Below are 142530 nucleotides of genomic sequence, written 5' to 3'. Positions count from 1 at the left end.
AGTTTTACCGTTAAATGTTCAAAAATATGTTCTTCGTTATTTCCACATTTGTAATATACAGCGCCAATCATCTTTCTACATGACGTATGTGATGCTTACCTTCTCTGTCGTAATACTTAGGTTCTTCAGGGCTCAGTTGATTAGCGGATTAGGGCAGCGTAATGGCCCAGGAGTCTCTCACCAATGCAGTCGCTGTGAGTTCATGTCTAGTTCACGCTGGCTTCCTCTCTGGTCGTACGTGGGAAGGTGTGGCGGAAACCTGCGGATGATCGTGGATTTCCGCCGGGCTCTGCCCGGTTTCCACCCATAATAATACTGACCACCGTTGTATAGGTGAAACATTCTAGAGTACGGCGTACACCAATCAAATAAATAAATAAATAAATCGTAATACTTTTGTGGCCAGCCATCAACTATGTATTGTGCTTTCATCTGCACCCTTTCTGAGTTCTGTAGTCTGTTATCTGCAACCAAGAGAAGGCAGGATCATTTGTATGTTATTTGTACTCGTACTTAATCTTGCTTGTATCAAAGGCTGAAATTCAGTTATTGTACACACGACATGTGCGCCACGCGATTACCAGAATGTCTCATGTCGACACAGTTTTTATCGATGCAATAAAAGTCATCAAAAACTTCAAGTTTGTTGTGGTCTGTTTACAGTGTTTTCATGTCATTGTTTATTATGTGCGACAACAATGCAGCAAGTTTAGTACCTGTAGATCAGTGACGTCGAATAAATTACAGTTAACATCACAGTACCTTTTAAACCTAATTCTGCCAAGGATTATTGTGCTAGGAGATCACTGTTTAAGTTGCTACTGTTGCACATTTACATGAACAGTTAGAATAAAATGCTAACTGATGTAAACTGACAAGAGACCGGCATTAACCAGTTACGCGTGGGTATATGCTACCACATTGGAGTCGCTGTTCATATTTCCATGCTGTAGAGGTTTTTTTGTGGTGTGTGTGTTTTTATGATTAAGAAAATGAAGGATCGACATTTCTTAACAACTTACCTAGCATGTAACTCTCGCAGCGTTACGTTGAGGTAGCCATTATGAACCAGATTCTTTGCTGGTCCGATTGAGGTTTGAGATCAGCAAGTTTGTCAAATACCTGGCGAAGGTTTGTCATATACCTGGCGAAGGTTGTCATATACGTGGCGAAGGTTTGTCACATACCTGGTATATATGGCGGATATCTGATTTAGGTTTGTTATAGTCTGTTTCTTTTAAACTGTCGCCTATGTTCATCTGTGTAAAATCAGTCGTATTCACTATCGAAATTGCCTTTTCTCAGTGACTCCTAACACCACCAGCTCTGCGCATTGATATGTTGTACTTCCAAGTTTCGCACATACTAGGTAAATGTGTGTCAGATAACTGTAAAAGGTTTTTCAGATGCCTTCCAAAGACGTTTCAGATACCTGGCAAAGGTTTTTAGATACCTGGCGAAGGTGTGTCAGATACCTGGCAAAGGTGTGTCAGATACCTGGCGAACGTGTGTCAAATATCCGGCGAAGGTGTGTAAGATACCTAGCGAAGGTGTGTAAGATACCTGGCTAAGGTGTGACAGATAGAGCTAAAGTGTGTCAGATACCTGGCGAAGGTTTGTCGGATACCTGGCGAAGGTGTATCGGAGATACCTGGCGAAGGTGTGCCAGATATCTTACGAAGGTATGTCCGAAATACCTGGCGAAGGTGTGTAAGATACCTGGCTAAGGTGTGCTAGATAGGGCTAAAGTGTGTCAAATACCTGGAGAAGGTGTGTCAGATACCTGACAGACGTGTGTCAGATACCTGGGAAACGTGTGACAGATAATTCGCGAAGGTGTGTCAGATACCTGGTGAAGTTGTAGCAAATACTTTTTCCATTTCTGTTTTACTTCACCTTTCCTGTTTTATGACAAGCGTGTGACTAAAAGGTACTGAAGCAAGACTATACCTGTGTTATCAATGTACAGGTTATAAAACCGAAAAAGTGGACCTTACTCCAGCCACACCTAAATATCGTTGTTTATATTAGATACTGTATAATGGGGAAAACCATTGTGCCAAAAACGGATCTTAGGAAAAATTCTTCAACACGGTGCTAAAACATCAATTCAAAAAATATGTAACAAATGTAACTTTCAACCTGATAATTAAAATACCTATTACCCATAGCATGACAAGTTATTGACAGACGACCACGTGTGCTCTCAAACAGGATTTATGTATGCTTTCGGTGTAGTTGTCACATTTCAGTGTATCAGCATACGTGAATTCTAATTCATGACAACACTTACTTAATACAATTTGACCTATATTATCACTCACACAAGTTTCCATGATAAGAGCTAGGGGAAATAATTCAAAGCAACTAACACTTGAGTTATTTCCCCTAGCTCTTATCATCACTTCTGAACATCTCCTGTTTAAATATTAAGGAGGTTGCGCATGAATCTATCCAACTGAGCCTTGTACAAGTATATTTTATTTTATCCCATAATTTGCTTGTGTCAGTGGTATAACATCAGTGATGAAAATTTTCAGTATTCCACACATTATGTAAATAAACCGCAGTTTTGATTGGCCAGCTGAACTTTCATTGACACGCTTATCCAAAAATACAAACTCCATACCGGACGGACTACTTCTATTGTTTGTGGCCGTGAAAAATAGCCATGCTAGCGAGAGCTTACTACACCGGTTTCCACCGGTTTCTTGGTACCAAACAATTCACTTTTTAGGGCACCTAATAGGCATAAAACTTATCTTCATGAAATGTGAAAAATAGCAAAAGGTTGGTGAAAAGGAAATAAAGCGCTCACGAACACGAGTTCAACGACAGCAACATACCTCGGTATAAGAAATTTTACGAAATTAAAAACCTTCAAACTTGCATTACTACTTTGTAGCGCACCAAAGAGTTGTCTCGTGTGTGAGCTGGTCTGCAGCTAATGTACCTCAAAATTATTCTTAGATCTAGTTCATCCTATTTGCCACACCAAACGAGATAATTTATCCCACTGTGCCATTTAGGTTCAACATCACGTTTGCCATCACACAGAAAGTTCAAAACAAAGTCAAAATCAAGCCCTTTGAAACATCGTAGACACTGTTGCATTCTCCAAGTTCCGTGATAGTCAGTAAGACAAGCAAATAAGTTTTGAGATGAATTGTTCGCGCTGAAAGCCTAAATTTAAATACTTCCTTCAGTATAATATCAAAATCACCGCACCCTACAAGTCATCGCTTGATGTCAGTTACCATAAAGATATGACCTAAATTTAGGTCACAGTTTTCGAGCCAAATGTTTCGATATATGAGCTGTTATTTTCGAAAAAAAAATGTTCGCCGTCTTTTTTGCAAACTGATGCACTGTGATATGCTTTCTGATCACAGAAATCACAGATTTCCTCAGTGTTTTCTAGAACCATATTTAGTGAAATGTGTGTTTCACATGTATCGATATCATTACGCATCTCATTTACATGTACATACTTGTCAAAGCATATAGACGTTGTCCTCACTATCAACCATCAAAAACCATTCAAAATAAATTATGGGATAAATAGGATATGCACTTTCTGACCTATTACATCAAGTTTATTAAGCTCGTGATGTAATTTTTATTTGTTCCTCGCCAAAGACTCGTAACAAATGAAAATTACACCACGCGTTTAATAAAATTTATGTAATGGGTCACTCATTGTGTAATCCTCTATTTGTAAGAACTTCAAAACTGAACACATTTCAACGGATTGTGTGTAGACTTCAGAAAGAGGGATTAATGTGCCTATATGTTAAATGTGATGACAATATAGCATTTTGAGTTATTCTAGACCACTGTAATATTTTTCATCTAATTCTACTTAAGTCATGACAGCGTGCTTAGGGGCGTGTGATTTGCTTCTGTTTACAGATAGACCGTAACTGACTGAGCTAAATTTGTCAGTTGTCACGTTGTCGTTCCTGCTGAGGTTTTACTCTCTTCGTTCTACTTGCTGCTTTGCCCAGCTTTATCATATAAGCATGTTGTGACGCTAGCTATTTATATGCAAAAAAAAACTTCCTTTCCAAAATATGGTGAAATATATATATTTTTCAGTTACTTGTATATTACTTTCTATCCAAAGTTTCCCTAGTTAGGTTTGGAGCTGCATGTCGACATGTAAGGTGACAAAGGTTAGGGTCTCCCGTCGTGAACGAGAATAGAAAAAATATTCAGCTAACAAGGGACTGAAGTCTGACTGAAGGGACTGAATATTTCTTAAGTACATGTACTTAACACTCTGGGTTATTCCCCTTGCCATTGACTGACATTCGCCATTTAGCCGAAACAGAACCTGGATATTTTACTGTGATTCCCAGCTGAAAAGCTGAATGTAGCCTATAATAATGTCGTGACTCCGATAACTTGCATAAATGAGTTCTATAATTTCGGTCTAGTTAAATTATCGCCAGGGTTAAAGTGTAAGTTAACTATACGAATGTTGGAATTTACGCTAAGGTTTCCACAAAACGGAACTCGTTTCAGACCACAACAGTGTATCCGAGCTGAACGAATGCCTTTCATTTACAATTTGCGACGATTTTTTTTGTCGATCTGCCACAGTGGGACACCAGTTTGGATAGCTATATTGTACTAAATGTGTGACACGGTCTAATTTGGATTGCTGTAAGAATGGGGCCTCGGTTATAGGCCTAAATACGTGGAACAAGCTCATTTGGACAGCTATGTATAAGAATAGGGCTCAAGAACAGCTATACGAACGTGGCACCAGTTAATGTAGACAGCTACGTGTGCAAGAGTCTGGCAACAGTTTGAACAGATATAAGAATGGGGCACCCGTTTGGACAGATATAAGAGTGGGGCACCCGTTTGGACAGATATAAGAGTGGGGCACCCGTTTGGACAGATATAAGAGTGGGGCACCCGTTTGGACAGATATAAGAGTGGGGCACCCGTTTGAACAGATATAAGAGTGGGGCACCCGTTTGGACAGATATAAGAGTGGGGCACTCGTTTGCACAGATATAAGAGTGGGGCACTCGTTTGCACAGATATAAGAGTGGAGCACAGTTTGGACAGACGTAAGAGTGGGACACCAAGTTTGACAGCCAACTGCAATTTCAGTGTTTCGGGATTTTCATGTTTTCCTATGACATTCACAGTCAAACACAGGAACGTGTTTCAGATTCATATATAAAAAGAATTGTATTACCGGAAGCTGCGGTGAGTAGCTCTATTATTCGTTGTGTGAAATTTGTGACATGCTATATTTAAGTATGGACAATTAACTTAACCGGGGGCCTGAGTGCAAGAAGGCGTTGGCTTTTTCTGGGATGCCGCAGATGTGGTGAATTTCGGTTTCTTTATATATATGGCGGTGAGGCTTATACATATTCTACGTCTTAACCTGCCACGGCATCTAAAGGATGTTTAATTCCGAACAAATAGTCATAATATGTCAAATTCCTCATAATGTAAATTCATTGAATAAGTTCTGTATTTACGAAAAATAAAAACAAAAACAAAAACATTATTTTTTAAGAGTCTGCCCATAATTGATTTTAAGTTTCGTTACATATCTCGACGCCTGTAATTTGCGCGCCATCACGTCTAAAACCCTTTACCCATCTTTTCTTTGTCACAGGATCGTTAAAAACCCTTTACCCATCTTTTCGTGGGTGTCACCCAAGAGGAAACAAATCTCGGAAGTATAAGCATCACTGGCAGGTGGAAGAGCATCGCCTGGATTGCTTGGCAAACCAATTTTATCGATGACAGCGGCTTCAAAGTGAGTTAACAAACTGAGTGAAGTGGGGAAATTGTCCTGTCAAACAATCTCAGTTCTTCTTACCGAGACTGGAAAAAGCACGATCTCACGTAGCACCGTTAATAAGTGTCCTATAAACAAACCCTAAGTTAAACTGGTGCGGTTTAGTGGATACAATACAAACGTCAACTGTCAGCCCCTTCCTGTTTCTCTTTCTATCGCGTGATCTGTCAAACAAAATGACCATCAATTCGACTTTGATTCAAGTGGGAAGAATTGAGTTCAAGCCAGTACTTATTATAGCATACCTATGATTCATGCGATGTGTCGGTTCAACAACTGGGACCCTTGAAACCCAACCAAACAACAATGTGAGCAATGCAGGAGCTAAGCAATAATTTGAACAAATCATGAATTCAACAAGAACGTGCACAAACTGGGATTAAATCAACAATTGAGCAATGCAGGAACTAAAAAGCAATGTGAGCCATACGGGAATTAAGCAACAATGTTAGCAATACAGGGAATCAACAAGAACGTGAGCAACCTGGGAATAAATCCAAAATTGAGCAATGCAGAGGCTGAAAAACAATGTGAGCAATACCTCAACAAAGCAACAATGTGAGCAACATATAAATTCAACAAGATCTTGAGCAATCTAGGAATATACATGTATCAACTACTGGACAATACAGGGACTAAGAAATAATGTTAGCAATGCAGAAACTAAGAAATAATGTCAGCAAATGCAGAAACTAAGAAATAATTGTGAGCAATTTAGGAATCAAGCAACAATGTGAGGAAGAAGGGAATTAAACAACAATGGAAGCAGTTCAGGAACTGATCAGCAATCGAGCAATACAGCAACCAATGAACACTGAAACCAACCATTGAGTTCTAAGAACGTTTTGGTATAAGGGACCACAGCATGAAGAGTAAAACCAGAGAGACAACGATTGTGTGACAGATAGTCACACATAATCAGTGAAATCCGGTTTCTTGTCAATTTATTCCTTAGTTAAGGCTTTATTCCAACAGTTCATGTATCAATAACTAAGCAATAAAAAAGCGACTTAAACTCCCCCTAACATCCTAGCTTAGGCAGAAATAGGTTAAAAAAGAAGTGCAATGGTGGTAATTGCTGTTTACCAGGTATAGAAATACACATGTTCCCCTGTATGTCTTCTTTGTGTTGCACTGGCTTTGACGAGGCCACGTCCTAGTGTCACCGGGTGAGGTCGTGGAGGAACCCAGTTTTCTAGCCTATAATGATCAGACGCCTTGGCTTCAATTTGCCATCATTCAACTCAGTCTTGACATTCACCCGACCATATCATTAAAACTCGCATTATATTTGTGGGAGGCACCGCAGATGGTGGCTTTGTAAAGTATGTCAAATAAAATCCATAGAAATATCAATGCTTCCAATGGCGTAGTTCTTCGCTGTGACGGTCGGCTGTCCACGGGAAACTCCAACCCTGGACATTACTGGGAAAAATTGGCGGCACCATACTGTGGTAACCTGCCCACAACACTATCATTTCACAACGCCCTTATTAACTTACCACCTTGGACGTAATCATACAATCTCTGAGAAAGCACTGATCCATTCTTTGCAGTTTTTTTAACTGAAACAAGAGGCTTGGAATTTTTGACAAAGAAAGAAACATCTCAGCCATTCCAACGATGATAATATGCGTTATAAAAACAAGTTAAATTGCCGAAGCTCTTGTAAGAATATTCATAAATTAATGTAAAAGTGCGTACGAGATTATATCTTGTTTGTAAGCCAACTCCGTGTTCCCTAGCAGGCGATACCACTGCCATAATTGGATGCTCTACATTACTTATTTTAAAGAGCGGTCCAAATACATAAGGATGGAGTATAGACATCAAGTTGCGGTAGATTGTCTCATTTCACATATCCCCCATGGAGAGAAGTTGGTGAAAAGCCATTACGTCAAAATGAAGATAGCTGGAATTCGTAAATGGTTTGGATGTTTTATCGGGCAAACGTCTCCGTATACGGACAGCTTATGTCAACCAGACATGTAACTAACGGAAAAAGCCTTGGTGCGAGGTTGGGAGCTCCGGACGATCGCTTGGACTGGTTAGCTTAACTAAAAGTGTATCAGGATGGCTGTTGAATCTGGCTGAAGCACCTAGACATCCGTGTAAAAACACTCAGATCAGGAAAACGTGTTGACTAGAGAGTATTCTGAGATCATGTTAGTTCCCATCCTTGTCTGAACCTTTAATGGGTGAATTTATCTGGTCAACAGCTCAAACAGCTTGTTAGTGTGTTCTATTAAGGGGGAAACTGGAAAGTGGCCGGTTAAGATACATGTATGTCGATAAAACTAGTGAGAAAACAACTTCCGGCGAAAAGTTTCATAATTGTGCCAATGAGTACATGGCGCAGAGTACATGTCCGAGGCAATTTGTCCAAGCTGGACTTTTTTAAAGTAGAGGACAAACAGTATTCAAACATATGCTTAATAGAAATTTCCAGATCATAAATTAAGGTTATTTTTACGATGCGTAACAAACGCGCATAACAAGCGAGAAAAATAAGGGCAGTTTCCAAGAAAATTGGAAAGCTTTGAGACCCGCCATATTGTGAGCGGGTTGTCGCCGGTGGTTAACTCTGATGCTCGAGGGATTGGACTCAAATACATATGCAGCTAAATATTTTTAAGGTTATCTTGTGCTTTCACTTAAAATGAGAAAAAATACATGTGGTTGACTGTGGAACATAATACATCACCATGTCACTTCACAGAAGACATGTACACGGTACATTTAAACCTGGAATTTCTTAATCCATATCAAAGCCAAGTGTATCATTAACGAGATCGGCGGTACAAGTATGATATTCTTCAATCGAATCAGATGTGTGTTTCAGCGTACAAAACACTATACTGGAATTTTTTTTGTAGCCCTATTATTTTCCACCACTCCCAGCTACAAACCACTCACTACCAGTACCGAGAAGCTCTTTAGTACTCTTGTTCAATTAGCGGAGGCAAAGACCGAAATCAATAAAAAGTCACAATTTCTGAAGTCCGTCTGTATTCGTTAGCATTTCAGAACCGTTAACATCAAACCTACTTTTGACCGAACGGGAAAATGTTTTACGGTCCTTTCAAAATTTATTACAGACTTACCTATTACAAATATAAGAGTATTTATTATTAATGTTTGCACTGTTTTGAATGAATTATCCGAAATTTGTATCTTGCAGAACAACTGCTTTATATATCCAAACTGCGATGTCAGGTAAAGTGCTTATCCCTTCATTTGTTTACAAAGGTTTGACTTTTCACGGAAAATTTGAGTTCAAGTATAAATAATGATTTACGGATAAGTTTTGAAGTATTCTGGGTAGGTGTCTACACAACCGAAAAGCAGAACAGTAACAACCTATCCACATGTGGTTCTAGTGCATACTAATATTTTAGTTTAAACTATCCTAAATATGAATTCTGTGATGTTTTGGAGATATGTAGATTGAGTAATAATCATATTGAGTGAATAGACGATATTGTATAGTACAAGGAATGAGCAGTACATGATATACAACCAACCGAGACAAACAAAAGTCTGTGATTTGTCAGTCCTGAGTTTTCCCTCATTATTCTGTACTTTTATGTCAGATTTCCTTCAGGTGAGCGGAATATGGTTGACACTAAGAAAACACCAACACCTCATGTACAACCATGCACACAAAACACCGCAAGGAATTTAGACTAAAGGACTAGTTTATATACTTACACAAAATTTCGTTTTACTGTTTGGAGAGTTGCACTGCGAGGTCTCGATAATCAGTACTTCCCCTTGTTAAGCATAAAGTTATCAGGTAGAGTTGTAATCAGTCGCTATAATTAGTTGTCTTGGCACTTAAGCATCCCCGAGGCCTAGTTCCTTTGTATTGTTTTAATGTGATTACATGTACATATTAAATGTGATGACAACACAACATTTTGAATAATTCTTGACCTGTGACGTCTAATAAACGTCACTGCATTTCTCTACATAATTCTCCGTAGGCCATAGTGCTAGGACGTTTACGTTGATACTTTTTTTAGTATTTAAATGAACAGTGAAAATAGAATTGTGACTAAGATAAACTGACGAGAAACCGAATTTCACCTGTTTTACGTGTGACCATTTGCCAACTATCACACTATCGTCTCTGGTCAGGTCAAGTACTGGCAGTTTCCAATAAATTGTTACTGGGGTAGGCCGCATATGTTCACTCAGTTTCATATAATATTACAGTGATGTGGCAATTTATACTGTGTATCTACTGAAAGGCTACAACACACGTGTATTAATATCATCAAAATAAAGATGAAATCAACCCTACCGGTAAACCTCCAAGGCAAGATACGAATGTCCAAATGATGCAGATTCAACATATGACAGAAATGTGAAATTGATTCGCTCTCTTTGCCCATTGTTGTGTGACAGTCTGCATTGCTATTTTTTCACTTTCATATCACGCAACCCCAGAACATTGCCGTGGTGGCAAAAATTAAGACTGGTAGTTTATATAAATTTTTGCAAACCCTGACAGAAAATCTATTTCAATTCATAACAATCACACCTTACAGACTGTGTTTGCATTTCTATAAAGTATTAACCAATGAAGGGGGAGTCAATGAATAGGAGAGGCGCTGGCAAATTGGGTAGTAAAAGCAGAAAGCATGTTTGACAAATACAAAGGAAAATGTTTTATTCTTATCGCTTTTTAAGTGTCCTCGTAAGTAAAGCATTTGCGGACATATTGACGTGCTTATAACTTGAATCGCCGGCATTGTAAATCAGTATACGGCGTAATGCTAATACCAGTCTATTAAAGGACTGCTACACATTTGTTGTCGGCGTAATGACAGCCTAGGCGTGAGAGAAAAAGGGATAGGATAAATTCAGGAGATTCCTTCATAAGTATTTAGTCTGACAAGAGTGGAATTATTACCAAAATGACTTACTGGGCGTGAAGGGAATATATATTTGTAGGAGTAATCGCGCTATGTAATTTCAGGAAACATTCCTATTGTGTAGCCACTAAGGAGAGACATTTAAGATACAATTGCCAGTGTAGGTGTAGATGTCTATCGGGATATATCTAGAGAGATAAAGGAAATCCAGCTATGTTGAAAGTCGTGGTCTCAGTGCCCTCACGTTGGGGAATTCCGATAATTTAATAGCGAAATAAAAATGTAATATCCAAACAGGCCTAAACGCCTGTAAAGTAAAGACTAAGACAAAGAAAGAATACAAACGAATCATAATTCTAAATGGCTGGATATACCAACTGTTGGAAATAAAGAGGGAAAATACCTTGTCTTCAGAATGTGAAGAGCCTATTATATTACTCTGAAAAATGGGATATTTCCGCGAAACGGCTAAACATGACAAAAATTATAATAGTTATATTATATGGTACCCAGAACTTAAACACTTTTAAGGGACATCTTTCATAAAAAAATATGTGGAAAACACATAGAAAAATAAAGTTGCCAATGCCAAGTTAAGGTCGGGTTTCTTAAAAATCTTACAAAAATCTGTTAAATCTCAGCTTTGTACATGTTAGTTTTTAGGTATTCTCCACTCCCTGATTTTAAGTCTTGAAAAGACGTGATGGTAACTTAGTACTATTAAATTGATGCTTTTAGGTAATTTTGTACTGTGAGTATTCTAATCTGTCGAATGGACACCATCACACTGGATCCACCACATAAATAGCTGTAACTTAGAAATATATGTGTATGTATGAACATTTACTGTAGAGAGTAGACAGCGAGTCGTGGCCGAGTGATTGAGACGATTGGTATTAAATTATTAGGACACATCAGGTTTGGGTTCAATCCCAACTCTGGACATGGCTTTTGTGGATTAGTTATACACAAAGCACCGTATATACAACTCTTGGAGTCTACTGTTTACCTTTACGTCTTTCTACATGTACTTTCTGGGGTAGCCAAAAATATATGGTATTAGTCATGATAAAGATTTTATCTGAGAGGACATAGTATGTTTCTATGTCTAATTCCGACATAGTATTTTTTGTAAGCAAATCTCGCCAATTTTGGGGACAGTCTATGTGGTGTCCTTTGTCAGGAACAGGCGTATTGGTCATCAGTGGGAAGCGCAACTTCAGCGCAGATATATCACGGTTAGATGGATATATAGAGATAACGTAATGTGAACAAACGTACTGGAATTTTGGCTTCGTGAGTACAATATTCGCCGTTGGAAATTTCCAGTAATTAGGTACACTATGTCTAATTAGGGCAGCTTTTTATTAATTGCAGTATGTTAATTAGTAATGAATTGTTACCTCTGATATGAGACATATCATTATTGTGCTGTGACAACTTTTGTTCAAGAAAATTATTATCCGTACAATACTTTGATATTTTGAAATTAGATATTTTTATTTTGGACAAGCTAATGTTGAGAAAATATGTAGGTTTGGACACTGTGATTTACCTTAGTAAATTACACATTTTGGGGAAAGTCTAATAACAGTGTGATTGTAATCACGAATGAACAATTGTTTGTATAGTCTCCATTAGTGATGTGAAGAAAATGTCTACAAATATCCAAAACCTCGTAGAAAAGCAACTTTGTATGATAGGAAAGAATACAATAATAAATCACCCACAGATTGGGAAAGAAAGCTTTCAGAAAATATTTCCCGTGTTCAGCTTTTTAATAAACGTTATTCGCAAAGTAAACAGAATATCTGGTTAAGTAGAAACTTGGTACGTGCCTGGTTCGCACCAAGTGACAGTTGTGAAATCAAATGGCGGGAAAATCTAATCATTCATCAATCGTCTGGTCTGCTGTTAAACTGTTGGCGCTGTCGGCCGCACGGACTTGTTAAATACCCCAGGTCACTCCAGCCGAACTGGTCTTCTCAATTCCTGTCCCAGTGAGTTCTCAGTAGATGCAGATAATGGCTGAACATCATTTTCTAATCAGGTGTATACGTGGATCATCAAATCTTCGTTTACGTGCTTAAATACACACTAGGCCAATAAGAGTGGAGCTAACCCCTAAAGCTTAAGCCGGTTTCCCAAGGCTGTCTCAGACAGAAATTATTGGAGATGCTGCTGTATCAGTTAACATGTGCATGCGAAAGCCACGTTCGTACAACCAAGACGAATATAGGCTTACAGGAGTTAACATTTTCAACACTGCTTTAAATCGAGACAATCCTTCAAGACGAGCGAATGAAGTAAAATCGGTAAAAGTACAAACAAAGCAAAATACTGGCCGCCTTCGTATAAATGAAATATTCCTGAGTAGAGCGTAAAACACGAATTAAACAAATAAATACCTAAATATGCATAGACATTGCAAGGATTTTGTTCGTGTAATCTCCAACAGAAAATCTGTTTCCTTTTGTGAGATCCACGCCATATAGACTGTTTTTTGTATTCCCGTGTAGTATTTTTCTTTTAGAAGAGGGAGCAAGAAGAAAAACTCCGGGGAAGAACGGATGGGAGAAAAGTTGGCAAATTGGACAGTAAAAGAAGGCGACACAATTGACAGTCATAAAAGAAAAGTTTCATTCTTGCCGTTTTATGAGTGTTCTCATGAGTCAAGTATTTACTGACATATTGACATGTTCATAACTTGACTCAGTATACGGCATAATCATAACACCTCTCTATTACAGGCCAGCTACACAATGGTTGTCGGCGTAATGCTAGACTAGGCGTGAGGAGGAGTGGTAAAGACGGGAACAGGATGGGATAAATTCAGGAGATTCCGTCATAAGTATTTATTATGACTGTACTCGAAATTACTACTGAGTGGGAAATTAATGGGCATGAAGGAAAGGTTTGTTTTGAGTGGAATCACTACTTAATTGCCTTGTTGCCAGTGTTTATCATGCATGGAATACTTAGAGCAGAAGTCGAGCTGTGTAATTTCAGGAAGCATACATATTTTGTAGTCGACTATTAAGATGCAATTGCCACTGTGGACGTAGATCTATGTCAGGTTATGTCTGGAGAGATAAAAATCTAGCAAGGTTGAAAGCTAAGATTTAGTGCCCTCACTGTAGAGAAGTTGAAAAACGGGGTTATTGACCATATTTAAAGAAAATGCTAAGATGAAAAAGACAAACAAATAAAAACACACATCGTAATTCTTAACGGCAGAGTATCAGTTGTGTTAGTATACATGAGGAACAAAAGGGAAAATTACTTGTCTGCCGAAAGTGCGAGTTATATCATATTGACAAATGGGATATTTCCGCAAAATCACTCAAGATGACAGGAAATATAAAGGATATATGGTATAGTTTACCAAGCTCTTCCTCTGTGAACCGACAAAGTTGAAACTATGTGAAAATTGGAGATAATTTTACAAATGCTAATTAAAGGTGAAGTTTGCTTAATAACTGGAAAACTCTTTCACCTATCCGCTTTCGTATATATTTAAAGAAGATATTTTATATCTTAAAGAATTAAATTTACAATATTTCTTTTGAAGTTATTTCCACTCCCTGTTATATGACATCATGGAAAGTCAATGTACATCTAGTTACTTGCTATAAAATGGAAGTTTTGTTTTGCGCCTTTTTTAGACGTATTTCTTTTTTCTTAACTCTACATTTTATGTTAACGTAATTAATTGTTCAGTATATTTAGTGTGGTAATCGGTAACTGATTGAAATAAAAAAATGTTTTGTTGTATTCAGTAATGAATCAACGGAGATATGTGAATTCATGAATTCACAGTTCCATATACATGGTAATGTTTTGGACTTGCGTATAATCCACAAATTCTCTGATCATATGTGCTATGTATGTACTAATCTGTATGTATATTCTCCTCCAGTTGGGCCATCGCTGACTGAAGAAGTCCTACAAATAATATGACCTGTCGAATAGGATCACAGGATTGAAATCCAACTTTCGACGTTTTAAGCTGCGGATTTAAATCATGAGCGTTGAAAGAAAAGACTAAGCGTATATGTGTAGCAATAAAGAGCCACATTTAAAGTTTAAAAACTTACCGTCATTTATATGATGTAAGATAACCGATATGCCACAGTTCAAAGTAAGTAAAACGCCCACGTATGCAAATTCGAACTGGTTACTATGCTCTGAGTTTAAACCAATCAAGGGCGAGATATTTCTATCACCCGAGAAGGCGTCTTTTCCGCTCTGACGTCACCTAGTTCACCATTTTGCCACATAAAAGAAGTGTTAAATCGGCTGTTTTACTTCTGATTACGAAACATTTTTGATATACTCTGATATAAGCAAGAAACGGCTAGTGGAATACGTCTGGCGTTATTATCGAAGGTCTCCGGGGACCACAATGCGTGGCCTTCGGTTGTAATAATAAGGGGTACGGTACTTCGCATGACAAAGGAGTGTCTCGCCTCTAATACTGGAGAGCGTACAGAACGAATGATGTGACATCGTGTTCTCTGTTTTTCTGAAATGGCATATCCCACGGCCTCGTAAGAATTCCAGAATAAAAGTTGAGTTATAGATTTACAAAGCCTGTAATAAAAAAAATACCTATGCCGTTTAGGCCTGTGTGGAGCTTTGTTCTTGTTTATATTTTTGTTGTTTTTTCTTTTAAGCGACTGACGGGTTTTCTCCGGTTTCCTCAGCCCCTAAAACTAGCGTTTCAAAATGCTAGGATGAAATCGCCGAATAAGACAGGACAAGCTCTTCCATTGTCGTAAGCCAAAGAGAACGGCAAGAGATAGGCGTGTTAGCAGCTTCTTCTGTCTTCCTTTCCCAAGAGGCATCAACCGCCAGAAGCCATTGCGTCAAGACGGAGATCAATAAAAGGCGTTGAAATGTAATCACAGGAACAAGTCAGTCTCATCCCATTTCCCTGAATCATGAAAACAGGCGTTCATCTCATCTTAGCCACGACAATTCCCATTTGAGATTCGTGAAACTGACACCATCACAACGGAACCACCACTTCAATAGCTGTAATTTAGGAGCATATGTGTACGTATGATTTAATGCTGGGTTAATGCTGGCTTACCACAGAAAGTGGGCAGCGAGAACATGTTTAGGTTCTATCCCAACGCTCGAGAGGGTTTTTTGCGAATTTTTCTTTCATACTATATTTGTGTAGCCGTGGGAAAAATTAGCGAATTCCACAAAAAAGAAAACATAAACACTAAGCCTATGCAACTTTGTCATCTAATGATTACGTTTTCCTTTTTTCTTTTTTGTCCTAGACGACGAGAAATACACGTCCTTGATATTATAAAGATTTTGCCTTAGATGATAAAATATGTTATTAGTTTTGATGAGTTCAAGAGGGGGTCGGTGTTTATGGTGGTGTGATTTTAGGTTGGTGCCGTGGAGTGGTCTTACATGCTTCAGTGGCTCTTGGCGAACATTTGGATTGGTTCTACGGGATATCTATCTGGCCTCAATGACACTTACACGTTGAACTAGTGAGGTACTGTTTTGCCCAGATAACGACACCAATCAAGGAATAGGTATAACTTTAGGATAACACGCTTCAAATTACCGATGTAATTTGTCAAAAAGATCTCCTGCATCTAGATAACCATGTGAGGCATTTCCTATACAAAAGCAGAACTTCTGTACATTTACACCTACGTACATCTTTTTTTTACGTACTTTTCCACATATTTGTTGTTCAAAGGACTGCGCTATTATTATACAGTTAGAAATCAATATATATAATTAGAAGGTACTTTGACACATACAAACTGTGTTTCTTAAATCTTGAGTATCTAATGAAACAAACAGTTTGTCGAATTCTTCGAGAGTTTTTAAAAGGTTATATGAATTCTATGCGAACTACGCTCCAATTCGGCGTACCCGGAAGCTTGTAAAAGGAGATGCAGTCATTATCTTTTAAATGATATCCAAAAGGAAATGAAAGTATTCAAGTAAAATCATTTCTTTCAAAGAATGTATCAGTCATTGATACTTTAAAGTCAAAACAAGGGAAATTGTTATCTTAGCTGTGCTTTGAGTTTTAGCTGCTCAACAAAGGACGAGAAAATGAATTACTATAATTGTGTGAAAATATCTGCAAATCAGCCCCACCCAGCATTAAAAAAAATTACGTCAAAACTTACCAGTTTCACTTGTGCCTGTTCAAAAACTGAACACAGCGAATAGAAAATGAGGTCCGGTGGGCGATGGTTTGGTAACCTTACTCATCAAATGCTTAAACAATTACAAGTAAATGAAATACACTGATGGTTGTGCAAATGTAGCTATATCAAAATCAACACTACTAAAGAATTTTACGTTAATATTACAATAGTCTCTTTCTTTTAGAGAGTTGCCTATATTCAGCTGTCTGTAAAATCAGTCATACTCGTAACAAAAATTGCCTTCAGCCCATGGCACGTAACAACACAAGCTCTACACATTGATATGTTTGAAGTTCACATTTTGGCAAGGAATATGAAGTTGAACATTTTTTCTAATTCATAATGTTAAAGCCCCTAACCAAAGTTCCGAGGGCAAGAACGCATTGCCTCGGGTGACGTCATAATTATTAAAAAATCACTGGCATGGTCAGCATGAGTTCAGCATGTCTTGACGTTGGGCGACACCTTTCACCTAAACTGCTACCGATTTTACTGTAAACCCTGTTTCTGACACTGGCACATTTGAAATTGTTTACACGTTTTAGTAGGAAATAACCTAAATAAATGAATTTTATTTTATCTCTTGTAGTTATGATCTCACGGCAGTATGGTTTTAAACGTGGATGCTAGGAAATTTTGTTATAAGAAAGAATGTAGTCTATTCGATGAGTGTAGCGTAGGCTGTGTTAATACGTAGAGTTTGTTCTAACGGTATGGCTCACCTATTGTAAAAGAATTTACTCTTCACGCCGATTTCCCAGGATGCCACTGGTTTTTGAATAATTATGTCGTTACCTGAGGCCATGAGTTCTTTTCGTCGAAACTGAGCTTATGCAGTTTAACATTGTGACTTAAAATAAGTTTTCTAATTTCATTTTCTTTGCAAGAATATGGACTTCCGACAAATCCATATTTAGAGCTTGTGTTGTTACGTGCCACTGACTAAAGGCAGTTTATGTAGCGAGTATGACTGACTTTACAGACAACTGAATATAGGCGACACTCTAAAAGAAATAGACTATAGGTTGGCCATAATGTTTTACCGGTGCCTGTGTTAACACTGAGAAGAAGGAACCGAAAATGAAGTCGTTTCGTCGATAGCTTGTTTGCCTTGCTCATCATCTCAGGCCTATAGAGAATACTCCACATTGGCTGCACATTTACGTCAGGAGATTTTGTCATGTACGAAGGACACCCTCACAAACTAAAGATTTGAAACATGCTTTTATCATCAAACGAATTTGATCTCCAAATTCAAACACATAACAGTTTGAAGTGATCAAGTTTTATTGAGGGTGTGGGTGGGGGTAGGTGGTGATGGGGGGGGGGGGGGATGGATGGTAAGAGTTTCTCAGCACAAGTGCATACTTTAGGAATCGGTAGCACTCAATCAGACTATGTTCTGGAGATGCTCCCCATCAAATCTGTACAACTGTACAGTTTATTACACTCATGAAAGGTATACTGGGATTGGTATTCAGTGTTTCAAGTCTCCAGTGTATGTATACACTCATTTGTGCCTTCAGTTCGAAGATGACTGGTAAACCAATAATTACAAGATATCTCTATATCCTGTGTCGGGCTACAATGGACGTGATCTCTAACCATACCTTCTCTCTACACCGAACTATTGTTTAACATCACTCCCGTATGAATAACCACTTTAATTTCCGAATTCAATCAGTCTAATCGAGAGCTTACTACTGTATTATTATAAGCAAATCTGGCCAATTTTGAGGACAGCCAATGTGGTGCCCATTGTCAGGAATAGGCGTATTGGCTATCACTGGGTAGCGCCACTTCTGCGCTGATATGTGACGCTTAGATGAATATAAAGACAACGTAATGTAAGCAAACTATGTCAGAGTTCCGGGTTATCATTTTGGCTTCATGGGTACAATTTCCGGTGATAGAAAGTCCCAATGACAAGGAACTCTAAAATCACACGGCTATTTATTACTATTTCAGGTATATTTGGGGTTGTAATCAGTTGTTGCTCAAATATGAAACGCACACAAGAAAGTTTGCGTGACAAAAAACATTGTCATACTTTGAATTTTTTAACTTTTCTTCCTTAAAACAAGCTCGTGTTGTGAAAATATGTCGATTTGGACACTGCAATATGGTTAAGTAGAAACTTGGGACGCGCCGAGTTCGCACAGGGTGACAACTGAGTAAAATGAAATGGAAGGACAATGTTGTGTTTCACTCCTGTTAAACCAGAGGCTCCTGGTCATTATACGGTTTTAGCGCACACAACAGTTTATTGGTACATGTATATACTTGTGTCACACAACTTAGTCACCTACATAACACTGGACTTAAGAATTAAGCGGATTCCATCCACATTAGTTTGATAAACAAAAATATACAGGTAGAGTCATGCATGGTGACGAAAACACGAATTCGTCAGTTCGTGTCTGTTACATGCACACACCATTGAGATTTGTCCAATACATTAACGCTGAAATCCGCTATAACCTTCAAGAAAAAAATGCAAATGAGCAAATGAAGTACAACTGATCTTTATTGGAAACAAAGCAAAATGTGAGTTTCACAAAGTTACAGTATGCGGTTACATTACGTTTCAGTTCGCAGCGCAGAAGCTCCACAGACATTGAAATGCTGGCAGTGTAGGAACAGTTATTACAAGTGACTTGACAGAAAATCCACTTCTATTCGAAACAATCACACAATATAGACTGTGTGTGTATTTTTGTGTAGTAATCTTTCCTAAGTACGGAAGAAAGGATAAAAATCTAAAGAACGAATTGGTGGGGAACTGGCACATTGGATAAAAAAAATGAGACACAGATGAGTCACAAATGAAAATGTTTTATACTTGCCCAATCTTGCGTGCTCTCATAAGTCAAGTATTTGCTGACTTATTGACATGTTTATAACTTGAATCTCAAGCACTGTGAATCAGTTTACGGTGTAATCCTAACACGTATCTATTACAGGACAGCTACACAATGGTTGTCGGCGCAATGCCAGTCTTGGTGTGAGGAGGAGTGGTAAAATGGGAACAGGATGCGATAAATTCCGAAGATTCCGTCATAAGTATTTATTCTGACAGTACTAAAAAGTACCACAGATTGGGAAATCATTGAGCATAAAGCAATAGTTCGCCTTGAGTTGAATTCTCACCGAATTGCCTCGCTGTGAATGTTGACCATAAAGGGAATAGTTAGAGCTGTAGTCGATCTCTGTAATTTCAGGAAACTTTCTTATTCTGTGGTCGACTATTAAGATGCAATTGCCAATGTGGACGTAGATCTATGTCATGTTATGTCTGGAGAGATAAAAAGTGTAGCTAAGTCGTGATGTAAATGTTCTCACCTTTGGGAACGTGGATAATGTAATAGGACAAAAATGTAATAGCTAGACACGTTAACACACTTTTGGAGAAAAAACAAAGATAAAAAGATAAACGAATAAATACAGATCATAATGCTTAATGGCTGCGGTGACCACCTGTGGGAAATAAAAATGGAAAATTACTTTTCTTCAGAAAGTGATAAGCCTGTTATATTATTCAAACAAATGGGATATTTCCACAAAACGACCCAACATGACAAGAATAATGGTTATACTGCATTAAAAATCACTCAAGACGACAAGATTTACGATGGATTTACCAAATTCTCACAGTTTTAACCAACATCTTTCACAAAAGCTCAGCATATGTGGAAAAGAACTTCCACAAATCATAAATACATAGTTTTCTTAAAAACCCTACAAATATATTTTACCTGTAAACTTTCGTAGTGTTGCTTGGAAATATAAGCTTTTTGATTTTTTTCTTGAAATGACGTAAGGGTATCTTTTTAATATTAAACTGTTGCTTTCATCCCATTTTGTGCTTTATGTATTCTAATGTGTGTTTCCATGTATTTTCACTTCTCTAATGGGGCCATCGCTGAAATCGGCGTGGCAGAAGTATGGCCTGGCGAATGGGATCCCAGGTTCGACTCCAGCTCTCGTCCATTAAGCTACGGCTTTTAATCACGAGCTTTAAACGACAAGGCAGTGGTTTTCTTCGGTTTCTTCAACACCTATCCATGACCGCCGGTACATAAGTATGGGTAGGATGAAGTCGCCTCATAAGACTTGATAAGTTCTTCCTTTGTTGGAGGAAAAGAATGGCAAGAGACAGTCGTGTTGGCAGCTTCTTCTGTCTTCCTTTCCCAAGAGGCATCAGCCGCGAGACGCCATTGCGTCAAGACGGAGATCAATAAAAAGTGTTGAAATTTAATCAGAGGAGCTAGTCAGCCGCACACCAGGGGCCTGGAGCATGAAAACAGTTGTTTATCTCACCTTAGCCACGACAATTCCATTTGAGATTCGTGAGACTGAAAAACTGTAAATTAGGAGTATATATATACGTATGAACATTTCTCACAAAAAATGGACAACGGATCTAGTTTATAAGACGATCGTCGTTAACCTACTAAAGCACGGCAGTGTTGGGTTCAATCCCAGCCCTGGACACGAAATATGCCGCCTCTTATAATGTCTGTCAGGCAGTCGGGAGAATTAATAAACAGTCGAATAAATAAATAAATTCCACAGGTATAAAACTTATAGACATGAAGACCCGTGTAAACTTTTTAAAAGTCACAGCTCATGTTTCCATCTCTCTACAGTCTCGGGCGACAAGAAATACGGATTTTATAAAGAATTTTGTTTAAGATGCTTTAATGTGTTTTTACTTTTAACGAGAGCAAGGGGGCGGGGACGGGTGTCGGTATTTATAGCGGAGTGATTGGAGATTGGCGCTGCAAAGCGGTCTGATATGCTTCATTGGCTGTTTGCGAGTGTAGCATAACACCATCTATAAGTTGATAGGGGTGTCGGTTTCTATGTGATATCTATCCGACATCATCGACAGTTTCACGTTGACCGCAGTCGGACTAATGAGCCCACCGAATCACTCAATAAATAAACATAAATTTTGTGACAACGCGCTTCAAATTACCGCTGTCAACTCTCAAAATAATGCTATACATGTACATATCCACGTGACCATTTTTCCTATACAAAAGGAGAACTTCTGAGAATCCACACCTACGTACTTCTCTACTTTCCCCCAAATTTAGCTGTTTAGAAGATAGACGGTTTTACTACACGGCTAAAATCAATAGTTTTTCTTTAAGATGAGGGATTTCGTCACATACCAAATGTATTGCAAAAATCTTTAGAAATGTAAAGATCCTTTGAACCAAGCAATCTCTCGGATTCTTCGAGAACCTTTCAGGTTTAAGAGAATATTATATAAAAACTACGAGTCAATTAAGAGTGTGTGGTGTCATAAAAAATTGATATGCAAAAGGAAATGCAGCAGTCTAAACGACAAACATCTCCTTCAAAGCCTTACTTAGCGATTCATACTTAAGAGCCAAATCAAGGTAAAGGGTTATCTCAGATGTGTTTTGAGTTTTAACTTCCACTGTTTTAGCTTCCACTGCAGGCTGTGTAAATGGCTATAAATCAGTAACACACCAATAACAATTTTTTTCCCACAAAACTTAATAGTCTGGCCATATTAAAGAAACAGAAGGAATAGGAAATGAAGTCGGGTTGTCGAGGGCTCGGTAGGCTTGCTCATCACCTCAGGTCAATAGAGAACGCTCTAGATTGACTGTGGCTTTACGTCATGAAGTTGGTAATGCACCTGACGAAGGATACTGGTGTTCTTTGGGATCTAAAGAAAAGGTTTTCATGTTACCGTATTGTGTATTAGTTGTGATGACAGAAATGCACCTAAATTATTCTGAATTAGTCTAAGGAGTTGTTCTTCGCATCGCTCCACATTTACCTGATTCTACTTCAAACACTGGTGTATGGGCGAATACATGCTATCATTTGAAAATTTACATGAGCACGTAAAACGAAACTTTAACTTAGGTAAATTGACAAGAGGGAATATTTCACTGGCAAAGTGTCACCATATTTGCCAACTGTCACCCTGGTTTTAATGTACAATCCATATTTTTGTTTATATTCTGTACATTTGTTTAACTGATTAATGTGATTGTGGCCAATAATTAAAAATAAGCTTGAGAATTTATTTTATTTGATTATTGTTTTACGCCGTACTCAAGAATATTTCACTTATACAACGGCGGCCAGCATTATGGTGGGTGGAAACCGGGCAGAGCCCGGTGCAAACCGACGGGCATATGCAGGCTGCTGGCAGACCTTCCCAAGTTTTGGCTGGAGAGGAAGCCAGCATGAGCTTGACTTGAACTCTCATCGACCGTATTGATGAGAAGCTCCTGGGTCATTACGCTGCGTTAGCGCGCTAACCAACTGAGCCACGGAGGCTCCAGTTTGAGTATTGAACCACTGCCAAAAGAACGAATACCTAACTGAAGGAATGTATTGTTACCTAGAGTTTTAAACGTTCTGACGTATGTCCTGCGTTATGTTCTAAATCGCGAATATAGTTCTTTGACCATCATAATCCCTCACCTTGTCTTTTACTTTGACGAGTGTTTGATTCACTTAATGCAGTTTTTAATTGGGTCAAAAATTCGTGGGCGTGGGAGTTTTAAATAATTTAGTTCAAATACACTAGGTACATCATTTTGGGATTCACTGACATTTGATCAGACTCTAAGCAGAAGGTGGTCTCCATTAGCAAACCATTCACTGATCGGATCACGTACACGGCTGTACATCTAAAAGATCTATGCTAGGCTTGGTATGCACTGTTTCAAGTTTCAAGTGTATGTATACACTCATCTGTGCCTTCAGTTCGAAGATGACTGGTGAACCAATAATTACTAGATATCCCTATGTCCTGCGTCGGGTTACCATGGACGTGATCTCTAACCATACCTTCTCTCTACACCGAACTATTGTTTAACATTGCTCCAAAATGAATGACCACTTTAATTTCCGAATTCAGCCAGACTAATCGAGAGCTTACTACTGTATTATTATAAGCAAATCTGGCCAATTTTGAGGACAGCCAATGTGGTGCCCATTGTCAGGAATAGGCGTATTGGCTATCACTGGGTAGCGCCACTTCTGCGCTGATATGTGACGCTTAGATGAATATAAAGACAACGTAATGTGAGCAATTGTATTAGAGTTTCTGCATTGCCATTTTGGTTTCATAAGTGCAATTTCCGGTGATAGGAATTTCCAGTGATTAGGCATGCTGTTTCACTGCGGTGGGCTAAAACCACCCTAATTCAGGTTGTCTTAATTTATGATGAAATGTTACCGGAAATATGAGACTTATCATTATTGTGATGTAACATTTGCCTGAGATTGTAGAGAAAAGTGCCAGGATAGAGAAAGATGTAGACTTGGACATTGTGATTTTGTCTTAGAGTAAATTAGATAATTCTGGTAATTGTAGGAACGGTTTGTTTTAGAAATAAATGGAATCAATGTTTGGGCAGTTTCCAGCGGTGATGTTAAGAAAATATCTACATATCACAAAGCATCATAGCAAAACAGTTTTGCATGATTGGCATGACAGGCTCGGAAAAAAGTTCCAGAAAATGTTTTTCGTGTTTAACTTTTTATTAAAAGTTATTCACCAAGCAAATATAGTATTTGGTTAAATAGAATCATGGGACGTGCCGGGTTCGCACAGATTGACAACTGGGAAAAATGAAGTGGTGGAAAATCTAATCATTCGTCAATTGTCTCGTCTGCTGTTAAACCAGAGGCTGTTGGTGTTAGGAATTTGTGAATACCCCTGGTCACTTGAGCCGAAATGGTCTGCTCAAGCCGTTCCCAGTGAGTTCTCAGTAGATGTAGATAACGGCTGAACATTATTTTCTAATCAGGCATATAGGTGGATCATCAAATCTACGTTGTACGAGGTTAAATACACACTAGGCCAATATCAGTCGGGCTAACACCCAAAGCTTAAGCTGGCATCCCAAGGCCATCTTATACAGGAATTCTAGAAGACGCGGTGCTGTCAGTTAACATGTGTGAAGGTTAGGACTGCGATACAGCCAAGACACACATGGATTTATGACAGTTAACATGTATGAAGGTTAGTAGTGTAATACAGTCAAGACGCACGCGGGTTTATGTCAGTTAACATGTGTGAAGGTTAGTACTGTGATGCAGGCAAGACGCACGTGGGTTTATGACAGTTAACATGTGTGAAGGCTAGTGCTAGTGCTACAGCCAAGACGCACGTGGGTTAATGGCAGTTAACATGTGCGAATTCTGGCACTGTTATACAGCCAAGACGCACGCGGGTTTATGACAGTTAACATGTGTGAAGGTTAGTACTGTGATGCAGGCAAGACGCACGTGGGTTTATGACAGTTAACGTGTGTGAAGGCTAGTGCTGTGATACAGCCAAGACGCACGTGGGTTAATGGCAGTTAACATGTGCGAATTCTGGCACTGTTATGCAGCCAAGACGCACGTGGGTTTATGACAGTTAACATGTGTGAAGGTTAGTACTGTGATACAGCCAAGACGCACGTGGATTTATGACAGTTAACATGTTTGAAGGCCGGTGCTGTGATACAGCCCAGACGCACGTGGGTTTATGGCAGTTAACATGTGTGAATGCTGACATTGTTATACAGCCAAGACGCACGTTGGTTTATGACAGTTAACATGTGTGAAGGTTAGTACTGTGATACAGCCAAGCGAAGGAATTGGGGAACACTACTGACCTTTATTAAGTTTCTGAAGAACTTTCCCACATGTGAAAACATGTTGGGAAACAGGTGGTTTTCATCAAACCTTGGATTGTGGCAAACGCCTACATGAACCTCGTCCATTGCTTCTTATTACCAATGCCTCACTTTAGCAGTGGGAGTAAGAAGGTCTATTTGAAAGCAAAATTGAGACTAAACATCATATTGTTTACTTTGCTTTTGGTTTGCAGCAATTTACAATGATATATATTGTACGTGTCTGCTGAGGTAATTCCTTTAAGCCGTGTTTCGGCTCAGCCCAGTTGAAGTAATCTGGAAAGTTTTTACTGTTTGCTCTGATTAATGAGTTTCATTTATATTTCATGAGGATATCTACAATGGAGAAAGGTTTTTTACGTAAGTCCAGACATCTAGAAATCTCGATGGAAATAAAAACATCAGCCAACTCTCTAATTTCTTTTCGGAGGAAAAAGAAACAAAAATAAAAAAGGACATGCATACTAATGCTTAGAAAACAAACCGTGGAAATGCCAATCAAACTTTATAATGGCTGGAAAATTTGCATCGGCCTGTTATTATAAGGCCTCTGCATAGAACTTTCTGTCTTTCCATAATGCTTCATGCAAAGTAATATTGGATGACACTTAAATATAACAATTACCCTCCCTAGTTTAGTTTGATTTGCAACATACAGTCACCCCAAATGTTGGACAAGCACTCCACTTGAAGATTTGCGAGGACATAGGGGGTTATTCACGGAGACTTCATAGTGGGAATGACGAACTGCTGTGTAAATAAAACTACACTGTGATATATTGTCTCGGTCAGGAATTTATCGGAAACATGCTCTAGGAATATGTAGATTTTTAAGACATGTGTCTAGACTCTTTTCATGTGTAAATGTATTCGTGAAAATTAAACCTTTTATTATACATAACTCCGTACACAAAATTAAGTATTTACCCTGATAATATATACTTGGGAAACGAGAGAAGAATAAACTCGATACAAACTACATGCAGTAAAGTGAAAATACTGGAGAATTCTTATTTACCTGTGTCAAGATTTGATAAAGTCACTGTGGATGGAAGATGTTTTGGGTGTTTGAAGCGAACTTCAAAAACATTATTCGTATGTCTATGGGAAGCCGTCAAACTAGTTGTTAGCAGGCAGAGAGACTTTCTGTAAGTCTGAAATTGCGCCCATTTTTAAAAACTCGTTTTATTCAGTCATCTCATTTTTTAAAAAATACACAAGATGATTCACTTATGACACATAGTGCATGCCATTGAAGATCAATACAGAATATAAATAGGTCGGAACTACCAACGTATTGATCACGTCCACATTTGTGAAGAGAAATCAACAGAGCGCTGTCAACACTCGAAAAACATCACCAACGTTCGCGCTCTTGTGTGAAATGCTTTGACTCAACAGTATATCAAACACGTTAATTCTATCACAAGAACTTTGTCCATAATCACAACACTAAGTGGACATGCGCTCTGCTGATAAAGCCAACCGGAGACATTCTTGATAAATTTCTCAGATCTGTCTCTTCAATATTAACTTAAATTTGCCCACCATATCATTTTGAAAAATCTTCTAACTTTGGTTTTACTTACGTTATATTTTTTTTCTTTCTTTGTTTTACAGAAAAGTTTACAAAAATTAGCAGATGAAAGTTGTGAGTGGGGAAAAGAAGCGACTGAATATGCAACCAATTTATTTACGATTTTATCGCCAATTAAACTGTTTTGTACTGTTTATCATGAAATTCTTCATGGATTGTACACCCATTACAGCTTTAGGCCTCAGTTGTTTCGAACTTTGATTAAGTCGTTGTCGACTTCAACATTTAAGAGTATTTTTCTGTTATGCTCTCTTGCATCTTGGCACTTTGAGAGTTTGATCCCCTTTGACAGAAACTTGCCAGACAACTTTCTAAGGTCAGCAATTAAAAGCACCGGCAGAGCTATTAATCAAAAGACTTTGGCAACAAAAACACACAGTTTATGGAGACAGTTTTTATTTGCTGACAAGGCCCATTATCCGGAGTCATTAACTGTTTTGATTACAAACTTCGGGTGCTCTGATTGGGCTGGATGTTTATTAACCTCCCTTGGCTTTGCCGCGAACACGCCAGGCTTATCTTTAAGGTTCACTGGTCTCTTAGCTTAGCTTCACTCAACACTATTGGATTTGTCAAGAAAACGACTTTATAAATTGCTCTATATTTAGACGATGTGCTTAATTTTGTTTCTTAGGGCAAGGTTCGATCCTAATTGTGGGAAAGAAGATGATCAAAATCTTTTTAATTTACATAATAACAAGAATTATTAATTCCATATGATTAAAATCTTGACCACAATGAATATTATTATTGCGGCAAACATTAAAAGGCATGGAGATATCATATGGTTCATCTATCGCTAGCTGAAACAATGAGTTATACAAAGTATGTTATTTCACGGAGTATTAACGCATTGATACATACAGTACTTTCCCGGATTATGATTTTTTTCTTTTTGATAATTTTTTTTATTTGATTCGCCAGCAGCCAGCATGAGGAGATTCCTCTTGCACCTGGACTTGGATTTGTGATCACGTACAGTGATAAGTAAAGGAGACTGTGTAGAAATAGTTATTTGATGTAGATAGCGGACCATATCTGGTACAACAGGCCAATCTTTCCCACACGTTAAACGTGTCAAGGTCCCTGTTCGCGGCAAAATGAACCCATTAAGGCTACCTTCATTTACGACCATCCCTCCGACGAAGGTTGTTCAGTTGCTTCGGTCAACTAGTATAAAATAGAGTTGTAATTTGGCGCTAAAGATCTGCAGTAGAAGTTCATTGGGCTGGTCGTCTCTTGTCCGTCGTCCTCGGATCGTGATAAGTCTGGCACTATAACACGAGGTGCGTGTTTCGCAGATTCACCAGACTTCTACATATGAGACGAATCGTGAGCGTTACTTTCTTCCGTTAAACAGATAATTACTTCAATTTCCGAATGAAGTCCTTCTTATTGGAGATTTTTAGTGATATTCCCACAAGGTTGTCTGGATTGCGGCGTGAAGCCACGCGGGTGTTATAAATCTGGCATGGCTGCCATGGTTATACGTACTGTATATAAGTTGATCTGTCAGGCCCTTGGCGCCAGGGCTTGTAAAACCGTTTTACTGTCCGCGTACAGGTCCGATCTGAGCCAAAACCAGTCAGTATCTTTACTTGTCCAATCTGCAATAGACCAAAAACTTTTTATCATCTTATTTATTTGACGTCATCGATGGAAAATACATTATAATTGTTGTTTAAAGGACATCGACAAACATAAGTCATCTAGTGAATTAATCGTAAGTATCGAGGTCAGCTCGTTTAGAGGAGCTCAGTGTATGCCACGGTGTTGTTGTTTTATCTTTATGCTCACCTATTTCCGCCATTGGTGTTTGAGAAGCGGAGTTACAATCGGCGAAAACTGTTGGAAGTCTGCTGGTGATGCTGATGAGCCTGCTAGTGCTCGGGTCGTCGCTCGATAGCTAATTCCATTTGTTACCCTACTTTCCAATTCCAGGCCAGCGCAGGTCACGTGGCTACCTTGTTTGCAATATTCGGCGGGTAATAATGATTTGTGAATGGTGTGTCCGTGACAGCGTGCTGGGTTATGGAGAAAACTCCCATAGCTGTCATGTTTAAATTTCACCTATATCATTCACCGTGTCATGCAACACCTTTCTACCATTAACACAAATATGTTTACAAACAAAACAACAGTTCACAAAGGGTTAGGTGTTCATAAATGTTCATGAATGAGTTTTAACGTCGTATGTAAGCATTTGTCAGTCCATTGACAACGAGAAGTCATTAGGTGCGTGTTGCTCCTTTCTTCAAACTATTGTAAATCTAACGAAGACAGCCTCAACATACGGAATATACTAATACAGTTTTTGACTAAAATTAAAGTGGCCCCTGAGATCACGAAAATAATTCCAAGCACATGTGCATGGATGTCAGCATGCGTCGCATGCCATCCATTACGTCTGGCTATGCTATATATGGTAACTAACAAACCTATTTGCTGAAGTGCCAATGGGCAAAGTGTTTGCTCGGGTCTTTGTAAGTGTATTTGTAACTGTTTTTTCAAGAGGTCTGATTTATAAGATGTAAAATTAAGCATGGGTAGGCTCAGTACGCGTTTAGCTCACAACAGTATAAACAGTAACACATTACCGCCCTCTAAATGAAAGTGCATTCACCGTTATAGTGGCCATGCACTAGTTCAGGCGGGACGCTCTCTTGGGAACAGGGTGAATGTTGTCGTACCATTTAAACCGCACCCAAATTCAATTAGTCATACGATATGAGCAGCTTAGTAATTGAACAATAAATCAAAACCAGAGAGTTCCACATTTCCGCAGACTTGTTAAATGCCTATTAACCTAATCGATATTTACGACTTTCGATCTATGAGCACAATTATATGCGGTTGGACAAAATTATCAAACTATCTGAGAAAGGCCAAATAGAAATTTGATTGTTTCCGCAGTAATTATCTAAAGGGAAATGACCATGAAATCGAAGTATTTTTGATTTTATTTTCTGCATGAAAATAGCTCACCAATGACTTTTCAAGGCAAGAGGATGGACAGTAATTTAGGAAAGAAAATGTCAATTTACATCCTGTCCTATCCGATAGTCAAGACCGTAAATCTTTCAAAAACTTCGCATGAGTCGTCAAAATTATCATGATATAGTGGCGGAAGAACACGAAAAAAAATCTGTCAATGCAAGTGTATGAACAAATAAAACACAGCTTTACCAGAGAGTATAAATATCTGGCCATGTATCCGCTTGGTAATGACTTTCAAAATGACTTAGAAAACTACATCACTGACGAACAAGAATTTTGACCTTCTGAAGATTGGCAATACTTAGACGCGCCATTAAGTAGAGTTGTTGTTAGTTACGCAAGTGTGGCAATATCTCTGTAGTATCGCCCGTCTCTTTATACTTTAGCGTGGACTTTATGGATTGTGTTCTGTTTTGTGTGCAAAAAAACCTTCAAAGACATGTACTACACTTGTGACTTTGTCTTATGGTATGGCAGGCGACGGTCCTTTCTGTGCAGCTAGCTATTTGTATGCGAAGCAATGTCATTTACAGTGCTCTTATGTTGACTTCAAAGCGACTTCAGACTTTTCATCCGGCCGATTTGGACTTTCCGGAAGGTTTATTTCTACCTTTCTGTGAAAAGAAAATGGTCTTTTTGAAGTTTTACATTTTTAAATGACAAATAATTTCATTTCTTTCTTTTTCATTTCATTTATTCACCAGAAACACATGTTTTTTTAGGTATATATGTATGTGTAGAATACAAGTTAGGCGGGAATAAAATCCAATGCACAGGGCTTACTTCAGTTCAAACTATGCTACTTACATGCGATGTTATGTGGCGTGCATATAAATGTCATTGATTGTCTCATCTCAGTGCCAGGGTGTGCGTTTAACTAGGAGAGGCCGAGCGATTTTGGATGGTGTTTTGAAGCTTTATTTAATTCTCCCAGTGCCAAATGCCACTTAAATATTTTCAGAGTTGCACAACCTGGGAATGTCTTGACAGCAGTCAGTAAACTGGCGTAGAACTACCACGAAAAAATGAACCAAACGTCAAGTGGACAAAGACTTCCAGGATTTAAAGTGCCTTACATTGATGACATGGTATGAAAGCAGTCAACACAATTACCTCCCCCTATCCCATATCTATCCCCTTTATCTCCGGTAATAATCATTACCAACTACTTGATTGCATTCGACACGGCTGCCACAATATGGTTCAGATATTGCCCACGTGGTTTTAAGCGTTGATTCGCTCATATCGTGTATCTATGAATGTGGGTAAATGCCTAGCCTAAAGCCTTCGCAGAGAGGTAGGTGATGATAGTGGAGATAGTGAAGGTTTTGGTATGCTAGTATAAATATGCAAGTAAACTGTAGTTACATGAAAGGTCATGATACGTTTCTTGACCATGTTAAATTGCAATAGCCCTCATATTTTTTAAGGCAGTATTAAATTCTCATATTTTTGTGTGTGTGTGTGTGTGTGTGTGTGTGTGTGTGTGTGTGTGTGTGTGTTTGTGTGTGTGTATGTATGTATGTATGTATGTATGTATGTATGTATGTATGTATGTATGTATGTATGTATGTGTGTATGTATGTATGTATGTATACAGTATGCATATTTATATATAATTTGAAGAATTGTAAAAGCGCGCTCAGTTACTTATTGATCAATGCCCTGATTTCTGATGTTCAATGACAAAATTTGTATCCACACGAACGCCTGTTGGTGTCGGGTTCCTCGCCTATAAGTTGTCCAAACTTAAGACAGCTGCTATGGTATTACTCATCGAGTGTTCGTTAAAATTCATTGATGTGTGTCCAGACGAGTGGCATCTGGACACAAAATTGGATCCAGCCATCTCAAATTCGATCTGGTGTCATTATTGCTGATTGGACTGATCGAAGTTGCCCGGATGACTGATCGAACAGCATCGCATTGCCCAATTTGCCAAGTACGGTTGAGCACTTTAGGATCCAATGAATCTGTCCCTGTACACAAACCCGATCTGTGACTAAAATCTCCTGCCTTCAACCAGCACTTGAAGCGCACCAATGATCAGCTGCATGAACTTCGTTAAAGCATCTCTCAATCCATTTTCATCAGAGCATCAGATTACTGATTACGAACATTATCATTTCGACTATATATGTATCGATGCTTTGAGAGTGTGTTGAGGGTGACTGGTCACATTTTTCTTCATTATATGGTACCTGTACTACTGAAGTAATCCCGAGAATTTGGATATGCTGTCCATGAGGGCATGATATTCAGGAAGAATTTCCTGTGACTGTTGTAGCTCGTTGGAGCAACAAACAGCCATGTATCAGTTTTCGACGATAAATCTACCGATACAAAGGTTTTGTGATCATTTGAAAGTGCTATTCATTTCAAGAAGAGTTTTTTAGGTTATCCAAACACCCATTAATGGAGAAAGTAACTGAATGTCAGTTACATAAATATTAAAGTGTATGATTTGAAAAAAACAAGAGTGATTTATCATTTTAGAGAATTGTCAGGAAGAATTTGACATTTGCGAAATAAAATCAAATAAAACAAGCTTATGTAGAAACCTGTATAATCTGTATATTCTTAAAGATTCTTAACCATTCAATTCATGATTAAAATCAAGTTCTTCAAAGTAACCGCCCATGGACATTTAATTGGTATTTAAACATACAAACCGAGTATTATCTGACACCAGATAATGTGACTATATTTATTCATTTATTTTATATATTTGATTGATGTTTTACGCCGTACTAAAGAATATCTCAATTATACCACGTCGGTGAAAAGTGAGTATAATAATCGAAGCTAGTTTGTCAGCGTTTTAAATTTCTGTAAAAGGGATACATGTTCTTCTTTTAAAATCACTATTGAATCTTATTTATGAATTTTGGCTGAGCAATTTTCCCTGGAAAACGTTCCATTTTGTGTTTTAAATGTGTTTGCTGGGAAATTTTTCAGAAAAAATGTAACTATATATATGTCGTCAATTCGTATCTTCATACAATCATAGTGTGGCTTTGCCTTTTTGGGGCTCTCCCAAAATGAAACTTCCGCTTTTACAGGTTTCCTTATCAATGTCAGACAAGTCTCCAAAGAAATGCTCTGACAAAGGCAAGGATAACATACCTTTGATGATAGGCCACAGAAGTCAGACTCTGGCTCGAATTAAGGACTAGGTCATATCCTTTTTCTTCTCAAGTTTCAGGAATCCCTTTGTCCATTTACTTTGGATGTAACGTCGTCTATTGAATTTCGCTCAATAGTAATCTATACCGGACGTTTCAGGCTTCCAATAAATATGTCGCTGAAATCGCCTTATAGTCTCTACCGAAAATATATCTGTTTAAAGATATACATCGTCCAGACGATTTTGAACTGTTGAAGTTCGTCACTTTCTAGGAATACTCATCGTTTCAAGAGTTAAGAAAAAGTCTAGTACATGATTTGCTACTATTTTGTTTCCCTAATTGAAACATGTCAAAATAAAACATTTTGAAATGTTGAAGTTCGCCTGTTGTGAAAAGAGCACATCGTGTTTCAAGCAGTAAAAAATGACCTGGTATATGATTTGTCACTTTTGTTTGTCCTAATTACAACATGTCAAAGGGCCTGAACACGCGTTGTCAAAGTATCCCATTAACAATTGTAAACCTTCATTTTCTTAAATTCAAAAAACGAGCTGATTTGTCAAGGTAAGATGAAAAGCCATACGACTACACTGAAGACCAACAAAATTACATACAATGAAAAGGTTCGGATGTCAAGTGTTAAAAAGGCAAATGTTTGTGAAGGTCAATAAGCCCAAGTTAATGTTATTGTGCTACATGATCTGTGACACCAGTGTTTTTCATGTTTGTAAAGTGTAAGGTCTATTAGCCTCCATGTATACCCGAAGGTTTTGTCAGACTCGATCGGCTCAGACTTGAAGTTCAATGTTTGTCTTTTACACTTGCACAATGCACTAATATTGCAAAGATTTTGAGAATCCTGCATTACATGGTCCTCTGTGTGGTAAGCAGCGCTATAGTTAGATAATCTGTTGTTCTATCAAACATCATCATATGTTTTAGCATACGCCATTTTCATTTAAAAGAAAGTATGGCACATATCGATCAATAAAGTATATACCTACATACAATTTAAAAAGCGTTCCTTTTATTTTTGTGATGCTGCATGACCCATATACATACCTGTATTGTTGTTTAAAGTGAACTAAATTACGCACTATGAGAAAAGTCCCAATCAAGCACGATTTATGTCTGTAAACCAAGAACGCAGCTCTTTGCCTTTTTGCGAAGCGTACGAACGACACGATGTCATATTTCTGGTTTACCTATCCCATACACGACCCGATAAAAATTACAGACTAAAAGGTTATATGAGTTATCAAGCACGGCGGGAAAAAAGGGGCTCGGGCTGTTAAATATGTTTGCATTCCTCTTCCGACATATACATTTATTTATTTATATGACTGGTGGTTTACACCTTAAGAATATTTCATGTGTACAGCGACCATTATACAGCTCGGGCTGTTAAATATGTTTGCATCCCTCTTCCGACATATATATTTATTTACTTATATGATTGGTGTTTTACACCGTACTTAAGAATATTTCATGTATTACAGCGACCATCCGCAGGCTGCTGGAAGACCTATCCACGTTTGGCCAGACAGGAAGCCAGCATGACCTGGACCCAAAGCGACCGCATTGGTGAGAGGATTTTGGGTCATTGCACCGCTCTGGCACGCTTACTGCCTAGGCCACGGATGTCCCGCTCTTAAGAAATAGCTACGGTTGCATTATTTGTAGTGTTTGCCTATAACGAATGACCCATGTGCAAGATGACATCGACATGCTAACAGCGTATAAAAATAGATACAACAAGTCTGCCGTGGACGAGTGATATCTGGGAGCTTGTTTTTACATATGGATGTAAGGAAGATGGAAAGGTGAAAAGGTTAGAATTTAGTCTTTCCGACGCCTATCACTGTATAATAAGACACATTTATTATAATTTTATGTTGATTGGAAACCCACTTGCATAGAAGAATATAAGGGTTGCCATTAAAATTTTCCGTTTACATATGTCTTTTTTGATCGGTGGATAAAGAGTGGCTGGCTATGTTTGAAGTCATGGGTGTTGCACAATTTATTTTGAAATTGAAATCAAACACACAGTAATCAAACTTCCACAGCGTATAGACCAACCACTCCTGGTAGAATCCCATGGAATCTCGTACTACTTCCTACAGCGTTTATTTGTACAGAGCAAATAGAGTGGCGTGTAAAAGTTGTTTGGGATAATGCGACAGCTAGCTATAAAGGTTTAATGTGACGAGCCTGATTTTTACTTTTTGCAGCAAATGGACGGGCTCAGCCACGACTGTAATGGTCATCTGCAGCAAAACACGATTAATCACAGTCATTAAATGCTTCTTAACTCCCCTCTAGCAAATATGCGGCAATTCTTAGCAAATACATCACCGGCATTGCTGACAACTCCTATTAAATGTTAACACATTGGTCAAGTATGTAAATCGGAACATAAACCATTTGCAGAAAGCGTCAATGGGCGGGGGTTTTAACGTCTGCCTCCTCATGTACACCCGTGGAGTCACGCAAAAAAGTGTCAATAGATTCCCGATGAGGAAAGTACCTCCATGCCTAACTAAGGTAAATGTCAAGAAGAAAACTTCTGGTGTGAAACTTTTGCGCAGAATGCGCCAAAGTGATGTTTTCAAATCAGGCTTTGGAGTTTTACAGGAAAATAAATCCATTGTTTTAAGTTCATTTAAGCCAAAATAAAAATGTTTCGATACTTACAGGGAGGTGAGGCAACATGCCAGAATGCATTTAAGAGGGGGGGGGGAGTATTGATAATGGCTTAAACGATGTAAAGGTCCGTAAATAGAAAAAGTTTTAAGAATCTTATCATTAGGTAAGAGAGCACGTGTTCGTCTTTGAATAGTTGCATGGGGAATTTCATATGCGAAGAAAGGTACTATCTAAATCAGGTACTATCTAAATCTACTTATGTTTTAATTAATTAATTTGAGAATGTCCAGCAATTCTAAGCCACGGTCTTGAAAACAGAAATTTTAACATGAGTCAAGAAAAGGGTGAAGGATATTTCTAATTTTATCCTTTTTTTGTACGTTTGCAAACTTAAAAGCTGTACATGCCTCATGTTTCACAGAGATACAACAAATGGTGTGACATTCGTATAAAGTGGCGCGAATCAGTATAACTGGATTTACACTTCATAATTTCCAACATACATGTACAGCTATGTTTCGGTGTCATGTTTTATATCTCAGATGCTTCCAAATTACACACTACATCACGTGTTTTATCACATGCTTTGACATCTGACTCCATAGGCCAGTTTTAAATGTTATGACATCACACACATTTGCAGCCCAGCATTAAATCTCATATATTATATAGGCATTTTTTCGCTTTTCATTTTACGTGTTCACGTAAGTGTTTAAATAGTAGCTAAATCCACATCCCTTACCACCAGAACTGGGTAAACACAACTGCAACGTGTTAGACGTAGTTATCAGTGTCTATACCACTGAATTTGCTAAACTTGTCCTTCACAAAAATTGCAGTAATGTTACCTCCATTTATTAGGCTTTCATTTGTCATAAAATAACTTAAAATTGCTGTCTTGTCATGTAATAAGCATTAGCAAGGATGTAACAGGACAAGGCCTCTTGGATGATTTGTCCAACAGCATAATTCTGGATTAATCAGGAATACCATATAAAAGACTTACATCATACAGAGTAAATCCAGAGCCATATATTTACTTAGTAGGCCTACTGCTTGTTTGAATCCTTGAATTCAATAAAAAAAATCCGTCTTAGAAAAGTACCGGTAGAACTTTTTCTTGTGCAACTGCCACAAATGATCCGAGAGCACCGAAACCACACAATGGCATTATTGTTAAATAAACGGAATTCATTAAATATGAAAGCAAAACATTAACGCCATTGGTCATATTTAATGTGGACCCGAGCCATTCACATTATATTTGTCCACAGTAATGCACCCTTTTATGTATATTTTGGGTGGTGTGGGATTTCTTTTTAATCAGTTTTAAGGTTTGAAAAGGTGACAAATATGATTGGGTCAATCAAAGGGCTCAACGGGTTGCCTTGGTTTACCATGCATTGGAACGATGCCTGTTATGGTAATCTTTTCAATTTGATGAAAACCATACCCTAAGTGACGCTTCTCATTTGACATAGCACTATTTAGGATATACAAGAAACACAGCAACAAGTCCCGCGAGGAGCTGCTTTTCGGATATGGTTTTAATCTGATTAGCAGCTTCGCCAACGCTATCCCAAGCCCATCCATTTCGCCCCGGGTTTTTTGTTTGTGAAGGTCACACAGGTATTATGGCGACTGTCCCGCTGTGTTTCGTTACGGTCGTATATCTTTGTTCACATGTTAAATGATGTGGGATCAGGTAGCGTTGACGGAGTGGAAAGCGGATGGTGGCACTAAGTGCGAGGGGTTGTTCTCCTGTCAGACCGTTGATGGGAATCGATAAGAACACCCCTACCCACGATAAATCCAGTCTGTTGTTTGTGTTTAACGCGTTCCGTCTAGCACGCTTACAAAGACTGAAATATCTATAATTAATTACTGCCCTTTCCAACCGCTGCCAACACGTGATGTTGCTGTCTAAGGGATTTCAGAATTTCCCCAAAACTTTTAATCGGCACCGTGTAAGGCGTTCGTTGGCAGAAACAAACTTATATTTCACTGGGAATGAGATACAAGAGTCCTAATGTTCAGGTCTAGTCGGTAACATAATTGTCTTATACTAGAAACACTTGACTATGACACTGTATTTTCCCCGGGCTTTTCCTGGTTTCCACCTACCATAATGCTGGTCGCCGTCGTATAAGTGCAATATTCTTGAGTATGGCGTAAAACACCAATCAAATAAAAATAAATGACACCGTACCCTAAAAGCATTCATGCTGAAATACAACGAGTAGAATCGGGTTCAATCCCAAGACTTGTTAATTTTATGACTATTGCCAGTCATAGTGTATCTCCGTTTGACGATCATCACTTGAAGATGAAGCAGGCATTATAGTTGACCTAAGGCCAGTATGCGTAACTTTTCGGCATGGATGAATGCCTTGTTAACCCATTAGCAAACAAAGAGAAAAAATGAAAGTTTCATGACGTCATCCTGTCATTATTTAACTCTAAGCTGGTGCAACCATCTTAGTTTGGTGTCACGCCAAAACAGTAAACCTTACCGACAGGATTCTGTAGAAGGCTGTTATAAAGTACACTGTTTTGCATTTCTTCATTGGTTGATTTATTTGTTTTTGTGCTCCAAAATTTCACTTACTACTGCGGAATTAATGTAATGGATTGAAAAAAAATCGGATAACTGTAAATAACTAGCCTTTGGAAAGTGCAGGTAATTGACGAATCTTCCAGAATATGACAAACAGATTTTGACTTGCAGAGCAAGATCAACGTGTATTCCATATTGGTGGAAGGAACTTTATGTTAGGCCAAATAAACGGTCACGTTAACGGATACTAAGAAAAAGTTAGGGGGAAACTGCTATTCCGAGTCCAAGGCTGAAATTTCGACCCTTTTAGATATTTAAAAACAATATTGTCTTCAAATGTTTCAATATCTGTACGGAGTAAAAGGAAACCGCATTTTTAAAGTGTCCGGTATATTTTCATTGAAATATTGACGTCTAGAGTCAGGTAAACGATATTTTTGATTTGAAAGTTTTAATGGAGAAATGGGGTATATGTATAAAATATTTACACCATATTTAATGCCCATTAAGCAAAGTTTTAACTGTATATTCACAATCACTTCGAAATTTTAAAAAGCAAATCCATTAGAAACCCGAGGAAAAAGGCAATGGTTTAATGGGTAGGATCTCATAAAGAACCCTTCATATCCATTACAGGCCTACTACTGACAATGAGCTACACTTAAAGTTCTCATGTTCGAGTGGCTTCTTAAAAAGGAATGGATCAGAGACGTAATGGTACTAAAGAAGTAGTGTGTACAGGAATCGATTGTCTAACAACGGCGCAATTCACTCCCCAAAACAGTCGGATATCTCCTTCTTCAGACCACCATTGCGAAGCATTACAACATCTGTTGAATTCATAAGATGCCATTAAGTACATATGCACACAGTGAATCCGTAAAGATGCAGAGAAAGCGGTAACGAATCTAAACCATTAAAACACAGAAAACATAATGGGAGAATATAATGATCTTTCAATGTTTTTTAAAAATTTACTAAGGCATTCCAAAGTCACAAAACCAGTTAAAAATATATGAATTTCTCTCATAAATCTGGTTGTATAACAGAAGATTCTGAAATAACACTTTAACTTCAAGGCGAACACCTTCAAGAACTCATAAATTTCAAGGTTTTTAGTTTGATGCTTATTCGATGCAAATAGAGCGATTACGTTTGTTTACTTTGCACGTACTTTTCCGTCATTTTTCAAACCTGCTTATGTCAGTTTTCTTACTATACTTGGCTAAGCACGTTATTTTGTATAGTGCTCCATCACTGAAACGTTCTGCTGAAACCACCAGATATGACACCCTGCCCAGTCACAATATACTGACACCAAACACCCAACCCAATCCGTGCTTTCACCAGTGTGCCCAGTTCTTGACATTCTCACTTATGCTGGAGGTCAAAGAGGAAACACCACAAGTGTGAGCTTCTGTTTAACAAGCAGATGGCACCAATACAATTGAACAGGGTTCACAATGGACTACTTTTTCCCGCGCAGTAGTGCCTCGGCTTAAAGATGACTTGGCCATTGTTCTCTTGCAATGAATTAATACTATGTTACCAGTTTGCCCCCTAAGCGTCATGGAAAAAGACAGGAATGAGCAATGGACAGCATACATGTAACTTAGGCCCGAGTTACAGTTTAGAACCAAACTCAAACTCAACGTTGAGTTGAGTAAGACTTAAGTCATTATCGTTTGATGAAGGGAATATGCCCAGTACTGGAGACCCCATCTGGCAGTGAGGCGTTATTTCTGGCGTCTTGAGTCACATACCAATATTCCATGTATATATATATATATATATATATATATATATATATATATATATATATATATATATTTAAAAAATAGTCAATTATATTTTCCTAGAATCCTCAGAGTAACACGAGTCGATAATATGCTTTGGTAGACTTTCCATGCAATTCTAGTTTTCTGCCACGAGTTTGTCACAGCAATGGAAGTCTTAGCGAGGTCAGATCGGATTCGGATTAACCAGCACAATGAAATTCAGAGTATTTCTATTCTAAGGGCTTGAACAGATGGAGCTTTACGTGATTGCCTCTGTCGAACGATTCTTAGGGAAAGGTCAGGGTACATCACAACAAGAGACTTGCCATTGACTCGACTTACAGCAATCAAATAGTCCTGGTGAAAACTCAATTTCATATTTGTCTGATTGTTCTCCCGTAGGATTTGACAATTCCTCCTACTTTGAGAACAGGAATTGGTTAAGTTTTTCAGGGCACAATGAAGTATTCCATCCATAAGTTTTCAATTATGCTGATGTTGTTATCCATCAATGTCAGTCATTTGTTGGTTGAATGGTAGCGCGTAATGGTGCCAAAGTCCCGTTTCCGGTACTGTTCGGTGACACTGTATATTAAGTATGAGGTACCGTGGGACTGACCTCGTGGCCTAACCCCGTCCGGACACAGGTGATTAGACATAACCGTCCAGCCGGGCACCACACCGTATTAATATCTTGCCACACCGGGGCTACTTGCCTTTACCGCACGTCGTTACTCTCTGGGGTTTACTGACGCTAATACTCAAAGACAGTTTGCGGTCGCACCAAGAGGCTATAAGAATATTGCTATTTTTAATCACTAGAGAGCACCCTGTTTCAATTCGTTTAACGACAGACTACTACAATTACATGTGGCTAGATTTATTGCTCACAGAGCATTCATATCTGTATAGTTAAATTGTTCAGTGTTTCTGAGAAGTGTTTGCATTGTGTGCAACTGGTTCAGTGTCCTACCGTACAGTTCAGATTGGCATGGAATGCAGAAGGGCAAAAGCGATATTGTGTCATCTCCTGGATTCCACTGAGTTCCACTGAGATTGTATCAACCTTTTTTTTGGCAATAGCAAGAATATATCAACTGGTTACAGTTTCCCCTGAGACTGTATTAAAAATTTTTGGGCTGTGTAAAATTGGAATGTATCGATTAAATATATTGACTGGTGTACTCAATAGTTTTTCACTTATACGACCGCTGCCCGGTTTAGGGGCCCTAAATTACCCCGGGGTGGGTTTGATCCTTCGATAGCATTGGTCATTTGCCATACTAAAGTGAAAAGACTGAAAAGCAATAATTACAAATGTTTATGGAATAATACTTTATTAAGATAAATCTCCTTGTGCTCAAGAGCATACCTTTCGAATTTCAAGTCATAGTTTTTCCACAGAAAACTCTTTATGATACAAGTATGATACTGGGATGAATGTAGGGCCACTGTGTTACTCGGGCCGTAGAACGGTATAAACGTCTTTCTGGGGTTTTTTTTCGCACAGAATTCATCAATTCAGATTGTTTGAGCTTTTTGAAAACCAATTTTCTCAAAACACACTACCTCTGCTTGCCCATTAGGTATCTCGCAGTTGCAGACGGCCAAAACCCGTATTGCTCTGTGAATAAACTGTCCGCCAAGCCCCGTGTGCAAACGCTCTCCGGTTGAAGGTAAACAAAGAGCCCTGCTGTATTCACTCTCGATTTGTAGGTCTAATAGATCAAAATGTCAGATTGAGCGACCTTTCAACAAGGAAGACAGAAAAAAGACTTATGGAAGGTGGTAAAAAGCCATATATGGATAGTGCCAGATGCGGGTCCCATTACAATGGAGCTGGAAACAATAAAAAAAGTCTTTCCCCGCAAGTTCAAATTTGTCTCACTTTTTTCTTTGGTTATTGAATTACAGTGCACAGAAAAGGCTTCCATTCATTGCTCAACCCTGATCACCGTTGTAATGGCGCCAGCGTAGAAAGCGAAGTGAACTCCACAGCCTATGTTGAACAACTGTACTTTATGTCATTACCTGTGGATAAATGGTGATGGTTGAGTTACAACAAAACACCCGGATTTTCATTATATATCTAGCATGTCCTTGTCTTTATTTATTTTTTTATCTATTTATTCAAGTATTTGATTGTTGTTTAACGCTGTATTCAAAAATATTTCCATGATATGAATGATGACGGTCAGTTTTATGGGTGGAGGAAAGCGGAATACCTGGAGAACCAGGACAAAACTCCACTTAAAATCGCAGCCAAGACAGCGAAAGGATTAGACAACTCCACCTCCTTGGTCAAGAGCCTGATGGTCACAGCAAGAAAACACATTTACAGTCCGGGCCAGCGAGGCCACTGCCTGATGTTGGTGATATGCATAGGATGTCCGTGTCTCTACTCCTCTGGTCAGACATCCTAGAATTACAGGCGACATCTTCCGGATAACAAATTCACGCGTGTTCATCAGTCTTTTGGTTGAAAGACTAGTGGCTGGTGAGGTGTGGAGGACTAAGTAGGCGGCTGGCCGCTTGGCGATGGGCTTTCGTTAATGTCACCGAGGATAAGTCGAGAGTGCGTGAGGTGGAATGTAGCAGTATCAGAAGTACCTACATATGGTCGTATCGTATGAGAGACACATAAGTTATCCACACAAGATGCCGGAAGAATACCCCGTGACATCAGAGAGAAACACTTACGTCATTGGATGATAATTTACAATTCAGTCTAACAAGTTGCATGCTGAAAATGTGGCGAGAAAATGTCACAGCAAATGGTACAGTAACGAAGTCAGTTTACAGAAGAATAGTTATGGCTTTATCTATCTACAGTACCCTTTATTTCACAATCGGACCGATAAGTGATCAAAACACATGACGCGTTTAGTCTATTTTGTAACGATGCTCTGGCGCTGAAACTTTGACCTGACTGAAAACGCCACTGTTATCTTGATCAAGTTTTAACACGCTGGTGTCACGTAATGCATGACGATGCTAATCTGTAGCAAATAACCTGCCTACAGCTTGACGGAATGCAGCAGGAAAATAAAACATGTTTTGTGTGATAAGATTGCATAAAACTGTGTTTTGCTGTGGTAACATGAACATCAAAATGCACAGGTTGACGAGGTAGGGGAACGCCCGTCTATCAGAATTTTCGATGAACAACATATTGATTGAGCCTGCTGCCTTAATTTCCACGCGACCTCTATTAACCGTCGAGATTCAGCCTTCCAAGTTGACATAAAAGGCTACACAGATTGAACCTTAGTGACAGCCAAATGCCTTCGCTGCCGGCCGCCAGAAAATCGAGTTGCAGGCGTTGCTTTCCTCTAGGCAATTTCCAGTAAGTCACCTCTAAATGCAAATATTTTGACGCGCGCATAACATGTATAAGTAGCTGCTAAAACAAATCAATTCTGCGGTCTCCCGCGGTACCAATAAACAGCAGTTATGTTAATGTGTTTTATCGCAGGGCACATATTTGCAGCAATACTCTGGATACCATTTTGCCAATTCCGTGAATGAGTATTTACGCTCGTGAGTGAGCTCAAAAAATAGCACTACCTTTTAGGAAAATGACTTCCGAGAATTCAGTAAAATGAAGCTCTTATTTAAAAAACTCCCAGTCGAAATCAAAAGGGATTTGCCGGTGATCACAGAAGTTTCAGGAAATCTCTAACTTTTTACTGTAGTTCCTGATTCAGACCTAAACTGATAGAGGTTTTATAGAAGAGAACATCACAAAGTATCTTTGGCGTCTTCCGGTGCGTGTTTCTTCATACATAGCGGGAGGGAAATTTATTTATTTGATTTTTTTTCACATAGCCCATACGCGATAATGGCGAGTTTTATTTATGGCGAAATCAGACGAGAGCTGCTATGAGATCACGCCAAGTCATCCAAGTGCTGGACAAAAACTTTGTCATGATTCTGGAGCAAAAATTTGACTCGAGCCTTCGACACCAACTGTCAAATGTGCCGTTGCGCAGGAACAACTCATCTTCCGTTTTAACTAAATAGACAATTGATGTCTTAAAGCTTTTGTGCATTGTATTATGTTTTATCATTATGAGATTACCAATCAAAACCTGTACTTTACCTTCAGTTCACTAGGAATAAATAGTTCATAATAAACTATGCACCTCGTATGGAAAGCTGCGAAAATCCAAGGTCATGGAAATCAACAAGCAGAATTTTTGTAAAATGAATTTCGTTCAAGACTGATTTAGTTAACAATAGCTTACGTCCATACATAAACATATTGAAAGGAGAAGTCTTAGAAATTCTCAGTTTTACTTTTCTCAGGCCTTCCCACGCACGGCAGTTTTACTTTATAATGTCCAGGCTAATGTTATTCTTGTCTCTTGTAGATAACCACTGACCAGGTGTTCGTTTAGATACCTAAAATATGAATCTGTGTGTAAGGTCATTAGATCATGATTGACATCGTACGATGTAGTATACATTCAGACCTTTTGGCGTTTTATACCCAAGCCAATAAAAGTAATGTAAATCTACAGTTTTTTTACAAATTAAATACCCTTCCACAATATAGACGTTTTATTCCGATTCGTAGTGAACTTGTCATTGTGGACATGTTGGGTGGGATGAAGCTGTGAGGAAGACGAAGTGGGAGTCCAACACGGCAGATCTGTTGGCTGGTGTTTAAACCTTGAGATACAGTAGATGATTCGTCAGTGCACGCCAATTTCATATCCATCATGCCCCAGTCAGCTAAATGTGAAGTCTCGATCATCATCGTTACCATAAATCTGTACTGGTCAATTTGACACCAGCCCGTGTCTAATGCACGTTTTATGCCCCATGTAATATATACACCGATTGGTGAGCTTACCATGCACGCTATATACTGGTGGTGGGAAACTCTGGTCAAACACGTCGCTTATAGTCTTCATCCATGGCAATGTACATCATAATATCTCCGCTGATAAGTGAAGTGCTTTGAAAGTTACAGTTCCAGCGTAACTATGTCTTCATGACTTCAGCAATCGATATGACCGTCTTACTGTAGACCACGGACCAATCTTGACTCATCCGAATAATGTTTAGACAATGGTCAAGGACACAAGGCACAAATGTCAAGCTGACATCTAATAGTGTGTACTGCATTTTTTTGATAACGAAAGAGAAACAGACAATAAATGCATATGACATTCTAAAATTGGTTGTAAATCGTTTAGAAAACTCGATGGTAAAGACAACTGGGCCTAATATATGCAATAAACATAACTGTAAATAAGTTTTCACCTACTTCACCTATGCTTAAACCATGTGTCATATGGAGTGTATTTTGCTACCATTTAAGCATGTATATCAACAGTTAGAAGAAAACACTAACTAAGGTAAATTGACAAGAGGGCGTACTTCATCTCTTAGATGTGATCATTGCCAACCATCACAATGTCGTTGCTGTACTGACTGTACTCTCTACGCTGTCTTCCTGTGCTGTTTGTCGCGCATCACGTTGCATTAATCTTAGGCCACTTATAACTTCGATAACTCCAAGAATCAGATTCTCAATGGTTAAGCCAGGCGACGCGTAGACTACTGGATACTCTAATTACTGGACTATAATCCCTCGGATTGTGCCATTATCAGCTGTCAGTTTCACGATTATCCCTAATTTAGCCTAAGTGAACCGCATTTGATCCGTTGATATGTTCATATTGCTGATGTAAATGCATGTTCACCACAAGACTGCTTCCAGCTTTGTTAAGTTGTTGAATCGAAACGGATTTTATATCAACCATTCAATCACATATTGTTTATTAGAATACATGCCAACTGGCAGATGTTGGAGTTCTGCAACACCGTTCAGTTCAACAACAGCGTTATATTTTTAAGGACAAATAGTTTTGGAAATTTCTCTCTGAAATCGTTTCTGCATTGGGCTTCAGGTCACTTTAACACATATTACCCAAGTCCCTATGTTCCTTTATGAATATATAGTTTTACTTGTATACTGCTGAGCACCGTATAAACAAATAGCTACCCAAATCAACATCCAATACCCCGATCCATCAAGAACGTTGTTGAACGAAAGCCATTAATGAATTTGTTTCCGTCATTTATTTGGCTCTTTCTCAATGAATGGTGTATTCCTCAACCCTCTGGAATAAGCTTTCCTCTTGTTACATATTGCGTTAACGGAACTGTTGGCGTCTTAATTCCCTCATGTGACTTAAATAGCGACTACTCGACCGGTCATTCCGTCTTAATACTTTTACCGACTTAGCGAAGCTCTCTGTGAAGTAGTGGCTTTCATGGCACGGCTATTAGTGTTTGAAGAGAACGCTGAAGTGACCACTTGAGCAGCGGACTCTCCGGGGCTGGCTTTGTGGGGATTCGGTTAGAACACAGACTTCAACGAGTTATCGCTGATATAAATGAGAGGTGACAACCGGAAATTGCAGCCGTGTGAGTCGAGGTTTGAACCTGAGGCTGTCGATGGGTCGACCGAGGACTTGTCTGGGAAGCACAATGCCTCTAGTAACAACTTTCATGGTCATTCTGTTCCTTTACGGATCCTCTATACTGATTGTCCAGAGATTTCTCAGATAAGAGTAAAATTGAAGGTTAGCCGAATACACATTTATCAAGAAACTGTCTGACCACTAGTATGCGCACGCTACATCCATGCCAGGTCGGAAAACAGCGTTTACTGCATAACTCAGTGCACACATGTACGTATATTGCACTATTCTCAGACAAAACATACAATTTTTCATTATTGATTTGATTGGATTCTAACACCGTGCGTAAAAATTTGCATAACGTATGCGGTTTATGAGTGAATTAAAGCGGATTACACGGAGTGAGCAATCTCTCGTATTATTTGAAAAAACAAAAACTCCACTCAAGTATGACATTAAAATTTTTATTTACATTTTTGTAAATTATAGGTAAAAGATTGACAATATTTTAGACCGTAAAGAAAAGAAAATCATTAACAATAACAACAACAAAATGAAAAAAAAAAATACAAGAAGAAATGAACATGGTAATGATGATGGATATTGTTGGGCATATTTACAGAGGAAGCAGCATATGCTGACAATGAGACGAGGGCGTTCATGGTGCACATAGCCTACATGTTCTGTACAGTATCATTGTGTCTTTTAAGCAGATGTTTTTGCCCTGAATGGAGACTAACCAATAAACAGTCTTTTTGGACATAATATGTCCACTTTATTCTGTTTCAATCGTCATACTTATTATTTCTGCATTCGTTTCAGTGACATTTGATACATGTATCAAGATCGCTCTCTCTTCCCTGGACGCGAATGACCATGGGATGAAGTTCCTCATAGAATATAAGTTACACAATGGGGTTGCGGTGATTGTATTACATTCTTTTAGTACTGTTTCAACCAACAGCCATGTTTCCCATAAATGTATGGTAAAAGAATATCGATGGGAGATGGCTGAGCTGTGAATTATTATGCAAAACAGACTGTACAAGATGGGTGTAAAGTGAAAAAGAAACGTGGTAACGTACTTCTTATTCTAGACTGTGTGTACAAAGTAAAAACATATAACGCTGCAAACATAACTGATATGGACACTAGAATTATTGTAGTTTGTCGGCATTATTATAAACAACATAGCAGTACAACGTATAATGCAAGGGGAAAGTATATATTAGTGTTTTAACAGAGTAATTAGCAAAGCAGCAGTATAATTTGTCGGTACACAGCATTAAGAGAAACTAGTCAGTATACTGTGCAATGTCTTTACGTAGTTAAGCAGTCGTGCTAGGTCTTAATATGGTCAAACAGATAGGCGCTTACAGATAGTCGGTACAAAGTGTATCACTTACACTGGAAAATACATACTAGAAAAATAATGGGCAGCAGTACAATATATGCATAATCAAAGTTGCATTAGAATGCTAACAAAATCAGGAAAGCAGTACAATATTAGTACAAAACAGAATAGCATAACTGAACTTACCAAAACATGTTAGCAGGAAAATACCAGAATATCTTTAAAATGTCTGTACAGAATAAACTTTTGTACATGTATACACAAACAGATAAGCACTACTAAGCAATAGCAGGCTACAAGTGACTACAATAAAAGAATAAACGTCATTATGTATGAATGTCCATATTGCGCTTCTGCCCGCAGTACTTTACGATAACCTGCGAAAACAAGTAAGGGGATGTGTGCCTTGAAATGGGAATTACCGATAATCGATTCACAACCAGAGAAAATAATCCTTTGCTGAACTAAACTAAACCATGCAGAAGCTCCTTCAGTATTTAATATATGAACAGTTGCATAACCATGCATGTCAGTATTAGAAGACTAGGATTGGGTGTCTTTTTTATTATTAGTATTCCTTTTTTTGTAAAATTTTTGAAACCCTTCACCAAATAATTGAGGATTAACAAACCATATTTGTGCTTCCTAAAATACTGAACACACTGTGTTCATTGTTAGGAGAATACAATTTTAGAAGTAATTTTCGTCATGAGTCATGTAAGTAATATGAAATATAACCTAGTCTCCTTTACCGGCGACATTATGCTTTATTTAGTTTGCAAAGGTCCAAGTGACTTCCGTATACATGCATACAGTTCTCTATATTTTTCCCGCTCATTACGAAGAAAAGGTATACACATGTATGTATGTCTGAGCTATGCTTTATAACATTTAAGCAAACACAAATGGGATTGAACATGAGACCGTGTTTCCTGTGTTGTACTCGCATACAAGGACCACAGTCTTGTTCATATCTGCTTGTACCCGTAACGAAATCAGACCCACATAGCCGTGTCACGTGGTCAGGGGTCCCTAAAACTAAATCCTTACCTCACAATGCCTACACGTCTTCAAGCTGATTTACGTTGACATTCCTATTTCTACTGTCAAGCATTTATGTATAGGTTGTACTCTAATAAAAATTAACAGAAGCAAACACACAGGGCAATGTTTCATGATCAATCGGTCCAATATAAATACAACGTGTCAAGCAGAAGGATGGACAGGCATTACAGCTAAAGGCAAGTGGATTTAAATGTTGCTTAAAAATGAAACCATGCATAAACAAAACAATTTACCTCTGTATTAATGACCATGCATCTCTTGTAAAATACAAACAGATTATGATTAAAATATTAAATCATGTACACTAAATATTTAGTTTTTATAAAGAATTTAAGCATTGGCTAGCAGATACAGGTAGGCCTACACAAGTATGGCATGAGTCTCACGGATTTCGTTCGGAGCCACGTGCAGAGTTTTCGTAACGGCAACCGTTAAAACTGTTTAAATGCCCCAACAACAAGAACACCAACAATTTTAGGAATTTTTGGGTATTTTCATAATGTGATGTGAGGGCATACTCTCATCTGACATGTTGTAAGACGCCTTCTGAGTCATACATTTTAAGCACGTGAAAAAAATCAACATGTCGTTCAGAATTTAGGGACATCACAGGTTTTGAAGAACTAACAGTTTCGCCGTTGTATGTATATTAAGCCTTTTAACGCCTTTGTCATTAGATTTTCTACTGGAGACCATGAAGCAATGGCAGATTCGGCAAAACTGGTGTTGTATCAATTTTCAACCCAGCTGACGCAGCAGGAAGGCTGTCACTGTTCGCCAGCTCTCGTTTGTTCTCTTTCTGACAAGAGCAGCAATATACAGGCTGTGTATTTATATATATGCACATTACATACAGCAGTTTGACAGTCTGGAAACATAGATTAACATTTGCTTGGCGCGGAGAGCGATCATAGCTGATGCATCCAGTGTTTGGCTCATCCTATATCAAACAGAATCCCCAATAACAGAGATTGAATAGAACAAAGAGAGACGGAAACAAGAAACGTGAGTATTTGTCAATCGTATTCACATCCTGAACCTTGGGGATTTTCACTTTCAGAGACTTTGCTCTCTCTTTCACACTGCTAAGAAGTTTTCGTTTTTTCTGCATACTGGCTGTACTGCTTTTCCGTCTATAGACCTGGGTGTGGATTTGCCCTCCCCTCATGTACGTACGCGGGATGACAGGGGTCATACGGAATGTGGGCACACTTTTGTCACTGTCTTCCGAATCGCCCAGAGTGTTTTGTTGGTTGCGGAGACCAGGGATAGGAGACATACGGATGTCCTTCATCTCGATGATGTCATGTGGTTCACGCTGAAATAAAAAGACACACTTCCGTGATACAAACTATTGAGAACAGAATTAAAGTTTTACTCATTTAAACCACTGATGGATCGGAATTATCTTCTTTGGAATCAAGACCGTGGCCGAACGTTGTTCAAATGAAACTGTCAAAATGATATAACAGAAAACCAATTTTTATACCAGAGGCCAGCCACTCCGTCTTAAATTGGCGTCCACAATTTTTTTTCAAACAGAGTAATTTAATTTACCACCAACTCAAGAAATTGCAAGTGTACAGCGCCGAGTAACCAATTTGTCTAGTTCTCTCCGAAACCTTGATTAATAGTCCCAACGCGGAGCACAACAAACCATACGTTGCAGTTGAATTAATTTGCTGCAGTCTTTGTGAGCACAGCAATGACTTCCAACCGTGCTAAGCAATAATGTATCTTGATAAGATTTAATACAAGGCTAATGTTATTATCCTGGGTCAGCTAGGGCTTGGCCCTGATGTGCATTGCCAAAGTTTGTGTACAATGACATCCACTTATCGAAATGGAGCGTTGAGCAGATGTCAGCAAATTTATGCTAACGCAAGTGAAAATCAGCCATGCTTGCATTGAGTGGACTAACTGCCTTACCTCACACGCTTGGTTATCTTCTGTGTTTCTCTCGGAGTATCTCATAGACCTTTCCCGAAGCTTCTTGGCTTTCTTCTTCGCCCGGGCGCCCCAGTACGTGTAGTTGACGGCTGCGTATTCTAGCAAAGCCGCAAAGACGAACACAAAACACATCACCAGATATATGTCTATTGCTTTCACGTAAGAAATTCTGGGAAGAGACTGTCGAACCCCGTTACTTATTGTCGTCATTGTCAGCACCGTGGTTATCCCTGGGAAAATGGACAAGCATTGGATCAGGATCAGTGGTCATAAAAAAAATTAAAAGGGAATCACGAGTAGAACTGCGCCATTTTGTTTTGCAGAATGTCACATTTATAGCCTGTTTCGTTAGGACAAACCGATTCTTACCTATGCCGAAACTGCTGGTTAGTTTTTTTCCAGCACTCTAAGTTTGAAAATATATATTTGGTTTTATGATGTTCATTTATTATAGGAGTGAGAACGATTAATTTCTTTTTTCTAGGCTCGAAAACGTTTAATAAAACAACAGGCCTAGACTCGAAAACTTTTAATAGAAGGCATCGTTGCAAGTACAACAGCATACAAAGTCATAAACGACTAAAATCATTACGCTAGTCAGTGTCATATGGACAATAAATGTCTTTTCACAAGTGCATGCTACGGAAGATTGCCATATCCAATTTTTTATCTTGCAGACGCCTAGTTATTTCATTAGAGTTTTAGGTCGTAATCAAGAATATTTCACTTATACGACGGCGGCCAGCATTGTGGCGGGAGGAAACTGGGAAGATCCACAGGTTGCTGGAAGACCTTCCCTGGTACAACCAGAAAGGAAGATAACATGAGATGGACTTTATTCACAGCAATCGCATTAGTGAGAGGCTTTTGGGTCATAGTCCTGCACTAGCACACTTTTCACCAGGCCATTGGTGCCTCATATCTTGAAGGGAGTCATTTAGTATGAACCGTCAGCAATATTACCACGAGCAGAATGTAAGTGAAGTTACTAAGTTTAAATAACAGTACCGACTCAGAGACAACTATTAGGATTTAACGTTCCACAGCACCACTATACGTTCTACAGCACTACTATACGTTCCACAGCACTACTATACGTTCCACATCACTACTATATGTTCAACAGCACTACTACACGTTCCACAGCTTTGCTATAAGTTTTACACCACTGGATTTCAACTGATTAATACTATCAACACTTCACCACTTTACTTATGGAATCTGATGTCTAGAAACATGGTATATTAAACTGATCGAAAACACTGTTTTGTATTAGTGGCTTCAGATGTACAAAAACAATGTATCGTAATTCCTCAGGGAATACAACACACAACCCAACAGCCATTAATTAGGATTGGCTCTAGTCCTCACGGAAGGTGATTCTCAAAATTGCCGCATGCTGTCGAAAACAGATAGCTGACTTCATTAACAAAAAAGCTTGACACTTGTCAGGTTCAGTCATCAGTTCATCGTTAATCACTGATTAACACGCCATCTATCTGGGGACAGTGGATCCTTCATGAGGGATGGTGCGGGGAGGTTTGGACTGACTTACGTACCTAACGCCACTCTGGCTGAAGTAGCCTCGTGATTAATCCAGAAGGACACCCAGGACAGCATCACGATCAGGATTGACGGTAAATATGTTTGAAAAATGAAGAAGCCTATATTGCGCTGCAGTTTAAAGCTTAGAGAAAGTCTTTGGTAATCACCTGTAAATGAAACAACATAGGTTACTTCATCAGTCGATAAACCGACATACATTTAAGTCACTTCATTAAGGAATCAACATAGTTTACTTTATCTATCACAGAACAGATACAGTTTACTTTATCTGTCACGAAACAGACATAGTTTACTTAATCTATCACGGAACAGACATAGTTTATTTTATCTAGCACAGAACAGATATAGTTCACTTTATCTATCACAGGAGAGACATAGTTTACTTTATCTATCACGGAAGAGATATAGTTGACTTTATCTAACACGGGACAGACATAGTTTACTCTGTCTGACATGGTTACTTTTTTTCTTACAGAACACACATATGAGTTACTTTATCAGCGAAGGAACCAAGACAGCTTACTTTATTTGTCATTAAACGGACAGTTGTTACCATATTTTTAAGTGAACCAGCATAATTAACTGTATCTGTCATGGAATAGACATAAGTTATTTTATTCTGTCATGACCTAGACAAAGGTTGCCTTGTCAGTAAAGGAACAGACATTACTTTGTCAGTAAAGGGACAGACATTACTTTGTAAGTAAAGGGACAGACATTACTTTGTAAGTAAAGGAACAGACATAGATTACTATAGCTTTTAGAAATGTGGAATAACTTATTTGGCACGGAAACGGCATAGGCTACTTTATATGTCACAGAACAGACATAAGATATTTCATCTGTCACATAGTTTACGAGATGGACATAAGTCGATCAGGAAATCGAAATAGGTTTCTTTATTCTTCATCAAACCGACAGAAGTTCCATTATTTGTCAACGAAACGGCTAAGTTACCATATTTTTTCACGGAATCCATAAATGGTACTTTATCTACATAAGAGCATTAATAGCTTATTCTTGTACATACCAAGCCTAAAATTTTGTTTCAATCACATGAATCAATGTTACAAATCAGGTAAACAAATGAAAATCAGGATGCAGATATATTCCCTTTGTTATTTATTATTGTCATTTGTCAAGATCAAAAATCACCTATCATATCGTACAGAAGACATGACAAAGCTTAAGCTCGTCTGATAATTGAAAATCAGTGACCTCCTGTTGTGACAACTGATGGATGGTCTTCAGGGTTTTAAGTTAAGAACCTTGGATGACCCGGTAAAATATATATCTGTGTTGAGCCTAAGTAAATTCCTTTCATCTCCAAAATCTGCTTCACCTTACTCGAGATCCCACAAGTGCGATAATGAAGCAATTTATTTTGTGCGATCAAAGTATCATGAAATGCAGACTAAATTAAGGTTTTGTGAAACGCGATTGACTTTTTGTGACTGGCAAATAAAGCAATAATATTAATCACATGGAAAGTGAACGTTCTCTTTTATTAACCCTTAACACCAACCTGTCAAGAGCTCCTCGACCTTGTCCAGTGTTTTATAATCCTCCATGGTAAATTGGGGAAGTTCCACCTTATCGATTCCTTCCACCGAATACTCACCGTACCTCCAGTACATCGCTACGTCTTGCATCGTATAGCCGTCTGAAAATATAAAACGTCCCATAATTAAACACCCACTAAACACATCAATCATGCCAAATGTTAATGGATTAAACGTGTAATACGTTATCTTTATAATTGCAATTTAACATTATAAATGCATTTGTATCTCTTTCTTGCAGTTTGGAATTCATTTCTTCGCTTGCCGTCAACTCCGGCCTCCCTATGAATGCCTTGTGAAGATAAACGCTTTGTTAAGACTCTGATGTTTGGAGAGGGCCTTTGATATCAGCATGCAATTAAACTTAGTCGCCAAAAATATCGAGAAATCGGGCAAAAGATGCATAAAAATGAGACTGCTATCAGTCCCCTCTGTTTTAAGTTTATTTCTAAGACAAACTGATATGATGTGTGTCACCACCGCCCTATTCTGTAATATCATTTTTCTAAAAAGACAGTTCTATAAAGGCCTATGCAGTCGATTTCACAAAGTGAGTATTGGACTAAGTAAGAATTTAAAAACCGAAAGCAATGCCACCTTAGAAAGTAAAGTTTGTCATGGCAATGTACTTATTATGTGTCACCAGTTAAAATTCTGGAATTCGAAATGAACGTTAATGTCAGACTTGGACTTTATATATGTCAAAACCGATTTTGTTTAATCAGCACCGGATTTCTTTTTACGTTGTAATGTTAATTTATTAAGCATGCCTTGAGAGATTGTAATGGTTTATAGATTAATAATTGGTCATAGAGTGAAGCTCTTTTTGATGCACAGTATAATCTGATGTGGAGCATTTACGTTACTTTCTGACTTCCATATGTGCGTAGATCCTAGTTTCTATTTGAGAAACGTTCAGCCTTCAGATTGCTTTTTGATTTATTATCATGGACTGGCCAATGATCTTTGTCCGACAGTGGATTAAGTCAGCGAGAGTCCAGATCTTGGCGTAAAGATCGGATCCGGCTGGAAATTTACCGTCCGTTACTATTCTATCGAACGATACAGGCGGCTCTAAGGAGAGCGAAAGATCATTTGCAACTAAAATGACCTTCGTCGTTTAGATTGCACTGAACTACTGAAAGAACATCCGATCGAGGACAACATCTTGGCAGGGATTCCAAATCGTCTGTGTAGATAGTACATGTCTTACTTGTCCAAGGGCTTTCATCCGAATGATTTATGGGTTAACCACTCCTCACGTTACTGTTGTTATGTGAGATTGCACTTTCTTGGTAAAGCACCGATTCTGGTTCTGAAAATTAGCTGAGGTTACTCTGGGTTTCGAACTTTCTATCTCAGAGTTAGGTACCCAGCAATACTCCATACACCTAGATATTCCGGTAAACACACACGTCACCAAATGTGTGGAGATTACACTGAAAAGATAATCTGCTAATTTTAATAGAAAGTTTGTTGTCTCAGTGATGCTTGAATGTATTCTGTTCGTATACCACAATATTCTGTGATATTCAACATAATACCCTGTAAGTCTAATATAATCTTTATGTCGAATTAATAGAATATGTGTGTTACATTCAACAGAGAAAACTGTTGGCATAGAAGAACATTTCTAGCATCACTCAGACACTGTTTGGAGTGTAGGAATTTACTCCGGAAAACATGCATTAAATGTCGACCTTTTTTAAACTTTGACATACTTACAGCTCTCGATTTCCACAGTGCAGTTTTGGACATCGAGCGGGTAATAATGCAGATCCATCATGCAGGCAAGGGTTGTGGTAAATCTGAAAAAGCACACGGCTCAAGTGTTAAGTAACAGTTTCTGATTTGTTTCCGCTGATCTACGATTTTCTCCAATAACCCAGCCTGAAATTTTATGTTCTTGTCCATTACCAGACACGCGCTGATTTTGATAACAGGGTTGCCCACATATGGCGATTTGGGATTCAAGGTGGAACAGGCATAACCTTGTAACTTGTGTATTGCCAATATGGCATTACTAGATCGCAAATCAAAATATTAAAAAGAAAATTTAGAAACTGGAACGTACCGAGATTTACAATGAACCGGTAATTTGTGCCTTCAATGTTCACCTAGGGTGCATGGTACATTGAGGAATCGTCATTTGATTTCGTCGAGGTTATATACTCTGCATGAATGGACGTGTCTATTTAACTTGTCGTGGGCTAATAATCCAAATGAGCGGAGTTTGGTGGTTTGATGGTGGGGAGGAGAAGTAACGGGGCATGCCTAAGAAAACACAAAGTGTATACTCTTTGCCAAATCGAAAATGATAAGTTTTACATTGCGCGTATTCGGCATCTATTTCCAGATTCCTTTAAATGTGATTACGGGTTTCTTTGTTGTATCTTGTTCGTTTACTGTTGTGTATACAATACGCCAGGGGTTAAACACTAAACCCATTCACATTCAGGGATAGGAAAGGCTAACGTCAGCCAAACGACTCAGGTGCTCCCGTTCACGAGTGGGTAAAAAATAAGCTCTCTGCCCCTAACATCCGCTCTTCAAAGTGGAATTCAATTGTGTCTGGAGTGAGAAATGCTCAGACAAAGTATAGTCATTTCCAGGCCTCCTCCTCTGACAGATCAAGAATACCCGTCATCCAGTCTTCCAAGGAGAGTTCTTTTCTGTGTTTCGAGTAGACGATTTCCAGAAATTGACAATATACGTTTCCCGGATTGCATTAATTTGACAGCTTTACATCCTACGGGAACTCTATAGTTAAACTTTCACATCAAGTTCAGGGAAACATAACCAAAGGGCAAAGACGAAGGGTTAGCCTCTACAGCAAAAAGATTACAACCGGACAAATTGGCAGTGACAAAGACAAAAATGAAAGAGAATTGGAGTAGACGGACAAAGGGCTTGTCGCTGGACAGCGTGAATTTCCCTTAACGATCAACAAAATTAAGTTGGGCAAGGCCATTGTGAACGATATCTTCCATTAGCTGTTTGTTACCAAGGAGGCGCATGATCGATGAATTCAATATTTCTGTCACAATGTCCGCTACACGATGGATTCGGTTTGAACGGTTTTTTGAACCTGAAAGAAAATATTATTTTTGCCAACCATGGACAAGATTTCACAGTTACGGCATGCAAATTCGGGGTGGCTAAATTAAATTCCCCGTGTTACACAAGAACATTTAATGGGACAGCAGTATTTATGTGGACATTTGAAGACAAATTGTTCACTTGTGTGCCGACCGGCAATTCAGGTGATTTCATAGAGTCGTGTTAATCTCTCTAGATGATGAAAAGAAAGAAATAAAGGGGTGTGCGCTGAATGCTAAATTCCAAAGATGCAATTCGTGAAGATGGATTTCAGTTTTACTAAGTAGGTGACAGACTTTCAAAAGTCACGGAAAATAAGACTTAACTGTTATTCGACCTTTAGGATTTTATTGCATTCTTTTTTCACCGAGAAATGAAAGGAAAACATTCAACGACTTCATGTAAAAATCAGAAATGAGGTAAGCAAATTATGTATTCTAATGCACCTATTTGATATTGGCGCCACTCGGACAGAAAATTCCCGATGTCTTTATTAAGTGGCCCCCCTCATGTGTTGATGTGAAAACTGGTGATCTTGACTCTTGTTCGTGCCCCTTCGTCGTACTGTTAAAGGGCTTGTCGGTCAAGGCTGAGCATCCAACAGTTACGGGATGCCGTGTAGTGTTATAAACTGATCGCCATTTACTGACAGGCCATCCATCACTTATGACTACGGGTTAACATCGCACGGGTGACCCATCTCTCGCGGGAAAGGCGTGATTGCCTACAAGCTGCTAAACTCCAGTCACATTGGACAGATCGCTTGATTTCCCTATCAGAGACCCTGATTGACGGACTAGTCATCTTGGAATGTGCTGAGTGCATGTCACAATGTGGCCTTCCCTTAGATAAGAACATTCGGCTCCGAGATTAGCATGCTGGTTAGCTTTATGGGGGAGATGTCTATTGTCCAACAGTGAAGTCATGGCGGGGTCAAGGAGCGTAGGCCGGACAAAATGAAGTGGCAGTGCGCCCAACGGTCAAGATGTCTTCAACAGATTAGTAGCAAGTTAAAGACTATGTGTAATCTCCCGAGCAATCGATGCAATTGAATGTTCAGATCACAGCCCATACAACCTGCCTGTCACTAGTCAAGGAACGCTACGCCCAAATTTCACACTTTTGTGATTCGGTATGCGCGCAAATAGTGCCATCTTCTGCCACACAATGCGATTAAGTAACCATATAACTTTGTAAAGTTTGTCATGCCTTTAGGGTATTTACGAAACAATAGGAAGAAACTCCCTTAAATACTCCGTTAAAGCCAAATAAATGCAGTCTTTAGCGCAATGTATTCCTACAAAATGACGTTGTAAAGCGTAAGTGTCATTAACCAAATGTCTGCGACGAGTACAATCGGCAGGCTTAAGTATTTCCTAAAAAATATTCGGACTTTTGCTTCAGTATAAATCTCATGGCTAAAATGTTTTAACAGCAAAACAAATGGTAAACGTAAACCTTCCAACCCTTCCCGATGTGACCAGCCTTACGACGGTTTCCACAAGTGCCATTCATTAACACGGCAAAAGGTTTATCCATAGACTCATTTTTCACTCGAGCCTCGTTCCTGGATTCTTTACACACAAGAAACAGACTTAACGTTCAGTGTTCGTGACGTGAAGAGTTTCAAAGTGGTTCGTAAATCCCAGGAAATGGCAGCATAGCTAGGGACCGCAAATGCGGCGTCAAACAACTCTTAATACTAAGGCGTCTTTAACGGTAAACACCTCTACAAGTTGCCATAAAATCCTAACCGGTTTTCATTCTCTGCTGTGGCTGTAATTTAGTTCGGACGTATATTAGATTACCTAGCCTGGGATAACTTTCTCAGTGGAAACATAAGGCCACGAAAAATAAGCCATTATGGAGAAAAAGAAACCCTAAACTGTTTCGAAATTGCACTTATGTTATAATAAATCGATATTGTGATGCGTGGAATGAATCAATGTACAATTAAAGCGAAAAGCGCTCTTGTTGCACGTACAGTCATTGCCTAGAAAAGTGAAGAATCGTAGCATTTCAATACATTTTAAATTATTCCATATTCAGGATTTTGAGACATTACAATCTGGGTATGGACTATGAATAACTGCCAATCCCTTATTACTGTGCATCTCTTATTACTATTCTTCACTACCTTTCACTATTTGAGCAGTTATATGCTTAGTCAGTCGTTGGTAACAATTCATAATGTCTCCGCTATAGCCTTCATCTTTAGTAAAATTTGCTTTTATTATATGACCAGTTTCCTTTTCAAAAAGACAAAAAAGGAAAATGACAAATCAGAATAGATAGTGGTGACATCAGATGGGCACTGTGTAGAGAAAGCTATGGCTAAAACTGCGATTGGCACACATTTGCAATATTGGACAACGTTCGATGACAAACATGTTTTACATTGTTTTGACTTAGTAAAACAGTTTCAAGTATCTTCTATAGCCCCCTTCTTGACACTTTGACGAAAACAAAATTGAACTGATGCTGTTGTACCTACATGTATACACATCAGAAGAGAGGCAGTGAAGGAAAGTCTTTGTTGTAGGGTTACTTAATTAAAATTTTCAGTGAGTTGCGACAATGAATGGTCAGGATTCCGCATTGTTGATGAACAACGCTGCCACTTGCTTTTGCGAGTGCTAGTTCAAATAAAACTCGTTAGTATACATAGGTTTATAAAAGGCAAACCATACTAATAATTTCGAACACATACATATATCGGAACCTTGTTAACTTGCATACCATGAAACTCAGTCCGGTTGTTCTTGACCTTTATAATGAAGGGTGTCGTCTGGCAACCATCCAGAGAATGAATCATGAAGAAATTACCACACCTTGCCATCTAACTGACAAACCTCCTGACTTAAAGCCTTAGTTAAACAACAGGAAGCAAAGGCCGATTTCACAAAGCCATTTCTGACTTACGTCAAATTGAAAAAAATCCTCGCAATGCTTAGATTTTGACATGTTTGTGTTGGGGTGACATTTATGAGCTGCTTACTTAAAATTTTATTTTATAAGGCCTAAAATTGTATATAAAGGTTTGATTTTCAAATCCAAAATGGCTTTGTAGAATTGGCCACGGACAAAGGGTTAATTGTCCTCGAGGAGAACTCATTGGGAGAATCGGCCAGTGAGGACTTTCCCTACTGCCTCATGTCATTTTCATTTAGCATTTTCCATGGAAGCAGCGCTTTAATGAGACAAGGTATGGGTTCGAACATTCAGTGTTTCCTATTTGTGTAAAACATTTAACTTTATATCGAAGGATGCATCTTACCTCATACCGTAGACTATAGTCCCATCACCGTGTAGCTTTATCATCTTATTCTTTTCCGTCACATCGTGCAGAAAAGAGTTTTTATCGTTTGCAAAGAAAGTATCCGGCACCCAGATTTTTTCTGCAAAGTCTCCCGTTAATGTCAAAGAGATATTGTCATCTGTGAACTTGAGACGTTCGTCTTTCCAATATTGGTTGAGGTATAACGTGATAGTGTAGTCCTGCAATAGAAAATAGCCATGTAAGAGAAACAGTCTCTGCACATTGCCCTTTTTTGCAGATCTAATAGAAAAGTTCGCCTTTTCTAGAGGGTAACTAACAAACGTCATACAGTGCCTCTTCTCATTACACGTACTAAATGACATGTGGCCGGTGGCTCATTGGCTACCAATGGCCAGAGTTAATGGCACTGCTCAGAAACTTTTACCATCCGCCTTTAGTTCTGACCTATATCACAATCTATAAGCTAACAAAGAGTGGAATTTCTTTCAGCCTCAAACGTGACATACTGAGGGAATGGTTAAGTCTGTCGTCGCTCTCAAACCAGCAAAAAAGGCACATATTTACAAAAAAAGGTTTTCATAGCGTGTCTATGTCGGACACAGTGTAAATTTGTCAGGACAGCAGAGCGAAAGCCTCTCATTTCCTTCTGGGGAAAGAGGTCCATAGTGCCTACGTTTAAAAGCCTTGCGCTGAACTTTTTTCTAGCGTTGGTGAAAGACGTCTTTTGATCTATGCCATTTTAAAAATTCCAGTGGCCCTAAGTTCACTGCAAAGATCTTCAACGACCAGGGGAATCTCCGCCAATTGCTTGGAGTCGGACATGACTGGAATTGTAAACAGTGTTTTTATAGCTAAAAGTAACGTAGAACTCAAAGCATGTTGATTGATTTCGTCTTCGGTTGCGTAATGTTTAATTAAGCTTAGAGCTCCGGCATGGGGCTGCAAAGCTGAAGAACGTGTGTTGATGCATTCAATTGTATCATAGGATAGGGCAGCAGAAGGGGATGAATTAATGCCGACAAGAGGCGCTGTGGCCTTCAGCCACTAATGGCTTCTATCTAGGAGGTCGCACGGCAGGGCACTATGCTTGTAAGACGTATAAAAATACCAATTTACATAATGTGACCAATATAAAACGGTTCTTTTCAAGGTGTCTTCCTATCTTGACGCGTGTGCCGACAGCCAGAATTGCGGCACTGATGTGGCTATTGAATATACCACCTTGTCCTGTCAATTCAATTTTGAGTACCTGCTCATTTGATTTCACACTTCTAGAGTTTATTGTCGAGAACCGTTAACCTTCATACACGCCTTCCAATATATCCCAGCATCTCACCGCTACGTAAGCCTAATTATTTAAGCAGAACGCTACTGAATTATTTAGGTAATCGAGCATTCCTTAAATTATGTGTCCTAAAGGCTAAATTATCTGTATATCTGTCAAGAAAGCAAGGTACAATTTGTACTATTGCAAGCTTCAAACGAATAATGAGTCATTTCCAAAAGTTGCTAAGTATACTTTGTAAAAGCATAATAAGCCTCCCATGTGTATAATATATCTGGGGCGAGATACTTCTTATGTATTTATCTTTATATATTTATTTATGTATTTATTTACTTGTTTATTTGTTTACTTGATTTCATTGGTGTTATACACCGTACTCAAGAGTGTTTCATTATGACTGTGGTCAGGCTTTATGGCTGGAGGAAACCGGACAGTGCCTAGGGGATGCTCCGCCCCTCACCAAATGCCTGACAAAGCTGTGAGGCTGAATTCCAATTGTGGCGTAATCTCTGCATTTAGATATTAATTACAGAGAAATGATACGGAATTGTGGACCATAATAAAATATATATAAAAAAAGATAGCATACCATGTTTACTTCAGATATACTGTCGAAGCTGGCTATCTTCACGTCCATGCCAATCCGAAGGGGTTTCACTACAATGGAAAGCATTCATTCGTATCAGGGACAAAAAGAACAGCAGGATTGTTTACGATCAAGTCATTATCACACCATGAAATTCAGACGTGCATCTGTTTCTCTATAAAAGAAAGATATACTTAGGGCATCATTAAACTGCTGAATGTTTTTTTCTCCCAAGATGACTTCTTCTTAATTCTTACATAATATACTTTCTCTAAGGCTCTGTTATGGTTTCCGCTAAACGTTATTTGGAAAATGACCTTAATGTCGTTTGTGTGGAATGTCCTTTATGGTAAGTGATTAGTATTATAAGGTGTGATACGATACATTGATTAATATGATTAAGAAATGAACGTCAGAAAACTCATACAACACATTGGGGTGAGTGACCTTTGTTCTTCTGGTTTATTGTGTGAGAACATATTATTGCAAACCGAATTTTGAACTCACTTTTTCTTACCAGAAAAACTGCATTAGTTTAGAAATGCATGACTTTTTCAAACCCACAGCGGGGCTTGTTATTCGTGTGAGTGAGCTTCACATTTTTCAGTTTTTAAGCCATATACAGAAGCCTAATAATCTAGTCGACCAACAATATACAGGGACCAGAGAAAAATACGAAACAAATGCAAAACGTGAGGCCAGTAATACATTCAATGGTCGACTTCATATCCATGATTATTCTCCTTCCCAGACAGTTCATGTTTTGTTTGTTCTGTTCTTTTTTGCATCAGAATTAAACATATATTCGAGTCATGCAATGGCAAATGTAGATATGACGTGAAGCTTTGAAAACACGGACCTAAGCCCGGACAAAATCTGCATAATCAAATAAATGTTCCAGGAGAGTATTACCAGAGTAGCGTTCCAAGCCCCGTCCCTCAACCAAGTTGAATTTATAAGGTCATGGAAGCGTTCTATATTTGAATCACAGAGAAAACGTATCATCGATTTTACGCCTGATTACTTTTTTATGTTGAGGACAATGCCACTGGATTTTAAGCACTTGATTTCCGGGCTCAACCTCTTGATAAAATATGTGACGCATGCGTGATAGAGTTGTCGATAGAGGGTGTAACGGTCATGAATATGATCACTTTTATCATTCACGTCCAGGTATATAACAGAGCTATATATAGGCATAGGTATACAGCTGACTGCTGCGTTCAGGTTGCAATATATAGGTACAATTTAATTAAAACTAAACAGGGCATGATTTGTCATCAAATATGGAACTATCCCTTGAGCACAGTACATTTATTCATTAGACTAGTGTTGAACATAGTACTGAAGAATTTTTCACTCATATAAAGGTGGGAATAATTTTTATGGATGGACAACCCCTAACTTGAAGTCGCAGAGGACGCATTGAGAGCTGGATTCGAACTTGCGACTTCATTGGACAAGGGCAGGTCGGCGCTTAATCATTCGAGCTAGACAGGGCCATCCTTTTACCAAAAAATTTGTTGCACGTTGTAAAAAAGTTATGGGACAGTCAGCTTTTTCCTAGCTTTCCCTCTACATAATCTTGTTCCCCAGTGTCAAGTCACTTCAAAAACACGACATATTCTGTCTGGTCCAGAAGACACAGAAATGGATTAAATGTTACCAGAAGAATGGAGTCGATACTTAATTATTGGAGTAACGTGAAAAACCCACAAAGACATTGACAAACGCCAAAAAGCTTCTCTCCGCGCTTTTGAAAATGGAGTAATGGGTTAAAATATTACATGCCAAAGTTGTTTTGCCAAAGATAGATTGGCTAGGCGCAGATATACACTGCGTGATAATACAGGTCATTGTACACGAAGTACCTCGTGCTCGTCCCCTTCCAAAGGATGGCTGCAGCCATTGTTTGTCTTTACATTTGGATATCTCCGTACTGTGGGGCAAAGCGCGATGGGGCAATGCCGCACCAGTTTACGTCCATTAATTAAAAAGCGATGCATCTGTTCACGCTACCATGAGCTATTGATTCGCGGATGAAAACCTGTCAGTTTGGCTATATGGGATTTTGAACGCTTCGCGAAGGGACACGACAGGGCCTGTCGATACATACGCGCTGCTGAATATGACGGGGCTTTGTAGCCCCGTTCTCCAGACAGGCAATGTTGCCTAAGGGCAATCACAGGAATAAATTGCTCCATCCATCCCCATATCCCATTGAGCGGTCGCCTCAGATTTTCTCGAGCAAATAAGCCGCTGTGTATTTGAGATATTATTGTACTTTTAAGTAAGCAAATAATCTGGTAAGGAATATTTTGCCCGACGGAAAAGGTTGGCATCCATGTGTAAACATTTATGAGCATGTCTTGCACACAGTTTTATTGGTTGTGAATGGTTCCAAACTTTATATTCGTGATCAGTTGTTTGATACCTTTTCCCTTGAGTTCTGTGAGCTTCTAAAGAATATTTAGAATGCAATGAGAACTGTATGCTTGTCTATTGAAAATAGGTACACTTAAGAAATGTTGTTTTTGGGTGACTATATATCAAGAAAGTAAATTTTGGTTCTATGTTAAAGTTATAAATTCCATAATTGTTTTGTCTAAACCATAAAAAAATCTTGCACACTGTATAGGTACATGAACACTAGGTAAAAAGCCTTCCCAGCAAAAACCTATGCTGCCTTGGAGAATGAAGCCCATATACCACGGAGCCAGATGGTCTCATGTGAGAATATCAGTTTGTGGTCACTACAAGAAGTCAAGCATACTTTAAAAGTGTTTTTGTAATTGCACTTAAATTTTAATATAACGTTCTTTCATATATAAAATTTGATCTCAAGACTCGTCATGTTGTGAGAACCAAATTCATAGAGATACCTAGCGACTGAAATCAAACAATGCGGTATTGTCTCTATACAAAATCATTGAATTCAATACAAAAAAACAGTGAAATACGTCAGTTATTTTCTGCCGAGAAATCAATTGCTAAGCCAATATGAAGACAAAGAAAATTATGTTCAATGATAAAAGTTTTTTCATACACATGCCACTAGGTGTAAAGGGAAATTCGTGACTCCAAAGACATCAGACGGTCTCGTTTTGCATGAAAGCAGTATTTTTGTTGAGAACCGAATTCTTTGAATCTAATAAAACAAATACCGGTATAGGACGCCATTTATTTTTTGGAAAGAGTGAATTGCTAACCCAATATAATGACAGAGAAAAAGATATTTAATAATAAGAGTACTGCATAAAGATACTACAGGAAAAAAAGGAATTCTTAAGGGTGCCTTGTTTTGCATTTAGCAAAATTACAAAGAAATGTAAGGAAGTTTGTGAGGGAATCAATTGAACTTCATTTAATACTACTCGAGATAAGCTCAAGTCTGGAAATCTTGCTGTTAAGGTGTGCAAAAAAGTGAGATAACAAGATTAATGTTTTCCATTTCTGCGGATTTAATCGGTTCTCAAGGCAGGCGTCCTAAAAGGTTGTAAATTAAGAAACTGCAATATCTGAAGGCAATAAACAGGTAAAATGAGAAAATTTGTTTAAAATGTTTGAAATCTGTAAAACTTTGAGCACCCAGCCGTAAGGAGTGTTAATATTCTTCTATCTGTTCTGTGCTGTTCTTCTATCATCATTTATTTCAAGAAATATGTGAAACTATCTAGCTTAACACCCGTCTCAGCTAATATTTAGCTAATATAGTATAATATTTGTGACAGGTTATCTAACCCTAGACACGTGTGACTGCCTAATCATCTGACGAAGCCTGTAACTGGCTACAGAATGCCGTTTGTCACATAGGGCTTTCGGTCAAACCCATGACGCCTGTGAAACACTGCTTACTAGTGTCATTTGTGACAGCTTATTTAATGCACAAAATCTGAAGATAAACTACATGATTGCATATACCTTTTAGGACCCTAAATTCTAAAGGAACACGCCAACAGGCCATCTGAATATATTAGATTTATCTACCAATAGTCGTAAGTCGCAGATAAGTTATTTTAGAACATCCTGGACCGATCAGTTACCGTGACTCGTTCCGCTCACGACATTAGTTATATATTATCTGGAACCATAAATCTGTGACAAGCCAACCAAGCCAGAACATCATTTCCAGACAGAGTAAGTTATGACATCTGTGAGATAGAAAATGAATAAAGGTATCTGTGACGAACTCGTTCAGGATAGATTATCCTCAGTGACATATTACCTAACCCAGGACTTCTATAAGAAAACAAACCGACCCAGGACATTTGTGAAAAACAAACTGATTCTGGGCATCTGTGATAAACCAACTGATTCAAGATGTCTATTATAAACAAACAGATTCAGGGCATTTTTGATAAACAAACGAACCCAAGATATTTATAATAGACAAACTAATGGCCATCTACGTGTCTGATAAAGAAGCTGATGCAAGACATGATAAACAAATTAATACAGGATATCTATGATAAACAAACTGACCCATGGCATCAATGATAACCAAATTAATAAGGACATCTATGATAAACAAAATCTATGATTAACAAAACTGACCCAAGAGATCTATGATAAACAAACTGACGCAAAATGATGCAAAACATCTATGATAAATACATTGATAAGGACATGTATGATAAACAAACTGATGCAAAACATCTATAATAAACAAACTGACCTAGGAGATCTATGATAAACAAACTGACCCAGGAGATCTATGATAAACAAACTGACCCATGACATCTATGATAAACATATTGATACAGGACATCTATGATAAACAAACTAACCCAGGACACCAATGATAAACAAACTGATCCAGGACATCTATGATAAACAAACTAACCCAGGGCATCTATGATAAACAAACCGACCCAGGACATCTATGATAAACCAACTAACACAGGACACCAGTGATAAACAAACTGATCCAGGACATTTATGACAAGAAAACTGATACAGGACATCTATGATAAACAAACTGATACAGGACATTCATGATAAACAAACTAACCCAGGACATCCATGATAAACAACCTGATCCAGGACACCTATGATAAACAAAACGGCCCAGGACCTATATGATAAACAGATGGGGGAGCCGAAATAACTGACACAATCAGTCACAGACTAAGTGCCTCAGGGCATATGTGAGACAGATGTCACAAGGAAAGCATATGAAAAAAAGTGAGTAAATTTGGGGATTCCACAAGAAACATCTTTGACTACCTAGTTTCTGTTATAGATTACCTATCTGGCATAGTACCTAATCTAACAAAGAGTGTGTAACTCAAGCTATATGAGACAGGCATTTGAAAAAGACACGGTAACTCCGGGCATGTTTGACAGACTAAAGGCATTCTGGCATTATGATAGGATAAGTATCTCTAGACATCTGTTACAGAATAGGTGTCTGTCTGTGTCTCTGACTAACAGACTATAGTTTTCTGGACGTCCTTGACGGGCAATATAAATGCATAGAAAAATCCTATGTTAATCTACCCTAGCGGTGAGTGGTGTAATACATTTTGTATCAGTCACTGGCGAAAAACTCGCCCACGAATCTTAGAATCTTATAAAACATTCAAAACGATCCATTATAGTGTAGAGCATTCGTAAACTATTCGGAAGTATGACTGATAAGTAAATAAAGTGATGCGAAAGCGTAAGCATAAATCAGCTATATTTCAGCTCTGAACTATGAAATAGTCATACAATGATAAAAACATTCAAACTTATGTAACGCCATTAACCTCCCATATGCCCGTTGATCCGATTACAATTCTCTGAGTGTTAATTACCAAAGTGTTTATAAAGAGATTACAATTGTGTTTTGAAAGCATTAGGCGGGCTCATTGCAGTAAAGTTCATGCCACATTAATACCCAACAGTACAATATCCACAGTTAGCTCCCACTCCCATCGCTATAACAGTCAATTTTAAATATCTAGCTTAATCTTATTTAACAAAGCAAATCCCTTTCGTAACTGATGTTAGTGAAAACGCTCAGAGTAGAAAGAAACATGAGCTTTTAAAACATGAGAACAATGGGAAAGTGTACACGTTGGAAAGTGCAGTGGAAAGGAAGATCTAGAATACTAACACACCTAAAGTTGAAGACGCTTTGTAATCATCTGTTATCTACTTACTGAGGTCCAGAAAACACCATTTTTTTAAATCAAAAAACCGTCCATACGTCATCTATTAATCACGCCTAAGAAAAAAAATTGCTGATTTCACATTAGTTTGAATTAAAGGAATAGCTTTCTAATAATATCAGGGGCCTCTGTGGCTCAGTTGGTTAGCGCGCTAGTGCAGCGTAATGACCCGAAAGCCTCTCACCAATGCGGTTGCTTTGAGTTCAAGTTTCTCTCCGGCCGTACCTGGGAAGGTCTTGCAGCAACCTGCGGATGGTCGTGGGTTTCGCCGGGCTCTGCCCGGTTTCCTGCCACCATTATGCTGGCCGCCGCCGTATAAGTGAAACATTCTTGAGTACGGCGTAAAACACCAATCAAATAAATAAATCTAATAATATCAATACCAGAGCGTGGAAACTTATTACAATAATGACATTTATAACGGTAACCACATCAGGACTCAGCAGCGGATTGCGAAGTGTTCACAGGATATTTGCTGCCATTCCTTCAGTCATCTGAATAATAGACTGACTATCTCACTGTTCGATTCTTTCAGTAATATTTCTGTTGGTGTATGCATATTTGGTTAGAGTCACTATGTAAGGGATTTTCTAGCTGACTACTTATTTATACACCAGAGTGCGTCAATAATGCAGCTGAAGTATTCATGCTTAATGCAGTAATGACACTTGATGAAGGCTCGGGCATGAAGTCATTAGTTCATCAATCCAACACCAGAGGGCGTTTGCAGAATGGTAATTACAATTGGTATGCTCATGCTAATTCTATATTTATTTATTTTATTTATTTGATCATTATTTTATGCCGTACTCAAGAATATTTCACTTATACGGCGGCGGCTAGCATTATGGTGGGAGGAAACCGGGCAGAGCCCGGTGGAAACCCACGACCATCCGCATGTTGCTGGAAGACCTTCCCACGTACCTAATTCCATAACAGTAACACATATTTTTGGCCAGGCATAGTTTTTCTTTTATCTGTTCAACGCTTTTCAAATGTCATATTTAAATGGTTAATATGGCCAGATTGCACTACAAAATGTCTGCATTTCAAGTCATGTTGTGGCAAAGAGAGGTTGACAGCTTAGATCTCTCTTATACAATATTATGACAGGATTAGTCATCCTTCATTATCCATGTAAATGTAATATACAAACAAACTACTTTTTATTCTCTTTTATTCTCTTTGTGTGCAGGTAAGAAAACTACTTGCTTCATAACAAAGAAACTCTCTATATCGAGTACTATGAGTGAGGAAGTGCTTAGGGTATAACGTCGTACTTTACATTTTTTCTGTCATATGACAACGAAAGAGTGCTTGGAGTGCACGTAATGTGCCTCCTTGTGGCAGGACGCATTTACACCGCTCGTTTATCTAACGCTGCTTCACTGAGACCACTTACAGGAGGCAAGTAAACCACCCCACCCGAGCCATTATACTGAAACGGGTCAGCCAGTCATTGCACTTCACCTAAATGCTGAACGCCAAGCAAGGAAGCTACAACTTCGTCTTTTAAAGTCTTAGCTGTGACCCGATCCAGGATTGACCTGCATCTCTCGCCCTCTGAAGCGGACGCTCTACCAGATGAGCAATTTGGGCCGCTAGTATACTCTGTCTTATACCTCAGAATAATGTATTGAAATTTGGTATGACAGTCATAGCCTTATTACCCACTTCCAAAACCACGAGCATGGTAAAACCGGGAAATACTGATTACTGCCGCTCTTATACAACAGACAGTTTTCTCATCCGGTGAGGAGGAATATATGGACGAGTTCAATTTTGCGACTGGAGAATATTGCGTGGAAAGTGAGGCGCGGGTATCGTATTGTAAGAGCAGATGAATACCTGGATCCTTGCGTTCGATTGTCAGCGATGATATTTTCAAATTCTGAGAAGCACTTATTCCAACCATTTGCCTTAATTAATTTTCTGCTCTTCAAAATGCCGCTTCGCAAGGAACATTTTTTTAAAAATGTCTTTCCATTCAATTTGCGGTGCTGATGAACTTAATCAAGATAGCACGTGATTCATTACGGTGAATCTGTCTGGCATTGCATGAAAGTCTTTGCCAGTTAACATTGTGTATTGTAAGCTTTTGAATTATAGAACTCCAAGACAGAAATCACCAAGATCACCAAGAGCCCACAGTTACGAAAACTTAGCAATGCCTGTTTAGACAGTTTAAACGATCTTAAAAAGGTTAAATCTACAAATGTATAGCAATCTGTTTTTAAAACATGCATATCGTCATAGATAGGCAAATATTCTAGAATTACAGTTTCTCTCTAATGGCACAAAATGTTTGTTAATGCCGTTTAATCCAGCGGAGACAAATTAACCAAAACAACTTTGAACATTTTTCTTTCTGTTGTTAAATGTAGTTTCCTTTACATTTTCAATAATAGCTTTAGAAAAACAATATTTCAAAAAGTTACACTCTTCACTCTCACAAACTGTTGCATGTACTTCAATTAAGGTTGTATACTTCGAAGGGAGAAAAAAAGGAAAATAAAAACAGGCCAATTGTTTTACCACATGAAGAGATTTTAAAAAGCTGGTCTCTGGGAATAAATGTATTTGCATTATGTTTTAAAAGGTACTTCTAAAGAATGTCTTCATTAATTAACATCAAAACATAAGTAATAACTATTCATTAGTGCACTGTTGCAAAACATACGAAGAGTTTGACTCAAAAAAACTTAAGGCTCCCTTTATGTCCCGAAGCACATTGGCTTTCGACAATAAAATGTAGTCATCAGATGCCAATGCACTATTGCTAATGGATTTCGTTAGTTTTGCTCATCTCATGCAATTTTGAAATAGCTTTCTCTAAAAGGCGACATAGACGGGCAAGTGAGTTCTCGCATACTTAGTTCTGTGCATCTCTTTTTCTTTTTCTCCATGAAAAACGCAGGAGAATCTATTCATAAAGTCTTGAGTCAAAGTACGGACATCTATTCATAAAGTCTTGTGTGAAAATACGGACAGTTTACGGCTATATCGACACACCCTAGTAACATAAACAGCTGCTCATTGGCTTTCAATGGCAGTATGGTCTTTCTTAACAAACTAACTGAAATTTAACCTATCTGATTCATGACCGATTACCTTGTTGTTTATATACAAAAAATGTTAAATTAGGTGCATCTTATATTGCATTTTAGTTATTTATTTAAAAAACAATTTGCATTCCCAGACATACATGTATGTTGTCAATGCACATTTCGGTGACATTTCATCGGTTTGTATGTAAATGAAGACACCTTCAGTAGAAGACACCTCCAGAGGTAACAACAGTGTTGCATTGTATAGTGTAGGAGGAAAAAAAACAAACTGACGTCTGAGAAGTAATTAATTGCTTTGGGTGGATTTCGTGAAAGCTAAAGGTAATGTTCCCTATTTCCTTGTAGATCTTCCACAGCAACTTACTCAGGAACAAAAAAAACGAAGCAAACATAATGTAGGCATATAAATATCATTATACCGCAATAAAGAAAATGCTCGGAGCATATCACATCAGTGCCAACCACGTCATTTTCCTTTCCGAATGTGCAAATGTGTAATCAAGGGATTTTATTTTCAAACACAATTGTTGTTGCATGTACAGTATAAGAGCAGTACTGAATCCTGCTGTCTGTCTGAAAGGAGTCAATTATGCTATCAATTCCCACCCCAACTTCATACTGACAATGTATAAGCGCTCTGATCAGTTGTTTAAAATTTGGTTCAAACATCATGAATTTCATATTCTGGCCACCTCATTGATTTATGTAGATATGTAAGTAGCTCTTGTACCGATTAACACAATCAAATGATGCGATTTAACACCCCTTTTTGCGCGAGATATCGGCCTTCAGATCGGCAATGGAGAACGGAACACTGAAACACTGCAAGACCATTGTTTCTCACAGCGTGTTCGCGCCCTGTCCTCCACGAGTATTTGGGACACGTGCATATAGGTCAATGACCATGAACAGTAGTGTTAAATTTGAATCGACAACCGATAAGATGAACCAAAGTAACGATGATTTATTACTGCCCCAAGAATGTGTGACTGCTATAATTCGCGGTGGATTTCCACTGCGTTCTTCATGCACCAACTGATCAAATGACGAGATTTTAGAATTTCTGAAGAATGACCGCTGGTGTATGTGTGACAGCTGTTAAGCTGAATACAGGGATGTTAAGGTTTTGTAGACATACATATACATATCACATTTGACGTTAGGAGCCGGGGAGGACAAGGGTTTTTTGAGAGCCGACGTCGGCAGGAGGTGGGCGTAAGGTACAAACCTTGGCCGGCCACGACCCTATCTTGTGAGTAATTATACAGTAGGGACTCTGGGCTACCGCTGGTCATCAACAGCAGTAGATAGTGGCCCGTTATATGGCCCAGAAATTAAGAAATCAATATAAACTGGAGTTTGAGTTAGATGGAGCCTTCACGACGGCTGGTTGCTCTTGCACAGCCGGCAATCAGAACGGGATCACCTCTCCTGAGTCAACCTTGGGTGGTTTTTCTTCAATGGACGGATGTGGGAACTTTCGGCTGAGCCTATGTTAATGACGTGTAGAATCAGCCTGGATAATGTGCTCTTGTAAAACATATCCAATGCCGGCAGGGTCTTTGTTGCGCACCAACGGAATCGTCGTCTTCGAGACACGTAGCTTCCAATTAGGTCAGTGGCCACACAGGGAATAGGAGAATCAATATAACTGCCAAAAGAAGCTACAGGCAGTAAAGGACGGGGCCTTTGGGCCAGTTTTAGGCTGAAACTTACCCTTCGTCATTTACCTTTCATCATTAGCCAAAATACCCAGCTCTTCTCTGTATGGGTTTGATAGCCACTCTGTATAACACTAAGGCAGAACGTAAAGCAGTTACGGCCAGCTGTAGCTAATGTTCTGTATAGGATACTAAACCGGAAATGGCTCTCGCCCGCGAATCGGCACATCACAAAGGGATGTTTTCTTATATCGATTAGCTAAACCGCTCACATTTTGTTTGACTAGAAGATTGGAAAGCAATTCAGTACCATCAAATCTAGGTCATTCAGTGCAGCGTATGGTCTCCCCTGTACAAAGTTCTCAGTTTTGGGACAAAAAATCTCATCTTTTGCTGGCATTTATACCTTAATAATTATGTTATCAGATAATTTTTGCACAGACACACAGATACACGAGTCGCTCAAATAAGTGAAACAAATAATGCAGACATCACAGCTCTAGGATGCCTCATGACATCCTAGACAACATACTTTGAACTGATAATCAATTTCGATTAATAAAAACATAACAAATTTACAATGAAACTGGAACTGGTCTTACCTCGATACAAAAACAATTTAGGTAAAAGATAAACAGGAAAACTGTATCTTGCTTACAACAGACATTCTGCTATTAGAAACTCGGTATATACCTCAATAACACATGGGTAGGAAGAGTGGTTGTAAATAGATGTAAGACAGTGTAAATAACAATCGCATTTTGCCAGGTATTCCTGACTTACCTCCAAAACTTGGTCGAAGTCGTATGTCGTATCCCTCAAGCAAGCTGTTAATAATTCCTGTAACGTTGTGCAGATAGAAAGGGTTGGTGTTGTTAGTGTAGTGGTAAGAGCTGGAGTTGTTCTGTGTGTCCACGAAGAGGGCATTGCCCCCAGCCGAGCACCTCAATACAACTAAAAATGCCGTCCACAGTATCATTCTGATACCATTAGCTTTGTTATCTACAGTTAAATAGACTGATTCATTACAACACTGCCGAGTCAATGGGCAACCCGCAGTAAGCGGCTCTAGTCGTCATTCGGCTCCAGGTCGCGCCACCATCGTAATCTTCAATCGGCGCACTTCCCGTCCACCTTCAATCCCGCTGAACATTCCCCATGATTGCGAGACACAATTCCACGTTAGGGGGGAAAATCAGTCAGCTTATCATCGGTGATATAATCCGTCCTGTGTCTGGCCAAGAATCTCTACATGAGTCTGCCATAAGCATTTTCGAATGCATTGTCTGAGAGCGTTCTGCACTTGCGCGAGTGACGTCACTGCGTATGCCCAATGCTGCTGTAAGCCACAGAAGTCAGCCGTCCCGTACTGTAGGAGATTGGTGAAACACAGAGAGGATCCGGCGATTTCGCTGCATTAACCATCTGATAAGACGCTTAGCCCGATATGACGGCTTGAAACAAGATGGCGTCGTTCAATTACTGCTGATATAAGCCTGGGCAAATCGCAGATAACCTCAGTAAATGGGTACTCAGGCTAAACTGAGAGTTCGGCATTTCCCACGGCGTTATACGAGATGTGTTGGCCCGGCCTTTCCGACAGGCAGTTTCTCGCCATACAGAGCTATTGATCGAACCCTCGTCTCCTCTCGGCAAGCCGGCACACCATGAAATGTCTGTCCGTTAGCCAAAGAATAAAAATCCTTTGAACAAACTGGCCTTACAAAGCTTCTCAACACAGAAGTAGAAGCTGAGCGGCGGTAAGCAGACCCAGTGGTCGGCAAATCGTACACAAGTAGATCAGCGCTCCTGTAACACCTTACACAAGCGCCATTGCGAGATTCAGTGTAAACTGCGGACTATCTAACGTTAAAGTCATCTGTTGCTAGGTGAAACTTCGTTCTCGAATGGGAACCCTGCCAAATGCATTGTACATGTGTACTAAGTATTGAGACGGTGTTAAAAACGATTCTAACCGCACTACTCATTCATTTAACCTGATTAGATTCTGAATAGATATGCACCAGTATTTATCTATATCTAAGAAATAAGATGACAGCATAATTGATGAAGGGAAAGCCTTCTCAACACGTGTTCCACTTAATGGCGAGAGTGGTAGTGTGAGATCGGGGTTGTCAATAGTATTGGCGATGTAGATTGGACGGTTAGCGAAGAGAAAGTGTGAGTTCCCCGCCCCTGGTCGCCTCGCCTCTGCGACTGGCAGGATACGGTATCTCAGATCCTGCTCATTGATCCGCTCTATCATGACGCAAGCTCGAGGCGATTATCGATTTCCTTCTTTACTTTTCTACTTCTGATTCTTCTGCTGGCAATTTAAACCACTTTTTTGTTTTCAAGACTGCAGTCTATCCCACTTCGATACTCTTTGTTTTCGCTATGATTCAAGCAGCTGCTCCATGCCGGATGTCAGAGAGAAACTGTATACTAGGTCATGCCGGTCTTCGATGATCTCTTATACTTTCACTTGTCTCTTTTATGTTCTTCTTCTTAATAAAAAAACTCCCATTTCCAGGTAAAGCATAAGGACAAATCTTTGTTCACGATTCTGCACAAATTTCTTATATACTTTCTTAGTTCTTTGGTTGGTTGTGTTTAAGAGTGTTTTGAAAATTTATTTGTTTTATTCATTTATTTGATTGGTGTACTCAAGAATATTTCATTCATACGACAGCGGTCAGCATTATGGAGGGAAAAAACCGGGCAGATCCCGTGTGAAACAAACGACAATCCACAAGTTGCCTTCCCACAGGGTTGTGGGTAATTTTGGGTACTTGCGTCACTGGCACGATAACCACCTCGGCAACTGTTTTCCAAATTGGTCTTGTCATTATTGACGTCGAATGCTCGTTGTAGTTGACATTTGGTATACGAGTTTCCGATACAACACCTAAGCTGCACCGTTTTGCATGGATTAATGCGTAAACTACAAAACTTCCATTGTAAGCAATAACACCCCTGCGTTTATTGTTAAAATTATTATCAGCCGCACTCTATAACGATCGCCGAGCGTACACTACCATAATGAAAATATTAATGTGCTGGGCAAGCGTTATTTCAGCTGTCTGTCTAAAATTGGCTTCAATAATGCAACTGTTATGGAACTGTGTACATATCATATAAGAAGAGACGTGCTACGGCGTTCCAAACCAATTGTTTGCTAAATTAGCGATATAATTGCAAATTATGAGTTATTTACGAAGGCGGAATTCATAGCGTTTATCTTGTTAAACAAATAATTGTCTTATTAAATATAATTATGATAAGGATGTTTGGGATTGCATTGGTAAATGTTGTATAGTGTTGTATTACATTCAACTTTGGTATAGTAGAATATTGACATTCCCACGATTAAAATAAATAAATGAGTAAACCAAATAACAGGTTTAAAATGAGAAATTTATTGCATTTCACTGTATTTTTTTATAATTTGTTTCGCGAAAATGAATGTGATCACCATTCTTCATATATTTTCTGGTCGTACTTAATACTTTTTTCAGTCATATGACGACGGGAAGTCATTCGATGTGTGTATATACACAATGTCTTCTCGTGCCAAGGTGAGTTCATGCCGCATAAGTCTTTGTTATGACCAGAAATGGGTTCGCTAAAGGTGCTGGGACATAATCACAGTATATATATTCAAATGGCATTTACTTCTAAACTTATAACCAGAGTTAAATAAATCTTAGTGGACCTTAGTACATGTTAGACGTTCCCTGTGGAAAACTGGGCACACATGCCTCTGTATTTTCACGCATGAACAGGCTAACTTATGTTTGCCAAAACGGTTGTAAGCCGAAGTAATAGGGTCGAGATACGTGTTACATGCGAGGAATGCTGTGTTAGAGACGTCATGTATGTGACGTCACATCGAGGCTATGGACTGTTGCTTCACAAGCCTGGGTAAGTAAACATTCGTTAATTCATTATAGTATTGGTGTGAATATGCATATGGGACCACATAACTACATGTAATTAGTAATAATATTTCCATAATTCCGACGTTAAGCCATAATCATTCATTCATTTCACATGGCTTCCTCCCCGGCCGTAAGTGAGAAGGTCTACCAGCAACCTGCGGGTGGTCGTGGGTTTCCCCTGGGGTCCGCCTGGTTTCCTCCCAACATAATGCTAGCGGCCGTCGTATAAGTGAAATATTCTTGAGTACGGCGTAAAACAACAATCAAATAAATCATTCATTTCATGATTCTGCATACATTAAATACATTGACACACATTTCCACAAAGAACGTTGTTTAGGGACCACTGTATACAGGATAAAGTGCATTGATTAACTAGTAGTGGTTAATACATGGGTCAAGCGTGTTCCGAGGTTGGGAACCCAGACGTACCGGTCCCACAAACCTGCCCCAGTCTGTTAGGTCATGCTTATAAAATTACCTTTTGACATGACTTTTATACCTGTTGGTTATATTATGTTACAGAAACCTGTTGTTCAAATTTTATCCTGGTTGTTTGTTTCCAGTCCGAATAGATCTGGGCCTAGTTTCACAAAGGGGCGAACGACAATTTTTTTTAACGTACAATATTTTATCGCACAATATTTTGTTCGTCACTATTACCGTACCATTGTACCTGTATGTGTGATTATCGTACATGTGCGACATCTTTAAGAAACTGGGCCCTGGTCATTAAGGACCAAGGAACACACATTTCCCTTTCATCAACTACCATTAAAAATAAATCATAGCCGCAAACGTGTCCATATAGGCCTTGTTAGATGCAAGGTGCTGAGTGGTGTTGTTGTTCTCGTTGTCAGTTGGGCATGGTGTTCATGTAGTTACTGATCTTTGAAAGACGTTTTAAATGCGCATGCGTCGAAGCTAAAGACAGCATATTGCTCAACTCTGGGCGTTTCGGAAATATTTCATTTGGAACGAGAATTGTACTTTATGGATCGATATTTATGGATCGACACAGCAACATGCAACAACCATATTTTGACTTTTGACAAATTGTCTGCTAACGATTGTGAAATAAGGTACAGTTATTTTTAGACAAAGTTCTTTTGTGGATCACTATATCGGCATATAGTATAGCATTTTTACTGCTTTAATAAGAAAACTGTATATACATGTATATCTCCAAGATCTCCGTTTCCCAATCAATAATGACTATCTTAAAAAAATTATCTCATTCATATGATTGTTATAGTTTAACATACATGGATACGCAGCATCAGGGAAATAAATAGTCAGCTATGTTTACTCAAACATGTATTATTCTGTGATGAAATCGGATTAAACAGAGTGGGGGTTGGGAGAAGATGGGGTTATTAAGCCAGGCATGTTAGCCTGTCCAAACAGCCGTACCACATGCACCCAAATATTAACCAAGATTTATTTGATAAATAAAACGACCAGCACCAGAAATTGGAAATAAATTTTAAAAAAAGGAAGCGAAAAAAAAACTTACATTTATGATGCCCTTGCTTAATATTCGATTGCCGTTGCCTAAAAATGGCAAAGGTCCACGATAAAGTCATAGTTTGTTAAATAATGACATACTGAGCACACGGCTGGCCGTAGCATGGAAATGACAAGACTAAATGGGAATAGCATTTGATAGTTGAGACAAAGACACGATCGCTTATGTGTAGAATTCCAGAAAACAGTGTGTCAGAAGAGTCTATTGAGACGCGCGAGTGAGGCTGTACTAACTTCAAATCCAGTTCTGGATTATTTGGATGAGATGCCAACATAGCACTCTTCTGTTGGGGACGTAATGAGCGCTTACGCTCGTCTTCTCGTCTAAAGGCGTCCCACAACCAAATCTCCCTACCCTACATATGTAGCTGTTCACATTTTCATATTTTTCTGCGCATGCTCATTGTGTTAACCTTTCTGACTGGTAGATCCACCCATTTACCATGCCCATATCTTTACCTTGTCAACGTAAAATTAGTAGTGCCCAGGGAATAAATGTTGATATCTTGAAAACGTACATGCGTTGTGACCCATCCCTGTGTAATCTACAAAGGGTTACCTAAACTGATACATGTATTTACGTGAACAACGGTGGAGTAAATGGAAAGACGCAGTACCCTGGCTAGACGTAAAAGCCGGACATGTGCCCGTAATTTGTCAGACGTTGGGTCATAATGTCAGTTCCATCAGTCTGATCTATGTCCATGTTGTCTAGGTACCAGACAACATTTGGTCCTTCTGACCAGCGTCAACTTATAGCCTGCTTGGAGTAGCAATTGTTTTTGTTCCACTGGTTCTCAGTTGAAAGGACATATTTGGCCGATATTGGACAAAATCATTGTTTGTGTTAGAAGTGCATTGCTTGATTTGTTTTATTTCTTTTAATACTAAACTCTGAATTTTAAATAGAATGCCAGCTGAACGTACCTGTAGTTGACAATTAGGCAAGCCCTCAGTGAAATGGTTTTTATCATTGTCATTTTTGTAGCACCCTGGGTACTTGCGCTGTAAGATTTTGGGAGAGGGATTACCATACAGGATTCCGTGCCTGCGGTGGCACGGTTTCGGTTACCTCTACCCACGGGCCTAACCGCCATGTCGTTGAAGTGATATATTCATGTATGGGATAAAACAGAAATGAAATGATCATATGCGGGAAAACTTCTTGGAACATAAAAAGGCTAAATGGAGTTGTTTGTCCAGAATTCATCATTAATTTATTTAGTTTTTTACAGTTGTTGTCAAAAATAACGTGTTAAATTTAACAGAAAATATGTGTCCTGTGTTATTATGGAATGTATTTTGCTATTACGGCAGGTTATTTTGATACATTTAATACGCATATTGTATTACTTCAACACAACTTGTAACGGACAGTTTTAATGCCGCCATACACGTACGTAACAATGTTGAGCACACCAGACATATGTTGAGCACACCAGACATATGGCCTCTCGCTTCATCGTCCAATGTATGTACCAGTGCTTACAAGTTACAGCCGATATGTAGCATGTATTGTGTTCTACGCACCGAGGCAGAGATTAGGCAGATAGAAATCTTAACAGGCTTTGACAAAAGCTAAACATTTTGAATCCAGGTCCACCAGTTTCTATCAGAAGGCTTTTACCAAAATGTGTGCTCGTGAAGACATTTAGCTGGCAAGTTATACACTTCACATTAAACAACATGCGAACTCCGGATCTGTTTACAAATATCAATCAGTTGTGCATATAGGTGGTAGCCTGGCGTGATAAACTGCAGTTGTCGCTGCGTGGACATTAGCTTGTACATTTGATACTTTTGTAGTTCGCATGTTGTGAACCATCCCTTATAACCATCCGTATGTCACGTTAGATAGTACTGGAATAGATTTGAAACTTGAGACTGAGCCAGAAGTTCAAAAGCCTATTGATGTTTTAATTGAAGGCATCCCCGGTAACTCGATTCTGGTGTTGGAACCGGCTGTACAACAAGCTCACTTACACTTTATCAATACCTCAAAGACTTCCTTGAAGACAGACCAGAGAATCACGTGAATAGGAATTAGCTGTTTCATTTCCTACGCGACACATTCTACAGCAATCCAAACTAGCTTTTGTTCTGCATTGTAATGCATAGCTTTCAGCTATTGTGTACTAATACAATATTGCGTCTTGCATTTTGTTATGCCAATTGCCCTTGATCTAGAGTCTAGAAGTTCTTATTCCGATAAAAAGGAAGAAGAGAAAAACAAGAATGCGTGCACTGTGGGGATCGATAACTCTTGATAGACAGTTCGGATGACGGAGCTGAAAGCTTTTATTATTTTTTGCAATATACGGAAACTGTGACAGTGCTATTTGCCATTATTCGGTCCTTTCGATTTTCTCGCAGGAAGACGATACAACCACATTCGTTTTATTCCAAAGCAATTCCGACTGGCGTATTATTTTGTAGAAAAGTATAGCATTATTGATTGATTGATCTCGTTAATGGCGGTGCTGTTTCTCTGTGTTGATTGTGACATACTGCGGCGTCAGAAAGAGATCTACTTGCGGTATATCATAGAATAAACGATAGGGTTATCGAGCCGATGGATTAGAGCTGACCTATTGTCTACAATACTGATCGGGGACGCCCCAGCTGTCGGAAAGTCCTTCCCAAACAATTTGTCTTGTTTTATCGTACTAATTGGACCTGAGGACGGAGATTCCCAACACACATTCCATAGACCATTCATAAAGCATGTCGAGCTCCAGGACAGCGCAGAAATCATGAATCCTATAAGGCTTAGCACTAAGACCAAATTTCCAGAGGGGTGTTTTCGGAGATATAAGCTGATCCAAGGTGCTGGGATATTTAGGCCGTATGTTAACCTCAATTGACACACAGGTCGCGACAGTAAGACTGTAGGAGCCACAAGTCATAACGGACTGCACCGCACACGTAACGATTCCGTTTGTACCCTTTCGTCCAGAGCATAAATTGTAAATTAATAGTAATTCGATGGCATGCGGAATCAGGGTCGATTTCCGCCTGTATCAATACGGCTAATGTAAAAAAAAACGATAGAAGATTCCATATTTTTGTAAGACGTACCGTGGCACGTATGTATGAGATATCCGGAGACTACAGGGCTGATTCTGCGCGGGAGGACTTCTCGACGTCCTTCTACTTCGGGAAACACAGTCGGGGTTACCAGCCGCTCGCACAAAGCGCTTGATGTCTACAGTTCATCGACATCAAGGGCAGCTTAATATAGTAAAGTAACAGAGAGCAGAAATGCCACTACTTATTCGGATTATTATCACTGGACGGAGGGGTTGACGGAAGGACATGCAGCATACGAGATCTCGGGGAGCGGGTTGTCGGATCGATCCGAGAGCGGCTGTGTGCGGAGGGTCTAGACCGAATGGCTCTCCACCCGCCCAGTCGTCGTGATTGCGTACGCAGACCGTGTCGCTGCTTTTCGAGAATTTGGAGGGAACATCCAGTGAGACGGCAAAAATGCTCTGTGGCATGGAGATGTATGAGAGATACCGCTAGACGATCTTCGCTTCACTCCTCGCTCTCCCGAAAGCGTGAATATTAAAGACCCGATCATCCCGGGTTGCTACTCTGCTAGCTGAAGCCTGGGAGGAACTTTTTCTCCCCACTCCTGAGAGCCCTGGAAACAGGATTCTCCACGTGCCCCAGGCTGTCGACGCACCCGGAGATGCTCCGTCACTACCTCTGACAGAAAGTCGCCGGACAGGACCTCGTCTCTGCTCACCCACAGTAGCATTGGAAACGACCTACTATATTTCGACATGTTAGACTTGAACGAAGCGATGGTCTGGCTGTAGTAACAGTGATCTCCGCTTCCGCAAAACAGTACGCCGATTCCACAGGCTGCCTTCCCATGGGACCTGTTATATTGGCTCATAGAAAGCACAGAGCCTCATGGGTAAAATTGTCACACGTGAGCTGGCCAGATACTATAACAACAATATGCTGTCAGTGGGCTATAGCTTTCTTCCCGCGTGGAGGGTGTGTGAGTGTGATCCGGCTAGGCTCCGTCCTGTCACTTCAATAAGATTCACTGAACTGCTGACACCAGACAAAGTCTAACTACAGGAAACATGTTTGACTCTCGTCTCCGCCACCTTCGATCGGCGGTTACTCGCCTTTGGAAACATGGATATAATTCTTTACCCCGCTCTCTTGACTATATTGTGGTAAGTGTTACAACAATTATTGATTTTATCGTGACCAGGTATACCGAACTATTTTAGGTGAACAGTATTTTTTTGTTCGCCAATCAAATCGAAGTTTCACCTCTTTAACTCAAGCATTTCAATCTTCCTATGATACTTTGTCAATTGTCTTCCCTTCCCTTGCTTACCTGCAGGCCTACAAGTCTGTTGTTTTATAAATGCACGAACTGCGGTGTCCTCAATTAAATGGATCTGCCCATATCGTTCATGCAACAGCTTTCCTGTTGAGAGTTATGGATAAGGGGCCGTTGAACAATACCGCCAGCCCACGGGCATTGATTACTGCAGTGCCAGGAAGTGATAGTAAATCATAAATTCAGGGGTTGTCGGGTGTAAGGGGCGGTGGGCTATGCCTCGAATATTCTTCAACCTTAAGGGTCAGCATGGCGACGAAGTGGTTGCGCTTTTTTTAATACTTGCCCGATTTCGGTCGGCCAGATATATTTTTGTGGTTAGTCCGCTTAGGTGTAAATGGCACAAATAATGTGAAATGTTGAACAGTCGTCCAGTAGCGCAGCGCTGTGATATGAGCCCCCCTGTGATATTCTCCCCTGTTGCGTTCTTCCGTTACTATTTGACAGTATATCTCCCTATGTACACACACGGGTTTCGATACTCACGGAAGCTGAGTTTACATTTCTGGCTCTCCACTTCTCCTCCGGTTTGAATTAGTCCGGTTTGCAGAGGGATCAAGCCGAACTATCCACTGCTTCTCCAAAAACTTGCTGGAAATAGAAATCTCCGGTTTTGTTGACAAGAGCGAGCCTTTCTGCAATGCCTTACATAACGGCCGTCTTGTGTAGGAAATATGTGTCTTTTAAGATTGTTTGACTTAGATTGAGGGCATATCGAATGCCAAGAGGATAGGGTGGACGTGTGCCTTATACTCAAGCCAACTAACCACATTCATTTCCTGACTGAAAGTACAGAATTTGTAACGCCATCTTAGGTAAATCTGGGACAAAGCCCTTTCAAATATGTTTTTTACATGGAAAAAAAGCCGCTATGGAATCGTTAATTTGCCAGACGGTCATAAATAAATGGCGTTTACATAACATTTCCTTCCCCAATTATAATGGCAAGCCTCATATAACACGTAATAATCTATTTGCCTGTTTATTTTTTATGAGTGAATAATCCCTAGTAAGCACATGTCTGATCACTGCAACGCCGGCCAGTGAGAGGAGTTGGGAACAACTGGATCGAAATGGTCATGAACTCAATTGTGCAACCAGTGAGCTTTCCGTCGCGGCTGTCGGCAGCTCTTAATAAAGCATGGAGGAATGATGGTAGGGCTACAGCAAATGAGAAAGCACTGCGGGTTCACTTCTCATTTGTGTCTTTAATGCACTCGAAGGCAGCCAAATGCATCCAATGAACACTGCTACCCGCTGAAAAAACCACGCACACTTTCAGTTCTGATTAAATCCGTGAATTTATTTTGAAGGGGGAGCTCGTTCCTCAATTAACTAGGCCATCCACTTGGTGTGAATTAATCCACATGCATTTTCCAAGTTTCCTAGGTTTCCTGTTGGTATGTTGATAGGAAATGTATTACATTATCCAGGGTTTTACGGTTATTGGAGTTATCAAGTGAGGTGAAAATGTGCCTTGCTGTTGTCTTGCGTGTGTTGTTAGGTGTTGGAATGCGTACAGATTTGGCGCGTTGCCTCCTCGTTTCTACGGGTCGATTATGATACCTTAAATTACCGTAATTTTCAATGAGGTTAATATTCCGTAACACGCACCTGCAAATGGCTATCTCCATACCGGTTTAAGACACGTGTCAAACTGACGTTGAGTTTCCATCGAATGGTGTGAACGCTTTGTCAGGTTGAAAATACACGCGATCCCCATACCTCCCTTCCCTTCCCTCCCCACTCCCTCAACTGCCTCCAATTCTTACGGCCTTCCGGAAATTAATAGTGAATGGCTGACAGTCTTTAATTTACACATTTAAATCCGGCTCACAACACTTCAAGCCCCGTTACTCTTTCTCCGTCTTCTGTATTTGATGACTGGATACCGGAGTTTCCTGTCTCAGCGCTGGCGTTAATTTGCCGGGGAAATCCTCTTTGCTAAAACATTGAGCCCAGTCCGGTATTATCAGGACACATCTACTCCATGGCCCCCGATATATTCTTTCCTCGCTGGTGTAATAGCCACAGTCTCTTGTCAAACTTGTTTACTCTGCCCACCAGCGTGTACTTACTCCTAGTCAATATCGATTTTTTCTCAACTATTTGCCGCCTCTGGCTTATGATAAATACTGTAAGTGTGAATTCTGTATCAGTTCCGAAATCTGGCGAAAATTGCATGAAGATCACAGCTTGGCGAGTAATTAATGCCGTGATGCCTTTACGTTTAACACAGAGATCAAGATACCAGACATGCTTATTGGTGATGTTTTCGGATTTACACTGTGGAAGTGGTGGTTTTCTGATCATTCACACAGGAAAAAGTGATCTACATCTCTATCTTCAAATTAGAGATTATCCTAATATAATTATCCAATCAAATGCAATAAACCACTGAGATTTGTTGTCAGGTGACTATTTGCAATATTTGCAATGTATGATGTAATATGAGTCTGTTTTTGTTTTTCGAGACGACTCTTTCTCGTGTCTGAAGTTCAGTTGACAACACTGAAAAAACCGTCGAGAAAGTAATATGGGAAATGAGTCCTAATTTACGGATAAGGGAAGCATGGCAACGTCTAGTTGGCAGCGGCTGTTTTTCTACACCTAACACGCGCTGTCGTCATGTCTAAGAATTAGACGTCTATCGGTGTTCGTTAGTTGTTTGAAAAAGTGATTTCTAAGGAAAAAACTTGCAACAGTTCCCTTTTTTTGTTAGTGCTACAATTTTTAACGCAAGGTGAATGTTGGAGAAAACGTTAGTGCTGTCTTATTTTTGCTGTGTTTCCGTTAGCAATGCAAACCGACTTCAGCGCGCGTAATTTGCTTAAAGAGTGGCCCCATGCCATTCACGTAGATACGCAAGTAGAAATTGCTTTCTTCCGGAAAAGGGAAATAAAAAAGAAATCAAATATCATTTGACATAATCATTTTCTCGCAAAATGAAATCTATATTTATCATAGGGATTTTCTCCCAAGTGGTTTATTTGTCTCGTTTCTTGTAGAATATACAACAAAATTTTTTTTTTTTTAAATTTTCTAAATCATAGTTGTAACCATGATATATAAACATCGTCTTGTAACTGTGTAAAATATCTTGGCGTGACAGTTTCTCACCCACGAACTGAGTTACGCAAGTAAATAACACTAGGTATATAAAATACACTTTGTAGAAAATGAGGTGTTTCAGTCCCATTAAGACGTTTTCTTAAACTTCAGTTATGGGGGTTTATGGGGCTAATTTTGTCAAATATCTGATTGGGTTTTGTTAGTGAACTTACAGCGTTATACAGATCAATCACTCCAAAATAGCATAAATAAGCTGAATCAACATATGGTGTAGCATAAATAGCCAACACCATAGACTCTAGCATAAAACGCTACAAACATATAGTGTGATATAAACATGCTTTTCTAGGCTAATATAGCATTAATAAGTCACACCACAGTGTAGCAGAAAAATACTATGCCTACACACAATAAAATGTTGTATATATATATATATATATATATATATATATATATATATATATATATATATATATATATATACCTAAACGGACAGTGTAACATAAACCGTATATACCAACAATGGGAAAAAATAGCCTGGCTGTGCTGACATATAACGTAGAATTGACCAGAATGGATACAGGGCCAACAGAACAAAGGACCCACTAAGCAACACGACCATTCGCAGGTTGCTGCGCGACATTTCCACGGTGACATGTTTTCAAACGGTAACAAAAACAGATGAGAATGATGTCAAGAGGAAAGAACCATGGAAAATGATAAATCGTTCACTGACAGAAGCTGTGTTCATGAAATTCAGACTAGATGCCTGGAAATAGTCAGGGTATGCATACAAATAGAGGACATAATATGGCATAGATAACTGCAAATAAATATGTCAAATAGCGAACAATAAATTTCGCAGTAGACAGCATGTTGTAGATCGTACACAGGTAAATAGAGGCCAAAATTAAAGACATTGGTGATTTTAACATATTTATACTTTTTGGTCACCAAAACACATTGTATTTTAATGCACGAAGGAATTAAGACGACATTATTTGCCTCTGAATCAAGATTATACACTGAAGGATTATTATGGTGAAATAATTTACACTTGGATACTGTGAAGTGTTGGCATACATGCAGCTTACATTGAACTTCGCAACCTTCTTATAAGGTGTATTTTCTGGTATGTGATTGAACTAAAACATGGCGGGAGAGAGACACGGACATCTCTGTCACACAGTAGCCAGGTGGAAAACGTGCGAGTACTTTGTTTTAGGGTGATTTCCATACGCTGCTTTGAACATAGCTGACAAAATAATGCTATGTCCACTTCTATATGCACTCCATTCAGATAACCACATGTACCAATGCTTGCCTTCATTTGTGGGTTGTTTGACAAGCTAGTGGTCAGTGACAACACATGACAATAACCTGCTAATTGTAGCAATTAACTCTTGCACACCCTGCTTAATTCAAGCACCAATTATCAAGGCACGCATTGACGAGTCGCCTATGTTGTCACCTATTTTCTGGCACCATTTACCAAGACATGCCTTAATTAGTGGTTTGTATTGTCTGACACGTGAGGTATATTTCATAAAAAAATGTAAAATCAACGAAAATATGCATTCCTGGTGATGGGAGGTGAAAATACGCCACGAGTCTAGAGGAAGCCGACCATAAATTCTACATGTACGACTTATCACTTTTGAGTAAGTTTAGGCCAATGACATCTGATGTGCTGTTATTAACATCACTGCATATTTACCTAATTTTGCTTCAGCCATTGTGCTTGAGGCGGGTAATTTGCTACTATTTAAGCATTTATATGACCAGTTAGAATAAATGCTCAATGTGAGGTAAACTGACAAGAGACCGTATTTCCCTGGTTACGTGTGGTCATTAGCCAGTTACAGCTTGAAGTAATTTATTATCTGTTTGACCTATAGCATGAAGGTTCCTCGGGGAAATGGTACGTGGTGTGATGAGTTATTTGCATACAATTTTCGGTTTAACTAAAAAATAAGGAATTATTATTAGGTAATCATTATTAACATTTTTTGTCACTAGAAAACAGAAATCTTAAGCACTTTAGTTTATCTAGAATCAGGTAAAATTAATGAATTCTGGCAGATAATTTCTAAATGAAAAACTATCCCTGTTAGTTATGAGCGTACAGCTTAATGTTACCTACATTTGGTATGAACAGTGAATGAAAAAGTTCGTCACATACATTCCAATTTTTTCTGCGCATTCAGTTGTTTTTAGTTGTTCTGTGATAGTTTTGTGTTCCCTTGTAGACATTTTCTAAAAATTTGTTATCACATTTTCTAAATAGAGCTTTAAGGCGCGATTGGCAGGGTATCACTATCGAAGCTTTCCGATAGATGTTCAACTGTAATTTCGTAAGATGTGGTCTGATTTCACTTCTAGGCAAAATAAAACAAACGATTTAATACATCAGCATGCGAAAAACAAGTGTTTGGAAAATGGCTCTGTGTTCCTGCCTTCTGATGCGGCCAGTTGCACGTTGGAATATAACATGGTTTGATGGAGTAAAACGCGAATATTCACAAGGCCATCTACATTAAAAGGTAACGTCAACCTCGGAACCTTGGAATTGTCACGGATGATTACAATGTACGTATGACTTATTGTAACATCCTGTAAGATGTTTCATCTAAGATGTAACAAGTGGCTTTACAAAAGCATGATGAAAACAAGCATTTATTTAGAAAGCCAGGGAAAAAAAGAGATAAAAACAGTACCCTCCCGGCATGTTTGCTTCAGTTATGCTTTTATTCTTGTACTGTCCTGATAAAAAACATGTGTTAATTTAAGTATTGATCGGCCTCCGTAAGTTAAATGGAATTGAATAAAATGTAGTAAATGAGATTTGCAATTCCCTGCATTGGAAAACCATTGAACGCAAAGCCGACGTGTCCTTGGTATCTTGATACGTTCGCTTCGCGGCTGGTGGAAAGATTTCCTCTCGCTCTTCCATCGAGTCGATGTGCCTTTCCATCAGGCTGATAGCTCTACATCATAAGTTCATTGGCGAAGGCAATAAGCTGACCAAGCAGACGTATTCTCTGGGGTATCGGACAGAGTGTCAATCCACGAGTCACTTGGCGTTAAACAACAACTTACGTCTTCTGGGGACTCTATCGGCGTACAGGGCTGTGGAAGTATAGAACCACCTTCGGGTCGGGAGACCCAACTGGACGGCTGTCTGAGCCGAGTGTGATCCGGCTAGTCCTATAAATACAGCACAACTTAATCACTGTCAGACAGAGAACCACGTTTATGATGTATTCCGACTATACCAAACTGTTCCAATTTCCTGACATTTCAGGTTTGGCCTTAATCCCCACAAGACAACATTGGACTCAACCTTCGACTTCCTATCCGACTTAAAAACACTGTTTGGACATCTGCTAGGCTTGTTCTTATCGCCACCCTCTGGCAACATCCACATTAGAGGCGAACTGACGTCTAACAAACTTAGGTCGCCTCTTGAATGCAATTGTAAAGGTCAACATCCCTTTTTTATCGCGTCCCCGAGATCTAGGCTATATAACCTCTTGTTACTTGAAGATACAATCAGCTGAATGGATATCATGGGAATCTGAACGAATCTGCGTGGGAAAAAGTGAATATATATACTAATTATCTGCCCTGGATTTTCTTATTAGTCGAATTAACCCATGACATTGCCGCGTGCAATGAATCTCAGATCCGTTATTACTGAGCGGAAAGATTTGTCGTCTGACATGCCACTTCATACAGCCACTTTATACAACATATGTCTATGCCAGACACCCATTTCCGATATCCTGTGTGGTTTGGATACAAAAGATGTAGCTTTGCTTTCTATGCAATTCTCGGCCAAGCTCCTCCAATATAGCATCATCCGTTTCCTTTCCTGAACAACCCAGTACTTCAACGGCTTTCTATGGAGCCGACGTCAATCTCAGCTAGTCGGATATGACGATATTTGTCAATGTCATAAGCCGCCTGTGTAGACGGCGAATTCCTGGTAATCGTTTAATATTCGCCCGACTCGCCTTGTATAAGCCGGGTTAATCCGGGCTTATATAATCAACGGTGGACTCGTCAGGACAAATCATTTGGGACGTAACCCAGATCCTGTCAAAATCACCTCAATTTGCATTGGTTATATACAAGTAATTTATACATCTCGGCGATAGATACCTGTATTTTTGGCTTGTAAAAAGCACAATAACAGCGTATTTATGCTCTTCGGATGAAGTAGTACATAGGTTATCATACATACAGATTACCACAAACATCCCACTGATATGTTTTCATATCCCACTTCTACCTTCATACAAGCCAGTGCTCTCAGCTTTGTGGTAAGGAACGTGTTACAGACGAGCCAAAGACTAGTCTCTCCAATTCCATACCTTTGAGACTTTCGGATAACGAACTGCAAATACAATCTCGCACAAACCAACGTCCGCCAGGTATTCAACACAGTGTCTTATAAAATGTCCGAATACAAATTTAAAGTAACATTAATTCTTGATGGAAGGAGATTTTATGTCAAGATGGCCTCACCCATTTCAGCCGTCATCTTAGTGTTCTTCACAACTTCTGGTAAAATCAGTAAAATAAAACACCAATCAAATAAATTAATAATTTGTTTTAGTAAATAGATCAGATGATTAGCGACAGCCTTGAGTAGTTAGTATGATGTACATAGACGTCATAGGTTCACGCGTCATTATACACAGAAGCCTCGTTCTTCACCACAAAGCAAGGGGTATGTGGGGCGGACAAAAACGTGAAGACTCACAATTTACATGCGCATTATGATTTCCCATTTATCTTTGTCTGTTGATAATCATCCATCCGCTCTGCCGTTTTCACGGCAATGTTGTGGTCAGGGTCAGGTGACTCCGACATTTCGTGTGTCTTCACTCGAAGATCATAACCCGTGACCATATATCTCTCAGAATATCACTGGTCCTTCTGGGGCCAAGTGCTCAGAGAAGCGGAGTGTTTTAAAGAATGTCACAGTGTGTAAAAATTACAAAGGCACATAGTAAAGATGAACGTGATAAAGGCTACAAAGCAGTTAGTGGAAATGTTATAACCTTGTGTAAACAAATTTGCCCTCTTCAGATAAACCCGGAAACCACCGGATTCATTCTGGTCGAGCATGTGTAGCTCCAGTACGGAAACAAATACAAGTATATGTTTCTTCTCACAACTGATTTGCGCCAAAGCACACAGTGACATTGCAGTACCATTGATAGGCCTTTGTAACATGATTACTCTACCGGAACTAATGACGTAAAGAACGATTAGTACCAAAACGATGGGTATTACTAATCGGATTAAACATGACACCGGACACTTTCTACACCATCCAACCCTTGAAAGGGGATGTCATGATAATGTAAACCTTTAGCAAAACCGGTATCGTGTAATCAAAAGAATGATTTAATGTTTTGTGTATTTGGCAGACACGCCTGCAAGGTTTTGGGTTAAAATTAATTGGTGTTTTATTTTGCTGAAGACTAACGGCTTTGACATTAATTGTCAGCCCCCTACAGCCATATTTTCTTTTGATCGTGAATGCTGCCCGGCCATTACGTGAGAGAATTTGTCATCGCGTTCTCTCGATTTGCTCACGCATGTGACAACTTCCTCAGCTTAGAGTCTTTTTCCGCTTCGACGCAGCTGAGGTGATATTTTCACACCATTATAATCCCAAGGTACATCTTCTGAAGCTCCGTAAAATCTGTTAAATCCGGTATCCGTAAAATTCCATGTATAGGGTGAATATGGATAAGTGATAATCATTCGTGTTATCCTTTTCAAGCTATATCTGACGATCCCCTTGTTTGTTTTAGACCTAGTCACATCCAAATTTCTCCGCACGCTTAGATGTCCACTGATGGCATATTTATAATTTTTCCCCTCGTAACAGATGTAGTTAGAGAACAATGAAAAGAAGACAATTTCCTGATTAAACTGTAACAATGATTGCCCTAGAGACATTCTTTAACCGAACAAAGACATAAAGTTAACTCTATGGCAGGTTACTGTTTCTCTGATAACAAAGTGCTCATATGAAAATCGGTTATCATTTGTCAAATAGAAACTTGACTTATGGAGCGCGCAGTAGCGTTACCACTGAAATTAACACACGTGCAATACACGCGTTCAATCTGTAAGGCCTACTGTATAGCCTAATGGGGACGGGACAACGCCAATATGGCGTGCTCTCGGTATTTCTTTCCACAGAAGGTCAACGCTTTCAGCGGGGACACATTGTCCAATCCGTCCACGTTTGCCAATTTTTCATTACCCTGAATTCGCTTTAGGTCTTGCTCTGGGATAAGACAAATATAAGAAGCGAAGACCAGTGGTTTTAAGATCTGAGGAGCAAGTGTCGGGGAATTGTCACGTTTGTGAAGGGATTTGCGGTAAGGCTGGCTGATGATGTTCAGAACGCCCCAGTGTCCGGTCTCTTCATCTGGAAACTTCAACCGCAATCCCCTAAGTCCGACCAGCTCTTAGACCTGTCTCAATTGGATAGGGTAACAAAGTGATATGCGTGTGTGAATGCGAGTTTTCCTTGTTCTTCTCCGTGGATTCTTTAAGCTGCTGGCGTCTGAAATGTGGCGAAGACACGCTGGTATTGTCTTCATTATGTGCGGATTAGCCGACATGGCAGGTTGCTGTTAGAAGTAATCAGCTGTACGGTTTTTAGTTAAGCAAAACGTGCCCTGTCCTGGAACGCAAGACGCCAGTGACGCGCCCATTCTTTATTCTCCTTGGACTGGAGTACACTTAACCTCCCATCCTAAGGTACAGAGAACATCAACTTTGAGAGGATGTTTTCCGGCTTACTAGACTTCTTTTGCCATTGCCTTTCTGGCATAGAATCAACCTAAATTCAAAACCGGACTAAAGTAGAAGCAGTTACTGTGCCTCTTTGGGGTGCCGGAATCGATCTTCTGTCGACGAAGATGACCGATAAGTTTCCTTCACCAGAAACAATTTGTCCAGCAAGTCTAAGGCTTCAGGACCGCTTACCGCGTCCAACCAGCTAGCTTTATGCTTCTGCAGTTCCATCCCACTAAGGCTATGGGTTTAATTAGCGGCCCCTTGTTCCTGTCAATAAGGAATGGAAAACAGATTTTTCGTTTCGAACGAAGCGTGTGTCGATAGAACTGCCTCATCAATACAACATTAAAGAACGATACAGAATTGATCGGGCGCCTTGCAAAGATTCCCAAAACTACGTAAACGTCGATAGATACACCCGTCTATGCCGCGCACCAGTCTATTAAGCTCAAATGCACACTCCAAACAACATCCATCTGTTCATTTTTAAGAAAAAAAATATAAAATCTTGAAAGACATAAATCATGAATAAGCGTTGTGCTGTTTTAAAGTACGAAATATCCTGGAAACACTTGAAACCTATATGTAGGCAGGTATAAAACCATTGTGTCTTACACGTTTTCACATTGAAATTAAAAGATTATTCGTAAATATCATTTTTACCTATACTACCCTGTACCTTGCAACAGTTTAAAATCTAGGCTTACATATAATTTCAGTACTTCAACAAATTCGAAGTCTAATAGTATAGTATTGTCCAGTAAAGTAAATGAGTTAAAAAGCCACAATACATCAGATCATGTTAGATGCACACAGAGAATACAATGAACCAAGGAAATTTACGTTTGGCTGATGGTCATTCTCTTGCGATTTGAAGCAGATTAATTAAGGGAAAACCTATGAATACTAATGGTTTCATGAACCCCTGAGGTGTCAAGAGTGGATGAAATTGCCATTACTACGTCCCCGTCACGTTGCGAACCTGGACCGAGTATCATGTAAATGTGATGTCCGTTCTATCAAATTGCCGTCTTCACAGGTCAAAGCGATGCTCCTCATGTTTGACTCCATGAATATCAGCTCTTCTGCAGTATTGCGCCGACAGTTTTTATATTTTTCATTTTGACCGACGGATAAAAGAACTGCAGAGCTTGCTGGAAGGAAACGTGATGCTTGACCAGGGCCATGATCCTAACTTATACAAACGGGGGAGATTAAGGATGGGGGTCGGAGTTATTAGACAAGGTCTGGAAGACACCGTTTATCACTGCCCCGGAAGAGTATAGTCCAAACTGTTTCCATAATTCATGAGTTGCTTGGTAAGCCTGGCCTCGAATCTTACTGCTGAATGTAGAATCAAGTTCATCACAACTAATTCTCGGCCGACAGCCTTGTAAGGACACGGCCTGGTTGATGTTAAATGATGACTGGAAAAAAATGTTTTTTTACGCCCCTCTTATCATGTTAAGCAATTAACCGAAATGTAAATATTACGCCTTTCATTATTCTATAGCACGCCAGATAACTTTGCTATTTATATAAATCGTATAAATTTATGAACATTTTTCGTTTCATTTTTTGCTTGTTTTGGAAACTTGCATTTGAATCTCCTAATGCATACACTACCACAGCACGCGGGAGTTTCGTTGATCAAGGTCATCAGAACGTTTTGCTAAGCCTTACTTCTCAAGAAGCTATTATGTTGCCACGGTGGCTAATGGCTAAATGATACTATTAACTACCTCGGGTTTATCAGTAGCATTAACGAGTTGGAAAAAGAAAATTTGGTTTTACGCAAAAATTGGCGTTACAGATAAGGTAATCTTAAAGTGTCATCAGGGTCGGTGCAAAGATGTGGAATGCATCAAAATATATCAGCTCTTTGGGCGCTGGTCTCCCAAATGCAATTACAGGTTTTATCGTCATCATGCATAAAATATGGCGCAGTTACACTCTATAGGCATTGCCTCGCAATAAAGCGGTCTGACTTTATAATGTACTCAAAGGAATTGAACTCAGAGGGATTGAACACAAAGGCAGAACGTTCCCCGTGATTGCTCATTCTGCTGTGGTTTTCACGGGGTTTTACAGTTAGCTTAGGGAGAGCCCTGGGACTTTCGTATAGACGTGTTTAGAAAAATGCAAATCCACGCTGGTTTGTATATACGTAAAAAGTTTATTATCTTCAAATCGCATCATCTACAACTGTGCTGATGACACTTTTTTCCAACTGAGCCTTCACCTATGTGGAAGAAAAGGTGCTTTGTTGATAGTTTTGTCATGGCGGAGACAGTCCCCGGGTTCATCATTAGCGAACATAAAACTTGCTCTTGGGAATGTAAAGTTAAACATTTCTTTGTTTGTGTCAACTCGTAAACTTGGCAATAGTTTAAGTCTGAGCATTTCAAAGAAAGAAGCCCATATATACTTATACACCACCCCTTGTACACGATTTGTATATTCATTTTACTCATTTGCCTAGAACATTCCTCGCGTCTTTCCATCGTCATTGAAAACTGTTAACTGTTTCTCTTTACATGGATCTGTCGTAGTTTCTTACATCATATACCGGTACTTTCTATTTCTTTGCACATTTTTTTTACGTTGTTTTGGAAATTGATATTGCCATTATTCACACAGAGCGTCAATTTAGGTTCATGGCTGGTTTATGAATGTCTGCTGTGACGTGTAGATTAGTATTTTCATCAGATGTAACAAAATATTGTGAATTTACTGACTTACTTATTTATCCCAATTTACGTCAACTTCTAAGCTGTTTACGTCGTTATTTCGGCTGTTTTCGTCTGCGTTACACTTGTTTTGCACTATTGTTTCACTTGTACAACGATGGTCACGAGTATAAGGCGATCGATGTGGCAGGCACAGCCATGAGTCAGGTGCCTTGTGGTCCTCTTTGACTTATAGCCGTAGCTGAAGTAGTAGTATTTGAATTCGTCAGATAATGGCATATCACCTGTAGAGCCCAAGAGGGCTTCACATATCTTGTACATATCCTAATGTCATTAATGAATCCGAGGTAGTTAAAAGTATCATTTATTCGTTACCCATAGGGCAACATAATGGCCTCTTGAGAAGTAACGCTTAGTAAAACGTTCTGATGACCTTGATCAACGAAACTCCCACGTGCTGTGCAAACTTATGCGTTAGAGGATTCAAATGCCAGTTTCCAAAACAAACAAAAAATGAAACGAAAAATATTCATTAATTCATGCGATTTATACCAATAGCGAAGTGTATCACTTTACGTGTAATACATCTCACCGTACCTCACCATTTTAGGACAGCTTCCTAGATAGGCTGGGGTATCAGTGTAAATTTAATATGTATTTGGTATTTGTGTGACATCTTAATCCAGCCATTCAAAGCACAATGCCGATATCTCCGGAGCTTTAGGCTGAATACTAAATGAAAATTATTGGGAAATTTTTACTGATAAAATAACGTCTAAACATGTATCCACTATAACACCAGTTGTGTGTGAGCTTGCTGCTATTTACCTATCAAAGATCGGGACTTCACTCGAAACAAATCAACGAAAATTTTGCTTCAGAATCAACAATTAAAGCGTTGTAATTAAGGGGTTAATTCAGAATATGCCATCCAAATATGAGGGTAAGCCTGGACATGCCTGGCATCCAGGCACAGCGTGCTCCAATGAAGATTTCCATTCTGACCTTTGTGCGAAAATAGAAAACGGCCTCGAGGCATAAACCAAGCTTACATGTCAGCCAGACAGGTTATTATCCATAACATAGCAATTTCCGATATATTATGACATTAATAGATGAATCTTTATTCTTTTTTTGCATTTCAGCATTCCCTTGGTGTTTGCCGAAACAAAAAATGACACTCAAGAGCAATTGTCGGAGTTGTTGGACAGTCTACTGGATAAATACGATAGCAAGATCCGACCAGGATTCGGAGGTAGGGTATCAAATTACCCTTGTTATCACGTGACCTGTATTATCGGACAAAATCTCTCCAGCCCTAGATTTCTGAAGTTTCATAATTAAGCTGTCATATACAATTAAGGGGAACCGCATCAGAACGACACGGCCTGAGGCATATATCAATTATTTACTCCTACGATCCGATGCTTGATTAAATATCAATTATCCGTCTGTTTTATATTTGTCAAGGTCGTGTATAAATATCCTACTCATTGTCCGGCTTGTCTCCGGTTAAAGAGTTTTAATGCCAGCTATCTACAAACCGTATTTCCAGTTAGGCTCCTAAATCTTAGAGCTACATGTACATAGTTACATAGTTAAACTATTCATATACATGTATGTTGTTTGTGGTTTTACGTCGTACTTAGCCATTTTTCAGTCATATGACAGCGAATTTCTGTAAACAACATTTAAATGTATAACATCCGACGCCAATATCTCACGTCTCAATACGCCAGGGTGTTTTATGCACTTGCATTAAAGACTATTTTACCTAATAATACAATTGATTCACTGAGCCCCAGATTCGTGTCAGTTTAGTGTTGTGCATGATGTACAATGTACATCACTATCCCATTTTTTCCATTGCAGGGGAACCAACAAAAATCTTCACAAATATCCAGATACGTAGCATGGGTCCCATATCGGAGAAAAAAATGGTAAGACAGTTGCAATATGTGACAGCTATTTGTGTGCCCAGATTCTTTATGGGTTTTTTTCTCATTATATTCTTCGATTTATAACAACATTAATATAGAATCGTTTGGCAGGGTCATTAAAAGAGATGGCAATATTCTGGAGCAAAAACAACATCATGAACAAAGGAAACATATACCTGGAACAAAATGCGTTAATAGCGTCGTAAATAGCATTTCCTTTGTATAGTTTTATTGATTGATTAACAAGCCCGTTGCATGACCTTTCCATCATAATAATGCGCGAGAGACAGGACACTACTAGAATTTAATAGTAGAATATTCGGCTTTTCATTAAACACTTTGCAAAGCGCTGACCCTCCTTTCACCTGCTCTACGTGATTCCTTTAACACCAAATTCCCGTTAGTCCGGCCAATTAGTTGTCGGGTACAATTGACAGCGTTTGTCTGTTATCGACCTGACACTCTCCCTTCGTAGAACAGCTTGTAATCAAGGGATTAAGGAACCAGCCACATCCTGTGTGCGTCTCAGAGTGCTCAGAAATAAGAAACCCGGCTTCTAACTCCTCTGAATAAGGGTTTAGGGAACCAATTTGGTCGCTCTGTTCACAATAACAATGCTTAACCTTGCTGGCTACCCGATATTATTTTTTTAACAATGCGGAACGTGGACTGGAATGAAACATAATAACTTTGATTCTGTGAATGTACTCCAGGGAAAACATAGTAGTTATCATTTTACAAGTGGCAGGATTGCAGAAGAAAACAATGTGAATTTTGTTTTGTAAAAGGATGCCGAAAGTAGAAATTTGGTATCTTTTGGTCTGTCAGCGGATCGCGGAAGAACATAGAAGCTTAGGTTCTGCCAGAGGTTTTCGATACATTGTGTAAGTAAAACACAGTATATATATATATGCTCTTGTGAGATGATTGTGGGAGTAAAACACAGTACGTTTGTATCTAGGAAAAGATTATGGACGCTAATCACGGTGGCTTTATTCTGTGAGAGGGCTGTGAAAGTAAAACACAATAGCTTTGATTCTGTGAAAGGATCGTTGAAGTAAACCACAGTATATTTGTTTCTGAGAAAGGAATGCAGTTGTAAAACATAGGAGTTTTGGGTTTATGAGAACAGAGGCGGTAAAACACGCTAACCTTAAGTTTATGGCAGGTTGTCTTAAATAAAACACAGCAGATGCCGCCATTTGAGAGGTCTCGGAAGGAACTTTTGAATTTATGGTTCTGTGAGAGTATTCCGGAAGTTAAGGTAAATATTGTCGAATTTTAGAAAATAGCAGTACTCAACTCACAAATTGCATTCAGTGTGTATTTTAACATGCGGATAGAAGATTGAAGTAAAAATTTTGTTGCTTTACTTCTGCGCGAAGACCTCGATGGGATCGCGTGACTGTGGTGTCTGCGTGTCGGACTACTGGCATATGTTGTAGCCCCAAGGTAGTTCAATATTTTAAAACGACCGCTAACTGCTGATGTCTCGTCTCCTGACACCTGGTTAGTGTAGTCTGCTAACCATCGGATATCTGCGTGATGAAGCCTCTGATCATATCACCGTTCCCCAAGGGGAGCGCTGGTCTAGGCATTTCGGGACATACAAGGCTGTTCTGCAAGTTTACATTGCTCAAACACTCTCTAAAAGAGATCATAAAGTCCAGTGCGACCGGATTACACAGCTGACAACTGGTTTAACAATTGTGATCCAAGAGAAAGACTTTTCCCATGATAACAAACAACGACGAACGGCATCTATGTGTAGCTCAGTGTTTGCTAAATGCAGAGGGGATACACCACGTCAAAACTGGTCCAGCCATGTTCCATTTCTTAAAATTTCCTGCTGTCGAAGTCTATATATGTACATCCTTGAACTCAATAAAAGTGCCAATCACTACTGACATGCTGCCTTCGATGAAGATTTTGAGCCCTCTTCGGTCATTACTGTCTTACTTACAGGATGAGTTTTATGTTGAGACAATCTAGGACTGACGCTCCGCCTCATCCCCCCCACCCCCCACTCACCCAACACCATTGAATATGTAGTCTACGGAAAACTGGTGGAGAACAAGTGATCTCCAACAAACCATGCGTAAGGATACCTGATCCGTTGATCAAAATGGGATTTAATGAGCACCTTCTTTGTCCCCGCGAACATTGTAAACACACAAACACACATTTTAAACGCGCATCCACGATCTGCATCACACACATAATTATTATTCGTCTGAGTGTTTTATTTTGTTTAACGCCATATTCTATATTTTCAATTCCGCGTTGGCGGTTATTTTTTATGAGTGGAGTAAAAACAGTGCCCGTTGTAAACGGATCTTTCACAAGTTAATGGCGAACTTTTCCAGGTGTGACATACAGATATGTACGCCATATTGGTGCAAGGTAATTGCTCTTCGACGAATGTTAGACAGTACAAACAATCACATAAGCATCGTCTGGAGCTTGTCGTCACCAAGGCCCCACGAACCCAGAGAGCCGGGAATTCCACAAATTCTCTGTTCCTATGGCTTATTATATAGTATCCGTTTATTCTTGAGCTAGCCATTACCCTTGCGTGACCAGTGTCCATTTAGGAGATGGTTTTGGTAGGTCTCGTCTTCATCGTGTGAATTATCATCGAACAAGGATCGGATTTCACACTGATTTTTGATTGACATTGCCAGTACGTCCGGACTACTGGTTAAGCCTTCGGAGCTGTGCAATTTCCCCGGTGTATCACAAAAGCCTAGCCTAGTGACAAATGGGAAATCTATGGTCAGCTTGGCTGAAGGCTAAAATTACAAAACCCACATAAATGCCATCTGTGTCTGAACTAAACCCTTGACAGACAGAATTGGCTGCATTAGCACCAATGGTGTTACATACAGCAATGGACGAACTGATGTACTGGAGGAAATTGTCCCAGTGTAATGGCTCGACGTAATAATCGAACAAACGCGTGGATCTAATACATAATTCGCTTCTATTGACCATTACTAGTAGGTTTAGATCTCATAGGAGGAAATTAATGATTGCCTCGTATTCCCAGAGATGGTCGAAGGATAAACGCTGTCTTTAAAGCTCAAAATTGGCTTCATTATATCTCAGCATGAGATCTAATCTATTGAGGGGTTTCCACAAGACCTACATATTTAGCGGAATATTAGGAGCAAAGTTCAGTCGAAAAGGTGTAATTTGTATTAACGGAAGGCACATTTCTATTAATTTTTATATAGTTGGAAGTAGAAGTTTTCACACCCTCTGGAACGAATATTTATTTTGATTGGCTTTTAACGCCGTGCTCACTTATGCGAAAGCGGTGGAAATTTATGGTTGGCGAGCATCGCTATTCTGCATTTAGCCCGCAAACCTCCTGACCTGAAACCACATTCGGTACAGCGACTTTACTGCTCAAGAGTTCGTGGTTTGGCATTAGGTACAAAAGGCCGTTCGACCTGCGAGGGTCTTATCCGTTGTATGGTATACTAATATCTTCATCAGCATGTACATGTGATTGACTGGGCAAATATACTTGGCTGTAAGTGTAAGCTACAGCTGCCATTAATTGTCCAGCCATAGTTAGTCAGCAATAACTAATAAAATATAAATACGGTCTTGGCTTGTACTTGGCTTGGCTAGGTTTGGCTAGGTTTTTCGGGAAAAAGTTTTATTCTTGATGTTTCTTTGACATTGTGTTGTATATGAATACCTAATATATCAGCTCTTCTTTGTGTCTTCGTTAACGGCATGTGGTTTCGTGTAAGAATTAACAAAGGTCTGCAATGCCCCATTTCTGCGGAGAGATTCCTTTAGTTAATTACTCACTTGATACAATAAAGATACCGTCATCATAAAACATGAAATTCCTTTTATGATAAATTGTTCACAGAAAATTGCACTGTAAACTGCATTTTTATTTTGGAAATGTATCAGTTTTTAGCAATTGTGTGTACAGCAAATACGCATTGTGATAAATGATCGAACGTGTTAATCTCTTCAAGGTGGCCGTCTTGCTGTACCGTAATTAGATTACTGAATGCATATCAGACTACTTACGTTGTCGGCTGTAAACTTTGTTGAAACATCTGTGAACCGAAGAGCAAAATAAATAGCAGGCTTCCCGGGAACATAACAATTATTTGTTCAAGCAATTTTCAGAAATCGTTGGACAAGGAAATGAAAAAAAAGAACTATTTAATCATATATATTCTCTGAAGGGTTGTCTAAATAGCACAGACCTCATCATGTAATGGTGTAATTGACAAGATTTTAACACAGGGTGTCTGGAAACCCGTTGAATCGATGTTAGTTAAAAGTGATCAGATTCTGTTTAACTAAAAAGTTCTCATCGTTCAAGAAAAAACATGGGTTTTGATGAAAACCAGACATCGTCTAATTCTGTAAAGGTTTCATCCCTCTTGCTGTAGTATATATATTTATTAACGTGATCAATTTGCTTATGATCCAGTGTCGCATTGGTGTCATATAAATTGGAGTTCGCTCCAATACATGTTGATGCCTAATGTTCATACAGAAACATTTTTTATTGTTGCCAGGGTAGCTAGAGGAGGGGATGGGGATTGTTGGGGGGGGGGGAGGTGGCCTGAGATGGATAAATACCGTCGTAGATGAGGCATGATACCAGTCTGGAACACAGGGTTGTCAGTGTTCCCAATGGAGTGACATTAAACAGCACAAAAGATTATATAACATAACATCGCCCAAGGATCAACATCACGCCCCAATCAATACGAGAAAGAATCTAGGGCCGTATCTGCTCACAGATGGCTGATTTATGACTTAGGTGTGATGATATTTCACAGATTAGATTATATCAGCTGCGCCAACAACAACACCGACATTATCCTCGTCAGTGATGTTTTATCTCATTCCATTGGTTCACTCAAACATTTAGGAATTCACAGGAATCATTCGTCCTGCAAGATAATATCGACGTATGCAAGTATTTAATAATCCGTCGATGTCTATAAATATATGCCAGATATTTTCATTTATTTGAAACGCGTAGTTAAAACAGCTAAAAATGTGAATGGAAAATATGCCCTTTGTGTTATTGCATTGATAAAGCTGATATAACCCAGTCATATATATGATTAAAGAAAAAAAATTAACAAGACACATTATTTTATTATCGCCTTACTTTTAGCATCTTCTCCCATCAGTTCACACGAAGTGACAACCTAAGCCACCTGTAACCAAACCAAGTGTTAGTCTTCAAATCTCTCATCATGTATTATAAATAGAAAGGAGGTGGTGTTAAGACTTGGCTTTGTTCGAATATCGAATATTAGCTTCTAAGGCATGATGTCTTGACAGCTGGCTAAAGAAGGCGTTTGCTTTTTTTGAGGTGGCCAAGTAGACACTTACGAATGGCGAAAGACCCCTCCTCTTGTGACATCCGGTCAGAACAAAAGACGTTTGCCATTAAGCCATGGCGACAAAGGTCTCAGTCCTGCTTTATTAGATCGGCTGTGGGTAGGGTGTTCGAAGAAACTTGAATAAGGGTGACCGGTAAATCATTTACACCCGGGAAATCAGGATAAAAGCTGTTCTAAATACAACCACGGTAATTCAAATGACCAGCCACTGGAAAAAAAGATGGACTACTACATAATACATGACGGTGTCCCTTGACAGGAAAGAAGGCAAATCCACTTAGAAACCAGTGACATTGGCGAACACGTACATGCCAATTAGAAAGAACCTCTCAACTCTGCTGGCTCTTGCATAAGACAACGACTTAAACATTTTCCCCAAGTGTGCTCTACAATTTAACAAGCACTTTCTCAAACGCTCTGCACAGCGCTTGGTATGTTATCTCCAGAGGCCCATAGCTCACAAACGTATTAGCTAATGCTTGTATTAAACCGCGTTACTCTAGCATCGACCTCGTATGAAAATAGAAGTGGGAATCTTCTCTTTTTTGTTTGAATTATGCCCAAACCCATTGATCTGTTTTTTTAAGAGGAAGCGATCTAATTATGTACTTTTCTAATTTTCTTGAATATCCCATTTGAGTCATAATAGGTCATAACTTCACACGGGGGAAAACAATACCATTTACAACTGATAAAAATGCCTTCGATTCATCTGCTTTGAATCCCGTGAAATATTTGCAACCATTAAATATGAAACATCTGTATGCCTATGCATCTATCTGAAATATTACATATAACACAGAAACAACTTTTTTTCTAAATGTGAAAAAAGTTGGTGTGGTGACTTGTTCTAAATATGTATCAGTGGTGAAACTGTTGTGCCATATATATAAGGATATACACTGGAGTGATTTTGCAGTAATATGACGTATATGTGTTATTGAATAATTAGTATAAGTTAGTGTAGTTTAGTTCAAGAAGTAAGCTGAACAACGGAATTGTTATCCAGGGTATCACGGCTCCAGGAAACCTTTACTCTGCTACAAAACACAATTATACATCGTTGCAATTATGATATGATGAATTACCATGTGAAATATCAACATTTTATAAAATACCATGGAACGCCGACCTCTAAATTCCAATAAACGGTTAGTTAGGGTTTTTTATGTTTCAGACTACCACTGATTTAATCAAGTTATTTTGAAAGATGTACAGCACCACTGAGTTCACCATGTTGTATAATGGTTACTTCAGTTGGGCCACTATCGCTTGAAGACTTACTTCCCTGGCTCAGATTCAACTTTCGTTGCTTTAAATGTGGTCTTCATTGAAAATGTTAGTTTAAACCAGTTTTTCTCCTTTTTTCTTTTTGTTACTTCCTATCATACTTAGGAATTTTTCTCTTACTCAATGGCGGCTATATTATATAATTGTCGGAGTGCACGTAGTGAACCACTGTCCCTTATTAAGTTATTCTAGCAAATTGCAAGTGTGCTCCTGCGCAATTCATGTACTTAATGTACGACCACACGAGAGAGCACAGTAGACCGTTTTATGCCAGAAAAGCCCAGAACAATGGGAGTAGAGATTATTTAAATTTCCGTGTACGAAATGCTATTGGGGCAAATACCTTAACCACTTGGCTAAAACTCGCTGCTTTCAGCAAAGTTATACATTCCGTATATTACCGTACCAGCCATAAATACCAGGAGGTAGCCATATATACGGAATATTGCCTTTGATGACAGGTTGACACCTGCCCAGGGATCATATAGGGCAAAACTATACACAATAGTTTGGTTGTCAAATTATTCATTGTCTGAGGATATTGCCACTAGTATGAGATTCTCGCCTTCCTGTAGTCATTCGCTGTATATGCGGGTCTACTATAGTGTCGGAAGCTGGGCGTGAAATTGGTATCCGGGTTGGAAATCACCAAGATTGCTGTAATGTTAACTCTTACACGTCTGTCATCGGTATAATTCAATTTGTTGGCTCGTCTAGAGCTGCGTGTAGTAGATGACATGGCACGCTACCTTATACATATTGTTCCCATTTGTGATGATCTTATTCAAGTACATCGACAGACCGTAATAAAGTTTTACGTTCACAGAGCATAAAAAGTAAGTCCTTGGAACGTCCACCCTTACTAAGTTAGGCAGTCGACTTGTCGTAAAACAACGGTCTGTCGTAAAACAACGGTACGAATTGTTCTTTAAAATTTTCATCAACATTTGCAGTTCTAGGGCCAATTTCACAAAACTTTGTGAATCAACTCTCCCGTAACCTCTGTCGTAACTGAGTGTGTCCAGGTCATTACGCCTGAAACGGACGTGCTTTACGAAGAAACTTATGCAAAGAATTGACTTACAAAGGAATATAAAAGTGCCGCCTGACTCGCAACACAAGTGCACCGTAAAACGCTGTATCTACTTTATACTTTCAAACAACGTTTCAATTTGCAACTCTTAAGACACTAGTTCGGAATTCATAGATGTTTAAATTCATACCTTATGTAACAATTATCCTATATTCAGTTTAATCTGAGCCAGAAGCAAAGCCGCGAGACAATACTTCTTGGCGGGCTACTATTTATGTTATGTGAACTAAAGAGAAACAAAACCAATACCCCAATAAGAAAACATTATTAGGCTATATAATTTGCCTGGAAATATTGCTAATTTTGGATTGCATTTCTAGATCCAGACAAGCTGTCGAAATGTGCATGGTTTTATTGGCTTGTAGAAAACATGTATAATCGAATCAGAAGAGTGGTAATCTGTATGTTTGGTACATAGGGCATCGTTAGGTATATATGGCGCACGATGTAAACAGGTGTAAAAGTCTTGGGCTAAGTTGTGTACGGTGCATCTTTCTGTGTTTTACTTGTTCAACTTATGTGTGGTGGATATCCAGGGCATCGTTGGGTATATATGGCACACGGGGTAAACAAGTATCAAAAGTACTGAGCTAAGTTGTGTATACATATTTCCGTGTTCTGTTAGCGCTAATGTCCGCTCTGAACGGAGAACGTAAATCGCTTTTGTATTCTGACTCCAGTCGGTTGGCAATGCTTCCCAAAGCAGACAGTCCGATTTTTTCGACCACTATTGGACACGACATGGCAGATTTACCACCGGAATGCCAGTTTAATAATTCATATTGCGGCATCCTTGATTTGAGCCTGAACAGAGACAATGCCTATGTTGGAGGATTGCGATTTGACCTGTTCGATATTTTTTTCTTTGGGGTACGAGGTAATAAGGCAGAAATAAAAACGTTTTTAAAGCCGAATATGCCGAAGTGATCGAAACATTTCGCCTATGACTATATTATTATTTTGCGGGATTCTAAGAGTTATATTTATCTTAAAAGTGTAGTTTGAGGTTTGTTTGGAAATTAGAGTAATACCCTGACGGGCAAATGCAAGTTTCACGCCCACGGCGTATTGAGATTTGTCGAATAACCCTACAAAACCAGACTCCACCTGGGCTAGTTAAGTTTTAGCTGGACACAAGAGACATGAGTTATAGCGCCAGTAGGCAGCTCACAGTCCATTCACCTGATTAATGGCCATAAGTTTATTGTAGACTTTCTTTGGGCCACTAAATCACGTCTTCCAGCAGAAGGGTCAGGTGATTATTCGGAACACTGTGACACTGTGTACCAATTTGCCTCGCGGGATGACACCATTAACTCGGCACGATGGAGAGTAATTGAATCTTAGGACGCTGTAAACTCGCCGCCTAGTCCATATATCGTTGTAGAGGCCTGCAATGCAACCAGCAGTTTACGAAATCTCTCCCTTGGAGCTGCGCTCTGAACAAATTTCGTTCTTCCCAGGTGGGCTTACGGGTAACAAGGGGTAATCACCAAACTTGATATATCCGGTGAGACAAAGACTTGAAATTAATGACATTTAAATTGTGTTACCTGATATGACAGTATGGTACAATGCGTTGGTCTGTCTATCACTTGCAGTGGCCATGAAGTGTTAAGACAAAATGTACTTACTTCTTATGCGTAGGAGAAACACCTGCAGTCCAATATAATGTTCGAATCTGAAGCATTGACACTTTGCATAAACGTACCACTAGTGTCACAGCTGTGTGCACGTATAAGATGACATTTTTGTATGCAAGTGCAAGATGTTTGGAGGAATTGATGTCGGTAATCATACATATACATACAACTATTACAATTCGACATTGTACGTGGGAAGGTCTGTCAGCAACCTGCGCATGGTCGTGGGTTTCTCCCGGGCTCTGCCCGATTTCCACCCACCATAATGCTGGCCGCCGTCGCATAAGTTAAATATTCTTGAGTACGGCGTAACACCAATCAAATAAATAAATAAATAAACAATTCGACATTGAGAACCGTTCTGAATGCAGAGGTAGAGCAAATAAGGCACCTGGCTAGTTAACTTTCAGGATAGACATATTGTCACTGGCCACCTCGACAGTTCTTGGCGGCAATATGCCGTCGGCAGTGATTCAGGTAGTGTTACATGAAGTTGTGGAGACCACTAGTCTTTCGCCCAGATACATATACTTCTAATACTTTGTTCGTTTTTTACTCCGTGCACGACCGTAACTGAGTTCCAAATGTCACTATAACGCAATTCAGAATCGCTAGAAATTTTTTTATTGTTTCATATATCCGAGTTACTTTGCACTTTATGGATATGTGGTCAAGATCATTTCATAAATGTTTTGTCTTGCTGTTGACTAGGAATATTCACTGGATGGTTATCGATCGCTACACGGACGTTTAAAATCGTGACGTCATATGAACCACGAAACTCTCATTTGATGCACTGTGACCGTCAGATTTAAAACCTCGTCTTCCGGATGATGCTGCCTACAGTACAATCTTACTCCAAGGTTCAAATTATTTAAGATTACCCCAAAAAACAAGCAAGTGTCATTGTCACTGTATTATCTCTATCAAAGTCGCTTACAAAAGCTGACCAAGGTTTCTCCCATGATTTTTTTTGTTATTAATGGCTTGTGTTGACAGTGGCAGTGTTTTTTTAAATTGACGCCAGTTAGGCGAGTACTCTTAAGTTCTGCCGTTTGTAACGTATGATCACAACACATCTAAGACCTGCAATCAATGTAAATAAAACTCGCTTGCATCTGGAGCACCCAATTACGATCGTCCTCAACCGGAAACATTTGTCGCTCTCTACAAGCCCTTACACCTTTTTTCAGACATATTGCTGTGGGTTGATCGGTGCTAATTAAATAGAAAAAGTTCAGTCTAACTGAATGTGTAATGTGACATCGGATTTCCAAGGAATAATATATGGGACGTGCACAATAAGCATGTTCAAAAAGGGTGATAGGCCCTGAAGTTCATCTAGAGCAATGTCAAATAACTGTGAGCAGATAAGGCCTTGGGGACTTCATTCCAATGTATATCTCATGGTGCAAGTTTGGTTGAATGAGCAGTATGGTTTACTGCCATTATAACAGATGTTGTTAATATTGCTCGAGGCATGTATGGGGGAGGGGGGGAATAACCCCTCTTGAATGGGTCAGCACGGCGTTTTATCGTCAAATTCTTTGATTCTGTAGTGTCGCAATGCAATAGCAACTGATTGATCTAGGCGAACGGTGTTGATCTCTCATTAATTTAACACGTACTGTATTGGCTTGATCGTTCTTGCGCAGTCAATTTTACACTCCCCATGCACCAGCCCATCAAAAACATCAAAGCAGAGCCCAGGGGAAACGGCGTTTCGTGTTTGCAAGCAGAAACAGTTAGTACAAAGTCTGCGGCAATTACAAGTTATCAGAAGTAATTTTAGAACATTTTGAAGATTGAATCTAAAATTACAGAAAAAAAAACATCATAAGGCTAAACATTTATTTGGTGTAACCATTATGGGCCTTTGCCTGTGAAATAGGTTATCACCATGATCGTTGTTATCATTATCGTCGATGTCGTCCTTGTCAGCGTCGTCGTCACCATCATCATCATCGTTGTCGTTACTTTTCTTATTGCGTTTTTACGGCTTTATTCTTAATTGATCAAAATTTATTCAGTGCTTGCGATTAGGATGTGAAGCTTTATATACATTACCAGCATAAGGTTAAACATTTATTCAGGGTAACCATTATAAGCCTTTGCGTGTGGAATAAGTCATCATCATTATCGTCGTTGTCGTCGTTGTCAGCGTCGTCGTCACCATCCTAATCATCGTCGTTGCTGTTAGTTATCATTATTATTATTACGTTTTTACTCTATCTTAATTCATGAAAACTTATCCAATGCTTGCGCTTAGGCTGTGAAACGTTATATACATTAGCATCACAAGGCTAAACATTTATTTGATATCACCATTATGAGCATTAGATTAAGTCCAGGTGATGTTGATTTCACCTGTACTTCATCACCTCAAGTGTGCTTTGTAAAACTTTTTACAAGAGAAAAAAATGGAACAGAATTGGCCATTCATATAAAAGTTATCGAAATGAGCTCTCCTACTCTATTAGGAAGGGTGTGGATAGGGACCTACTTGGATTGAATGATGCATTGTTTTCCTCTATATTTGATGTCACTGGTAGGTGAAGGTAACCCTGAGGGTAAGGCAATGTAACCTCTCAGAAGTTGGCAAATTCCGCGGGGACTGTGCTAGCTGAGAGGGGCGACCGGCTGATGCATTGCAGATCGCTGATGTTATAACAACCATAATAAACGTGCTCAGTTGTCTGAAAGACAAATAGACCTAAATAAAGCAGAACAGAAAGAATGATTTACGTACCCCACTCCGGTAAACGTAACCACGGGGGCCCAGATGGATCTGGTCGATGAAGCGATGAATTTATGTATTAGTTTTGCCTTGTGTGACCTACAATAGCACAATGCATCCCAAAGTCTGATACACTAACGGTGCATTTACATTTAAATAGGAATACTACAGAATAGAGTATCATCTGGATATTTACATTTCTCTATATTTTTGACGCGGGGCGACTACAACAGCCTTGTCTTTTTTGCAGCAAATCACAACTTTGCCTTGGTAAAGCTGGTCAGTCAGAAAGATTGGGTTATTTATCCGAATGGATAATATCTGGGTAGGAAAGGAAACTGGCGCATCTTAATTAGTTATACTTCCTTGGCCATTCCACTAAAGGGAGACACGATAATGCCCAAACAGCCACTGTACCAGAAATAACAATGTGACTCCAAATAAAGAACCGTCAAACGTGGAGCTGTGGCGGTTACCGATCCAAGAGCCATTCGAGCGGTAAACATTTCCTGGAAAGGCAAAAAAAAAACCTTGAGCATATAGGAATGAATGATGAAAATGATTTCTAGACAGTCCCACCGTTCAATAGCGTTCAACACTTCCTAACTGTAAAATAACATATTTGTTAGCTGTGGAACTGTTCAGATTGATGCTACTCTTGCAAAGACAGGTGCTCAACAATGCGGGACACTGATGACTTAAATAGTTTTAGCTCTAATATCGCATCGATTGTGATATATAGGTTTATGGATAAACTCTTTCTGACCTTCTCTTTTCAGGATTATTCGATGCAGTGTTACTTCCGGCAATCATGGATGGACACAAGACTACAGTTCTCATTTCCAAACATAACAGAGGTTACGCTGAGTCAACAAATATTAAAGAAGATATGGAGCCCAAACACATATTTCCTGAACGGCAAAAAGTCTCGACAACACAACATAACTTTACCTAACTTCTTCATTCGCATTCGAGATGACGGCCGAATTTATCTCTCAAGGCGGTAGGTGTCGATTTTGAAGTGGAACTTTTGTCAAGTTAATCGTACCAACAAAAGAATCTGACTTTAATATTGTTTGACACAATGCAAGATTTTAAATAGTCTATGTCACTATTTTACTGATGTGACCATGGTCAGGATTTATTGGCGGAGAAAACCGAGTTTAGGCTGAAGCAGACTTCGCTAGGTGTATGATAAACCTCCTGGCGTAGAACCTTTACCAAATCAACACGAGATGGATTCAGAGGGAAATTTTATAAGGAGGTCTGTTGAATCAAACGAATCCAGAAAGTATTACCGTATGGAAGTTGTAGCTTAAATCAGTCTCCCAGGAGAAATTAGTGTTAACCATTGTTATTTATGAAAGAAATGTTACTGTACAGAACTGTCCATATGCTTGTTGTAATGAAATTGAGTTCAAATTCTTCGTTCAAGTAATAAATGAATAACTTCATAATGCATCTCAGTTTGGCAATATTTTCAGTTTAACAATAGAAGCGAGATGTCCGATGCAGTTGCAGAAATATCCAATGGACGCACCTGCGTGTCCGCTATTCATCGGTAGCTGTAAGTATACCGTTTTTACTTCCAGTCCACCTGCAGAAAATAATTGCACTTTTACACAAACTAGCCTATTTTTACTAACTTGTATGTTTCTTTTACATAAATGTACACATGGTTGAGATATGAATTCATGGCGAATTAAGCGCTTAGTTTATCTACCCTCCAATTGGTGCATTCCGGATAGGCGTATAATAAGGTTTCCTCTCCAATTAGATCAGTCTCACAATGGGCTCCCTTAGGTCGTGGCACTGGTTTCCCATGGCTTCAATGAACACAAATCGGTCTTAATTTCCGCATTGTTCAAACGGAGTCTATATTCTCTCATTTCAGATGGATTCACCGCCAACGACATTGTTTACGAATGGACAGGTACTACAGATCAGAGTGTAAAAGTATCAGACGGCTTGAAAATGGCACAGTTCGATTTGGTGGGAATCCAGGCTAGAAATGGGACGCACTCCACCCGCGAAGGTACAAAACACACGAGCACACAAACAATATGATTGTACAATATACATGCACCATTTTCACATTTTCAAATTCATGACTAATGCACACTATTATGGCTCAAACAAAGTGTTCAAAGAAATGAAGCAAACCCTATCCACTTTTACAGTGTACATGCTATAAAGTCTTTCTCCATTTTTAGATTAGATCTATAGTTTTCTTTCAAACAACCACTGCAACTTAAGCTCAGTGACCTTTTCTTGGTTCAACTCTTCTGCACCCTTTGTTCCAAATGTATTTCAAATGTCCACTCACAGAGGTACAAGTATTATGGATTTAAGTATTAATGTACACATTATTTTCCGTAATGCAGTTATGTCCTTCTGTGTAACTTTTGCTGCTGGTGAATAGACAAATAAACAGTTGGAAAAAGGTGGGCTGCATTCATAGTTATGCTCTACATGTATCAGCAGTGCAATATTATATATGTGTTTGCACCTGATTTTTTGACGTCCTTTCTTCATTTTGCAGGCAAAGTGTCGGTGCTGGAAGTCTTCTTTCACTATAAACGCCATCTAGGATATTATGTATTAAATATCTATCTGCCATGTTATTTGACGGTCGCGTTGTCCTGGGTGTCATTTTGGATAAACAGAGATGCCACTCCAGCGAGGGTTCTTCTAGGTAAAGTAGGACTTGAAAGTAAATGTCGTACGTGATACGTATATGTGTGTCAGAAGAAACCAGTCAGTCTCATTACTCTGGGTGGGCAAATAGTAATAACCTGAACACAAAATCAAGATTTCCATTATGTTAGCCCATATTTTCCGGTATTATGTCTGTCGAAGCTCATTGCAATTTGGACTAAATATAATGGATATTTTGGCCCAGTGCTCGACGGATATTCGATTTTTGGTTCAATCATTTAAATCTTTTGGTCAGACAGTTACGTATACATGTATGTAATAAAGCAAATACATGTGTGTGGCAAATAAGCATACAGTCCAGTAGTAGTGAAACACACATCCACATGTACAATCTATGTGAGGCTCGGAAACTGCGCCAGGATGTTCCATATTATTGTTTTAACCGCTTTTATCTTTCATTATTATCCGTTCCAGCCTTCAGTTATTGTACAAAAGGAATATTTTCACATTTAACCCATATATCCTACTAAATGTGTCTTTAAAATCAGCCCTCGTCACTTTCTCGTTTAGAAACCTTGCACTCAAAAATTTCTCATTAAACAGAGAAATGCATAGCAAATATTTAGTTTAGCTTCCTACCACAGCAGAATTATTTAACTGAATATGTAAACTGATGGTTACTCGGTGTACAAAGCCGATACCTGATGCGCTGTCTTCAAGTCATTCACCCTATTCAAGTTTATGGTCAAGTTTGATTTTTTGGCAAATCCAGACAAATCTTAGCTTATCGACGGAAAACACTTGAAGAAAAGCCATGTGCCCAAGCAAAATCCGTAATCACCTTGATAGGTTAAATTGATGGAGCAATATCCGCCTTTGGTTAGAGCGTAATCCAATTGCCCTTCAGACTTGAGCGCTTTTCAGCTATTTACAATCACTTGTCTTTTTGACCAATTCGGTCGTCGATCTTCTAAGGGGATCAGACTCCAAGCTCTGTGAGGCAAACTAGTTTTATCATTACAGCATTCTTTGCATGATGAATGCGTTGTGTTGTAAGTTTTGCAAAATAGTTTACATTACTAATTAAAAGAGGGTTTCAAACCTTTACAAGAGGAAGAAACAGTGGCATTTCTTGAGAAATGTAGCAACAAAAATAGGAGTCGACCTTAATGAATGTAGGATATGAGGCATTCTGGTGCACTTAACATCAAAAGTTGAAGGCCGGAAGTTGTCGATAGAGTGAGCTGCAAGCTACAAATCTGCCATGGTGTCAATTAGTGATGTTTAGCAATGGATGTCTAAAAACGCAATGTGGCGGATCGATTCAGTGAGAATGTCTTTTGGATCTTGCTTATTGGTCCGTTGGCAACAAAGGTCTCCATAGTGTCAGCCTTCAGTAGCCGGGAGAGAGCCTCAAGTTCGGGTGTCAGGTGCTTTTCTATCATCAGCGCCCTACCACGATTTTTCTGACATAAGCAATAATTGGAAGGCATTGGATTCCAATCATTGGCAATCTTTTCCGTTTTACCACGACCGTTGAGTATCGATTTTTTAGACCTACTGACACCTTGACTGTCACTTCTATACGGGCTTTCTGATGTGTAATGCCGGTCTCTTCAGGTAACAATTTCCGTATTTCTTCCCTGGCGAAACGAATTACATGCGGCTGTCTTCGCAAGAAATTTAAGTGGGAATGTGGCCTGGAGTGAATTGTCGTTGTCTGTTTCCTTAACTAACTTTAGAATTAAAATCGGGTACCAAAACTATTCTTGGAGCAAAAGGCCTCTTGAACTGTGGTCGGTCCTGATTTCGTCAATAGAAACAGCTCAGATGTCTACACGTTTTCACGCTTTGGAATAGATTTACATAACTAAGCAACTTAGAACACGCCATGGAAATCGTAATGCAATACATAGCCTAAACATCATACAGAAATTGGATTTAACCAGTTGATGATATAAGAAGTCGGTAGATAAACAGATTTTCTATACCTTTTCGAAAATATATATTATATGATTTCTTAATACTGTAAAGCTATTTTAATGAGTGCGGCAACAAGGAAAAGGCGGACATACCTGTAAACAAGAAAAACACTGTAATTGCAATATGCTAAAAATATTTTTATGAAGGCGTTCTCTATTTCCACACTGTAGCTTACAAAAGAAAGAAGTGCCCAAGTGTAAACACAGCATGTATTTCAGTAGTCCTTTATATTCTACCTTGTGTGCATTGTTCTTGCAGATGTTTGCGTCCTGTTATGGAATGAACATGTAAGATGGCTTTTTTTCTTGTTCGCAGGTGTTACCACTGTTTTAAGTACGGCCACTATCGGCATCACTGTCAGAGTTGGCTTACCACAAGTATCCTATGCCACAGCGCTGGACATATTTTTTATTATGTGTTTCTTTTACGTGTTTGCCTCTTTGGTCCAGTATAGTGGAGTACATTTCTACACGAAACTACCGGCGAAGGACGCCAAGAAGGACGAAAAACTCGAAGAGGTGAGCTGAGGTAGAAATCGACCATTACATTAAAAAAAGACGCACAGAGAAACGCGTGAAAACGGTTGTCCTTCCAGTCTATAAAATCCGACACAAATAGCCATTTGTTTGCTGTAGAACCTTTGTCTGAGTAAATAATTAATGATTAGACAGCTTATCTCTCGCTTTGTATCTCACAGTTTCGGATGAAACATCTTCATTTGATAGTTGTATTGTTAAAGAAGGCCATTGTGTAGTCTTCTTCAATCAGTCTTTAGTAGAGATAAAAATCCTACACAAAAATCTTCTGACAACTTATCAGGCCAAGATACCCGGTGATATTTACATTTACTACATGCAGATATGCAGAGATAAAAGAAGATATGTAGGGCATGGAACTGGTCTTATACCACATTGAGCGAAATTAAATAAACCGAAATTTCTCGTGGCGCTAGACACAAATATTAATTTTGCTTCATCCGTGTTTGTTTACCTCGGCGGAAAAGGTTTAAATCTTAATCGCTTTAAATTTAGCAAACTGCTGATAATCACTGTTTCTCTTGCTTTCCATAGGAAAACGCCATGGTTGTGAAGAATAATGACCAATATGGGCGTGAGAATGACATGTTACTGTCGGACGGCCAGGGCCGGATGACCAATACGATCGTGGATGTGGAGAACCAAAAATACCGTGACAGTTGCTGGACTTCTGTTTGGTACTGCTTAAGTGGAAACGTTGGCCACAGAATAAGGAGATTCCAGACGGATCCCTTGGCTGGGAATAGTGTCAGTGAGATAGACAAACTGAGTAGGATTCTGTTCCCGCTGTCATTTGCTTTTTTAAATGTTATCTATTGGATTGTTTATCTGCGAGATTCGTAGCGAAAGTTTTTAAATGTAACCAAACGCACGAGAGTTGAACATTTGTTTGCTTTACGTGCTGTTTAAGACAATGGAAACATGTGATGATTATGTACAAAAAACCGCCAACTTGATGAACATGCTGTATGTCATGGTAAAATGCTACTCATCAGTCTTCAGCCAATACTTGCATAGTGCAGGCAGAGTAAATAGACTAATTGACATCGGTCGTTTTTGTCGATGGAATACTATGAACGATCGGTTGGAAACAGTGGGAAGAAAAATATGATGTTGGTTATTTTGTGGTGGATCAAAGATTACCACCTTTTACAATAATTTAAGAGAATTCATAAAAGAAACTGTCCTGCGATGCAGCAGTTATTTTCAGCTGATCATCCTTGTGATAAAAACTTTGTAATAGAATCCAAGTTTCACGACGCCTATAGTTAGAACTTCACCACTTTTAATCTTCTGAATTCCTCTGAACTCACAAGCAATTTGAACACAAATTGCAAATCAGCTTTATCCATGTTCCCACACGTTTGATCACTTTCATGCTTTTTGGTCATAAATGAAGCTGATTTCCAAAGCTGGTAAAAATAAGTAATTGTCAATTAAATTCTCGCCTACACAAGTCGCTTGAAAGCTATGTAGAAACGCATCATTCTGTCCTGTTACGCTACAAGTGCTTATCACCTACCTCTTACCTTTTACGGGCACAGCTACACAAAAGTAGTTGCCTATTACAGAACGAAAGAACTAATGAGTACACTTTTTGGACATACTTGTTTTAGGCGGGCAATGTACCTTGTTTGTATAAAGTCTTCTCTAATCGTACCCCAATATCGGATTTCTTAACAGAAAATATTCGCACAGTGGAGAATGAATGGCTTACATTTATGCACTGTATACATAGATTCTCGTACATAAAAAAGCACTTGAGGCTGTGAGCACAAATTTCCAAGAACTTTCCAATGCACATCTTAATATGTCACCTCTATTTTTCAATAATATATAGCAAACCCTGAACATTTAAAGTGGTGTCAATAGCAGTATGTACAATGAATGGGAAGCATTTACGTAACTTGAATAAATGCTACACTCATATCAGTATTTCTAAAGCAAAAAAGACAACTGCCTTCCATAGAAGGTATATTTTGGCGCCCTATGACGCTTTTGTTCATTGATCTGTTGATTTTTCTTTTCATTCATGACTGTATTATATATAAACTCATCTTTGAAATCGGAATTCATGTGTGCGTGTCATGATGTATGCTTGCCCTATGCGCACAACACATTTCATTGAGCAGCCGCTCAATATTGCTCATGACCTGCTGTGACCATTTAGGAGTTTGTGTTTGATTAAAACTGACTATTGCATCCCCTCACCGCTAATTCAAAACTTTCTCAATAAACTACACACCATTTTGCCCGGAAGCAATTTTACCAAGTTCTTGCAGTTGTCAAAGTGTGTTTCTGTCAAATTTCATTTATTTTGGTTGCTACTGTTTTGTGATGTCAGTCAGTATATCCATGACGATATACAGAGAGCTTAAAGACAAAATTTGTCGCTATGAGCCGCAATACATATATGTAAGGTGATATTTACACAGGTTACGTACGAGTTGATTCCAATGGGTTCTTTTAAACTCACCGCAGCGTTTAAGTAACATAGGCTGCCTGTTTAGTTCCTTCTAAATTGCTTCTTGAATTTTTGCGTAATTCTAGAACAGCGACGTCTAAAAAAAAATGCAGCTAACAACCCTTCATTTTTTAAAATAATTCAAAGTAAGCTATGGTTCTGTGGGGTTGTCAATTTGCTGCCATTTAAGCATATACAGAAATAGTTAGACAAAACCCTGAGGTAAAACTATGACAACTACTCTCTTAATAAAAAGTATTTTAATAGTTTTGAAATGCTCTTGCGTCGCTGTTCTTGATCACACCTATGTCCTTTTTATTGTTAATAAATTCTTTATCAGCTATAAGTGAAGAAAAAGATTAATGTAACCCAAACATTTTTGATCATCGCAGACAGTTATCATCCCAGACAATTTCCCTGACTCCAAGGCCCATTTCCGCGCCTTTCCCACCGTACATATAAGCGTGTACGTAAATCCTTTAAGCTGTGTCAAGTGGCTTTACCTGGCATTAGAGATAACAACTGGAGCCTAGCCCACAGTCGTGGCCTCGTCCAGGGTAGGTCAATTGGCATGCCAGTTCAAACTTACAACCGCCAAATCTTGTCTTATTGAATTCCACAGCTCTTGCCTGGTGACATTCAAATGATTATCAATCAGACCTAAGTCTTTGCTCTCTGGTAAAACTCTTCGATTTTTCGTAATTGTGGCCTTTATAGCGATTCAGTGCTTGGCGAATGTCATATAACAGTGAGGACAGGCTCTCCTCGGGCAGAACCCCGCCGAATTGGAAGTCGTTGGTGAGGGCAAACTGGGTAAATATTGGCGAGATTCGGCCGACACAAAGGCCAATGATAAATATGTCTATGTAACTCTCGCGCATAGACAAAGCTCACTGTGGGACAGAAGATGTCGGGTAGGGGAGACAAGTCTGTGTGTCCGGTATGTGTAATTTACAGCACTCTTAGATAAAATAAGTTTGGCTCCAAGTCTCTTCGTAAAGTACTCAGAGTCTCAAGCACGTTTCATCTTCATGTATTAGGTATGATTGGAAATTTGTTCCTGGATGTCATAGCAGCTACTTCTGTCTACTAGCAAGTATATAGGTTAGTATGTCAACTGAGAGGTGGATGTATTTCTATACCGTTGTAGTGAGGTCATTCCCTTTGCACCGTGACTAAATGCAGCGTTTATTCTTGTTTGTCATTAATAAACAAATAAAAGGTCATGACATGCACGCATCAGGTACGTGTTCAGAAGTGTGTATAGTATTGTCACTTCCATATATTTGACACAAAGAATTTCTAATGATATTTCCGACAATGAATTCCACAGTGGTTACAAGACTGGGTCCATATTATCCGAGTTCAGACAATGCCCATAAGTATAACTGTTTTCATTTGCAATGTTGGGAGAAATGTACAAAAAGTAACCTTACATAACGATAATTGCAAATAATTGCAGTGGCGTATTTTTCCGACCAAACCAAATAAGCGACAAGCTGTGCACGAACACATGTACCGTTACACAGCTGTACTTGCATACATCAGTGTTTTACGAGCACACTCGTGAAACCTTCTTGATTTTGACGTCCAACTATCGTAAAAATAAAACAAAAACTGTGCTTTATTAAGTAAACATACAGGTCAGTCCGACATATAAGATTATACAACAATCATTAATATATCCAAACAATAGACATTTTTATACATGTATATAAACAGAGAGTGCATGCTAAGGGAATCCAAGATTTTAAAAATGGTACTTGTCACTGCCTCGATTGGCCATCAGCACTGAGGTTTAGAGCAAGAAAACAGGACTGGTTGGGCCCGTGAGAGTACAATGTGAGTTGGTGGGGTGTCAAGCCTGGTCTAATCGGCACGATACTTAAGTTTCGGCAGCACATTGGCGGCATGGACTTGCCCTGTCACAAGAAGACAGACACAGTACATGTGCACGTAACTAATAACTTCTCGTCGTCACGACTGAAACAAAATGTAAGTACTACGTTAAAACCCCAAGAATACATGCATAAATGCGGACGGCTGAGATATGAGGAATTGTCAGCTGGAGAGAAGGGATGTTCACCAGGCCAAAATTAAATATCACTTTTACACTCTACAATGTATAATAACAGACATAGTCCATGTATTTACACATTTTACCCTTGAGAGATTTATTCACAGTAGAAAGCCACACAAATATAAAGAGACAATACGTCACTGATGGATATATTCTAACTGCGTGTCAATAATATTTCTACATGTATTTATTTTGTTTGGTGTTTTACGCCATACTCATGAGAGTTTGGCCTGTACAAAGGGGTATGGTACATGGATCCACCTGACATAAACCCGCACTCAAACCACGCAGCATGCTCATTGCCCTTCATATCCATTGGTCAACAATGCCTTGAAAGCGGTAATTGAAAGGGACAAACAAGTAAACTAGGTCTGAAATTCCTTCCGGCAACAACTTTTATTATTCTTCATGCTGCTTAAGCGATTTTGAAACATTCTCTTGCTTGTTACAAACGTTTTATTTGCTAAGGGCTATTAGAAAAAAAGTGTGACATTTAGACAAATGGATTTGGTAACGTAGGGGACACCATCTCCATTTTGTGTTATAAAACAAATGCTTTCCGTGGAACTCTTACTGCTGTAATTACATCTCGTACATCTCATGGTGAAAAAGGGAGTGCTCATTACCACAACATAAACATTGTCACGAACTTTAAGTCTGGCTGACTGATTGGCTGATTGATTGACTTGTGTTAATCGCCATGTCCAAGAATTGTTCACTTACAAGATGGTAGTCAGGTTTATGATGTGGAGAAAATGGGAGTGTCCGAAGGAAACCAGTGGTCTGTTCCATGTTCCTGATAAACCTCTTACTAATTGGTAATGAATATCAAAAGTAATTTGATGTGATTTGATTTATTTTGACTAATGATTATAGCCGAACTCAAGAGTATATTACTTGAACAATGGCAGTCCCATTATAATGCTGCCCGCTGAAATACTCAACGTAAAACAGAAATAAAATAAAAAATAAACATGGTAAACTGGAATTCCGGCTATCGCCAAATTCGTTTCATATATCCTGACTTAAAACCGCAGCGAAAGTCTGTGACGTCATTGGTCAGGGACCAATCTGCTGTGACGTTAGCGATTCATCGTCATCCTCGTAAGTCGTAATATCTAGGTACAAGCACGGGCCGGCTCATACCTAAGACTTTAAAAATAGTACTTCACACCTATTAGTTCACACACTTAGTCATCCTAGTCGTCATATCACTGAAAGATTGTTTAGTTCGAAGTTAAACCCCAAGAATACAACAACGATGCAGTCGAGACGACGATTCATAGAAGAAAAGAACACTGCAACGACAGGAATGATTCAAGCGAGACAAGAACACCGAACAATGAGCCCTTAAGTACGTTTCATATGAGGCATCAAGGGATCGAACTTCATTATATATGTGCAGTCAAATTGTCGTAGCTGTTTTAGTTTCACTCAGCTTGTTATGCGTCTTTTTCTGCATCTGCAATAGCATCTGAAATCCATACAAGCAATTGTTTTAAAACTTTGGAATTACTGATAAGGGTATTTTACAAATTCACCAACAGACATATCACCCGGCATGGTACTAAACGGAGGGTTGACATTAACTTTTACCACGAAACCAACAAAAAAGATGTCGGCTAACATCCCCATGTTGCCATTAGTTTACCATCCCCATGTAAAATGGATAAAGAATCTAGTTAAAAAGAGGTGGAGATCTACTTCCTCACAGAAAGCGGGACAGTAATTGGATCACGCCTGGGAAAATATCAAAACCGGTTTGGCGGACATGTACGTCAGTATTGTAAGCAATAAGATCACATGCAAGCGTCTTTATGGAGAAGAAAACTCCTCTTGGGAGTCATCGTAAAACTGGTTTTGCTGCTATACCATACGTCACCGCTACTACGTAAGAACTAGATTACATGTTAACAGCTCCAGGCCAACTGTACCGACAAGCAAAAGAAACTATACGTGGTATATTCCACCAGTGGTGTCTCAACTTTCTCGGCATTTACGCGTGTGCAAACGAATTGAAAATATCACATTAAAAATAATCAGGAAATGAAAGAATTCATAGTTTATGGGTTCAGGAAATCGGTCTAAATCATTGCCCTTGGCTAAGGAAATTGACGAATCTCCGTCCTTAAAAGCACAACAAAATCTCTGAGAGCTTAATTTACCCTTGATTCAGGCGAAACAAGAACAACGGCTTGTGGGAGACAGGTCAGCGATTTACACAAAATCAAACACGACGAGAGCACAGATTCAGGCGAAACATGAAAAGTGATTCGGACAAACTGAGCCACTGAGAGTTCCCAGCCTTGTTTAAGATAAGGAGATAATGATCGAACTTCATGATTTATGTGTGGTCAGACTTCAATTATTGCGATATCATACCTGATTTGGGAAGCCAGAGGAGCTATTGTCTTGTCATCCTCTAAAAAGACAAAGAATCTCACTGAAAATCAACAAGGATTTACTTCACCACAGATTATCGGGACAACGTTAACAGTAATGATTTCACCTTTGGGAAAATATGAAAACTGTTTTGGAGTCCATCTTAACTTAACATATTGTAAGTAACACGAACACATGCAAACGTTCTAATGGGGAAGACACCCATTTTCGTCATCGCAACAATCGTTTTACACCTACTGAATACTATCAATCCACTGCTACTATAAAGTAACTGTGTACAACGTTTACACATTTACAATAACGATTATGACTTAACGCCACCTCGGCAGTGTTTCACCCATGCTGTGGAGAAACACATTTAGAATATAACTGTGAGTTTTATCCTGGGTACTACTTCCTACACACTACACGCTGGTATGGATTTGTCCAGAAAATGCAACAAAAAGTTCAATTGCATTTTAATACGACTGTAGAGTGTAAGTTTAATTGGTTCATATTGGCGAAGATATTTTACTTATTTAATACATGGGGGTACCTGTACAGATGTCTCCATGAACAACACGGTGAAAAACCAGATAAATAAACTTCGAAGAGTGATTAATTTATTTTGTTTGATTGGTTTTTTACGCAGAACTCAAAAGTACCTCACTAATACACGTACGACGGCTAAAACTTTTACGCAGATTCCATCCACAGAAAAAGAAAATGCGATTCTTACGAGAGGCCAAACCAAAAAAGGAAACAGGGAATGTGTCTTTCTGCTTCTTTAATTCGATTTCGGTGTAACTAGGAATCCAGTGAATCGCCTTTATTTTATTTATGAGCTGTCCTGTTATCTGGTCATATTGTAATCAAATCCTTTCATACTTTACCAAGAAGACGCGCCCCGGCTATTATCGGTAGGGGCACGATGAGATACGGGAATGCCATCCACACAGAGATACCGGGACAGATTGCAGGGAATGATACATGTAGTTACAAATAAGACGGTCGTTTATTTGTAAATCACGCACTCTTCCCCATCGTGCAAATGGCGATGACGAATTTCACTCAAGATCAGCATACCTTCCGATGGGAAGCCAGTTGACAAAATACACGTCCATAATAAATATTAGTTCAAATGTTTTGCTAGGATGCCAATTTTGACATTACAGAAAGCGAAATTTCTTCAGTTTCAAAAATTAAGTGATTTTCCCTGTAAAAGTATGTCACATGCCTGTAAAAGTATGTTTATTTAAAAATTGACTAATATTTTTGACTGTGAATCAGCGTTACGGTTCATAAGAAAGTTTGCAAAGCGGTTCTTTTGTTTATTCCCCAACAAACGTAAAAAAGTCAACCCTTATAACTTAATTTACGGAATAACAAGATGTTATCTAATGTTTTACTTTCATTCCAAACTGTGAGAAATGTTAGTCGATTCTTTGGGCCAATGAAATTGCTGATTAATGTTCCACCGTTACTAAGCAACGTCACGTTTCAAAAAGAATTGAGCATAGCGCACCATTTCGCAGGGGAATTCTGAGCTAGAGAACTTTTGGCGCAGAAGATGCCGAAGGAGTTGAATTTAGTTCGTGAGACGCATTTTCTGGGTGACAAAGCGTTTGCGTTGTTCATAACGGACTACTGCTGTTATTGTGCACACCACGGATATGCGGGTGTAGGCTACACAGGTGACTTCGTCATGCCGGTTGCAAAACAAGTGTTGTTGTAACATATGGATAATATCTCAGTATTTCAAACACACTGGTTATCCAAGAACAACAGTGTGTATTTTAAACATCAGTTGGAAAGTGATTTTGAAAGTGAAACTGGATTGTTTTGGTGGGCACTCGCACTCGGCTTTGCATATGCATTCGCTCGTCAGTGCTCGTTTGTGATCAAGCTCATAGTGAGGTAGACAACACAATCGTAATTCATCCTAGGCTATCCACAGAATTTGTACTGATGCTCCTGTTTATGAGTCTGAATATAATACAGATGAAAGCAGATACATTTACAGTGTTCTGTTTGTCATTTTACATGGCGTGCCTTCAGCCTCTTTCAGTTCTATTCTTAGAAAAAAATAGTTCTACCTGAGCGCGGCTTTATTTTTTTTTCGATTGATTGGAAAAAAAATATTTGGCCAATCGAATTGCGCCTTACAAGCATAAATTCGGCAAAATTAAATTATATGACAATATTCTCATTTGTAAAGCGTGAATATTAAAATCAACAGATCAAATCTCCGAGGTGATTGCATTTTGTCTTTATAATACAGAAAAAAAAAACCTTACAATATCATGGTTGATTTTTCGTATAACATGCAGATATATCTTCCTTTTCCTCGTGCGTAACTCATATTTAACGTTGCACATCACATCCTTAGTAACTCACAGATTAAAATTTCTTCGTGCCTTCTTACGGGATAAATGATCTCGGCTTCTGATAAAAAGCCAGGTTGGCATACCGAATATCCCTTTTTCTTCATGTTCTTGTATGTAGTGTGCTATAGTCAAGAAATTGCCAGTCGAGTTATTTAGACAAGTCCTGTAGAGGACTGTCCTTGAGAACTCTTTGAACTCCTAATATCTTGGAGTACAACGCTATTCTAGCTCCTTATTTCAAGCTCATGGTCATTTTTGCAGAGAACTTACTTCAGTATTCTTAATGCCACGAACCGGGAGAGATTTTGCTATGAACTCCATATCAATGTCGCCTGTTCATATATCTTTCAAGCTATGTAGGCCTACAAAACGATCAATATAAATGGCATCGTTCTTTTCTCTTGGATATATTTGTCTTTAAGCAAGTCAGTCGCGGAATGCCAGCGTCGTCCGGTCGTGGTTCTGCCTGGACAAATTACCCTTCCCACTCCCCCTACTTGACCCGATCCCAGCAAGTCAGTTCTTTTCCTTGTCTCTTGTTATCTAAAGGTCCAGCGTGCCTGACTGTTATACTCACGATAATACGTCCACACCCTCGGGATGGAGCTAATTTCCAGAGTATGTTTTCCCACTCCCAAGTTTACAACTAAGGATAAAATTAGGGATGTCCCGAAGCTAGTTTTCATGACTTCGACAAATCATTTTCTTCCCGCCTGTATAACCACATATCCAGACTAAAAGGAAGGTCTTTTTTCGGGATAGTCAAAACAATTCCAGGGTCAGTGACATTTTATTCAGACTGGAACTGAAAGGATCACAGAAAAGTGTGATCAAGACGTGCACGTGCACAATGACATGACCTTTTATATTGGTTTAGAGTCGCCATCGTATAAGTGAAATATTCTTGAATACGGCGAAAAACAACAATCAAATAAAAAAGTATTGTTTTATACGCTTAGACGTTCTTTCCATCCTTTCCTTACAACAGTGTGATAATATTTAGGATTTGGATTTTAGGAGTTGAACTTGATTGCGTGCAGGACTGCACCACGTCAAATGCTGGTTTCACATTGGAACATTTGTGGCGAATATACATCACAGAACGCTTTTATTATACATTGATTCCACCAATTAAAAACATACCTAAGGACAGGATGGTGCATTTCCAAGCACAAATATGGAGGTCAAACTTTCCGGTCACGGACTATGCACTGACTTTTTCCCGCGTGGATCATTTTAAATTAGAAAAAATGCAATTACATTGACTCTCACAGGATCAAGAACGGATTTCCTTCAGAGAAATCCATTTGTAAAAATTTCCACCATTCCATTAAATTAGTACCTTTATTACATGGTTTTGACTATGGCGTAAGAATGCAGTCTTATTCTACCAAATGCAGATTAATAGTAAAGTTTCCAACTATAACTTTATATTACCATTAATCGAAAACTTCCCAACGATTACTTTATGTTATTCTCTAAAAGATACAGACAGTATTTATACGAAAATATGTGTATATATTTAGAAGAGGCCATAGAGGCAATGCAAACGTAATTTTTAAATGTTTTCCATACATGTCCCAAGGGAAATTCTTTCGACCAGATTTTCAAGGCTCAACAACAGAAAAAGAGCATTTGCGAGAGGCCAACTCAAAAAAAAAACCGGGAACATGCCTTTCTGCTTCTTTGATTTGGTTTATGTGTAGCTAGAAATCCTATAGAACGTTTCTGTTTTCTCCATGAGCTGTCCCGTTGTCTGGATTCATGGTAATCCAATCTTACTGCACCCAAGCAAAGACCCGTACCCGGGTGATTATTGGTGGAGGCGTGGTGGTAAATGCCTCCGGGACGGGAGATACCGGGACGGAGTTGCCAGCTGTGATATATGAGGTAACATAAAAAGTAGGTATATGAAAGTTGGGGCAATTTTTCTGAAATAAGCAAAGATCTCTAAACAGCACATGGCGCACATGAAGAATTTGCCTCGGTAAAGCCAGATTGACGTCAAACATGCACGTTCATTACACGATGTTATGTTGTAGGGGCAACCAGCCAACATGAAATTTGTAGGATTCCTTGCGATTTGGGGATTAACCAAACTCATAAACCTATGCAGCATGATGTACGTTTGATTCACTCGTGTTTTGTTTGAGTTTTAAAATCATTACAATTGAAAAAGTAATTATTTTTTGTCATAAAGTATACAAAAATATGACATATAATGGACCCATTTCGTTTGATCTTCCTGTGCTTTCTTCTTAATTTCCTTTCAACCCGGCTCCTCAAAGCCATAGTAATGCGTAGAATAGGATTCATGGAGTATGCCGCTAAGCCTCCTAGAAGGACAGCAGTCCGTTTGACGTGCCGAGTATCGCTTTTTCTTTATTTCCAGTCATGGAGAGTATTAGGTATGGTAAATTTCCGTCGAAACGTTGGCAGTTGAGTGTTTTAAGGGTAAAGGCGGTTAGCCTCGTTCTGGCTTCCTTTATGTTAAGCGCTGCAGTCTTCCACTCTCGAGAGCTCTGTAGCGCTCTGATACCTTGGAGCACCTCCTTATTTTAGTAACCTACCTTAGCGCAAGGTTCATGTCCTCAGATTACTTGAGTCTTCTTAATGTCAATGGGACAAGAATTTCTGGCTGCGGATTTCGCAGATGGATTCAGATGACTAGTGCCTACATATAGAAATTATGATAAACAAAACTCACGTCGCCTTCCACAGGCATCCAGAACCATTTCCTTTCAGAGACAACCCTGTCTAGTAAAGTGGCTGACATTTGTCCACCTATTTTGACTGTGGGGTAAGCATACAGCTCTGATCTGTCTAAAACTATTAGTCATGATTCATGTTTGTCAGCAAACTGCTGGAAGTACTTAAACGTTTAATACACGTATTTTCTAGGGTTTTTTGATTTTGGTTGGCCATATATATATATATATATATATATATATATATATATATATATATATATATATATTGGATAATCCTCTGAAAATATGTGAAGAAAACACTTAAACTGCCTTGTAGGTTATTACATCAATATTGTAGATCGTTGTAAAACTTGTAAATCTACAACGCAATATAATGAGTTTCAAACGTACTGTTTTCCACAAAAAAAGCTTCCATTCCCAATCACTAAGAAATACTTAAGTATTTTTAGTAAAATGCTGGTACTGGTTACAACTGTTTTTATGGAAGAGGTTATTCGAACCTAATTATCACCTTTTTATACACATATTGAGGTTAAATCTTTTCGCCAGAGTCCAAGTTGGTTCGTCCACTGAAAAACAGCGAGCGATTGATAAATAACTGTTTTTTTTTACTTATGCACTTTATTCCGTGCTCCTACAGAATTCTGAAGAGCAAATGAGATTCTTAAGAGAGGTCAAGTAAAAGAAGCAGCATATGCCCTTCTGGTTCTTTAATTCGCTTTCTTTGTAGCTAGGAAATCTGTAGACCTTTTTTTATTTTATTTATGAGGTGCTTCGTTCTCTCGTCTCATTGTAATCCAATCTTCTCGCACTTTACCAAAGACCCATAACCCGGCGATTATCGGTGGAGGCGTGGTGGGACATGGGAATGACAACCTCACAGAGACACAGGGAAAGGAGTTCTAGGGATGATATATGTGATGGCAAATCAGAGAGGTATGAAAGTCACACAGCCCTTTTTTCCGAATTGAGAACCTTTTCTATCCTATTCGGCGTTGAAGTATTTGTCTAGGCGTAGCCAATTTCAAGAGGAAGAACGTAATACATTGCACGCTTAACATAAGCTAGGCATTGTAATGTCGTGTTGGAAGATACTATGCTGTATCCATTTTACATATTACTTCAGCCTTCTTAACATCACGAACCTGGAGCGATTTTGCTATGTAATTCATATTAGTGTCAACACGGCTCGAGATAGTTTTACTTCCCAAAGTGGTTTTTCACCTCTCGCACTCTTAGAACTAACGACAAAATTGAGGGGTGTCTTCTGAAACTATCTTTTATGTTCCCGGCAAATTTTTTTCCTCTTGTCTTTGTCACGAAAGCAAAAACAGACCAAAAGGAAAGGTCGTTCACCGTTGAAATATTAGCGGAATAGCCAAAACCATTCCAAGGTGAAGGGCAGTTTCTTCAGAAATGACAAGGTTGCAGAAAAGTGTGGTCAAGGTGAGCCCGAGGTCAATAAGGCGATTCTATTTTCCTTCTTTTTTTTCTTTTTTCACGTTCACGTTCTTTTTTTCACGTTAAAAAATTAATAATACCCCATTTCAGGGGTTGTTGTCAAATGCTGGTTTCAACTTGAAACATAATTTTGCGATTGTTGAGGACGCTGTACAAATAATCATTTGGATCAAAAATTTGGTATTACTGATGCTGGTATTTTGTAAATTACCCCACAGCTGTCTCATAGAAGTATTATCACCAAGCATGACACAAAGAATCTTGGAAGGTTGGCATCAAAGTTCTCCTAAAAATACAAAACAAAAAGAAGATGTTGGCTGAGATCCCCATGTGGCCATGAGCTCTGGTGGCCATGAGCCTTGATTCAGACGAGACAAGAACAACGATTCACTCCTGACGAGAACAGTGATTCACACGAGATGAAAACCACGACGACACCATAGATTCAGACAGACTGAGCAAGAGAGAGTCCAAAATCTGTTTGAGATAAAATATCGAATGGACGAACTTCATGATTTGTGTGTGGTCAGACTCTATCATTTTACACTATCATACCTGCTTTCGTTTAAATCGCTTTTCTATAAGAAGGTAATTAAATGTTGATTCCAGAGGGCTATCCCCACAAGAAATAGCCTTTTTGTTGCTAGATTTTAGTATTATAAGTAGATTCTAGGCAGCAACAACAGCTGTGAAATCATTACCTAGCTGCTTGGTACTAAATCAGGCTAGAGATGGCTCCAATTGTTTTTTCTGCACCCCCCCCCCCCCTCTACCCCTCCTTCCCCTCAAAAGAAAATATGTCAGCATTAAACATAAACCACACCAGCGAAGATCCCCAGGGATCTATTGCCTTGTGACATCTCCTTAAAAGAAACCCAAGGAATCAACGAATCCTACTGAAAATCTCTAAGGATTTACACATCGGAACAGTACTTTACAGTACTGATTTTACCGCTGGGAAAATATAAAAACTGTTTTTGAGGCCACCTAACTTAACCTTAATGGGGAAGAAGACCCCCCCCCCCCCCGCCAACAAAAATGACAACATTGAATATGCCTCTCTGCTTCTTTAATTCGATGTCGGTGTAGTTAGGAATCCAATGAATTGCTTTTATTTTATTTATAAGCCATCCCGTTATCTGTTCTTATTGTAATCCAATCGTTTTGCACTTTACAAACGATGGGACACGGGAATGCCATCGCCAAAGAAATACCGAGACGGGCTGCAAGGAATGATACATGTAATGACAAATCAGGGAGCTCTTTTTCGTAAATCAAGAAAACTTCTCCATACTGCAAATGGCCATGACGAATTTATCTCAGCATGCGCAGCCGGTTGATGAAATACACGCCCACAATAAATTCTAGTTCAAATGTTTTGCTAGGATGCTAATTTTGTCTTTACACTAAACCAAATTTCTTCCATTGCAAAAATTAAGTGATTTTGCCTTTACAAGTACGCAACATGATGTCTGTTTTATAATTAAAAATAATCACATTTGTAAATGCTGAACATTAAAATAAGGCCAAGCGATTTCAAAAGTGATTCCATTTTGTCTTTAGAATACAGAAAGAAAGAAAATTAAACGCGACCTTATTTTTGTTGATTTTTCGTATAACATGCAGATGTATCTTCCTTTTCTTCGTGTGTAACTCCTATTTTACGTTGCACACCACTGCACGAGTAACTCATACATTTACATTTCTTCGTGCGATCTCAGCGGATAAATGATTTTGGCATCAGATAAATAGCAAAGTTAGCAAAATGATTATCCCTTTTTCTTCGTATATTCTTATGGACTTTGTTAAGCATACAGTCGAGAAGTTGACAGTGTTTTGATTTAGATAAGGAAAAATAAATTCAAGCAACTTACTTCAAGAACACGGCCATTTCTACAGAGAATTTAATTCAGTATTCTTAATGTCACGAACTAGAAGCGGTTTTGCTATGAATTCCATATCAATGTCGCCTGTTCATATTTCTTTCGGGCTCTTTTGGCCTACAAAACGATCAGTAGCATCGTGTTTTGTATTGCATGTGTTTATGTTTGAGGAAGTCAGTTGGATGATGGGAGGGTCGTGTAGTGGTTCTGCCTGGACAAATTACACTTCCCACTCCCCCTACTTCGACCTATCCCAGCAAGTCAGTTCTTTTCCTTGTTGTCTAAAGGTCCACTGTGCCTGACTGTTGTACTCTGGATAATACGCCCGGACCCTCGGGATGGAGCTAATTTCCAGAGTATATTTTCCCACTGACAGGCTTACAATTAAGGATAAAATTAGGGATGTCCCAAAGCTAGTTTTTATGTCTTCTACAAATCACTTTCTTTTCGCCTGTGTAACGGCACTAAAACCAGACTAAAAGGAGGATCTTTTACCGTTGGAATGGAAGAAGGATAGTCAAAACGACTGCAGGGTTGGTGACATTTTCTTCGGACAGGAGATGACAGGGTTACAGAAAAGTGTGGTGAATATGTGCATCTGGACAATGACGTGATTTTGTCCATACGAAAATTGTACGTACGTGTATACTTTGAGAACAAGTAATAGAGGCAATGCGAACGTAATGATTAAATGTTTCCCATGTGTGTCCCAAGGTCAAATCGTCCGGGCAGATTTTAAGAAGGATCATCAAGAGAAAAAAGAAATTTGACTCTTACGAGAGGCCAACTGAAAAACAAACTGGGAATATGCCTTTCTGTTTCTTTAAGTCGGTTTCTGTGTCGCTTGGCATCCTATGGAACGTTTTTGTTTCATTTATGAGTTGTCCCGGGATGTACAAAAAAACATTGCAAACGTATCACTTCAACTATTTAGCTTGATTTTCCTGATCTTTGTTCTTAATTTATTCCCAACCTCGCAATCTTAGTAACTGAGAGAATTAGACGTTAGAAGTAAAATCCTGCCAAAACTAGTCCAAATTTTGTAAAACAACCGGGTTGATGAACCGAATATGGTAAATTTTCGCCGCAAAGTTGGCAGTTGAGTTTTCTTTGTTTAGGTCAAAAACCTCCAGTCCAGTAAATTGCCAGACATCTTATAATTATAATCTTGTAAAACATAATAATCACGGTAGATATCAGTCGGACAAACTGCTGGAATTACTAAAATGGTAATACTAAAAAAATTTTAGGTGAATTAGTATATATATATATACATGGATAAATTGTTGCTGAGAACAACGTCGTACATGTATAAAGTTGTTAAGTAGCGAACAATAGAAAAATCAGCACCTAAGAGCGTCTATCCACAGGGCCACTAGTGACGATGCTTCTTTATTAGCATCGAACGGATGACCGTGCGGATAACCTGTGACATAATGTTTGTACATATACAATGAGTAATATATACATACAATGAGAAATAAAAATGAACTGGTTTGACAAAATTAACATAAATTATACAAGCATGTAGACCATGATGTCGAAATAACCACTTTTGATGTGAACAGTTTATATAGCAACATTCCGCACGAGCAATACAATATTGGTTAAATCAACATCCCGAATCAATGGACAAACGCTTCAAAAACGAATTTCTAACAGGTGGTATAAAATTTATCTTAAACGAAAACTCCTTCCGTTTTAACGATTGTCATTATGTACAAATTCTTGGGACAGCAACGGGAACGAAGATGGCTGCGGTATATGCAACATTAGTAAGGGACTATTTAGAAATATCTCTTTACAAAAAAAAATAGAAACCATGTTTGGACATGATTTTGCAACAGAATTCAAAAGTCAGTGGAAAAGATACCTGGATGATTGTTTTATTTTCTGGCCAAAGGAAGCCGGGCCGATTCTCTTTGATAGCATCGATAACCTTCATCCCCAAATATCCTTCACAATGGAGGTAAATTCTAAGTCAATATCCTTTTTAGACGTACTTGTCTTGAAAGAGGAGACTTCTATATCAACTGATGTTTATCGAAAACCCACTGAAACACAACTCTATTTTCATTTTAGTTCGAATCACTCGCGTCATACTTGGGAAAATATCCCACATTCCTTTGCAAGAAGAATCTGTACAATAGTAGACGTAAAATCGAAACAAAATGAGAGATTAATAGAACTTAAATCATGTCTATGCAACAGGGGTTATCCGGAAGGATTAATTGACAAAGGAATTAGGACCGCTCAGAGTCATTCATTGACTGAACTGAGGGAACCCTCACAGAAAAAACCTGACGAGAAGATAATTCCATTTGTTTCAACACATAATCCCAATAATAACAACATCTTCCCAATCATTGCGAACACTTTACCAATTCTAAAAAACAGTGACAGGATGAAAGACATTCTAGCCAAATCTAAGGTCATTAATAGCAAACGACAGGCTCCAAGCCTAAAAAATGTTAACTCGCGCTCACTTTCAGAAAAATCTGTTACTCCATTGGTCTCTTAATGCAATAAACCTAGATGTGGAGCATGCATACACATTTTAGAACGATCGAGCTTTCAGTTTGGGAGATAAGATTCTTTGTTGAATGTAAAATTTGACATAGATAAATACAACCCATGTCTCAATAGTAGTCATCGGCCCTAATATCGTATCTCATAATATCATGATGTACCACATGTTTGTATAGTTTATGTTGATTAATTTTGTCAAACCAGTTCATTTTTGTTACTCAATGTATATGTATTACTCATTGTATATGTACAAATATTATGTCACAGGTTATCCGCATGGTCATCCGTTCGATGCTAATAAAGACGAATCGTCACTAGTCGCCCTGCGGATAGACACTCTTAGGTACTGATTTTTCTATTGTTCGCTACTTAACAGCTTTATACATATACGACCTTGTTCCCAGCAACGATTTATCCATTTATTACGCCATGTAACTAAACCACTGCCTCTTTTGACATGTGCAAAACATGTTCCTTAGTTACTGGTAACATATATCCTATAAGAAGGCGTTTTATTTTTTTTTCCTCCTCATCAGGGGATCTTTCTCTATTTCTACAAAAATATATATCTATTTTATAGAAATATATATATATATATATATATATATATATATATGGTGTTTTCCACGTTTGAAAACAGGCAAAGAAAATATTAAATAAATCTGCCTTGAATGCTTTTATCTTAACATTGTAGATCATTGTAAATCTACAACGCCGTATAATTAGTTTCAAACGCAATGTTTTCCGAAAAACACTTAACATTTCCAATCAATGAAGAATACTGAAGTACTCACAGTAAAATATATGTACAAGGTACATTTATTTTTATGAAAGTCTATTCGTGCGAATATTGATCTGTTTTTCATACAGGCACCAGGGTTCATTCTTTTCGCCAGAGTCCAAGTTGGTCATTCACTGAAAAAGAGCAAACGATAGATAAATAAGTATGTGTTTTACACATTTACTTTATCCCGTAGTCCTACAGAATTCGTAAACCAAATGAGATTCTTAAGAGAGATCAAGCAAAAAAAGCAGCATATGCCCTTCTGGTTCTTTGATTAGCTTTCTTTGCAGCTAGGAAGTCTGATGGCCGTTTTTTTTTTCTAAATTTTATTTATGAGCTGCCTCATCCCCTCGCCATATTGCAATCTAATCTTCTCGTACTTTTACCAAAGCATCTCGTTATACCCTTGCCATCATCAGAGGAGGCGTGGAGGGACACGGAAATGCCATCGCCACGGAGATACCAGGACGAAGTGCTAAAGAAGATACATGTGATAGCAATATCAGAGATCTATGAAAGTCACACACACCCCTTTCCGAACTGAGAACCTTTTTTATCCTTCAATTAACGTTGAAGTATTTCTCAAACCGAACCTAGTGGAATAGCACGTTAGCACAGCACAATAATCCAGATGCTTCCCACTAATGTGGTCGCTGTGAGGTCAAATCCAGCTCATGCTAGCTTCCTCTCCGACCGTACTCAGGAAGGTCTGCGTGCAACCTGCACATGGTCGTAACTTGCAACCACAATGGTGACCGCAGTCGTATAAGTGAAATATTCTTGAATACAGCGTTAAACACCAATCAAATAAATAAATAAATATACATATAGGCATTTTTTGTTCGTAATTTCTGTTCAATGTTGCTCCTCAAAGCTTTAGTAAATCACGGAATTAGTTTAATGCCTCCGCTGATATGAGTCAACTTACAACGGAACCCTGCTTAAACTAAAAAGAGCTTTCAGTAAGTAAACATGGGCAGTGTACAGAATCTCTGACACTGTGCTGTATGATTGTGTCTAATTCCGCTTATCCCGAAATGGGGGATTTGTATTCATCGTGTTGAATTCGATTACCATGTTAGATATATGAACAGTTGCAATCAAAACGTAGCCGAGAAACAACTTTGTTATCGACAACTTCCATTCCAGCATGGTACACAAATTGAATAATGCTTCCACTCAGTCACCTAGAATATATCCTGTGCCTTCACCACATTACTGAAACCTGTTTCTGTCTCTTTGCATGATTTCGTCCCATTTTCGTACTTTATGTACTTTTTTAATTTTTTGGTAGTTTGTGTTAAACGTCGCTTTCGGGATTGACCTTGTGATTGTTGACCTGCAAAGTTGGTTGAAAGCTGGTATACGAAAGGCTTTTGACACATAGATTCATTTCATCGTATGGAGTATATTAAGCATGACAAATTACCGTTTAACGTACTCAGTCGTGTGTTTAGAGAATAAGCCCAGGCAACCATGTTTTGCGTTTATTTAGGCTGAGTACTGTATAATGTTTCGTCCTTGACAGGTCGGGGCACCAATACTGATATCTACAACAGCATGTCGCTATTCCAGCACCTTTCCTCATGCGCAATGTGCATTTTTACAGACTAATTCAGTATTCATAGCTTCACGAACCTGGAGGCGGATATGCTATGTATTCCACATCAATGTCTCCTGTTCATTTGTATTATATATAGCATCGTATTTGAGTATCTTGGTGTATTTGTCTGTAAGCATTTTCATCGGAGCGACTGAGTCTCGGATAGTGGTTTGGTCTCCACCAGTTACTTTTTCCACGTCCCTACTTGACCAGATCATAGCCAGTCAGTTCCTTTCCTTGTCTCTTGTTATCTAAGTCCGACGGGCCCGGCCATTGTAGACTTGGTGTGGAGTTAATTCCAAAAGTGCGTTTTCACCCCTCCCACGATCACAACTAAGGACAAAACTGGAGATATGTCCCAAAGCCATCTTTTATCTCTCCAGCAAATCATTTTCTTCTGCCTTTGTAACGATTGCAAATCCAGACTAAAGGGAAGGGTCTTTTACCGTTCCAACAGTAACAGGATTTTCAAAACCATTCCAGACTCAATGACAGTTTCTTCCGCCCGGAAATAACAAACTTGCACAAAAGTCTGGTCAAGTGGTCAGGGCGAGCCCAAGGTGTATATTGTGATTCCGTTTTGTTTTATTTGCCAACGTTCTTTTCTCCAGTTCACGATAAAAGTGTGATACTATACCATTTCACCATTTTGGTTGTAGTCAAATGCTGTCTTCCCAGTGGAACATGTCTCGCTCATGCAGAGTAGAATATGTTTCCATCATACATTAAAAATTAAACCTTAAGTCATGCATGGCGCTTTTGACATGTACAAACATAGAGATCAACAAGTTATCGCTATGGGACTATAATTATTAGCAGGGTATTTTTGGACAGAAATAAGACTACACACTGACTATTTCCCGGGTAGATGATTTACGACATATGAAATCACACCGACTCGCACAACATCAAAACTGTTTTGTTTTTTTCACAAACACAGCCTTCTGTAAAACTCACTCCAGTAAATCAGCTGGCAATTCTTTAATGATTTTGACTGGGGCGTAGCAGCTCTTATCTGCCTAAAACAGACTAATAATTGAGACGGTATGTCACACAAACTACAGGGATTACGAAATCGGTTAATGAACGATTTTTCTATTTCCTTTTCGAATGCTACATATATATGCTGTATGTTCCCGAGTGATATTATCTAAGTGACTATCAGCGTTTGGTCATCCTCACTGAAAATAGATAAAGAATCAAATTAAGAAGCAGGGAAGATTCACTGAAAGACAGAATCTGTGACAATAATTTTACCTCCGTGAAAATACTAAAACTGTCATGAAGGATGTCTACATTAATATTGTAAGCTACACTATCACGTGCAGCTGTCTTCCAATTGGAAAGAAGACGCCTGAGGGGAGACATCGCCGAAATTGTTTCAAAACAGTGCACTAGTTATCAGACCATAGCAAAAATGTTTCATGGCAAAAATTCAAGGCTGAGAACTGTTAACCTATATACTAGTTATATACTATATACTACTGTTACATATTGCTATGGCAAATTCAATAAAAAAAAGTCCCGCTACACTGCAAACCTGCCGAGAAACATTCCCATGGCTAAATTGTTTCAATTGTCAAGGGGCAAACATACTTTACTTATTTAATGCATGGGCTAAACAAGGAAGATATCTTCCTCTACAATTTACTGGCATGTTAAAGCAGATAAATGACCATGAAAACCTACAATCCATACGGTGAGCTGGTTTACATCATCTCTTTGTCGGCTTGTTTTTTTTTTAATCCAAAAACAGTGTTTCCCAGCGGTAAGTGTACATATGCATTCGCTAAAAATTTAGAAAAAATAATACAAAGTACTTGGTACATTTATATTTAATGGGAGAACGATAAAAACAGCATTGGCTCGAACATATTTTGTTTGTACTTTTCGTTCGTGTACCAAAGTCAAATCTATTTGCCAGGTTTTAGGATTATTTATTTAGTAAAAAAGAAGACATCGATAAATGGCATATAAGGTCATAGACAGAATAAGGTCCTAAATTGCAAGCACTGAAAAAGCCAAAATCAGAAAATAAAAGAATTCAAATCGTTGTTAGAACTTTGTTCGTCAGTAAAAATTGAGTGTACAATTTTAAACTGTATAGAGCAAAACATTTTAATTTTGTAGCTTTGCTTGAATTTTGCTGTATTGCTGTATTCTGGCAGTGGTACCTACATAAGCATTTTATCCTGCACTCTTGCAGATTTGCGAATACCTAAAATGTTTCTTACGAGATATGATAAAAGAACACATTACTCGTGCTTTAATTCATAGGAATTCTAATAGTGTGTTTTTATTCTATATATGAGGTGTTCTGCTACTTAGACCTTTTAACCTAATCTTTACGCAACCCAATCTGTTTGCACCCTTCGAAAGAGCATACAGCGTGGATTATCAACGGTGGGACAGGGGCATGCCATCGCCACAGAGATACGGGATGCAATGCCATCGGTGATGTATGAGATGACAATTGAAAGGGATATTAAAGTCACACAGTCCATCCTCTTTCCGAATAGAGCGAGCCTTGTTATCCTGGACATGATAGTGAAGAAATTGCCTTGGCATAACCACTGGAACCGGACCAATACATGACAAAATGTTGTGTGGGAAACGATGCATTTAATATGAAATTCTTGAGATATTTTCTAACCTTAGCTTTACGTCCAAGAATGAGTAATGTACCGAATACAATGTAGGCAGCACAAAAAGTGCAGCAGTTACAATTTTCCCATTGTGAAATTTGGATTTTAAAAAGTAGCCACACAATGTCAGAAGTGATTACATTTTGTCCGTAGAAATGAAAACGAAAAAACAGGGTACCAATGGAATTATTTGCTTTCGGATTGCATACATTTTTCTGGGGGTTTTTTGTTGTTGTTTTATTTTTTTTTGTTATTTTTTTTTTGGTCGTAATTTTTGTTCATTGTGATACCTTAGGGGTTTGGTAAGCCAATCTGCAACCAAGTCTGCTGGAACACATACATTTTGAATACAATATTTTTGCTTGTCAAATAAAGATAGTATATTAGCGTCGAAAAGTTGTCAGTGGAGCGTTTCAGAGAAAAAAGGCGGTCTACCTCATGTGAAGTGTCTCTGCAATCACTACTGCAGCAGTCTCTCCTTGAGAACTCTTTAACGCAATTCTGATATCTTTGAGCACCTAGGTATTGTAGTACCTTACCTCAAGCACAAACTCCATTTTTGCGGAGAACTTTCTTTAAGCAGTGTTCGGCGTTTTTTCCTTCTTATCCTGGATGTATTTGTCCTCAAGCTAGTCAGTCGGAGGACGAGACCGTTGGGTAGTGATTCTGCCTGAACAAATTACCCTTCCCACTCCCCCGATTGACCTGATTCCCTCAAGTCAGTTCTTCTTGTTTCTTGTTACCTAAAGGTCCGACGAGCCCGGCCGTTGTACCCTCAATAATAGAACCGGGCATTCGGGAAGGTGCTAACTTCCAAAGTATGTTTTCATCCCATATAAGCTTACAACTAAGAATAAAACTACGGATGTCCCGAAGCTAATTTTTCTCCCTCCGACAAAACAGTTTCTCCCCGCCTTTGTAAGGACAGCAATGCCAGACTCAAATAAAGGTCTTTTGCCGTTGGAATGGAAAAAGAATAGTCAAAACAATTACAGGATCAATGCCATTTTCGTAAAACAGGAAATGGCAGGGTTATAGAAGAGTGTGGTCAACTGGTGCACGTGCACTATGACATGATACTCATGAAAAGAGCAGTTTTAGAGCCGCTGTCGTATAAATTAAATATTCTTTGGGTATGGCGTAAAACACAAATCAAATAAATAAATAATAAATATTGTTTTAGACAAAACGAGGAATTTTTCCCGAAGCCAACTCTTATCTCTTTGACAAATCCCTTTCTTCCTCGCTTTACGAGAGAATAAAAATGAAAGTAAAGTAGTGACAGGATAGTCGGTACAGTGTCATTGTCCGTGTCAGTTTGCGTTGACAGGAACTGGCAGAGTTGCAGGTATATGTGGTCAAGGCGGGTACAAAGAGAATGCTGTGATTCTTTTTTCTCTAGACGTTCTCTTCACCAATTCTTGACATAAATGTGATGAAAAAGTATTTCTGAAGCTGTACTGTACTTGATAGTAAACATGACTTCAGGGAATGTGGGTTTCCGGCGAAAATGCAGAGCACAATACACCTTCATTACATAGTAATTGTCCCGAAGCATTAAACATAAGCCTAAAGTACAGGAGGCTGCTTTTTTTATTCTCAAGCATGGCGGTCAATAAGTAATCGTTACGGGACAATAATTACTGCTCGGGGATTTACTACGGAATTAAGACTTTACACCAACTAGTTTCCACATAGCTGATTTAAGCGAAATTGAAATCACATCGATTCGCACAGTCATGAAGAAATTCTGTTTTCAAAGAGGACTTCCTGCGAAATTTCCATGCATATGATCCACAAACTTACCTGACATTTCGTGTAACGATTTAACGGTCGCGTAAAAATACAGCTCTAATCTGGCTAAAACTGATTAATCATGTCTGTCAGACAAAATTCTGGGATTGTGAAAGGCTTTTTCTTTTTCTTTTGGGCGGATTATTTAAGGATATGTGAGCATGACAATCACATTCGTGAATTCTCAAGAGTTATAAAGTTCCAGCTTTTTTACAATTTTATTTTGACGTATTATATTTTAAAAAATGTGTCTATATCATAAAATCCAGGCCTATCTGGTGACCTTGCTTTTGGGTTTTTTTTTACTTCTTAATAGCATTTATGTTCACATTTATTTCGTAAATTTGCAGAAACGACCAGAGAGCTGTAAAGTTGTATTTTAGCTTGGTTTCATTCATTTTTATGCAGGTAACTGTCCCAACGGTGAAACGCCAAATGCACGCCATAAATTGGTTGTGACATATCAGCATCACATTTATTTAGATAGTCACAGATAAACAATAAAACAATGACGATGCCTTGCAAGATATATGAGGCTGTTGCGGATAATTATGTTCGGTGCTAGAGTTCAACCGTCAAGAAATCCAATAGTATCTTCATACTAAGGGTGTTTTTAGGATGCAAATGATATTCGACAGAGCATAGGAAATGAATCCTCTGTGTGCTGGTGCTTGATAAGCAATTTCATACTGGACGGCATGGTAGATCCTGCCTTGTTACCTACCACCACACTGCTGGTCGCCTTCGTATACGTTAGATATTGTTGAGTACGGAGTAAAATATCAATCAAATAAACAGATGTTAGGTGATTTGCATAAAGAGGATTCTGGCAACGTGTACTATACGTAGGATTGGATTTGCATTGAAGTAAAGGGATTTGATTTGATTTGATTTGATTTGATGTAATTCTTGGTTTCACACCTTACTCAAGGTATTTTCACTTATACGATGATAGCCAGTTTAATGGAAACTAAGGTTCCTGAGGGTACACAAACGACATTCGGCACGTTACTGACAAACTTTCCCGAGTGTATCTATCACGCCATATCAGTGAAGATGAATGGTCTTCAAAGAAAGTAAGACTACATAAACGATCTTACGAATGTCACTGAGGATTTTTTATCGCCAACGCCATGCGGACATTGAAAACAGAATAACCTGCAAATTCTCTGTGGAATGCGAAGATTGAACTCTCGTGCGTCGCTGGACCAAGGCTGGATATACTATTGCTCCGAAGCAAACATTGTTACTAAACACTGGCGACAAATCAATACAATTTCAAAGACTGGTGAGTCTTTCAATTTTTGTTCATTGTTTGACATTTAAAAATCGATGTAGGGAAACACAGAAAGAACTAGAAGATGGATATCATCAACAAACTGTTCACTATTCAAACCTTAAGGATGGTTGACTCAGTGTTTGATTTTTTTTTCTTACAGGATGGTAAGAATAATCAAGGATGTAATGAAAATTAGTTATTCATCAGCATGTGTGCAACTGTTTGAACAGGTTTGTTTATGATGCAATGCGTAAACTGGCGATGCGGATGTATTGACCATTCAATCATACATACTTGCAGAACATATTTCACTGGCGACAAGCACGGTTTGCCACAAGGGTAGGAATGAAATGTTAACAGCAAAACATGCAAGTAAAAACAAGAACGTTTGCCGAAACGCTGAACCTATTAATAAAGCAAAGACTCTCCTCCCCATTTACAGTATTTCATTTTCAGAGGCAATACTGGAGACCAAATCCAAATTCAATAATCAAATTTTCTGCATTGATAAAGAATATACCTTGTAAGTCTTTCAATAAGTATTTTACTCGTAACTGTGCTATTTATTGTGTTTAATGTACCTAAAGTTTGAAATATCATTATCCTGATCATATTTAAAGTTTTGGAACTATTTTAGTGTTTTGAAGTGTAACACGTGCAAGAACGAGGTTGATACTTTGTGAAAGGTATTACTTTTGGTTCACCTAAACTAATAACAAAATACCAGCTGTTCCGATATAGTTTTTTTTCAAAATATTATTTCTCTTATTGCAGGAATTCACGTGCAGATTATCTATTAAATTTACGGCATACCCTTTAACGTATTTGAAACATCCGTAATGTGTATTTCGGTAAACTGCTTTGGCTGTGTGTTTTGCCTGCACGCCAAACGGTTTTGTATTGTGGTTATACGTGACGAACTATGCATGCGACTAAAACAATGTTCAAAGCAACGCTAAACCCAAAGCGATAATAGAGTGGAGCATAGACAAGCACCTAAGGACATCTCGTTGCTCTTTGAGGTTAGTTAATCCATTCTGAGTTTAAATCAGTTCTGTATTGCCCCAACGATTACAGTTTAATCTGTTAATATCACCTTGGATCTTAAAACACCTTTTTGACCATAGAGGGGAAAAACAATTTACGGATTAAGCGCAAATTTACGCTTTCCCTAAGGAAAGTCTGAACTAAATTAGAATTGTTTAAATACTGCCATATACGTTTTTTCCAATACCTTTTGATAGCTCATGCCAAATGAAATGTTTACGCTCTTGTTTAACAAAATATCATGAACACAACATTGCACGATGTATATTGTTATGCTGTTTAGAAGATACTGGATACTTGGCAGAACTTTAAAATCGGCAGTCTTGATACTTGATGTTATTACGTATCTATGCGTCGAAACTGACATTCGCATACCAGCCGTCAACCAATAAGGACGTTCGAGG

At 38.9% G+C, this 142530-nt stretch overlaps 2 protein-coding genes across 2 annotated transcripts; one reads left to right on the top strand and one right to left on the bottom strand.

The window, feature by feature from the left end:
- Nucleotides 1-47232: 47232 nt before the first annotated feature.
- LOC135472209 (gamma-aminobutyric acid receptor subunit beta-like) lies at nt 47233-75049 on the bottom strand. The gene is made up of 8 exons (XM_064751597.1): nt 74152-75049; nt 62488-62555; nt 60611-60831; nt 55960-56042; nt 54198-54335; nt 52666-52818; nt 51086-51336; nt 47233-50474 (listed from the first exon to the last, which is right to left on the bottom strand). Exons 1-8 carry the CDS (start codon nt 74345-74347, stop codon nt 50097-50099), a joined length of 1488 nt encoding a protein of 495 aa, XP_064607667.1. The 5' UTR covers nt 74348-75049; the 3' UTR covers nt 47233-50096.
- Nucleotides 75050-82913: 7864 nt separating this feature from the next.
- On the top strand, nt 82914-117458 carry LOC135473758 (gamma-aminobutyric acid receptor subunit alpha-2-like). The gene is made up of 9 exons (XM_064753639.1): nt 82914-83032; nt 96944-97053; nt 97671-97738; nt 110680-110903; nt 111385-111467; nt 111795-111935; nt 112443-112595; nt 114857-115059; nt 115612-117458. Exons 1-9 carry the CDS (start codon nt 82992-82994, stop codon nt 115918-115920), a joined length of 1332 nt encoding a protein of 443 aa, XP_064609709.1. The 5' UTR covers nt 82914-82991; the 3' UTR covers nt 115921-117458.
- Nucleotides 117459-142530: the final 25072 nt, after the last annotated feature.

This window comes from Liolophura sinensis, chromosome 8 (genome assembly GCF_032854445.1).
Source record: "Liolophura sinensis isolate JHLJ2023 chromosome 8, CUHK_Ljap_v2, whole genome shotgun sequence".
Taxonomy (NCBI): domain Eukaryota; kingdom Metazoa; phylum Mollusca; class Polyplacophora; order Chitonida; family Chitonidae; genus Liolophura; species Liolophura sinensis.
This window is presented reverse-complemented; position numbering and strand designations above follow the sequence as displayed.

Coding starts and splice junctions, on each gene's coding strand:
- LOC135472209 (XM_064751597.1), bottom strand. CDS start 74,347: ATGATACTGTGGACGGCATTTTTAGTTGTATTGAGGTGCTCGGCTGGG. Junction 60,832..62,487: donor GTATATCTGAAGTAAACATG/GTATGCTATCTT, acceptor TTTCTATTGCAG/GACTACACTATCACGTTATA. Junction 50,475..51,085: donor AAGATAACCAAGCGTGTGAG/GTAAGGCAGTTA, acceptor TTTTTATTTCAG/CGTGAACCACATGACATCAT.
- LOC135473758 (XM_064753639.1), top strand. CDS start 82,992: ATGGATATAATTCTTTACCCCGCTCTCTTGACTATATTGTG. Junction 97,054..97,670: donor GATCCGACCAGGATTCGGAG/GTAGGGTATCAA, acceptor TTTCCATTGCAG/GGGAACCAACAAAAATCTTC. Junction 115,060..115,611: donor AGGACGAAAAACTCGAAGAG/GTGAGCTGAGGT, acceptor TGCTTTCCATAG/GAAAACGCCATGGTTGTGAA.